The sequence below is a fragment of the Homo sapiens genome, chromosome 4, assembly GCF_000001405.40.
Source record: "Homo sapiens chromosome 4, GRCh38.p14 Primary Assembly".
NCBI classification, from domain to species: domain Eukaryota; kingdom Metazoa; phylum Chordata; class Mammalia; order Primates; family Hominidae; genus Homo; species Homo sapiens.
This window is the reverse complement of record NC_000004.12, coordinates 59,389,496-59,533,674: the sequence shown is the minus strand read 5'-3', so window position 1 is coordinate 59,533,674 and position 144,179 is coordinate 59,389,496. Positions and strand designations below refer to the sequence as shown.

At 34.4% G+C, this 144,179-nt stretch overlaps 1 annotated feature.

Moving 5' to 3' along the window:
* Nucleotides 14,875-15,096: a silencer, noted in NCBI's record as "fragment chr4:60384297-60384518 (GRCh37/hg19 assembly coordinates)". NCBI's record gives its function as "represses an EF-1alpha promoter that drives an FKBP-Casp9 reporter gene in an ReSE screen in K562 erythroleukemia cells {active_cell/tissue: K562}" and the evidence as "EXISTENCE:reporter gene assay evidence [ECO:0000049][PMID:32094911]".

Below are 144,179 nucleotides of genomic sequence, written 5' to 3'. Positions count from 1 at the left end.
CCTGAATTATCAAAGAAAAGACTTAAGAAGTATTCGTTCTGTTGCCTACTCATTTTATCAGTGATGAAATTCCAAAGAAGGTTGATACTTCCTGCTGACTCTACAAGTGATATGGGAATTGTACTGCTGATTTCCGCAATAAACTCTATGGCTTCATTTATGAGGCTCTCTCTCTAAACAATGCATGTGTTTTTGTCTTTGGTTCTGTTTCTATGCTGGATTACATTTATTGATTTGTGTATATTGAACCAGCCTTGCATCCCAGGGGTGAAGCCCGCTTGATCATGATGGATAAGCTTTTTGATGTGCTGCTGGACTCGGTTTGCCAGTATTTTATTGAGGATTTTTGCATCAATGTTCATCAAGGATATTGGTCTAAAATTCTCTTTTTTGGTTGTGTCTCTGCCCAGCTTTGATATAAGGATGATGCTGGCCTCATAAAATGAGTTAGGGAGAATTCCCTCTTTTTCTATTGATTGGAATAGTTTCAGAAGGAATGGTACCATTTCCTCCTTGTACCTCTGGTAGAATTCGGCTGTGAATCCATCTGGTCCTGGACTCTTTTTGGTTGGTAAGCTATTGATTATTACCACAATTACAGAGCCTGTTATTGGTCTACTCTGAAAGTCAACTTCTTCCTGGTTTAGTCTTGGGAGGGTGTATGTGTCGAGGAATTTATCCATTTCTTGTAGATTTTCTAGTTTATTTGCGTAGAGGTGTTTGTAGTATTCTCTGATGGTAGTTTGTATTTCTGTGGGATTGGTGGTGATATCCCCTTTATCATTTTTTATTGTGTCTATTTGATTCTTCTCTCTTTTCTTCTTTATTAGTCTTGCTAGCGGTCTATCAATTTTGTTGATCCTTTCAAAAAACCAGCACCTGGATTCATTAATTTTTTGAAGGGTTTTTTGTATCTCTATTTCCTTCAGTTCTGCTGTGATTTTAGTTATTTCTTGCCTTCTGCTAGCTTTTGAATGTGTTTGCTCTTGCTTTTCTAGTTCTTCTAATTGTGATGTTAGGGTGTCAATTTTGGATCTTTCCTGCTTTCTCTTGTGGGCATTTAGTGCTATAAATTTCCCTCTAAACACTGCTTTGAATGTGTCCCAGAGATTCTAGTATGTTTTGTCTTTGTTCTCATTGATTTCAAAGAACATGTTTATTTCTGCCTTCATTTTGTTATGTACCCCGTAGTCATTCAGGAGCAGGTTGTTCAGTTTCCATGTAGTTGAGTTGTTTTGAGTGAGTTTCTTAATCCTGAGTTCTAGTTTGATTGCACTGTGGTCTGAGAGACAGTTTGTTATAATTTCTGTTCTTTTATATTTGCTGAGGAGTGCTTTACTTCCAACTATGTGGTCAATTTTGGAATAGGTGTAGTGTGGTGCTGAAAAAAATGTATATTCTGTTGATTTGGGGTGGAGAGTTCTGTAGATGTCTATTAGGTCCGCTTGGTGCAGAGCTGAGTTCAATTCCTGGGTATACTTGTTAACTTTCTGTCTCGTTGATCTGTCTAATGTGGACAGTGGGGTGTTAAAGTCTCCCATTATTATTGTGTGGGAGTCTAAGTCTCTTTGTAGGTCACTCAGGACTTGCTTTATGAATCTGGGTGCTCCTGTATTGGGTGCATATATATTTAGGATAGTTAGCTCTTCTTGTTGAATTGATCCCTTTAGCATTATGTATTGGCCTTCTTTGTCTCTTTTGATCTTTGTTGGTTTAAAGTCTGTTTTATCAGAGACTAGGATGGCAACCCCTGCCTTTTTTTGTTTTCCGTTTGCTTGGTAGATTTTCCTCCATCCTTTTATTTTGAGCCTATGTGTGTCTCTGCATGTGAGATGGGTTTCCTGAATACAGCACCCTGATGGCTCTTGACTCTTTATCCAATTTGCCAGTCTGTGTCTTTTAATTGGAGCATTTAGTCCATTTACATTTAAAGTTAATATTGTTATGTGTGAATTTGATCCTGTCATGATGATGTTAGCTGGTTATTTTGCTCGTTAGTTGATGCAGTTTCTTCCTAGTCTCGATGGTCTTTACATTTTGGCATGATTTTGCAGTGGCTGGTACCAGTTGTTCCTTTCCACGTTTAGTGTTTTCTTCAGGAGCTGCTTTACGGCAGCCCTGCTGGTGACAAAATCTCTCAGCATTTGCTTGTTTGTAAAGTATTTTACTTCTCCTTCACTTATGAAGCTTAGTTTGGCTGGATATGAAATTCTGGGTGAAAATTCTTTTCTTTAAGAATGTTGAATATCGGCCCCCACTCTCTTCTGGCTTATAGAGTTTCTGCAGAGAGATCCGCTGTCAGTCCGATGGGCTTCCCTTTGTGGGTAACCCGACCTTTCTCTCTGGCTGCCCTTAACAAACCACATGATTATCTCAATAGATGCAGAAAAGGACTTTGACAAAATTCAACCACCCTTCATGCTAAAAACTCTCAATAAATTAGGTATTGGTGGGACATATCTCAAAATAATAAGAGCTATCTATGACAAACCCACAGCCAATATCATACTGAATGGGCAAACACTGGAAGCATTCCCTTTGAAAACTGGCACAAGACAGGGATGCCCTCTCTCACCACTCCTATTCAACATAGTGTTGGAAGTTCTGGCCAGGGCAATTAGACAGGAGAAGAAAATAAAGGCTATTCAATTAGGAAAAGAGGAAGTCAAATTGTCCCTGTTTGCAGATGACATGATTGTATATCTAGAATACCCCATTGTCTCAGCCCAAAATCTCCTTAAGCTGATAAGCAACTTCAGCAAAGTCTCAGGATACAAAATCCATGTACAAAAATCACAAGCATTCTTATACACCAATAACAGACAAACAGAGAGCCAAATCATAAGTGAACTCCCATTCACAATTGCTTCAAAGAGAATAAAATACTTAGGAATCCAACTTACAAGGGATGTGAAGGACCTCTTCAAGGAGAACTACAAACCACTGCTCAATGAAATAAAAGAGGATACAAACAAATGGAAGAACATTCCATGCTCATGGGTAGGAAGAATCAATATCATGAAAATGGCCATATTGCCCAAGGTAATTTATAGATTCAATGCCATCCCCATCAAGCTACCAATGACTTTCTTCACAGAATTGGAAAAAACTACTTTAAAGTTCATATGGAACCCAAAAAGAGTCTGCATCGCCAAGTCAATCCTAAGCTAAAAGAACAAAGCTGGAGGCATCACACTACCTGACTTCAAACTATACTACAAGGCTACAGTGACCAAAACAGCATGGTACTGGTACCAAAACAGAGATATAGATCAATGGAACAGAACAGAGCCCTCAGAAATAACGCCGCATATCTACAACTATCTGATCTTTGACAAACCTGAGAAAAACAAGCAATGGGAAAACGATTCCCTATTTAATAAATGGTGTTGGGAAAACTGGCTAGCCATATGTAGAAAGCAGAAACTGGATCCCTTCCTTACACCTTATACAAAAATTAATTCAAGATGGATTAAAGACTTATACATTAGACCTAAAACCATAAAAACCCTAGAAGAAAACCTAGGCATTACCATTCGGGACACAGGCATGGACAAGGACTTCATGGCTAAAACACCAAAAGCAAGGCAACCAAAGCCAAAATTGACAAATGGGATCTAATTAAACTAAAGAGCTTCTGCACAGCAAAAGAAACTACCATCACAGTGATCAGGCAACCTACAAAAAGGGGGAAAATTTTCACAACCTACTCATCTGACAAAGGGCTAATATCCAGAATCTACAATGAACTCAAACAAATTCACACAAAAAAAACCAAACAACCCCATCAAAAAGTGGGCAAAGGACATGAACAGACACTTCTCAAAAGAAGACATTTATGCAGCCAAAATCACATGAAAAAATACTCACCATCACTGGCCATCAGAGAAATGCAAATCAAAACCACAATGAGATACCATCTCACACCAGTTAGAATGGCAATCATTAAAAAGTCAGGAAACAACAGGTGTTGGAGAGGATGTGGAGAAATAGGAACACTTTTACACTGTTGGTGGGACTGTCAACTAGTTCAACCATTGTGGAAGTCATTGCAGCGATTCCTCAGGCATCTAGAACTAGAAATACCATTTGACCCAGCCATCCCATTACTGGGTATATACCCAAAGGACTATAAATCATGCTGCTATAAAGACACATGCACACATATGTTTATTGCGGCACTATTCACAATAGCAAAGACTTGGAACCAACCCAAATGTCCAACAATGATAGACTGGATTAAGAAAATGTGGCACATATACACCATGGAATACTATGCAGCCATAAAAAATGATGAGTTCATCTCGTTTGTAGGAACATGGATGAAATTGGAAATCATCATTCTCAGTAAACTATCGCAAGGAAAAAAAACCAAACACCGCATGTTCTCACTCATAGGTGGGAATTGAACAATGAGAACACATGGACACAGGAAGGGGAACATCACACTCTTGGGATGGTTGTGGGGTGGGGGTAGGGCGGAGGGATAGCATTAGGAGATATACCTAATGCTAAGTGATGAATTAATGGGTGCAGCACACCAGCATGGCATATGTATACATATGTAACTAACCTGCACATTGTGCACATGTACCCTAAAACTTACAGTATAATAATAATTTAAAAAAATGCATGTGTTTAGATATAGTTAGATTAACATAAAATTATGGAGAACTTCATGAAATTTCTCAAAATTAATAGAATTATGCCAACAGTTTACCTGCTCTTTGTACTAAATAATTCATAAGAGGCTTTAGTTAATAATCATTAAGAATTACCAATATTCATTACACTGATCTATAAGGATATTTATTTTAAGAATTTTATTTCTTTGTTAACACATATTTATATTACTTTTTATTTTGTTTTCATGTATGTTTCTACATTGATGATCAAAAGTAAAAAGATATTATTTGCTATAACACATTTTAGGCAATAAACGTTTCTGAAATCATCAAATTTTTGATGCTATAAGAAAAATTACTGCACCAATGTTGAGAAATCAGAAAATATAGCTCAAATTATTTTAAAAGAAAAATATTCTAGTTAACATTATATTAATTCTAAGTTCAAAAATTTTCTCCATTAGCAATAGGAACATATAGTTATCAGAAAAAAATTCACAGAAACTGCAAGCAAATAAAAAAAATCAATAAAAATCTTCCTTGTGATATTTTGCTCCATTCAAAAAAATGATGGGTTAAGATTATTTTCAGTAATTTGAAAAATCCAGGTGTTCAGCATCATATTTTATTATGTTTGATTACAGTATTTAGCTGTTTGTCACAAAAAGAAAAGCTATCAACTGCATAAGCCAGGTTGAAGGACACTTTCCAGGAAAATAGTTGGAAGTAGGAGCACAAAAATTAGCAGGTTGATAGACTGAAAAAAAAGCTTTCAATTTAAAATACCATTTGAATTCCAGCTAAAATGCATTTACGTTTTATGCTTTTAAGCAAGTTACCCTCTAAGAGCTCAGGATTTTAATATAAAATATGGAGGTAATATGTTTAATTATTGTTCTGAACATTGAATTTGATCTATTTAATAAAAATAGCTAATAATAATCTAATACTTATGAGTGACCCACACTATATAAAACACTGTTTATCACATGTTCACTTATTTAATCCCCACAATTACTTAGTAAGTAAAATACTAATATAAATATTATTTTACAGAGGAGTCAAGTGAGGCAAAAAGTGAGTAACTTGCCCAGTATTACACGGTTATTAGATGGAAGAGTTAAGATTAATGTTTAAGCAACCTGTCTCCAGATCCCTTGCTGTTAATCAACACAAAAAACTATCTCCCTAGAAAGCATCTGATATGGTGCTTGGAATATAGTACATGCTCAATAAATGATAGTTATTCTTTAAAACTGTTGGCTGTCACATCAAGTGTGTATTTGCTCTTAGACATTAGTAAACCTTATTAAGCTTCAGTTTCTTTGTTAATGTAATTAAAAGAATGAATCATACTATTTCCTTATAAATCACAAATTCTATGATGATGACAGTATATTATGCTTATTTAATTATGGGCTAAGAAATAATTTTAATCTTTTTTCAAAAACTTACCCTACGACAATTATCACTATCTTGTGTCAGAATATGTAATATATAAACATTGTTATGGTTGCAAATCATGAGTGAGACTCAAGTTAACTACACTAGGGTTATTATACAAAATAACTTATATATGCCTAGGGCACATTTTTAGCACTAGAATTTGTCTCCACCTGAGTAGCCCATATTTATTTAGACAATTAATTCAGGCAAAAGATTTCAGATGATGGCATATTTAAATATGAATAACTTGACCCTTACTTATTTTGTCTCTGAAAGCGTGCACCTTGATACATAAAACTAATAATTTCATCTGCTTGAGTATTTCTCCAAAATTCAGTCAAAACACTTTGGTATGACATTTTTGAACCAAAGTCTTCTTAATACAAATGTAATTAAATTTAACAAATGTTTATTAAAATATGTCAAGTACTACAGACACTGTATAGAAAAAATATAAGACCAAAACACATTATTCAGTCTCTGGATTCTTATGGATACAAACATATATGCACCTATATAGAAAACAGATTAAACTAAAATAACTGTGTATGTATGTGTGTGTGTGTTAGTGCATATGCATTTGGAAATGTTGGTTATAAAAAGAAAGCAAACCAGAGGTTATAAATTGGTGCCAAGTCAAATAAGTGAAGGCGGAATTGAGATGGATGTAGCACATTACATAGACTTTTTTCACTGACTGCAACCCCAGGGGAGTAGAATCATGCCCAGTAAACTGGAATAATAGCATTACTTTTGGAAAGTTTTAAAACATTTTTAAATGATTATTTTCTAAAGTTCTTTCAACCCTGTTAAAATGTAGGACCGTGCTTAAAAGATTAAACGGGGAGAAAATAAAACAGCAACAAAGAACTCTTCTTCAATCAAAGACTTCTGATTAAACTTTTAAAAAATAGTTTTGGGTCAAACCAAAGTCAAGTATCTGACACAACTCCAAGATCTAAATACAGATCAGTGAGGTAAAACTTGTGACTGGTTAGGATCCATTTGTTTGCAGAGTTTTGACTGTATAGACTGAGATGTTCATGTATTCATCTAAATTTTTTAAGTAAAAAATGTTAAACTTTAGAAAACTGACAAGGCTGTTTCCCTTGGAAAGGTGATCTTATCACACTAGAGAAGGCAGTAAAGTTTTCTTAACCTGCATTTTAAAGTTACAATAGTGTTTTAAGTTTCCTGTACTTAAGGTCTTCTTGTCTATGATAGTCATTTTTATTGAAAATATAAATGCATTTATTAGAAACTCTATTGGGTATAATCATGAAGATATAAATAGGCTGTTACAACCAAGCCCCAGTGTAAAGGTGGCTTAAATAAAATGCTAGTTTGTCTCTCTAATTTAGGGGTGTGAGAGTAATCCATCTAAGAATAATGGGCTAGCATCATGTTGTCATAGACACAGACTCTTGTATTTTGTTTCTCTGCCATTTCTATAGGCCTCATTCATGTAGTCCAAGATCATTCACTGCCATACATGCACTCATAAACAAATATAATTCCTGCTGACAGAAGTGCACAGCCCAGGGTATAAGATAAATCTCCAAGGCCTCAGCCTCTTTCTCTGTGGAGGAGATTGTGACTGCTAGCAAGCACAGCTACTGCTACTACAACTTACAAACAACCAGCATTTGAAAAAAAAAAAAAAACCCACTACACTAAGGCTATCTATAACCAAGGAACATATATAGAGACTTGGCTCCCCAAAAGCACAAAGACACAAAGCTAAAGGACCACACCCAACATACACATGTCACACTCTCAAGAGAGAAAAAATTCTCACACAAAAACAAAAGGAAATTCAAAAATTTTGAATCAATGTGATATTACAACTGATACTACAGAAATAAGAAAGACCATCACAGACTACTATGAGTATCTCTATGCACACAAACTAAAAACCTAGCATCAATAAATAAATTCCTGGAAATGTACAACCTCTCAAAATTGAACCAAAAAGAAATAGAAACCCTGAACAGATCAATAATGTGTAATAAAATTGAAGCAGTGATTAGAAAGTCTCCTGACAAGGCAGAGGTTGCAGTGAACCAAGATTGTGCCACTGCACTCCAGCCTGGGTGACCGAGGAAGACTCCATCTCAAAAAAAAAAAAAAAAAAAAAAGTCTCCTGACAAAGAAAAATCCAGGACCAGACAGATTCACAACTGAATTTGTCAGATGTACAGTAAAAAAGTGGTACCAATCTTACTAAAACTAGTCTAAAATATTGAGGTAGAGAGGTTTCTCCCTAACTCATTTTATGAAACCAGTATCACCCTGATAGCCAAATTAGGCAAAGACACAGCAAAAAAAGAAAACTACAAGTCAATATCCCTGATGAACATAGATGCGATAATATTAAACAAAATACCAACAAACTGCATCAAACAGCACATTAAAAAGATAATATATCAAGTCAAGTGGGTTTCATTTCAGGGATGAAAGAATGGTTCCACATACCCAAATCAACAAACTTGATGCACCACATGAGTAGAAATGGAAACAAAAATCATACAATCATGTCAATAGATGCCGAAAAAACATTTGATAAAATCCAACAACCCTTCAAAGCATTCCTCCCAAGAAACGGAACAAGACAATGATGTCCACTTTCATAATGCCTATTCGGCATAGTGCTGGATATCATAGAGCAATCAGAAAAAAGAAAGAAATAAAAGGCATTGAAATTGGAAAAGAATAAGTCAAATTATCTCTGTTTGCTAACAATAAGATTCTATACCTAGAAAACTCAAAAGATTCTCCCAAAAGACCACTAGACTTGATAAATGACTTCAGTAAAGTTTCAGGATACAAAACCAATATGCAAAAATCAGTAGCATTTCTATGTACCAATAATGTTCAAGCTTAGAACCAAATCAATAAATCAATCTCAGTTATAATAGCCACAAAGATAAAATACCTAGGAATACATATAACCAAGGAGCTGACAGATCTCTACAAGGTGAACTACAAAATACTGATGAAAGAAATCATAGATGACACAAATGGAATAACTTCCCATGCTCATAAATTGGAAGAATCAATATCATTAAAATGACAACAGTGCCCAAAGCAATCTACAGATTCAATGCAATTCATATCAAACAACCAATGTCATTTTTCACTGAATTAGAAAAAAAATCCAAAAACGTATATGGTACCAAAAAGAGCCCCAAAGCCAAAGTAATCCCAAGCAAAAAGAACAAAGGTGATCATCACATTATCTGACCTCATATTATACTACATAGCTATATTAACCAAAACAGTATGATCCTCGCACAAAAATAGACACATAGGTAAATGGAACAAAATATAGAACCCAGAAATAAAGCTACATATTGAACAACCAACTGATCTTTGACAACCTTGAGAAAAATATACAATGGGGAAAAGACACCTTATTCAATAAATGATGCTGGATTAATTGGATAGTCACAGAAACTGGTCACCTCTCTCTTACAATATACAAAAATTAACTCAGGATGCAATAAAGACTTAAATGTAAGACCTTCTAGGATTCCTAGAAATCCTAGAAGAAAATCTAGAAAAAATTCTTCTGGACATTGACCTAGGGAAAAAAAAATGTGTGACTGAGACCTCAAAACAAATGCAACAAAAATAAAAGTAGAAAAATGAAAGTTAAATTAAACACTTCCGCACAACAGAAGAAACAATTGAGTAAACATACAACAACAGAATTGGAGGAAATATTTGAATAATATGCATCTGGCAAGGGATTAATATCCAGAATCTATGGGAAACTCAAACAATCAATGAGGAAAAAAACAAATAACTCCATTGAAAAGTGGACAAAAGATATGAAGAGGCATTTTTCAAAAGAGTATATAAAAGTGGGCCAACAAACATATGAAACTACAATCAACATCACCAATAATCAGAGAAATGCAAGTTAAAGCCACAGTGAGATACAATGTCACACCAGTCAGAATGACCATTATTAGAAAATCAAAACACACACAGACACACACACACACAACAGATGTTAGTGAGGGCATGGGAAACTGATAACACTTCTACACTGTTGGTAGAAATGTAAATTAGTACAACCTCTATGGAAAACAGTATGGACATTTCTCAAAGAACTAAACTAGTACTAACATTTGACCCAGCAATCCTACTACTGGTTATCTACCCAAAGGGAAAGATTTGCTATATTCAAAAAATATCTGCACTTGTATGTTTATTGCAACACTATTTGCAATAGCAATGTTGTGGAACTAACCTAAGTGTCTGTCATTGGATGATTGGATAAAGATAATTTGGTATATATACATCATGGAACACTACCTAGAAAAAAATAGTATCTTGTAGCAGCATGGATAGAGCTGGAGGCCATTTCCTAAGTAAAATAATTCAGAAAAAATATAATCAAATTCCACAGTTTCTCATTTATAACTGGGAGCTAAACAATGAGCACACATAGACATACAAATAGAAATAAGAGACACTGATGACTCCAGAGGAGGGGAATGTAGGAGTGGGTTGAAAGTTGAAAAATTACCTATCCAGCACAATTATCACTATTTAGATGATGGGCACACTAGAATCCCAAACCTGATCATTATGCAATATATCCATGTATGAAACCTACACATGTACCCCCTGAATCTATTAAAACTAAAAAGCTGTAAGTGACAAAAAATAGCTGTTTTTAATAAAATCAGGGAATTAAAGGGAAGTGTAATAAATGTGATGGTCAAGGGCTTTTGACATCCTTGCACTGTGGATTTTCCCAGGGTCTCGCATAACCAAGACCCAAACGGGTAGGTATGTTCTCACCTGAGAAGTGATTTGTTATGTGACTATGCAAATACTGAGTTCATGAAGATATGATTAATGTTTCTCAGGTAATTCAATTTAAGATCTTAAACTAAAAATCCAATTCTGAAAATTAAAATAGAAATACAGTATACAACAACAACAAAAATGCATGAGGATGAGCATGCCTGGTTGGTTGTTCATATTTTGTGGTATCTGGCAAAATCCTACATAAAGTTAAATTGTGGTGTTGCTTCTTATAATAGAAGCCAGAGTAATCTTTTAAAAACCTTTTCCCTCTATCACTTTGCTAAACACCCTCCAGGAGATTTCCCCATTCTTCAGTAAGAGCCAATGCCTTCCCATTCATTGGCCACCAAGCACTGCACGATCTTGTTGTTCTCTGACTTCATCTCTCCTCCTGACTTTACTATAGCTAGCCACTTGCTCTTTCTGCTGTTTCTGGAATTCTGCCTCAGAGTTTTTGAAATTGTTGTTTCTGCCTGAAATATTCTCCTTCCGAATATCTTAGGACTTGCTCTCTTACTTCATTATGTCTCCGTTAAAAACATCACCAAGTCAAAGGAACATTCCCTAACTAGTCTATTTGAAATAATACATTATTTTCACGCTTTTTCCACTTAGTTATTTTTTTGTTTGTTTCTGATCACTCATTCATTTAATTCATTCTTTTGTTCTCCATAGTCTTTTGTTAAGCAGGCTGTAATTCCCATGAAAGCAGAGAGTTTCTTCTTTTTTAAATTTATTTTTATTTGATACATTGTAACTGTACACATGTATAAGGTATATTTGATGTTTTGATACATACATATGTTGTGTAATGATCAAATCAGTGTATTTAGCTCTATCATCACCTCATGCACTGATCATTTCTTTGTGGTAAAGATGTTAAACAGCCTATTTTCTAGCCGTTTTGTAATATACAATATCTAGCTGTTAACCACTCACCCTACTGTGCAATAGAACATAATAACTTATATTTTCTCTCTAATTGTAATTTTGTATCTATTGATCAAATTGTCTCTATTGTCCCCTCCCCATACTCTCCCCAATCTCTGGTTAACAGAGAGCAGGGACTTTCCATGTTCGTGTTCGCTGCTGAATATCCAAGGTTTAGGAGAGGACCTAATGGTTTATAGGCTCTCAATAAATATCTGTTGAATAGAAGGGTAAAATAATGTGACTGGTGCAATTTTTGATGGAAGAGAGCAAGCAGTTGTTGGACAAAACCACCCTTGATATGGAAGCCAACTAGTGGACTTGATGGATTTGTTAGATAAATCCATAACTTTTCTCAGTCAACTAAAATTTTCATTTTTAACTTGGCTCTGTATTATCCCACAGAAGGCTTCACCTATTATTGTCTCACCTACCCAAACAGCAACATGTCATCTATATGTACTTTTTTCAAATATGATTTGAACCTTAACTAAATATTTTCATGTTATACTGATAAAACTGAGAGCTTTGTATCTGAGACCGGTATCCTGATAGAAAAATAGGTCCATGTAATTGTCAGAATCATAAACAGTTAAGGAAATGCTGTAATAAATGGAGTCCCCAATAAGTGGCTAGAAGCACAACCACATGCAAAGACTTATCCTGTAACAATATTCCATTGGTTAACAAACAGACCCATTTTCCTGCCTCTTCACATTCCAGTCCATCCTCATTAATTTTGATCACTTACGTATAACCTTAAACCATGAGCTACAAGACAATGCTTCAGAGCTTTATAACTTTTTGACAATGCTGTATCTTCACTAACAGCAAAGGAAAATAGAGCTGTTTTTGTAGAAATGGAATTCATGGGAATATCAGTTGCAGTTTCCCTAGGGACATACTAGCAGAAAATTACAAGATATCATTTCAGTAACAGACAAAAGTAATTCCAAGAAGTTTGGAGAAGCCAGATTACCTCCTGATTCATTTATCAAAGTGCCTGCAGCTCCCATTTTAAGTCAGGTGAAACAACAATAAATATTTGCAAAGTAAATTAATCTGTACCCAGATATTTTAATAAATAAAATGTCAAAAGAACACAGTAGAGTGCATTTAGCTCTTGCCAAATTCAGTAAGTGAAATTTGACTGCAATGGTGGACAAAATTAGCATAAAGGAAATAAAAATGCAAAGAGCTTTTGAATAGAAGCTTTTTGTATTCACTTTATATGGATTCTCTGAATACAATTTTAATCATAAAAATGACCACATAATGTAAAATTGCTTCAGGTAATTAGTAACCAAAACATATACCTAAAGTTTCCATTTTGATTAGTAGTGGAAATAATAAAAAGAGATTTTAAAATGCTCAGAACTAGAGTAGTTGAGTGTTTTATTTTGCTAAATTGGAATGGTAAGGTAGAGGAATTTTTAGTTGGAAAAGGAATTCTTCTAGAAACAACCTAAGATAATTTCTTTGTTTCTGTGTGTCATCTGCCCCTGAGTTGAATAGGATCAAAACACATTTCCTAAAAGTTCACTGAAACATCTGACAAAAATATTTATTCTGAAGCACTGCTTGCATGTTTTTAGTTTATTTTCATTAAGAATCCAAAGAGTGTCCATAATATAAATTAGAGGTTGGCACCATTCCCCTTAACAAAAACTGAAAAAAATTCCAATGGAATATGCTCAACCTGAGATATTTCCTTTGTTGCAGAATATATTTTGTGCATATTTTGTAAGTTAAAAAACCCATGAAACAAAAATCTAGAACCTAATAAATGGCTAAACAGCTTCAGGGAGTATCTGTTATCCAAATTGGTACCAGACATCCTCATTCACGCTATTCAGGAATCTCAAGCCAAGCACATATTCAACTGAATTTGGCTCCTGTTGTATTCTTTATTTTATTTTTTTACATAATTGACTTATATCAATGTTAACTAAAAGCATAAAGGAATTCTCAATTCCTCTCTTTCTTTTACACCTGACTGAAACATTCACATACTTCTGTTCCTATTTCTAAAACTTTCTCTTCATCCCCTTTTAAAATCTATATCTAATACCATTGCACAAATGTTAAATTCTCATCCTTCTCATTTAGACTATTATAGGAGCACCTTAAATATTACTCTCCCTAGTGTGCTACGCACAAAACAATTGTCTTTCCTCAGGTCAATGTATTAAAAACAGAAAATCCTCCAATGTCAGAACTTGAAATCTTTCCATGGTTTTCTATTACAGAGTTGAAGTTTTCTAGGGCAACATTTACCTCATTCTGTTGATGGCAGCAACCGGCCATCCGGAGCGGCCGCTACCAACATGCCAGCTGTAGAGGGGAGGTGCAGGAGGGGCTGCAGGAGGGGCTGCAGGAGGGGCTGCAGGAGGGGCTGCAGGAGGGGCTGCAGGAGGGGAGGTGCAGGAGGGGCTGCAGGAGGGGCTGCAGGAGGGGCTGCAGGAGGGGCTGCAGGAGGGGAGGTGCAGGAGGGGCTGCAGGAGGGGCTGCAGGAGGGGAGGTGCAGGAGGGGCTGCAGGAGGGGCTGCAGGAGGGGAGGTGCAGGAGGGGCTGCAGGAGGGGCTGCAGGAGGGGCTGCAGGAGGGGCTGCAGGAGGGGAGGTGCAGGAGGGGCTGCAGGAGGGGCTGCAGGAGGGGAGGTGCAGGAGGGGCTGCAGGAGGGGCTGCAGGAGGGGAGGTGCAGGAGGGGCTGCAGGAGGGGCTGCAGGAGGGGCTGCAGGAGGGGCTGCAGGAGGGGAGGTGCAGGAGGGGCTGCAGGAGGGGAGGTGCAGGAGGGGCTGCAGGAGGGGCTGCAGGAGGGGAGGTGCAGGAGGGGCTGCAGGAGGGGAGGTGCAGGAGGGGCTGCAGGAGGGGCTGCAGGAGGGGAGGTGCAGGAGGGGCTGCAGGAGGGGAGGTGCAGGAGGGGCTGCAGGAGGGGCTGCAGGAGGGGCTGCAGGAGCAACAGCGGTAGTGGTAGGACCCCTGTGCCCTGCAACCTGGAGGCAGCCTACTGTGCTGCCCTCACCCTCTCACAGTCAAGCGGGACCCACTCCCAGGCCCAGAGCCTCCGCTGCTCGGGGATCGGGACCCGGGCCCTGCGGCCACTGCTGGGAGGGTGTGGAGAATAGGCGGACAATCACCAGAGCCTGCACCGAGGACTGCCGCGATGGGACCAGGCTGAGTCTGGCGGGGAAGCAGAGCATTCAGGAAGAGAGGGGAAGGCAGAGAGAGGCCCCAGGTGGAGCCGAGTTTGGGGTGGTGCGGTGCTTCACGGAGCTGGTGGGACCCGGGGACAAGCATGAGCCCCGCCCCTTTCAAGTTGGCGGGGAGGGAGTTCTCAGGCGCAACGGCAACCACCCAAGCCAGGGTGAGACCGGTGCACACCTGTGCTCTTGGGAGCCAGGAGCAAGCAGGAGCCCAGCCCTCCCAGGTACCCCTGCAGCCACCCTGCCACAGCTGTGGATCCAAGCATCTCTGCACTCTCAGGGGCCCAGGAAGGCCCCTGCCCCTGCAGGGCTGGAAGTGCCTGCCCTGCTGCCCAGCTTCTCCCCAGTGTTGATGCCTGCTCTGATCTGGTAGCCGGCTTGAGGCCAAACTCAAGCACTGTTGCAACCCAGCCCAGTGTGTGCACATTCAAAGCAGCCCTGATATGCCAGCACCCTGCCGCCTCTGTCCCCTCTAGACTTTGGTCACTGACAAGCATGGGAGAGAGGCTGAGGTTGGGGAGGGACTGAGGGCAACTTGGCATTGGCCTGCAGGCACCTCTCTGCACAAGCAGCCTGGACACCATGAACAGCAGTGGGAGGCAGACAAGCTTCTGGGTGGAAAAGGGCAGGTCCTTGGTGAAGCCCCACCTTTAAGCTGGGGAGGGCCTGAAGCCAGGGCTGCCTTTTCCAGTGGGCAGACAGGAGTGAGAACGTGTGGCCCTTTTTCCTGGGCCTACCCATGGCCACTCATGGACTAATCAGCAGGCACTTCCTCCCCTCTGAGGCCCTTAAAAACCCCCAGACTCAGCCAGACTGAGTGAGGGTGGTGGTTGGGGTGGTGAGGGGGCGGGTCTTGGACAGAGAGAAGATAAAGAGAGGAATGGGAGACAACATGAAGACAATGGGACTCCCAGCTACAAAGAGGAACTACCCTCTCTGCTGAGAGCTGGACACTCATCCAGACACCCTGGCTACAGAGAGGAGCTGACCACTGTGGGTCTCCTCTGAGCTGTTCTATTGCTCAATATAGCTCCTCTTCATCTTGCTTATCCTCTACTTGTCTGCTTACCTCATTCTTCCTGGTCACAGGACAAGAACTCAGGACCTGCTGCATGGCGAGGCTGAAAGACCTGTAGCACAATCAGGCCTGAAACATGCACCTTGCTCACCATGTCGCAGGCAAAGTGGAGAGAAGAGCTGCAGCCCTTCAGGCATCCCAGACCTAGGAGCTCCCCAAGCCAGGGGTGTGACTCCCTTTTAGGAGCCTTGTGGTTCTTGCCATCACCAAACTTCCAGGTGCCACCACATTCACTGGTGCCAGCTGGGGAAGCTGCTTGTGGTGTGTCTTGTCCAGCTGTAGCCTTGTAGAGAGCTGGAGCCCACGCCAGCACCTGGAGCTGCCCACCCATGGCAGCAGCAGGCATGCCTGACTGTGTGCAGTGGCTGGACCCCATGCTCCTCACACACCCCATGCTGCTCCATGCCTGACTTGCCCTTGGAGGTGTGGGATCCAGGCTTGTAGGCTGAACCAGGCCGAGTAGGCAGATTGAGCCCAGTGGGCCCAAGCAAAAGTCAAGCAAAGGTGCCACCAACAACAGAAGTTTCTGGCCAGAAAAGCAACACCCCAGGGGTCCTGTAACACTATGACTTTAGCCTTTACTACCTACCTGTAGCCCCGTTACCCACTCCACATCTTCCATGTACATTCACTGAATTTCTGTGGCTCTATAAACATAACATGTTGTTGTTTTTCCTCCTGGACTTCACTTACATATTTTAGTGGGTGCTATGAATTTACTGCATATCATGTCTTAAATAATAATAACCAAATTTTGTAGTTCTTACTCTATACCTAACCCTGTTCTAAGCAACATGCATGTGTAAATGCTTTAAATCTAACAGCAGGCCTATGAAAGATGGCCCATTATCCCCACTTTACACATAAGGGGACTGAGGCACATATTTTCTAATTAGCTTAAACAAACCCTGCTAGTGAACTGGGAACTGTAACATAAACCCAGGCAGTCTGGCTGGAGATTTCAGGCTGTTAAACATTTTTAATTGCTTAGTTTTACTCATTACTCTAAAACTAAACTTAGAATCCTCATCTTCCAGAATATCTTTCATTATCTGCAAGATAAAGTTAGGTGCATTTTCTCTCTATTATAGTCTTCACATATTGAATTTGATTTTCACTAAAATTAAGCTGTTAGACTTATAGGTTGTATTGGAGATGACATCAAATCTGTTTTATCCATATAACACAACTATCTACAAGGTTCCAAGTATATAAAATACTTGATAAATATTTGTTAAATAGAAAATCCTTACTGTTTATATAAAACACATTTGTGTAACAATTTTTAAATACTATATGTTACTCGTCAGAGTTTCTTGCTTAGTAGTTTTATTTCCTTGAGCCAAATTTCTCCTGTGTAAAAAATGAGAATAAAATGAGACCCACCTCACAATACTGTGTTGAGAAACAATAGGTAATAAAAGTGTTTATCACAAGAGAAGCATTAAACTAACATATTGGCTGTGCTTAGTTTATTCTTATTCTCAGCAATTTTTAGTCCTGGATATCAATTATAAGATTAAAGCTTTTAACTATAAAAATGTTCCCATATTGATTTCAGTGTACTCAGTGTATTTTTTGTACATTTAATTTTTCTTTTCTTTTTCATTTTGAAAAATGCAACTTAATAAAACAATATTTTAATCAGAAATACTGGTAACTTACACTTGTCATATTTAGGTGAGCCCAGGGAAATTGCTACAATATTTTGTTTTTTCCAGTCAGGGTAGATATCCCAAAATCCCTAGTAAAAAAAAAAAGTGCAAAGAATACCTGAAAATGAGTACATATCAAAAAAGAAACGGCATTACTTCGAAGGTGGAAATAACTGATACTTTCCTTTATAGGTCAGTTTCAAGTCTACTCCACTCTTACTGGCAGCTACTCAAAAAATTTCTCATTTAAATGTTTCAGTCCTTCTTGTATATCTCATAGAAACATTTGTTGGAAATATTTGTTAAAAAACCACTTGTATTTAACACATGTAAATAATCTAATCTTTACAAACACATATATTCATATGCACGCATACACCACACACACACACACACACACACAACTATAACAGTAGTTATAACTCTAAAATGTAGAGATGACTTGAACCAGAATTCCTGGACTGAGACTTGCTTTTGGCTTTCCCCATTTCCAGCTCTAATATGTCAGCTTTGGAGGAGGGGTCTTATCATTTGCCTAGTGCCTGTCAGCAGGTTCTGGGTGGAAAGATTCAATCCAAACTCTTTCCTTTGTATTGAAAGCAATTTCCTAATAAAGGCTGCAGGTAGCTGAGTCTTGCTACTTTCCAAAATCTCCAACTCTACATCCTTTTCTTTTTTCTTAGATTGAAAAGCCCATTATTACTAAGGCCATCACAGTGGGATGTGCATTTTGCTTGTCTGGTTTCCCAGGTGAAAAAAATTGCTCCCTGCTGTCCCAGTGTTTGTCCTGTTCTCCTTTATTCCTTTGACTTAAGATTTTTCTGGACCTCTAATAAGCAGATCTTGAAACTTTGATTATGACATTATATTAAATCATGGTGTAGTCTTTTCTCTCTCTCTCTTTCTCTCTCTGTTTCTGCCTCTTTGTCTCTGTCTCTCACTCTCTTTATGTACTTGCATGCACACACACACAATGACAGTGTAATATAACAAACATTTAATTTTTGTTTTAAACCCTAGTATTTTCAAAATAAGAAGGACTCACAGAATCACATGGAGTTATGTTTGGCTTTATTTATTTTTTAATAGCAAATATGATTTCTCTGGATATTTACTTATTTATTCAAAGTTTGTATCTCTTAGATCATGTGGCTGCTGACAAAACTTCTGATGTAGCAATCATTTTGCATTTTACGTTCTATCATTTAAATATTTCTAGGAAAAAGTTGATTATTGACTCAAAAGTTAACTCTCTTACATGATCAAACTATTGCTACTATTACATTGCTGTTATACAACAGCTATCACTATTGTTATTATGCATAGAAGCAATGTGACTTCTGCTGATCAGTTCTATTCATGTGACATAATTTATTACGGATTTATATGTTCGTGTATATGTGTACATTCTTATTTTTGGAACAGTTAATAATTGCTGTTTTAGCACTATACCAGACAGTGTAGGAAATACACACACACATACTTTCACATCAAATATTTCCTCATACCATCATGATGTGGAAGAAAGCAAGATCAAAAAGCACTGCAAATAGCAGAACATAAGATGGGACAAGATTTGTCTAAGTAAAATGAGCATGTTAAAAAATATATCAAACCACACAATGCATCTTTTCCTCATTAAATGTAGTATATATAACAAGGAAAGAGTTCGAAAATGAGTTCAGATAGACATGGATGGTTGGATTTTAGATAGACATGGATGAGTGGATTTTTACCAGCGATAGGCAAATCACTAGGAAAAACACAACACAGGATAAAATTGATATTAACTTGTCAATATTCTTGTTAAATAATCAAATTTTGTTAGATGTTAGCTATTCATTATTAAAATCCCTGTATCACTGTCATCTTTCTTATGAGCAGAAACATTTCTAGCTGTCCTACTCTTTAACTAGATGAAGAAAAAGGTCAAAAACAAAATGTGCATTGCTTCATAAAAGAGGTTCCTCTCAGATAATTTTTTGGGTAAACGCTTATCAAATTGCCTTAAAGAAAACACACAAGTAGAAATAAGAAGCTAGCCATTATGCATACTAGATGAAAGATCACTACAAATAACTTATTCTGGGTTAATTTATGTGATTTGTGAACCTCCTTTTCTCTTCTCACATGATCCAATTATGCTATTTATCCAATCTAAAAAGACATATGTACACAGCACAATCATTCTGCCACCTGCAAGGCAATGTTTTATAGACAGTAATTTTATTTTCTTCAGGTATCATTAGTACAAGAGGACAGTTTTGTAATGTTCTTTTGTATCTCTGACTTTCTCTCTCTGTTCATAGCATTTTTCCAAATTTTACATTAAAAGATAAACAATATTATACATTTACATATTTATATACTCATCTGTTCACATTGGCTAGAGTATTCTTCCTTTTTGGACTACTTAACAAAGTCAATTGATTGTTTATAGTTTAACAAATAGACATATATTCAGGGGAAAAATGCTATAAAAATTATGGCAATTAAATAGCATTCATTGAACTACACAACCACTTTCTGATGAACTAGAATTCTTGTTGCTTACTGAGTATGCAATAGAAAGGAAATTATTGGATGAGGATTAAAATTGTTAGCATCTGTGTTAGATAATACACTTTGGTTAGTAGTGGTAAAAGCTATTTGGGAAATCTTTGAAATCAGGAATGTTGAATAGCAAGAGCCTCAACTTTGTAAATAATCAACTCAACAGATATTTTGTTGATCACTAGAGGAACCATGAAAGAGAATGTAAATATATTAATTTAAAAATCTCACAGTTATTAAAAAATATATAAACTCCAAAAGTCTGACACTAGCTTTAGGCCACAAACTGAATATTCATTTACAGATGAGAGGACATGTATTATATAACTAAACTATTCTAAAATTCTAAACATTTGTGATTATCTTCAAAGCATTGCTAAAATTTCTCTCAATATGATTATATAATGATGCTTATTGCTAAATTTTAAGCTAAAATTATATAAGAATTTGATTCAAGTATATGTTTGCATAATTACCTACATGTTTATATCCACTCTTAATTTAGGAACAAGTAAAATAAGAAATTCATAGGAATGCAATTTCAATATCAACAATATTATACCAATTAAAATTTATATATGCATAACTTTACCTAAAATAAAATTTGGAAGACTGAGGCATATTACTGAAGCTTGATGTGTGCATGTAATTGTCATTATATGATGCTAATGCCTAGATTTTTAGCCATGACTGAAATGTGAAACATCCATACAATAAATACCCAATTGTTCCTCTACACATAATTATAATTAACCACTAAGTTGGTTTTTAATCAAAAAGTTAGTTTAATTTATTATATCTTGGGGCACTTATTTGACAGGGTGTAGACTAGTTTGTAGCTCTTCAAGATATTTCTGACGTAGGCACAATACTAACTTGATTATCAATTAAATAATTTCTTATGCCCCAGGAGAATAGATATCCAAGGCATAAACAATAATATTTTAATACTGGATTTTGGGAGTTTTATTTATTTGTAGTTTACTTATTTGTTTGTTGGATGGTTTATTTTACATTGAGATGGAAATGGAATCTTAAAAAACTGAATTCCGGTAAAAGAAAATTGTTGGATTATTAAAGATGAATGTTGAATGGATGATCTGAAATAAAATTTACAAAAATAGTCATTATATTAAAATAATTCAAGATGCATTGTTGTTTTGATGGTAATGATAGCAACAAAAGTTACCGCAGCTGATGATTTTATAATGCCTTCAAGGAAAGAAAAGGGCAATTTTTGCATTTTTATGAACTTACATCACAAAATCCACAATAAATTTCATAATCAGACTGGACATGGTGACTCAGGCCTATAATCCTAGCACTTTGGGAGGCCGAGGTGGGCGGATCATGAGGTCAGGAGATTGAGACCATTCTAGCCAACATAGTGAAACCCTATCTCTACTAAAAATACAAAAAAATCAGCTGGGCGTGGCGGTGCGCATCTGTAGACACAGCTTCTCCGGAGGCTGAAGCAGGAAAGTCACTTGAACTCGGGAGGCGGAGGTTGCAGTCAGCCGAGATTGCACCACTGCACTCCAGCCTGGCGACAGAGCGAGACTCCATCTTAAAAATAAATAAATAAATAATAAAAAAATTTCAAATGCAAAGCAGATAAACTATGTGAATCAGCATTATGGATAAACACTTAATGGTTGTAACATTTATTTATAAGAGGCTTTTTGCTTGTTTTGTTTTGCTTTGCTTTGCTTTGTTTTCAGTGCTGAAGCATTTGAGCCAGTTATATTGTTGCTGCGGTTCATCTTCCATTTTCTTAAGAAAATGTTTACATTAACTTAAAAAGAAGACATTAAAATTGCAAGAAAGAAAAAAAAGGGAAAATATGATTCGCTTGATGAAGTTGGTTGCTATTATACATTCCTGTTGTGATTTTGAATGTGATTTTAAATTTTCTGAAGGACAAAATTCTATATCATAGCCTACATTAAAAAGACATATATACTTAGCCTAAAGCTCCATAAAATACACATTAAATATTTTTAAAAATGTATTACAAGGATTAAATATAATTTTTTCTGATTCTTTAAGTAGACCTGCACTGCCTCAATCAGTGACCATGATGTGCATGGCTATGTATATTTAAACTTAAAAAATTCCATTAAAATTCACTTCCTCAGTCATACAAACCATATTTCAAGTGCTGCATTGCCACCTGTTGCTGGTGGCTACCCTATTAGACCAGGGATATAGAAAATTTTCATTTGAACAGATCTAGAGAGTAACTTGTAAACACAATGCACTTAATTAAAAATTACATTCTGTAAGAGCTCATATTTCTTATTTTTAAATATTTCTTTTCTTCCCCTACCACCCATGTTACTTGAATAGGTACACAATCAAGTAATACACATAACTTTTCTTTCTTTAATACTGTGAAATGCGTGAGTATGTTCCCTGATTTAACCCTCCTCACACATTGTTGGCACTGAGAGTTTTGCTTCCACCAAATCTCATTAAAATTACTGTAAAAAGATTTTTTTAAAAAAATAAAAGGAATTTAGGCCCACTGAAACTTGAAAGAAAATTCAGAGAGGTTGGATTGAAGGAGGAGCTTTACATTATTGAAGAGTCAATATATTGAAGTGCCAATGAATAAAAAAAAAAGAGACTTTAATTTACCCACTTAAAAATTTATCACTAAGAGGCCGGGCGCGGTGGCTCACGCCTGTAATCCCAGCACTCTGGGAGGCCAAGGTGGGCGGATCACGAGGTCAGGAGATCGAGACCATCCTGGCTAACATGATGAAACCCCGTCTCTACTAAAAATACAAAAACTTAGCTGGGTGTGGTGGTGGGCGCCTGTAGTCCCACCTACTAGGGAGGCTGAGGCAGGAGAATGGCGTGAACCTGGAAGGCGGAGTTTGCAGTGAGTCGAGATCGTGCCAGTGCTCTCCAGCCTGGGTGACAGAACGAGACTCCGTCTCAAAAAAAAAAAAAAATTATCACTAAGATTCATGTCCTTAAAATTTTTCCTGATAATATTTAAAAATTAAATATACCATATTTCATTCAAAATATGTTTTAAAAATAAATATTTTTATAAAAACATATTCATCTGCTGCATAATGACAGTTCAGTCAATGATGGACTGCATACGCAAAAGTTATATACAGTATTTTTACCATATATTTTCCATATTTAGATACACAAACACTTACCATTGTGTTATAATTGCCTACAGTATTTAGAACAGTAACATCCTGTACAGGTATGTAGTCCAGGAGCAATAGGCTATACTACCTAGGTTTAGGTAAGTACACTCTACGATGTTCCCACGAGGGTGAAATCACCTAACAAAGCATTTCTCAGAACATAACCCTGCAGTTAAGCAATGCATGGCTATAATTGTATGTGGTAGAACAATGGCCCCCAATTATGTCAGCCCTCAAACCCCTGGAACCAGTGACTATGTAACTTTATATATCAGAAAGGGCTTTGCAGATATGATGAAGTGTACAGCCATTGATAGGTAAGATCCTTCTAGATCAATCTTTAATACAGCTGAATAGGCAATATTAATTTTACAATTAAATTCATAGTTCTGAAAAGGCAGCCTAAGGAGGTTCACTCTGATATGGTACACTACAAAAAAAATAATAGTTTTGAGAGTGCCTATACTTTGGTAGTATCTAAATTTCATGAAACATTGAATAGAATCAATATAGAAACAATGAATTAATATGGGTTTTGATAAACGATTTCTTGAACTAGGGAACACTGATTGAAGGCAAAAATATAATAGCTAAGAAAATATTTAGGCTGAAACTTTTAGACAAAAAAAATTACAATTAAGAATGTTTTTTGTTTAGAAGACTTTGATCTGAGCTTACAAGGTGTATCATATCAGTACCTGTATTAGTCCATTTTTGCACTGCTGTAAAGAATTACCCAAGACTAGGTAATTTATAAACAAAAGAAGTTTAATTGACTCAGAGTTCCACATGGCTAGAGAGACCTCAAAAAACTGACAATTATGGTGAAAGGCAAAGGGGAAGCAAGACAGGTCTTACACAGCAGCAGGAGAGAGAGAGATAGAGAACGGGGAAAACTGCTAAACAATTTTAAACCATTAGATCTTTTGAGAACTCACTCACTATGAAGAGAACAGCATGAGGAAACCACCCCCATGATCCAATAACCTCCCACTGGGTCCCTCCCTCAACATTCAAGATGAGATTTGGGTAGGGACACAGAGCCAAACTATATCAATACCAGTATCAGTATTTACTGAGTATTTTCTGAGTAAATACTCAGTATTTACTGAGAAGAATCTATCAAAATAATCATTTTCAAGTATATAAGCCATAAACTGCAACTCATAAATATTACAGGTTACTAAATATTAAGATATTGATAACAAGTGTAAAATAAAGTGGTTAGATAAATACTATCAACAAATAAATATAAATGACTCAGAAATTAATTAAATCAAAAGAAATTTTGAATATACCCAGAAATACCTAAGATTAGGTAAAGAAAAGAAGTTTAACTGACTCAGTTTAGTGTGGCTGGAGAGGCCTCAGGCAACTTACAATCATGGTGGACGGCACCTCTTCACAGGGCGGCAGGAGAGAGAATGAGTGCAAGCAGGAGAAATGCCAGACGTTTATAAAACCATCAGATCTTGTGAGACTTACTCATTATCAGGAGAGCAGCATGGGGGCAATTGACACCATGATCTAATTACCTCTACCTGGTCCCACCCTTGACATATAGGGATTATTACAATTCAAGGAGATTTGCGTGGGGACACAAGGCAAAACATATCAAACATTAAGATGTTTTATTGCTTTAATGTACATAGTAACGTAGTATTTTTATTTTGTAGGAAATTATTTTGAAAATAAATATATAGAGAATAAAATAAAATGTATTAAATCACATTTCACAATTATTAAATTACAATAATTTTAGCATTACTTTCACTTTTGAATAGCTCTCAGATTGGACTGCACATTTTTTAGCTGTTCTATCTCTAATCCATGGAGCTCACCCAGTATGCCACAGAATACTGCTGGAAAGGTCTGTTCTAGACACACTCTGGTAGTTAGAAATGCTCTGAAGACAGCTTCTTGTGTGTAAGACCATTTTGCCTAAATATATTAAGGAGTGAATGGCTAACTTACACCTTAGAATGGTCCTTTGAAATAACATATTTCAGCTAAAGTTAGCTGATATTAAATAGCTGGACATTCAAGGCAGTTGTTGACAGGCCTAATGTTACTATTTGACAAAAGACTTACAATACACAGATCTCAATAGTCTTTGAAGTATCTGGAGTTGTGATTGAGATAAATGGTGTAGAAAGAGCCCTGAATTCTGTCTGAAACTTCTGTTATAAGTTTAACTTTTAATTTACTCGTTTAAAAATTATCACTAACTTTCATTGCCTTAAAATTGATTACTTTTGATCTGCTTCAGATACTACTGTCTCACACTAGACTGAGTTTTGAATAAAAATTAAATTTACAAATTACTTATAAGGTATGATTTATATTCTTTTCATAATTGGAGGCTAGGCTTCTCCACTGAATAAGGTGGGTAGCAAGAATCCTCAACACAGAATCAGGACTTTCCTAAGGGAAATAGTTCTGAATCTGCTCAACATAGCATCGCAGACCATGAAGGGAATGACTTAACCAGGAAAATGTTGCCATTACATGTACATATACATTTCCAAATTTCCTGAGCGTCCGATTGAGTATAATTTTTTAGCTCTTTCTGTGATGCAACTATGTAATTGGGTGTAAAGGGATTTCGATTAGTGTAGATTAGGGAACTGGTAGAAGTTACTGAAGACCTCTGGGGAGAAGAAGGAGAAGAAACAGTTCCTATCAAATTAGGTATTAGACATGGTCTAAGACAGAATGCATTCATCATGAATTCTATTTCCTCTATGGTACTTTCCTTCTACATTGAAAAGTCACCTTACTACTGATTTCTCAGGCACCGTTACTCTGGCACTTTTCCAAAAGCAGATATGTCTTCTGGGTTCAGAATTTCTACTTCTTATCACAAAGGAAAACTTGCTTTTTTGGGGCCCTATTTTCTTCAGGCCATCTCCTGATTGCTAAGTTCGTGGTCCATTAATTTGATAAATGAAGACGTCACAATGCTCACTCAAATTCATTTACACTTTTGGGCATCTAAACTAAGTTTATAACAAATCATGTGGGGATTATAAAGAGGAGGTGTGAATCTAATTTTCCAGTGGCTAAACTAACTAGACTGGTAGCCATTTTTTTCTTCTCTCTCACATTAGATAAAGAAAGAACCTGGAGGGAATGGCTCTCATTATTTTTTTAAGGGTCAAAATGTCCCACTGTTTCTTCTTTTAGAGTTAATATAAATAAAGCACTGTAATGTAGTAGTTTATGGCTCAGCCTTAGGAGTAAGATAAGACTAGGACCTTGCTCATAAGTATTCTTTTTTCAATGGAGCTGTTGCCAGACTGTATGTTTATAATTTAATGCTCATCTTTTTTTCTATTAATGATCATACACAGGCAAAGCTTTGCAGTTATGGAAAATTGATAGTTTAAATATTTGTGTTTTATTTAGAGTGAAAATGTCCATTTATAGAATTAAGTATTGATTGTATATGTGTGAGTGTCTAAATATTAACATGTGAAATTATTCTTATGCCTAGATTTCTAGTATTAATAAACGTGTCGTATGTCTATAACATTTCAGTGCATTATCTCTTACTAATAGTCACAAATGTGCCTAATGAAGAAAGATTTAATTAAAGTAAATGATTAGCTTTGCTACTGTAAATGTCTTCACGAGCTATGAATTAACCAACTAATTCATATTGCTTAACTTAGTCATTATCTAAAAGCGTCTTTATACGTATGTGTACAGCCTTTTGAAAGAGATCTTTTTTTTGTTATATTGCTCAGAATAAGCCATCACAGTTTTCTAGAACTGTTGCTTTAAACTTTTCTATGTGAAGATTTATCATTGCCATGATCAATTAATATGAAGACAAATAAATGCCTAAAGCAGAACTTTGCTTTAAGGCAGTAAGTAGTAAGCATACTTTCCTCTTTCTTTACTTTATCAATTTTGAAAACCAAAGAGTAGTGGTAAAAACATTTAGCCCTGTATCAAAAATCATAATTAGATGGCTAGTATAAAAAAACTAATGAGAATTGATATTTTGAACTAACATTTTTATTATCTCATTCACTGATACTCATTTATTAAACTTTAAGGTTCATGGGTACATGTGCAGGTTTGTTTTACAAGTAAGTTGCATGTCATGGGAGTTTGGTATACAGATTATTTCATCATCCAGGTAACAAGCATAGTAGCCAATAGGTATTTTTTGATCCTCACACTCCTCACACACTGCACTCTGAAGTAAGCCTCAGTGTGTATGTGTACTGATATGGTTAGGCTCTGTGTCCCCACCCAAATCTCACCTCAAATTGCAATCCCTATAATCCCTATGTGTCAAGGGAGAGACCACGTGGAGGCAATTGGGTCATAGGGGTGTTTTCCCCCATGCTGTTCTTGTGAAGGTGAGTGAATTATTACAAGATCTGTTGGTTTTATGTACTCAATGTTCAGTTCCCATTTATTAATAAAAATATGTGGAATTTGGTTTTCTGTTCCTGTCTTAGTTCACCTAGCATAATGGCCTTTGGCTCCATCCACTTTTCTGTAAAGGGTATGATCTGATTCATTTTTATGACTGTGTAGGATTCCACAGTGTATGTGTCACTTTTTTAAAAAATCCAGTCTACCATTGATGAGCATATAGGTCAATTCCATGTATTTGCTATTGTGAATAGTGTTGCGATGAACATACAGGTGTGTGTGTCTTTATGATAGAACAATTTATTTTCCTTTGGGTACATACCTAATAAGAGAATCGCTGGGTTGAATGATAGCTCTGTTTTAAATTATTTGAGAAATCACCAAACTGCTTTCCATAATGGTGGAACTAATTTTGATACGCTTTTTAATATCTTAAGTACATGGCAATTTTATATTAAAAGGAAGAAGAAAATAATTCAAAGCAGCTAACGAAACTGACAAGAAATAAACTTAAGATTTTTGTCATTAGAAGTGACTGATAATTTACTCAAATTGTTATATTATTAAATGTAGTCTGGATAATTTACTACTTTAGAAAGATTGCCATTGTTAATCAACAGATTAAGTGTCTTGATTTAAAACCTAAAAAAAAAAAATTGCTTTTGTATTTGTTTGATGTAGCAACCCTTGTCATTCCTGAATTCCCAAAGTTGCAGATAATTTAAGTATCTCTAATAAGTATACTTATATCTTCTCCAAAAAAGAACAATATATTCTTCCTGAAATATATCAGTGGGGTGAATCCTTGGAAAATTAATCTCAGAAAAGGTAAATTTTTCTGTATTATTAGACTAGGCTGATCAGTACCCATTTTCTTTATCATTTGTTCATTTCCAAATTATGACTCCTACTTCACTGGAGAGGGGAACTGGGGATTATTCAGTGAGTTTCCATGATGTCAAATAATGAACTGCTTTTAACAAATATATTATGCCTTCAGTTCTCAGATCTGCTTCTCACCAGTGTTTAAATTTTATAAATATCTTTAGTTTTTAAATCATTGCAAAATATACTCCAGAGGTACAGGAAAGCACTACCAATGGAATGCCATCACCACCAACTATTCTACTGCATCTAGTGTTACTATTCTACTGTACCTCTAGTGCTTTTCTAAATAATGTCACGGTGATTATGAAAATGAGATTGGCCTTTATATGGGATATCTGAATGATCCACCAGGCCAAGACACATTTGGTTTTGAAGTGTGGGATAAAAATTTTAACAGATAAAGAATAATTTTTTGGGAAAAAAAATTTGTATCATTTTAATTTTAGGTTGTTTTCTCATATTATTGAGACCATAATGGATTCTTAAGAATGTTTTAGTTAGATGATTAAGTTATCTAGTGAGAAAGACAAGATCTTAAAATTATTCAACTTAATGTTATTGCTTCCATAAAAGCTAATCTCCATAAAAGTTAACCTTTGGGAAAAGAAAAGTAAATACTATTACACTTTTAGGATAGTAGAAACACATTGCAACTATGGGTGAGAAGAAAATAAAAGATTGCCTATCTCTGGTTGAGTGAAAAAATTAATGCTATTCTTAGACCTACTGCAAATGTCTGGGCAAAATCATTGAGAAATGCTCAGCTTCAAAACCCAGTAACACAGTGCCTGCCTAAGAGGCTTAACCTGAACAACAGAGAGCTTCTTTTTAACCTCTGAAACAGGCTAAAAGTGTCAACTAAAAGCACAGCAATCAACTCTTGTAAGAAGGGTGTCTTTGCTGTAGTAACAGAATTTGACTTCTCTGGTGTTTATTATAGAAGACCTGAGCCCCTGAAGGGAAGAGTGCTGACTCAGCTGTAGTGCTGTGGGTGTGACTGTTCTGGTAGTTTGAGCTGCCATGTCTCTTCAGCTGAACCTCAAGGAGAAGGTGCATGGGCAAATGGGATGGGTGGATCAAGTGACTCAGTGATAGCTCGGCCCTAGAGTGTAGGGCATAGCTGCAGACCTCCTCAGAAATAGTATGTTACTGGGTGCAGTGGAAGCTGAGCCTCAGGGATGGAAGGATGCAATGGTTACTCACCCATGGGGCAGGACACATTCTAGCAGTGGCTTAAATTCCAAGATGGTGCAGAGCAATAGCAGCATGCACCACACTGGGGGCATGGGGTAGAGCATTGGCTCCTTCTCTGGAAGTGAACTACAGAAAGCTCCCTCAGCTGGGTTCAGTGCCTGTGAAAACACCAGGAGTCTTCTGTAGTGAAGATTTGAGGATTCTCTAGTGGTGATTTGGGCTATTGAGATAGTTTCGTTTAAATTTTTCCTTCACGGAGAAGTCTCTCTGGTTCTGATCTAATCCTAACTGGAGAGATGAGGTGGCGGGGGTAAGGTGTTTTCTTTCTTTCTCTATGTGGCCATCCCGGGTTTCTGTGCTTTATAGAATTTCTGCTGCTTCTTTGTTGTTCTTCAGTACCCTCCTTATGTTATTTTGGTTGAAAAGCAGTTATTTACTCATTGTTTTGTATTTTGTTTTGTTGGGGGCAGTGGTGGAAAGAGCTACAGTAGCTTCTAGTTAGTAATCCTGTGATGTCACTCAGAAAGATATTCTTAAAAGAATTAAAAAAAAAACAAGTAACAATAGGGAAAAATATTTGAAATTAGAAATCTAATAAAAGACTTGTTTTTAAATTACAAAAGGAATACTAAAAAATAAATAATAAAAAACAAATAACCTAATAAAAATTGGCAAAATCATCTGAGACACTTCACAAAAGAAGTGGTTATTAAACAAAATAAAAATTTGCTGAACATCATTAGCCAACAGAAAACTGCACATTTATATGATTAGTTATCACTACACACTTACTAAAGTGTCTAAGATGAAAAATAAAATAAAATGTTAAAAATACTAAGTCAGGGTTGGGTGCAGTGGCATACAACTGTAATCCCAGCACTTCGGGAGGCTGAGGTGGACGCATCACTTGAGATCAGGAGTTCGAGGTGAGCCTGGCCAACATGGTGAAACCTTGTCTTTAATTAAAAAAAAAAAAATTAGCCCGGCATGGTGGCAGGTACCTGTAATCTCAGCTACTTGGGAGGCTGAGGCAGGATAATCACTTGAACCCGGGAGTCAGAGGTTACTCCACTGCACTCCAGCCTGGGTGACAGAGCCAGACTCCATCCCAAAAAAAAAAAAAAAAAAAAAAAAAACTAAATCCTTTCAAGAAGGCATAGCAACTAAAACTAATAGATTGCTGACAGAAACGCAAAACATACAAGCACTTTGAAAAACAGTTTGATTGTGTCTTATAAAGTTAAACATATTATATGACCCAGCAATCTAATTCCTTGGTATTTACCCAACGGAAATGAAAATCTATGGTTTCTAAATGGAAATAAAAATCTGTGGTCTCATAAAAACATGTAAGTGATTATTTAAAGCAGCTTCATTTATAATTGCCTATATCTGGAAATAGCCCAAATGTCCTTCAACTGGGATATGTAAAAACACAATATAGTAAATCTATGCAACGGAATTTTACCCAAGAATGAAAAAGGAATAAACTACTGATATACCTGGCAGCCTGCATGCCTCTAAAATGCCTTATACAAAGTTTAAAGCGCACATTCAAAGGCTATAGACTATGTGATTTCATTGCTATTCCATTCATGGGAAGACAAAATTATTGAGACACAAAACAGCTCAATGATTCCTGGAGGACTGGAGTAAAGAGACAGTTGATTACACAAAGGTAACCAAGAAGACCATAACATTCTCCTCAGCCTGACTAAATCTTAGACAGGTTTCTTCCTGACTATAGGCCTCTTTTTTCTTAGAGCATTTACTTTTAAAACTTGCTGTTGTAAATTCTTTCTCTGTCCTTTTGAGATGTAAATCCTCTCCTAGCAGCCTGTTGCCATTTTTACAACCTAGAATATCTTTCTCAAGGACCTGGGAGCTATTTCTTTAAAATGTAATCAGCAAGAAATATAGAGCTCCAATATTTCAGTCCCTGTGGGAGGGCAGGAGACTAACTTTCATGAGTACCAATTAGCAAACACAGATGGCCCAATCACATTGATCAACCTCATTGACCAACTTTCCCCCTAATGTCCTTCAGTACTTTTCCACTAGCTCACTCCAGCTCTTAGACAATTTTCTGCTTTTTGTTTCAGTGAAATTGTGTTCAATCTTTCCTTCCTATGCAGTAGTCTTTACCCCTATTGCAACAATCTTGAATAAAGTCTCTTTTCACTCTGTACAGTGAAAATTTTCTTTAATAAAGGAAAGAACAAATATTTGAGGTGATGAAACTAGACTTTATCTTGATTATGGTGACAACTTGATGACTGTATACATTTGTGCAAATTTGCATAACTGTGCACTGCAAAAGGTGAAACTTTCTGTATGAAACTTGTACCTTAATTTTAAAATGTGGAGTAGAAAAAATATTTAGTGCAATATACTATTGTACAATATTTATCTGAACCAAAAGGCATTTCTATGTACATTTTGCATTGGCAAGTCATGATTGTAAGTTAATAAACATGAAAACAACAGAGAAAGAAGAGAACAGGGGGCCGAGTGTGGTGGCTCACGCCTGTAATCTCAGCACTTTGAAAGGCCGAGGCGTGAGGACCACCTGAGGTCAAGAGTTGTTGACCAGCCTGGCCAACGTGGTGAAACCCCATGTCTGCTAAAAATACAAAATTAGCTGGGTGTGGTGGTGGGCACCTGTTATCCCAGCTACTCGAGAGGCTGAAGCAGGAGAATCACTTGAACCCAGGAGGCGGAAGTTGCAGTGAGCAGAGATCGTACCATTGCATTCCAACCTGGGCAATAGGAATGAAACTCCACCTCAAAAAAAAAAAAAAAAAGAAAAAGAAAAAAGAAAAATACAATATACAATGTGACTGAACTGGATTTGAGGGTAGAAAGAGAATCCCATAAAACAAAAGTAATTGCTAGAGATGGCATACTCCTGAAAGCAGAGAAGGAACACATTTAAATTTGTAATATTCCTGAAATTCATTTTCACTCAAATATAGTGTTTTCTCTGTATTGTAAAAAACAAAGGATCCCTAACATTTACTAGAAGACAGAAAAAACCTGAGATCTTACCTATGTAACTGACAGCATATTTTGTTGATCTACCCTTTGATCAGGGAAGAAAGAGAAGAGACTAGTGTCTTTCTTCCTCTATATATTTTACCGTTTTAAATAAAAGAGAAATTTATTTCATAAAAGCTATTGTAATTAGCATGAAAAAGTGGGAGAGGACAAACATGTTAAATAAATACAGTTCCTACAAAGACTGGGGCAATTCCTTTTGTGTTTTCTATAATGCGTACGGATGCAAACAGAGGGAAAACTTAAATGAGAACAGAAGTTTCTATGTGTATGTATGTTGGTCAACTGTTTCAAATTAAAAACAATTTATCTATGTCCTGTAATGTTATTAAAGAGACAAAGCAACAAGCTTCACTAAAGATGCCCAGTGGCAGAAAAATGATTAAACTTTGATAACTACTATTACATAAAACAGACATGCTTTATTTGTTATTCTACTTTAACCACCACTTTATTCACATTTTGTGTTTCTAAAAGACAATGCATCTCATAGATATGTGTACATTTAATGTATAATAGTTCCTCTTAATCTGCAGTTTTGCTTTCTGCAGCTTTAGGTACCCAACGTCAACTGAGATTCAAAAATATTAAATGAAAAAATTAATAAATTAATAAATTCATAAGTTTTAACTTGCATGTCATGTGGTGAAATCTGTACTATGCCCAGGATGTGAATCATTCCTTCGTCCAGCATATCCATGGTGTACATACTACCCATTCATTACTGTATACAAAAAGAAAAATAACGTATGTAGGATTTGGTACTTTCCTGGGTTTCAGGCATCCACTAGGGGCCTTGAAACGTATCCTTTCTAAATAAGAGGGAAATACTCTATTAGTGTTCTATTTCTATTACGTGTAATTAACTGATGTTGAATATTATATTAGATTGAGTCTTATAATTGAGAAAAGATAGTATTTGCACCAAGTCCTTTGTTAAAATCTGGGCCTCAGTGATACACGGAAATTTTTTATCTCTGTCTTTGTTATGCTTACAGTCTTATGGAGGAATATATATAATATAACAGATGAAACAATAATAAGTTAAATATAATTATATTGAGCATCATTCATCAAAGATTTATTGGTGAAACATGCCAATGTATTCTATGTCTCTGGGACAAAATGATGAAAGACAGACTGTGTCCTGTCTCTATTGGACTTATATTGCACAGGAAAAAAAAAACAATATAAAAATGAAGTTTAAATAATTATAGCAAATCAAGGTAATAATAAAGGTATTAATAAATATTATGAAGAACATCAAATAGAATGTGGAGGTTAAAAGTAATTAAGATAATTAGAACTTTGAAAGGAAAATTTAGACAGTGTTCTGTAAAGGCTTCAATAGCACGGTAAATTTTGATTGAAAAGAATTTAACATTAAGAAACTAGTCACAGAAATGTGTAGATCTGAGAATGACAAACTATAACCTGTGGGCCAAATCCAACCTGCCACCTGTTTTGTAAACCCAGTTTTATTGAAACGCAGCTTTGCCCATTTATGTACATTGACTATCGCTACTTTAATGCTAAAACTGAAGAGTTGAATAATTGTGAGAGAGTTTGTACGGCTTGCAAACTGAAGAATGTTTACTATCTGCTCTTTATGAAAAAAATCTTTGCTGATTTCTGGTCTAGAGCAGAGCTGTTCAATTAAACTGTCTATGATAGAAATGTTTTTCACACTATTCTGTTGGATGTTATTTGTTAGTTATTAGCCACAAGTGGCAATTGGGCATTTACAACAAGGGCAATGTGACTAAGTATTTGAGCTTTTACATCTATTTATTTATTTTTTTAATAGACTTCAGTTTTTAGAGCTGTGTTAGGTTCACAGCAAAACTGAGCAGAAGGTACAGAGATAGCCCATGCCTCCCACATATGCATAGCCTTCCTGATTATTCACATCCCCCGCAGAGTGATACATTTGTTACAGCTGATGAACCTACATGCATCGTAGTCACTCATACGTCATTATTACCCAAAGTCCATAGTTTACTCTTGGTGCTGTACACTCATTGGATTTAGACAAGTGTATTGTAACGTGTATTCACCATTACAGTACCACACAGAGTGGTTTCACTGCTCTAAAAATCTTCTGTGCTCCGCCTATTCATCCCTCCCTGTCTCCGACCTCAGACCACTCCTGATTGCTTTACAGTCTCCACAGTCTTATCTTTTCTAAGATGTCATATAGTTGGAATCACACAGTCTACAGATTTTTCAGATTGGCTTCTTTCAGTTAGTACTATACATTTAAGTTTCCTCCTCACATTTTTTTTTTTTTTTTTTTTTTTTTTTTTTTTTTTTTAGATGGAGTCTCGCTCTGTTGCCCAGGCTGGAGTGCAGTGGCACGATCTCGGCTCACTGAAACGTCCAGCTCCCGGGTTCAAGTGATACTCCTGCCTCAGCCTCCTGAGTAGCTGGGACTACAGGCACCCGCCACCATGCTCGGCTAATTTTTTTGTATTTTTAGTAAAGACGGGGTTTCACCATGTTAGCCAGGATGACCTCAATCTCCTGACCTCGTGATCCGCCCGCTTCGGCCTTCTGGGATTACAGGCGTGAGCCACCGCACCCGGCCTCCTTCTCACATTTTTATGGCTTGACGCTCATTTCTTTTTAGTGCTTAATAATAGTCCATTGTCTAGATGTGCCGTAGTTTACTTACTCAACTACTGAAGGACATGCTATTTTCTTACAAGTCTAGCAGTTGTGAATAATACTGCTACAAATATCCAGGCGCAGGTTTTTGTGTGAATATGAGATCTCAGCTCCTTTGGGTAAATCCCAGGGATTATGATTGCTGGTCACGTAAGAATAGTTTTACTTTTGTAAGAAACCACTAGTCTGTATTCCAAAGTGGCTATACTGTTTCATACTCCCATAAACAATGAGTAGCAGCTCCTGCTGCTCTACATACTCATCAGCATTCGGTGTTGTCTATGTTCTAGATTTTGCCTGTTCTAATATGCGTGTAGTGATATCTTAATGCTGTTTTAATTTGCATTTCCCTAACAACATATGATGTGGAACATCTTTTCAATGCTTGTTTGCCAACTGTGTATCTTTCCTGGTGAGACAGACATCTCATCATGTCCTAAGGTCTCTGGCACATATTTTTATAATTAGACTATTTATTATTACTGAGTTTTGAAAGAGTTCTTTGTATATGTTAGCTAACAGTCCTTTATAAGATCTATCGTTTGCAAATATTCTCTCCCAATTATCTACTTGTTTTCTTGACAGTGTCTTTTGGAAAGTAAAAATTAATTTTAATGAGATTCAGTTTATCATTTTTTTCTTTCATGGATCATGTCTTTCCTGTTGTATCTAAAATGTCATCACCAAATCAAAGGTTGTCTTGATTTTCTCCTATGTTATATTCTGGAAATTTTATAGTTTTGTATTTACATTTAGATCTACCATTCGTTTTGAGTTAGTTTTTGTGAAGGGTGTAAGGTCTGTGCCTATATATATATGTGTGTGTGTGTGTGTGTGTGTGTGTGTGTGTGTGTGTGTGTATCTTGCAATATGAATACCTAATTATTTAATTTTAATTAATTTAATTTCGAAGTTGAATAGTGGCTTAGTGGCTACCTCATTGCATATAAAAGGACTAGATCAAGAACATTTTGGCACAGAGAAGAGCAGCACATATTGACTGGAAAGGGCCAATCATATTACTAGAACAGAAAGAATATCTGGGAGGCTAGCATGAAGGAAGCATGGGCAAAGTGGTAGATAAATGAGGTGTGAAAGGCAGGGACAGAGTATAAATTATACAATTTTGGAGACAATATAAGCCATTTAGGGTTTATTCTACATATGATGTATAGTCTCTGTAAGCTTTTAGAAGTGGTGGGAAATAATCTTAATTTTTAAAACATCACTAGTGTTCTGGATATTATAAAGGAAACTTAAACTTTGCTTTAAAATATGAAATATGAGACTTAATGTCTCCCTGTATTCATAGTTTTGTTTGTTTGTTTGTTTGTTTGAGACGGAATTTCGCTCTTGTTGCCCAGGCTGGAGTGCAATGGCACAATCTCGTCTCATTGCAACCTCCGCCTCCCGGGTTCAAGCAATTCTCCTGCCTTGGCCTCCCAAGCAGCTGAGATTACAGGCATGCACCACCACGCCCAGCTGATTTTGTATTTTTAATAGAGACAGGGTTTCTTCTTGTTGGTCAGGCTGGTCTCAAACTCCCGATTTCAGGTGATCTGCCCGCCTCTGCCTCCCAAAATGCTGGGATTACAGGTATAAGCCACCACGCCCGGACTCTCATAGTTTTATTAAACTAAAAATTTTCTGAATTGAAAATTGAGAGGTGAGTAGGAAGCAAGGAAAAAATGTGGATATGAATTGTTTCAGGAAAAGTAAGCACCATGTGCCCTGTGTATCTATAAGGTGGGGAGAAGTATGGTGCGTTCCAAAACCTGTAAAAGGATCAGTGGCCAAAACAGAAAAAAAAGACTGAGAGTAACTAGGGAAATGTAAGAGAGACAGAGCATGAATAACCTTGATCATCATATTACCAAAACAGGATTTATTTCAAGAGCAATGAAAAATCATTTTTTGTCTTTTACTTTCTTTAGTATTTCTGAACATTGGCACAAATATACTACCATTTAAAAAATCTAAATCATCACTTTTTCATATGGTACTCACTAAGCACCTGTGGCTCGTGAGCACTTAAAAGATGGCTATACTGATTTGAGATTGGCTATAAGTATAGAATACACAATCAACTTCAAAAATTTAGTGCAATCAAGAGAATGTATGATATTTCATTGGTTAGTTTCATTCTGATCACATGTTGAAATGATAATATTTCAGATAGATTAAATATGATATATAATTAACTTTTGTTTTTAATTTTTAAACGTTGCCACAAGAAAATTTAAAATTACATATATGGCTTATATTTGAGGTATGCATTTTATTTCTGTGGGACAGTGCAGATCTAAATTGATTTTAACCATTCCTTATAGTGGTAGCAATAGAGTTGAGCAATTAAAAGACTTGCAAATTTGGCACACACCTGCTTGAAAAGGGCACACATATTATAATACTTCAGGTTCTTTTTTTTTTTTTTTTTTTTTTTTGAGACAGAGTCTTACTCTGTCACCCAGGCTGGAGTTCAGTGGCACGATCTCAGCTCACTGCAACCTCTGTCTTCTGGATTCCAAGCGATTCTCCTGCCTCAGCCTCCTGAGTACCTGGGATTACAGGCGTGCACCACCACACCTGGCTAATTTTTGTATTTTCAGTAGAGACAAGGTTTCACCATGTTGGCCAGGCTGGTCTCAAACTCCTGACCTCAGGCGTTCCTCCCATCTCGGCCTCCCAAAGTGCTGGGATTACAGGCATGAGCCACCATGCCAGGCCTACTTCAGATTCTTAATAGTGTGTCAGGAACATTTCTTCTGCCATTCTCTAAGGCTAGGAAGTAGTTGCTATTTTCAAACGGGGTTCGGCTTAGCTAAAGCATTGGCAAGAGTCAGTGTTGCTCAATGGGAAATAATAGTTGAAATGTAATTCAGTATATTTCACTCTAGATGAAGTAGCTTCTAAAATATTAGTTTTCTTTGTATTAATAAATTACTCTGTGTGTGTGTGTGTGCACGCGCGTGTGCGCGTGCTTCAGCACTCTGTTTTCCAAAATTATCTGTTCGTTGGAGGTAGTGTTATCTTAATCTGGCTGACATGTACCCCCCTTTATAGCTATTAGAGTTGTGACTAGGTGATTTCATTCCAAAGATTATCTCTATCTCTATCTCTGCCTCTGTCTCTACCTCTATCTATGTCTCTATCTATCTATCATCTATCTATCTATCTATCTATATATCTATCATCTATCTAATCTATCCATGCTATTTCTGCAGATAGGATAGTGCGATTTCACAGCCTGATTGTCTCTCTGCTCTTTTGCCATCTTAAGAAATGGTTAGGTACTAAAGACTCCTCCAAAACTCCTAGACCTGATAGAAGAATTCAGCAAAATTTCCAGAAACAAAATTAATCTACACAAATCAGTAGCTCTCCTATACACCGTCAGCAACCAAGTTGGCAATCAGACCAAGAATTCAACCCCTTTTACAATTGCTGCAAAAAAATACTTAGGGATATACCTTACCAAGGACCTCTACAAGAAAAACTACAAAACACTGCTGAAAGAAATCATAGACAATACAAACAAATGAAAACATATCCCATGTTCATGGATAGGTACAATCAACATTGTGAAAATGACTGTACTGCCAAAAACAATCTACAAATTCAATGCAATTCCCATCAAAATACCACCATCATTCTTCACAGAACTAGAAAAAAAAATCCTAACATTTATATGGAACCAAAAAAGAGCCCACATAGCCAAATCAAGACTAAGCAAAAATAAAAAAATCTGGAGAAATCACATTACCTGATTTCAAACTATACTGCAGCCCCAGATAGTTTTATTACCTTTATTTTTTTTTTTTCAAATACTGTCTTTATGGATTCAGAGAGGGGAGAGTGTTAATTCTCGATTTTATGAGCATTTTCTACCTTTATTTCTCCGTCAAGAATGGAATGGAAGTGGTTTGGTTCTTTTTTCCTGGATACCATTGCATGTTTGAGGTTTTGGAGTCTAGCAAGTCTGCTGGTTCAGCCATCACTACTTTTTAATTTCCTATTCTTTTCTGTCCATAAAAAGGTTTTTTTAAAAAAATTAATAGTGCTCATATATTTGATATGCTTGATACTCATCATCAAATTCTTAACAACTTCCTTTCTTTCATATGTAACATAAAATTGTACAAAGCAACATTGCCATTCCTCTTTTAAACAACTTTAAGTACCAGGATTTTTCAGACTCTCCAATGAGATAAAATATATTTACCTGGAAAAGTGTTCTATGCTTCAACTATAGATTTTCTGACAATTTTCTCCTCACTAATTTTTAGTAAATGCCAAACCTCTTGGGAACTTTCCAGAGGGGAATCCAATATTAGAAATAACAAGAAACAATGCAATTCTAATAAACCCTGTTCATTTAAAAGACTACTAGATAGTTATTTTTGCTCTTCACACTCTTGTTCTTTCTGTACTCCTGAAAAATTTTCAGATAGAAATATTAAGGTATCTTAGCTAATGCTTTTTATTTTCTTCTTTATTCTTTCTATGTTAAATAGACTGTATTGTATTCTTAATATAGATATTAAATATTTTCATATTGATTAGAACTTATACCTTTTGACAATAACTAGCAATGACAAATGCAATATTATGGTAAATTATAGATCAATTGAATTAGAGCAAAGACAAAATATCTTTTAGCATCTATATTAGAATTTCGTCTTTAATCCAAGACTGACTCCCCACTGCCTATGAAGTAAATTCAGAATTTGAAGCATATCTACGTTGTCTAGAGGATCAAAGAACAGAAGAAATATTTGTGCTAAGCCTTGAAATTTAGGTAAAATGTCAGGAAGAAAGCAAAGATGAAGAGAATTCCAAATAGAGTTGTCAGATAACACACAGGGCCCTCAGTTAAATTTGAATTTCTTTCAAAAAGGAATTAGGAATTCAGTATAATTCTGTCTCATGAAATACTTGAGACATAATTATACTAAAAATATAGTGGCTTTTTTGTTAACATGGGAACCCTAAAATTAGAGGAAATGTACAAATAAATTTATGAAAGTATATCCTATAGATTACCTCCTAATTAGCTAGAGTAACTAAAGGAATGATAATCCGCATCCCAACAATTAGAATTGTGCATTAAAACATTTGTGTTTTTTAAAAAACAAAATAAAGTAAAACAAAACTAGATATAGAAACATAAATAGGTATATCAATTAGGTAGAACAATTCACAGAAGAAAGAGGGAAGAGACAGAAACAGATTCTTTATAGTTCCCATCCTTCCACCTGGTTCTATAAGCACAGTGATGACATTCTTTGTTCAACAGATGTATCCAGGGACAGTTGTGTATTTTTTTCTTTCTTTTATTTTTTTAAATTGTCATAAAATATACATAGCATAAACTTTACCATTTTAACTATTTTATGTACCAATTCATTGGCATTAATTATATGCACATTCTTGCATAACTATCACCACCATCCATCTCCAGAATGTTTTCCTCCTCTAAAACTGAAAGTCTGTGTCCATTAAACAAGACCTGTCTTATCCTCCTGACCCCCAGTCCCTGGAAACTGCCAGTCTACTTTCTGTCTCTATGATTTGACTAGCCTGGGTACTTCAGATAAGTGAAATCATACAATATTTGTTCTTGCGTGTACTCCTTATTTCAGCTAGCATAATGTTTTCAATGTTAATCCATGTTGCAGCATGTATCAGAATTTCATTCCCTTTTAAGTCTAAATCATACTCTATTGTGTGTATATATCACATTTGATTTATTCATTCATCCTTGTGTAGATGTTTAGGTTGTTTCTACCCTTTGGCAATTGTGAATGATGCTGCCATCACTCCAGCTGCAGCAGGGAGGCCTGTGTGGGACTGCAGTCTCCGTGGAACTAGTGGGAACACCTTTTGAACCTATCCTTTCCTGAGTACTCTCTTTTGTCTTAGAGTATCATATAAAATTTTATTGTATACTCAAATTATCCTTTTATTATACTTTATAATTTCTATTTTAAGCTTTCCCTGTTTAACCTACCATGTGAATTATGTCTTCTGATTGGACCAAAAAATAAAGCCACAATTGTAATTCCTAGCTATATAGGACTATATTTTAGGAGTCATGCCTAGTGATCCAGTACATGGTCCCTCAGTATAACAAGTTTGTTGATACATGTACCACCCAAAATATTACCATATTATATTCCTACAACCTGTATTTTAATTTTATGTGCAATTATTTCTGTTACATTTGAAAATGCTGTCTTATGGCTCACAATTCAAGGATATGGTATCAAAGGTTAAGAGATAAGACTCCATAATAATGAAACCATTTCATAACAATCCATGCTTTTCCATGTCTCTTTGATACCAATCGAGAAAATGTGGATAAACTTCTTATTCCTAAGCATCCAACTTGCCAGTGCATGCTAAGGTATATGCAATTACTTCAGTATTACTACAAACCAATGAATGAGGAAGTGAGGTTCATATATTTTTATTCTCCATATATTATGCTAGGTAGTAAAGAGTGCAGGAAAAGGTATTTTGGAATTCAGAAAGGCAGTCTTCCCTAAAGGTAACTGGCTCTTTCACTTAAAAGAACAATATTTTAATGAGTGAAGTGTAACAGCAGAGAATTCACTGAGTGTTTCCTTCGGGGGATGTTTTCAATTTAATTAGAGCATATAGGATTGTAGACTGAGAGACAGGAGACTTAGTCCATCACCTGTTCTCAATGGTGATAGGGATTTGCTCTGTCATTCACATATACTTTTGAGCTTTTTGAGCTATAATTTGAGATAATGAACATTACTGGTTTAGGATATTCATGGGCTAGTTCCCTTAAGTTTCTAAAATATAAGGAAATTGTATCAATTCGACAGAATAGTTTGCATCCATTCTACCCAAGATGTAGCTATAAACCACGGTGGTGTGGAGCATGCTTTTGTTACCAGGTTGGAAGCTGCCTTCAATTCTCATTCTACTACATACGAACTTTCTTTGACATCAATGGCAGATATCTTAAACTATTTGAACATGCAGTTTGAGCCACTAGGGTTATAAAAATGAAATGAGATGAAATATTTTGTAAACTCCTAATGCCATGTCAATGATGCTATTACCAGAGTCACATAAGAACTCCATGTGTATTGTAGACATTTAACTCTGATATTCTTAAAATTATAAAAGAAATCCACAGGAAAGAAACCAAAGAAAAGTGACTTTTTAAAAATCTGGAGAAACTCAAAATACCATAAGCTACTGACTAGAAAGCTCAGCAAGCCAGTTTTAGAATAACACATAAACAGGAAGGGGCTTTTCTAGGATACAACAGGAATACAGTAGGGAATATTTGGTGGCTCTAAAAAGTATTAAAATGAATCAATTGAAACTCTCTTTTTCAAGAAAGCACTGAAGTGAGGACAAAACACTGGGAATAAAGTTCAAATCCAGCAGCAGAGGAACAATAAGGACAAAGGAAAAGAGGGGTTAGGTAAAGTCGGGGAGGGGAAGAGGCTCACATTTTTAACCATTAGAAAAGGCAACAGTAAAAACAGGACCTCTGGATGATGAAAGTAAGGAGACTATTTTGGGCTACCCCTGCTTCTTAGTATTAAAAAATATATGGAGAGAATATATAGAACTCAAACATACTGTGAGGAAAGTACACTCTCAAATAAAAATATCCAAATGTTTGGTAGTAGAGGGGATTTATTTAATATACTTTATTATATTCACACAATCGAGTACTATGCAAATGGATATATGTACTCATACATATGTATACATAGTTACTTATAGAATGCAAAAGAAAAATGGAACGATAAACCATAACATTGAGGGGGAAATATTTCTATATAAAGGGAAAGCATAATAAGGGGAGGGACAGGCATAGAAACTAAACTTTTCTCAATATATACTTATTGTTTTGACTTTGGAATAGTGGACATATTTGACATTAAAATGGTTATCTTCTACAATAAAAAGTAAACTAAGACAAATCAACTTTATTCTATTTTATTTTAATTATTGTGGTAAGAATACAACATGAGATTTGCCCAGTAACAAATTTTTAAGTGTACCTCACGTTATTGTGGACAGTAGGCATAATGTTGTACAGCAGATCTCTAGAGTGTATTCTTTATTCATCTTGCTTGGCAGACTTTACACTTGTTGGTACCCCACAGAGAAAAACTCTTCTAAGTTACTTTGAAACACAGTAGTCTAACTGCATATCTTAATGCGAAATGAATTAAGAACAAAAAGAATTTCCAAGCAACTTTAAAAAAAATTCATGCAATTATAGATACTTCTATAAATTTCATTCTCAGCCAGTATATGTGCAGTTTTGGAAAAATAAAATGAGTCATTATGGTAGTATTATTGAGAGCTAGGATTTTTATTGAAGGGAAAAGGAAATAATATTTATAAGATCAGTGAGACTAGGTAAAAACCTGATAGTCCTAGATTTGCACTGAAATTAGAAGAATCTACTTATCTAGTATGTTGTCATTAAATTATGTCACATACATGTGATTGTGTGTGGGTGTATTTTTGTGCACACCTGTGTGTGTGTGTGTGTGTGTATTGACCAAGACAGCCTTAATGTTTTCCTTAGCTTGATTGAACTTAGCTAGGTTTCTTCCTGACTAGAGACTCATCCCTTTGCTTAGAATATTTACTTCAGAAAACTGTCAGTTGTAAATTCTCTCTCTGTACCTTTGAGATGTAAATCTCCCAGCCTTTTGCAAGTTTTATAACCTAGGAATCTTCCTCAAAGACCTGGTAACCATCCATTTGAAATGTAACCATCAAGAGAGAGTGCACCCCTATCTCCCAGAGTCTGTAGGAGCATGGGCATAACTTTGATAAGTACTAATCTGAATTTGCTAAAAATTCAGATTTCCTAGTGACATTGACCAACTTTGCCTTTAATGTCCTCTGGTACTTTTCCACTAGCTCACCTCAGCCCTTAAAAACTCTTCCTCTTTGTTTAGGAGAGTTGTATTCAATCTCTTTCCCTGCTGGAGAGCCCCTGATAGGCTTCATCGACCCAGTTTTTTTCCCACTTTTCTTCTTGCCTGTAGCTCTTAGAATAAATGTAGAATGTGCTTAAATGTTAGACCTAAAACCATAAAAACCCTAGAAGAAAACCTAGGCATTACCATTCAGGACATAGGCATGGGCAGGGACTTCATGTCTAAAACACCAAAAGCAATGGCAACAAAAGCCAAAATTGACAAAAGGGATTTAATTAAACTAAAGAGTTTTTGCACAGCAAAAGAAACTACCATCAGAGTGAACAGGCAACCTACAGAATGGGAGAAAATTTTTGCAACCTACTCATCTGACAAAGGGCTAATATCCAGAATCTACAATGAACTCAAACAAATTTACAAGAAAAAAACAAACAACCCCATCAAAAAGTGGGCAAAGGATATGAACAGACACTTCTCAAAAGAAGACATTTATGCAGCCAACAGACACATGAAAAAATTCTCATCATCACTGGCCATCAGAGAAATGCAAATCAAAACCACAATGAGATACCATCTCACACCAGTTAGAATGGTGAACATTAAAAAGTCAGGAAACAACAGGTGCTGGAGAGGATGTGGAGAAATAGGAACACTTTTACACTGTTGGTGCAACTGTAAACTAGTTCAATCATTGTGGAAGTCAGTGTGGCGATTCCTCAGGCATATAGAACTAGAAATACCATTTGACCCAGCCATCCCATTACTGGGTATATACCCAAAGGACTATAAATCATGCTGCTATAAAGACACATGCGCACGTATGTTTATTGCAGCACTATTCACAATACCAAAGACTTGGAACCTACCTAAATGTCCAACAATGATAGACTGGATTAAGAAAATGTGGCACATATACACCATGGAATACTATGCAGCCATAAAAAATGATGAGTTCATGTGCTTTGTAGGGACATGGATGAAATTGGAAATCATCATTCTCAGTAAACTATTGCAAGGACAAAAAACCAAACACCGCATGTTCTCACTCATAGACGGGAATTGAACAATGAGAACACATGGACACAGGAAGGGGAACATCACACTCTGGGGCCTGTTGTGGGGTCGGGGGAGGGGGGAGGGATAGCATTAGGAGATATACCTAATGCTAAATGAGGACTTAATGGGTGCAGCACACCAGCATGGCACATGTATATATGTAACCAACCTGCACATTGTGCACATGTACCCTAAAACTTAAAGTATAATAATAATAAAAAAACAAAAGTAAAAAAAAAAAAGAATGTGCTTGGAATGCAATATTCTGAGATAGGGAGGAACTGCCTGAAACAGCCTGGACTATGTTTCTGTCCCTTCTAAAGAGTGTAGCAACTTGAGTTAGAGGGGAACTGCCCAGACAGCCTGGGCTTCCTTCCTCTCTCCCCTGGAAGCAGTGGGTTCTTCAAAATTTGCTCAGTGATTCTTCTTGCCCCCAAGGTATAAAACCTGGCATAGGTTGCCTTTTGGGATCCCATCTGCCTCAGACAGCTTTCTTGAGCCTTGAGGGACTAGCTCACAATAGATCCTGCGTTTTTTTGTTTTTGTTTTTGTTTTTTCCCTTGCTGCTTATATGTGAGTAATAAATCTGCTTCATATAACTCGGTGCATGTGAGTGTGTTTGATTTTACCAAATTTAGGCAACTGGTAAAATTGCAGTTCAGGATGCAGTGAGTACAAGTGTGGAAGTGAGAGTACTTTAATTCCTAGTGGTTGGCGTAGTGATGATTTTTGCTATCCTCCATGTGGTGGGAGTCTTCCTCTGGTGTTGGTTATTAGTGAACTGGCTTCATACTTCCCTATTTCAGTAGGCTTGAATATAGCCTCATTTTTTGTTTAACTTGTGCATTTTTTTTTCTTAACAAAACATACATACACATCTCATTTCAAATATTTTTTATTTTCAATCTCTTAAGTCCTATAAATAATGCCTAGTCTGGTGGCATTGATTAATATATATATTGTAGTCTCTGAAGACCATATTCATTTAAAAAGCAAAACACAGCAAACAAAACAAAAACAGAGACCCTTGGAGAAATGGTAGATATCAAAGCACGTGACAAAAAGAAAGAAAGTTATTAAAGACCCTAAGATCATATCGAAATGGTTTAGGAGCCAGGTTGATGGGGTCCCACTAGCCAATGACAAAATAATTTAAATACGTAGGATAATTATTTAAAACACAGCAAATAGATTTAATTCAAAAATCCCTAATATACTCAAAAGCAAAAGCAAACATAAAAACCGACAAAAACCTGCGCTAGTCACATTTGGTGAATACTAGGAAAACACACATTGTTTTTAAGACTGGCCAACAATAAGAAAGTATCAGGATTTCTTTATCATTCACAAAACGTACCTCAGATTACTTAACTTGTTGATTAAGGGAAGTTTCTTAGTCTGTTTTGTGCTGTTATAACAGAATACCTGACATTGGGTTCTTTATAGAGAAAAGAAATTTATTTCCTCACAGCTCTGCAGTCTGGGAAGGCCAAGATCAAGGAGCTGGTATTTGTGCAGGGACTTCTTGGTGTGTCCTCACATGGTGTAAAGAAGAAGGGCAAAGAGAGGATGAGAGAGAGAGAAAAGGGGACCAAACTCTTTCTTTTATAAGAACCCCCTCCCAAGATAAGAAACACACTCGCATGATAAGAGCAGTAATTCATTCATGAAACCAGAGCTCTCATGGCCCAATTTTCACTTGGCCTCACCTTCCAACACTGTAACATTGGGGGTTGCGGGACACATTCAACTTACAGCAGTGTCTACTTATAGATATATTCAAGCTTATAAATGGGAAAGAAATTGAATAAATAGAATAGTATCTTGCAATCTCTAGTAAATTAATAGATCTACGTGGTGAATATCAATGACTTCAAAAATCACAGAAACAGACAGTCTTATGTGACACTTGATGAAAATACCCAACACAGCTTATGAAGCATTTTTGCCAAAACTCTTGAGCCTAAACTTGATAGAGTTTCTAGATTTAACCTTTAGCTTATGAGAAATACAGGGAATATAAACATACATTTAATGGCAATACGAGGTTGCTGTCTACAAAGTCCCGATTGTGAAAAATAATCTACATAAATGTATGACAATCTTTCATAAAATAAATTGAAAGAGACAACACAGTATTGGAAGGCAGGCCTATACAATAAAAGTCCTAAGAGAGCTCTTAATCAATTGATATATAAAGATATTATATGAATCTTGATATGAGATTGTAAAAAAATTATGAGACAATTAGAAAATATTAACTATTAATTCCATAAAAATGCAGGGTTAAATAATGGTGGTTTGTAAAGCCTTTATTTTGTATGTTATGTATTGAAATAGTCATAAATGATATGATATGTGTCTGGCATTTGCTTAAAAAAAACCAGGAGTGAAGGGAAATTCATAGGGTTATACTTAAAGCAAAACTAGCCATAGTTAAAAAAAAATTGAAGCTGTGTAATGAGTGCATTTTTATATACTTCTCTTCACTTTTATGTATGTTTTAAATTTCTGAAATAAAAATTTAAACATGTAGACATCAAAGTTGACTCCAGAACGGCCAAGTGAGGGTCTTGGTAATGACTTTCCACAAAAAACAATACCAGCAAAACAGCTAAAATCAACCATTTCAGAAGTCTAGAAGTTAACTAGATAACCAGATTGAACTGAAACACTCCTATCGAAGACACACTGTCAAATCTCAATGAGATAGCAGGGTCTGTGGCATTTCAACTTGTGGCTGTTCCCAGTACCTTCTGTTTACAGCTCTTTATCACAGTAGCCATGAAAATCAGCAGTCTTGTGGCCAAATGACAGGATTAATCTCTTTTGGAGCTCCATTAAAAGCTCCATCCCCAGAGCACAGTAAATATTTTGTCCAATTAGCAACAACCTGGAAAATCTCTGTTCCCAAGGTGTTGTGGCTATTTGATTTGACTTAGCAATCACCTCTGTGAAAAAGGCTCTATTTCTAAGGCATTGCCAAAAGCAATAGCAAACTGCTGACAAGATCACAGCATCCACAGTAACTAAAATCCACATGAGGAAATAAAGGGCAGAGCACAAGTAAGGGAAAATTATGTGGTTAAATATAACAGATAGTATAAACATATTTCTTGTTTGTAAATCTGTTCTTTTATCTGCTTTAAAATATAACTTCATACAGCAATATTTATGAAAATATGTTGATGGACCTAAAATATATAAAGATGTAATTTGTATAACAATAATAGCACAAAGAAGAGGAGAGGAAACAAAGATATATTAAAGTTTCTGTGTTTTTTTTTTTTTTTTTTTGGTCTTAGAACAACAGAAATTTATTGTTCCACTGTTTTAGAGGCTAGAAGTCCAAAATTAAGGCATCAGCAAAGTCATACTCCCTTTGAAACCAATAGGGGAGAATCTTTATTTGCCTCTTCTAGCTTCTGGTATGTGCCTTAGCATTTCTTGGTTTATAGATACAACGCTCCAATCTCTGCCTTTATCAAATGGCCATCTTCTTCTTGCATTTCTTTGTCTCTGTATCTCTTCTTCTCTTTTTATTTATTTTTATTTTTTAATTTTTTAAATTTTTTTCTTCTTCTCTTTTTATAAGGCTACCAGTCAAATTGAATTAAGGGTTCAACCTACTCAATGTGACTTCATCTCATTACATGTACAATGGTTCTATTTCCTAACAAAGTAACATTCATAGGTATTGGAAGTTAGCATTTCATATCTTTTTAAAAATTGTGTTTAAGAACATGTAACATGAGATGCACCCTCTTAACCAGTTTTTAAGTATCCACTACAGTAATGTTACCTTTAAGCACAATATTGTACAGCAGATCTCTAGACCTTTTTCATCTTGCTTAACTGAAAAATTGTATACCCATTGAAAAGCAATTCTCCATTTATCCCTGCCCTTAGATCCTGGTAACCACCTTTAGACTTTATGCTCCTGTAAATTTGACTAGCTTAGATTCCTCATATAAGTGTAATCATATACTACTTGTCCTTGCGTGACTGGCTTATTTCACTTAGTGTAATGTCCTCCAGGTTTATCCACATTATTACATATAATAATATTTGCTTCCTTTTGAAAGATGAATAATACCCGTTTTTATGTGTATATCACTTTGTATCCACTTTTTCATTGGTGGACAGTTAGGTTGTTACCACGTGTTGGCTATTGTGAGCAATGCTGCAATGAATATGGGAGTATAAATATCTCTTTGAGATACTGAATTTAATACTTTTCAATAAATATCCAGAAATGAATCATATGGTAGTCGTATTTTTAATTTTTAGGGGAACCACCATACTGTTTTCCATAGCAACTACACCATTTCACATTCTTACCACCAGTTTAAAAGGATCTCAAATCCTCCACAACCTCACCAGCACTTGTTATTCTTTGTTTTCTGGATAATGACCATCATAATAGGTTTGAAGTGTGATCTCATTGTAGTCTTTGTTTGAATTTTCCTGATGATTAGTCACGACGAACACCTTTTCATGTATCTGTTGCCCATTTGTGTCTCTTTGAAGAAACACCATCCACACCCTCTGTCCATTGCTTAGGTTATTGATTTTTTGCTTTTTGCTTATGTCTGTTTGTGTGTGTGTGTGTGTGTGTGTGTGTGTGTGTTTCTGTTGAGTTGTAAGAGAGTCTTACATTTTTTAGACATTAACCTCTTACCAGACATATGGCTTGTAAATGATTTCTTCCATTTCATAGATTGCCTTCCACTTTGTTCATAGTTTCCTTTCTGGGTAGAAGCTGTTTAGTTTGATGAAGTACCACTTGTCTAATTTTGCATTTGTTGCCTATGATTTTGTTGTCAAGAAATGACTTTCCAGACCAATGTCAGAAAGCTTTTCCTCAGTTTTCTTCCAGGAGTTTTACAATTTCATGTCTTAATTTTTAAGTATTTAATCCATTTTGAGTTAATTTTTGTGCATGGCATATAAAAGGCTCTAATTTCATTCCTTTGCATGTAGATATCCAAGTTTCCCAGCACTTTTTGTTGAAGAAATTATAATTTCCCCATTTCGTATTCTTGGCATCTTTGCAGATCAGCTGGCCAAAAATGTATGGATTTATTTCAGGGTTCTCTATTCTATTTCATTGGCCTATATGACTGTTTTTATTCCAGTACCATGCTGTTTTAATTACTGTAGCTTTGTCATATATTTTGAAATCAGGACATGTCATGCCTCCAGCTATTGTCTTTCTCAATATTGTTTAGGCTTTTCACAATATTTTTGACTCTACATACATTTTAGGTTTGTTTTCTCTATTTCTATTACTGGAATTTTGATAGAGATTGCATTGAATCTGCAGTTTGCTTTGAATAGCATAGACATTTTTAGTAATAGTAAGTGTTCCACAGGATGAACATAGGGTGTCTTTCCATTTATTTTTGTCTTAATTTCTTTTTTTTTAAAGCTTAATTACTTTGACTACCTTCTCCCTATTTCCTCTTTCCCCTAATGTCTTCTTTAATTCTTTTCACCAGTGTTTTTCACTATGCAAGTATTTATTCTTTTCGATGCTACTGTAAATGAGATTTATTTCTTAATTTTCTTTTCAGATAATTTATTGTCAGTGTAACAACTGATTTATTGTTAGTGTAACAGCTGATTTATTGCTACATTTATTGTTAGTTACATTAACAATAAATTATCTGAAAAAAATATAACTGATTTTTGGGTGTTGATTTTGTATTCTGCAACTTTAGTGAACTTGTTTGTTAACTCTAATTGTTTGTTTTTCTTTGAGTCTTTAGTGTTTTCTACCTAAAAGTTCATGTCGTCTGTGAAGAGATAATATTTCTTCTTCCTTTCTGATTTGGATGCCTTTTATATTTTATTTTTGGATAGCATTCTAGTACTTTGTTCAATAGAAGTACCTAAAGTAGACAAACATATCCTATTCCTGATCTTAAAGAAAACTTTTTCAGTTTTTCCCCTTTGAGTGTTAGCTGTGGCTTTCAATATACTGCCTTTTATGTTGAGGTGATATCCTTCTATTCCTAGTTTTTTGAGAATTTTTATCAGAAAGAAATATTGAATTTTTGTCAAATGCTTTGTTGGCATCTTTTAAGATGGTTATATGATTTTATCCTTTAGTCTGTTAATGTGATGTATCACATTCATTGATTTTTATATGCAGAGACATCATAGAATTCCAGGGGTAAATATCACTTCGTCAGTGTGTATAATGCTTTTAATGATGTACTGAATTCAGTTTGGTAGTATTTTAGGATTTATGTTTCTACACTTATAGGAAATACTTTCCTGTTGTTTGTTTTAGTGTCTTTGACCTTGATTTCAGGGTAATGCTGGCCTCATACAATGAGTTGGGAAGTGTTCCCTTCTCTTCAGATTTCTGAAAGATTTTGAGAAAATTGATGTTAGTTCTCCTTTAAATGTTTGCAACATTCACCAGTGCCATTTGGTCCTGGGTTTTTCTTTGTTGTGAAGTTTTTGATGACTTACTCAATATCCTTACTAGTTATAGGTCTATACAGATTTTCTATTTCTTCAGTTTTTCTATTTATTCTATTTATTCAGATTTTCTATTTCTATTGTATGTTTCTAGAGATTTATCCATTCCTTCTAGATTATCCATTTTTGTGATATAATTGTTCATAAGATATTTTACAATCATTTTTATTTATGTGAAATCAGAAGTAGTGTCTTCTGTCTCATTTATAATTTTATGTATTTGATTTTTCCCTTTTCCTTAGTCTAACAAAGGGTTTGTTAATTTTGTTGATCTTTCCAAAAAAACTAATTCAGGTTCAATTACTTTTTCTAATATTTATATTCTCTCTTACATTTATTTCTGCCCTAATCTTAGTTATTTTCTTTCTTCCACAAACTCGTGTTTAGTTTATCGTTTTCTAATTTCTTCAGGTCTAATGGTAGACCATTTATTTCAGATCTTTTTTCTTTTTGAATGTAGATGTTTATCATTATAAACTTCCTTCTTAGTACTGCTTTTACTGCATTTCATACATTTTGATATATTGTTTCCTAATTTTCATTTGTTTCAACATATTTTCTAATTTTGATTTTTTATTTGGCCTATTGATTATTCAAGAGAGTGTTTAATTTTTAGATATTTGAAGATTTTTAGTTTTTTTCTGCTATTGGTTTCTAGTTTTATTATATGATTGTAAGATTCTTAAATTTGTTAAGACTTTTTTTGTGTGTTCTAACATGTGATTTACACCAGAGACTATTCTCTGTTTGCTTCAGAAGAATTTGTATTCTGCTGTTGCTGTTTAGATATCCTGTCTATGTCTGTTAGGACTGCTTTATCTATGATTTTTTCAAGTCATCTGTTATTAATTTTCTCCCTGGGTGTTCTATCCGTTCTTGAAACTTGGTGTTGAAATCTCCTAGTATTATTGTATTTCTCTCAATTTTTCACTTCAGTACTATCAATGTTTACTTTATATATTTAGGTGGTTGGATCTTGGGTGCGTATATATTTATGTTTGTTATATTTTCCTGCTGAATTGATGCTTTAATATTTATATAATACACTTCCTTATTTTGTGAAAATTTCTCATTTAAAGTCTACTTTTTTTCTGATATACATGTAGCCACCCTTGCTTTGTTTTTGTTATCAGTTAAACGGGATATTTTCTCTATCACTTCAGCTTAATTATGTGTTCTTAAATCTAAAGTGAGTTTTTTGTAGACAGCATTTAGGCCTTTTTTTTCTTAGTTTTATTTTATTTATTTTTTATTAATTGAGCTATTCTGTGTCTTCTGATTGGGGAATTTAGTTTATTTCGATTTAAAGTAATTATTGATAGGGTTAGACTTACTAGTGTCATTTTCTGCCTTTTTTGTAGGTCTTTTTTTCCTTTGTTCCTCTTTTTCTGCTTCTTTTAATCTTTTTAGTAGTGCCATACTGATTCATTTCTCTCTTTCTCTGTGTGTGTGTGTCCTTTATAGGTATTTTCTTTATGGTTATCATGAATTTACACAAAATATCTTATAACACTCTAAGCTGATAGCAAATTAAATTTGATCACATAAAAAAGTCTAATGTTTTACATATCTCCCCACTCTTTATGTTATTCATATTAAATTTCATATCTTTTTAAAATTATTCATGTATTTTACAGTTTTAGTTATTTTATACTTTTGTGTTTAACTTCTACACTAGAATTAAAGGTCATTTATGCACTATGTTTACAGTATTACAGTATTCTGCATTTGTCAGTATATTTACCTTAACCAATGTGTTTTGTTTTTCTATGTATTTGTGTTCCTCTTTAGCATTTCAACTTGAAGATTTTCTTTTCACATATTTTTCTAAGGCATGTCTAGTGGTGATTAACTCCCTTAGGATGTTTGCCTGAAAAAGTCTTTATTAATCATTCATTTTTAAAGGACAGTTTTACCGCTCGTAGTATTCATGGTTGGTGGTAATTTTTCTGTCAGTAGTCTGAATATATCATCTGACTCCCTTCTATCCTGCAAGGTTTCTTCTGAGAAATCTGCTAATAGTCTTATAGAATTTCTGTTGTATGTGACACGTCACTTCTCTGTCATTAGTTTCAAAATTTCTTGTCTTGATGTTAGGAAATTTGACAATAATGTGTCTTGGTATGAATTTCTTTATGTTTATTTTAATTTCAGTCCATTGGGTTTCCTAGATCTGGATGTTCTTTTTCTTTCCCAGACATGAGAACTTTTTAGCAATTACTTCTTTCTATAAACTTTCTTGGTCCTTTCTCTTTATCTTCTCCTTATGGACTGTATACAAAAAGAATACTTTCATAATGTGTATATTGGTCCACTTGATGGTATCATAAAAGTCCCTTAAGTTCACACTTTCATTGTGTTTTTTTTATTTAAATTTTTGTTTCATGACTGCATAATCGCAAATGACCTGTCTTGAGGTTTGTGTATTCTTTCTTCTGCTTGTGCAAATCCACTGTCAAACTCATCTAGTAAATTTTTCAATTATTTATTTAATTCTTCAGCTCCAAGATTTACAGTTGGTTGTTTTTCACATTTTGAATATCTTTTTTGAAGTTCTCACTTTGTGCATGCATTATTTTTCTGAGCTCATTGAGCATATTTATGACACCATATCAGCTAAGGAAGAGGTTATGGGGGCCTCCCAAACTTCTCTATGTATCATTTTTAGAATTGTGTGTGTTAATTCCAAGTGAGAGGAATTTAATTGTTTCTTTTTCAGGTCTTGATCTCTCTGGTGTCTGCTAGTATGGATCAACTGGTAGAGCAGCATGCCATGAGATATTTTTTGGTTCTCAGTAGCTCCCAGACATCTTGGGTATGCCAGGTCCTGTCAGTGCTCTGACAAGTGAGACAGAAGCCAGTCTCTTGTGTAGCAAGCCACACAGTTAGAATGTTAGACAGGCAGTCCAAGTCTTTTTCTCCCTAGGGATAAGTTGATACCTGGGTAATTATGTCCACTTTCTGTGTGCTGAGGTGTGAGAGAGTGCCTATGGCAACTGCAGGCATGGGAGATCAAACTGCCATCTTATTCTCAATGACTCCCAACCTTGAGCCTTTTGCTGTCAGTGTTCAGAGTCAGATAAAACAGAAAGTAGTTTATTGACATCCTCCAGAGAAATCAGAATGATAAATGTATAGTCAATGATAAATGTAGAGTCCTGACTTTCTCTTATCTATTTTTGGAAAACCCAGGAGCTGGGTGTCTTCTCTCAATTATGAGGTATTGAGCTAGGGGAAAAGTATGGCAAGAGGATGACTCAAATATTCCATCTGACTTAAATGCAGCTTATCAATGGTGCAGTTCTCAAGCTTACCCATCATACAGGAACCTCTTAAATTGTTTCTGGATTTTTCACAAAAAAATTCAGCATCTGTGTATTGATGTGGAATCTGTGTGTCCATAGTGGGAAGGATACTCCAGAGTTTTATATTTTGCCTTCCTGCTGACATCACTCCTCTGTACATTATTGAAATTAGGTTAGTATTAGAAAGTAATAGATTTATTTGAGTTTAAATTTGAATTGTAATCTGCAAGGTAACCAGTAATAAAATAACCCTGAAAATATATAATAGCAAAAAATAAATTAAAAGAATATTAATTTTTTATATTTTTGTATATATAATTTTTAATATATTTTATATTTAATATTTATATATATATTATATATATATAAATTATATATATAATTTTCATACAGATAAATTTTATATTTATATATATATATAATATATATAAATTTGTAGTATTTATAATAAATACTACAAAATATTTACTTAAGGCAAAGTCATTAAGTGAAGAATACAAGAACAAAAATGACATAAGACATAATGATAACACGGCAAGGCCTACCATATTGGTAATTATATAAAATATAAATGTGTTAAAAATTTTAATTAAAAAGTAGTGATTAGTAAGATCACTCTAGCATAGTGAGGATAAAAAACATGGTTCACATATATGTTGTGTATGACAAAAACACTTTCTATTCAAAGATAGAATATAAAATAATGAAAAAGATATACAATATGTGTTAGTTTCCTTTACCTGCTGTAAAAAAAAACTGCCAACAACTTAGTGGCTAAAAACAACCAAATGGAAGCCAGAAGTGTAAAAATCACTATTATTGGTTAAAATCAAGGTGTCTGCAGGGCTGGCTGCACTTACTCCAGAGACTCTGAATGTAAATATGTTCAAGTTTCTGGTAACTACTGGTATTCCTTGACTTACGGCTACGTCACTGCAGTCATCAAAATAAGTCTTCAAAAGACTTTCTGCTTCATCTTAACATTGCCTTCTCTTCTGTGTGTGTGAGAAATTTCCCTCTGCCTTTTTAAAATGAGGATGCTTATGAAAGCATTTACAGCTTGTCCAGATAATCTATGATAAACTCTCCCTCTCAAGTTTCTTAATCACATCTGCAAATAGTTTGGTTTTTTTTTTTTTTCTTTTCTTATAAGGTAACATTTACAAGTTCCAGGGATTTGGACCTGATATCTTGTATCAGGGCATTATTTCACCTACCATACCATGCAAGCAATAACCAAGAAATAATTTAAGTGACTTTGATAATACAAGATGAAATAGAATTATTATACAAATCATTTACAGGCCGGGTGTGGTGGCTTACGCCTGTAATCCCAGCACTTCGGGAGGCCGAGGTGGGCGGATCACGAGGTCAGGAGATCGAGACCATCCTGGCTAACACGGTGAAACCCCGTCTCTACTAAAAATACAAAAAATTGGCCGGGTGTGGTGGCGGGCGCCTGTAGTCCCCGCTACTCGGGAGGCTGAGGCAGGAGAATGGCATGAACCTCGGAGGTGGAGCTTGCAGTGAGCCGAGATCGCGCCACAGCACTCCAGCCTGGGCGACAGAGCGAGACTCCGTCTCAAACAAACAAACAAACAAATCATTTACAGAAAATAGTTTATTGAGGCAGAGAAGGTAATTTTATACTGATAAAATATTCAATATATAAGGAAGATATAACTACTATATAATATATTTGACATATAAGCACATAAGAGAGCCCCCAAATACAGGAAGCAAAAAGGTCAAAATTTGTGTGAGAAATAGACAGTTTAATAGTATTTAGAGATACAATATTCCATTTTCAAAACTGATAGAATATTTAAGATCAACATGAAAATAAAAGGATATAACTATAAGCCAACTATATATATTAAGTTCCCTGCTAGCCTGAAGAAATAATATACAAGCAAGTCAATTACATACTCCCAGGGACTCAGGGGTCACCCCGTTTCTCATGCTATTATAAAGCATGCCTTCCACAGCTACCACCGAAGTAGCTATATTATTTTATATTTTAGTGAAATACACTGGTTTACAATGCCAAATAGTTTATTCAACTTTTATAAACACATCAACCTAACATCTTGGATCTAATTACAATCTGCAATGTAAGAAATTATTTTCTAATTTTGATTTCTTTTATTTTAATAACTGATAACTTCCTACTTTTAGTAAACTTAATTTGAGTAAATAATAATCATAATATTAAACATTTATATACTTTATTGTGTGCCAAGTTCATCACACATAAAGTAGATAATAGATGCTCAAAAGCTGTATATTTGTTGAAATAAATGCTGTATACTTAAAAAAACATAATGTAACACAATAAATGAAGTCATCTGCAACATATAATTAATTTATACTTATCTGTATTTTCTCTGGATTGATAAATATCTTTCTAACCATTTAATGTATTTTTCTTGGTTATGTCACTATATTAGGTACTCCACCCAAATGTTGAATATTTTTCAAATCCTACCCACACTATTGGCCTTAGCAAATATTATTCAAGCACCATGTAACATTAGTAGTGTGTGTTATGCAGACACTACCAGAGTTTGAACAGTACATACGCCATTTCTTGGCTGTGTGAATTTAAGCAACTTAACTTTATTTTAATATAGTAATTTTGTGTTTCAGAAAGGCAAATGATAGCCTACCTCATTAATTTGTATGAACACAAAATGAGTTAATATATGGAAAACACTTGATAATGTTACTTGTTAAATAAGAATTACCTATTATTACGTCTGCTTATAGTTAGATTTTGGGTTCCCATTTGCTACTCTCTGTCCCTCTCAGTCTACCTAGCAAATAACTCAGTGCATTATTTATTACAGATGCCTCCATAGCATAGTACTAATCCCTAAATGCCCTTTACCTTCTCTCCCTTTATCTTTCACCAAGTATATATTAAACAAATACAACAGTAATAATATCAAATAATTATCTGACATACTTTGATTTTTCTGTTCTCTAATCCTCCTCCCAGGTTTTTCTGTATCTAATTATCTCTGACAGCCTTTGAATTCACATGTTCTGTAACTAAAATTTTTGAAGAACTACAAATTATACTAAAGCAATCTGTCTTTGGACACATTGGACTTCACTTTAGGGAGACTACATTGGAGAGCCTCTACATTATACTTCAAAGCTTGTAACTATTTTTGGCTAACTTACTAGCTATGTAACATATTTCTAGAATAAATGATGCTATTTTAAAACTTACATTTTCCATATATTTTATGTACATTTGTTGTATTCATTAGTTTAAATTGTTACTGAGACTTTATCATTTCTTTTATTTTCTAAAGGATGATAATATTTGAACAAGTGTGACTTTGAGCTTGTCAAAATGGAATTCACTAATTAGAGGGGAGGATTTGCATTCAATGGTAATTATACATATTTCATATTGAGTTTACACTATAGATTAGATTGTTAATTCAGACATACAGAATTCAGAGCTCTCAAGTGGTGTCAAAATTTATTAATAATTTCAAGGGTATAGGAAATTAGGTGGAACAGACAATACAAGGAGAGGTCTCGACACTAATGGTGGCTCTGCATGTTTCTCTTTGCTGCTTCACACATGAATTTTTGCCCAGATTAAAAGAGATCTCTAAGTATATATGTTATTGCCCGAGATATTAGGGAGCATTTGTCTTGTAAAATCTGTCTATTTATAGCCCAACTTACATAACATTTTCCAAAACCATGCCCATACATCCTTAGAGTCTGGGTTTATTTTCTATAAGCAACTTTTAACAGGGTTACCTTGTTAAGAATATTCAAGTGATAAGTAACCTCTTTCTAGCAATAGTCTATTTAGTCACAAGTCAATTTACTGTACTGACAAGGAGATTAAACTAACTGATTCTTTCTTCTTGCCAGGGGCACCCCTCTGATGCAGGGAGTGAATGGATCAGGCTGTCTGTTTTAACTCTGTTTTCCCCTTTTATATTTCCAAATGATATGAGAAAAAAGGAATGTATAAAAAGTATTTCACAAGACTACTTATCTGAGAAAGAGAGCATGGGTATAGGTGCTACAGTAGTTTTGCTCTAAAAACATGTCCATTCATTCTTGTTAAACCATGTTGCACATCATTTAGTCATTTTTCAATATGTCCTTTGTCTCTCTTGACTCAGCCTATGACCATGTAGAAAACAGAATATCATTTTGATCAAATGCATTCTAAGTAGTATTTGCTAAGAAGAAAACTTAACAAAGGAATAAATAGTCAAAAATTTTGCTGACCTGAAGTATTGGTAAATTAAGCATCAAGAGCATAATACTTTATATGCTTTTATATTTTTGCTGTGTATGGTTTTATTGCTGAATATTTTATTGTAATGGCACTCATTTCTCAGAGCACACTTACTTTTATGACTTCCATGTGATTGGAATACATTAAATAAGTTAAACTTGGTTTATTATTTGAAATAGATGTGTGTGTATTCTAAATGTCACTTTACTAGCAGTCTATATTTTATATAATTCATAGGAATGGATCCCTGAAGACAAATCTCATGAACTTTCATTCGTACAAATCTTTCTCAACTGAAAATATAATAGGACATCATGTCTCTACAGACTGCACAATTCTAAAATGTGGGATAGAGTAAAGATGAACAAAACAGAAAGCCAAATCACTTATACAAGTAAAGTTATTAAGTGGAATATAAATGTGAAAATAGCTAGATCGTAGATTCTTAAAGCTACTAAATGAATGATTGTGGTTTCTTTTATACTTTATTCATTTTAAGTAGATGATACATTGTTGATGATAGATAGATTAGATAGATGATAAATAGATAGACAGATAGATACATAGATAGATAGATAGAATATCATTCTGTTTTACAATTTTTATTTTGTTTAGTAACATTTTACTTCAGGAAATGAGGCCTGAAAAATTATGCAATGTTATACCCTTTAAGAGACTTAAAAAATTCAAATAAGCAAATGCATGTTTAAAAATAGGTCCTTTCTTTTTTCACCCATTTAATTAAAAAAACATAATTTGCATATCATAAAACTCACCATTTTAAAGTGTACAAATTAGTGGGGCTTTTTTTATTATTCACAATATTGTATAGATATCACCAACAACTTTTTGCAGAAAATTTTCATCAACCTTAAACAAAATCTATAGCTATTAGCAGTTACTTCTCTTTTACCTCTACCCCCATCTCCTGGCAACTGCTAATCAACTCTTTGTCTCTATGAAGTTGCCTATTCTGTACTCTCCATATAAAATGAAATTACACTTTGTGTCTGGCCTCTCTTTTTTTAAGATGGGGGCTCAGTCTGCATTCAGGCTGGAGAGCAGTGGTGAGATCATAGCTCACTGCAGCCTCAACCTTCAGGGCTCAAGCGATGTCTCTCACCTCAGTTTCCCAAGTGTCTGGGACTATAGGTGTGTGCCACCATCCCCAGCTATTTTTCCTTTTTTTAATTTGTGGAGATGAGGTCTTGCTATTTTGCCCAGGCTGGTCTTGAACTTCCTGGCTCAAATGATCCTCCTGCCTTGGCCTCTCACAGTGCTGGGATTACAGGTGTGAGCCACCATGCTCAGGCTGGCCTTTTACTAAGCACCATATTTTCAAAATGTGCACCATTTTTAGTGTATAGAAGTATTTATTTTCTTTTATTGGCTGAAAAATATTTTCTTACATGGATATATCATATTTTGTTTATTCTTTCATCAATTAATGAACATTTGTGTTATTTCCATTATTTGACTATTCTGAATAAATCTGTAGGTGCTTTCTTGAATGATTTAATAAACTTTTCTCATATTTTATTACTATCATAAAAATAGATGGTTTATTTATATTTGTTTTTATATATATAGTTTATTTGATGGCTAAAGCTTTTTATTCAATGTTAAATAATTCAGTTCCAGAGAAGAAAATATATTGTAGTTTTATACAGTCATCATATTTACATTTTCTAAAAACTACATTTTTTGAAAAAATACTACAATTATGACTACAATATTCATACAGTAATATAAATATGAGAATGTTATGATATGATCTTGATGTCTTATCCTAAAATAGAAATATATTAAATTATCCTTTTTCATTTTTATAATTCCATTCTCAAAATAGAAAAGCCTTATTACTTCATAGAAACAGAAGTCTTTGACTTGCACATAAGTTATTTTATTACATCAATTATGAAAGAAAAAAAATAAATTATTTGATTTATATAAGTCTACCTGAGAAAATGGCAATAAGGAAATAATGAGTATAACAGTAAAACTAATGAAACAGAAAATAGAAAAATAATATTAATAAATAAATTCTGAAACTGCTTTCTTAATTTTCATAACAAATATATATTCTATAAATAAGATCTATACATATAGATGTACAGATATATAAATATAGTGTCTATGTATACATCATCATCCCTCAGTATCTGTGGATGATTGGTTCCAGTACCCCTCACTGACACCAAATTCCATGGATGCTCAAGTCCCTTATGTGAAATGATGTAATTGCATATTACTTACACATATCTTTCTGTACGCTTTAAATCATCTCTATGTGTAATGCCTCCTACAATGTAAATGCTATGTGAATAGTTGTTATACTAAATTTTTCATTTTGTATTATTTTTTATTATTGTATTGTTATTTTTGTTGTTTTATTTTACTTTTTTCAAATATTTTCCATCTGTGGTTGCTTGAATCTGCAGATGTGGAACTCGTGATAATGAAAGGCTGACATATATACATTAAATATATGATGTCCTTCTCTTTCCTCTACCACTAACTACTCTAGACACTCTCAACTTTTTCGCCCACATCAGCATCTATACATGCTAAAGTAATTCCAGTTTGAGCCCCCACTTTAAGCCTGCCCTCCACACCCAAAGCACCTTTTACTTCTACCCATTATGCTCTTAAAGTTTCCAAACCTCTCACTTTTTTAGCATCACCAACCTATAGCTCACAGGAAAAATATGGCCTGCCTCCTGTTTTCATACAGACCATAAGCTAATTATCATTTTTACAATTTTAAAGAATTTGAAACAAAAATGGAAGAAGAGATAATGTAGACCATATGTGGCACTCATACAAAGTCTAAAATATGTATTATCTGGTCTCTTACAGAAAAAAAGTGTCAATGCCCAATTTAGACAAAAGCAAAACTGGTGGTTGATACTATTTCCCCATAAATCTTAGCACCTTAGGGTGGTTCTTACCTCAGGAAACTGGTGGAAGAAAACAATCAATTCAATAGCACATGGTTGCAGTAAGGAAACTCAACTGTTTTGCTTTCAACACATGTGCTTTAAATATCTTGGACATCAGGCCACAAAGGATAGCGATCAGTGATCAGTGATCATGTAGACATGATGTAAATTAAGTGGGCTCAACAATCGCCCTTTTTTAATTCCTGGAGAGGATTTTGGATCCCAGAACAGGAAAGGGAAACTCAGGCAGAAAGAGGAATTTTCATTCAGTGGAAGAGAGGGAGCTAGGGCTCTGAAGATAGGACAACAGATGGGAGAAGTGAGAGCTGCACAGAGAGAGAACAAGGGAGATCCACAGGGGTTCCCCTCAAGTTTTCAGCAGGGGGTACCTGTGAGGAATCCACCAGTGGCCAGAAAATATCACACAATACAAGCAAAGTAACAATCTTAGAAATTTATATAGGGCCCGGAACAGTTCTTAATTAATGAGGCACTTGTTAAAACACCGAAAATATTTTGCCTGAGTAGTGGGGAAAAAAATTATGCCTGGACAAAACACAGCTGAGGTCCTGTGTATCAGATTTTAACAGTAAAAACTGAAAGCATCAAAAAAAAAAAAAAATTCCAAGTAGCTTAACTGCATTCCAGAGCAAAGTTCAAGAATATTTATAGGAATAAAAACTAAAATGTCCAGTTTGTAATAAGGTAAAATTTACAATGTCTGGACTCTAATAGAATTCACCAGGCATGCAAAGATGCAGGAAAATATAGTCTGTGATGAAGAAAAAAAAATCAATCAATTAAAACTGATATATAAATAACATAAATGGTAGAATTATTAGAAAAGGATATTAAAGCAATTATCATAACTATATTCTATATGTTCAATATTCTGAAGGAGAAATTTAGCATGCTAGAGAGAAGTATGCTATATTAAATAATTAGCCAGATCAAAAATCTAGAGATGTCTAAATGTGTAAACACTATGTCTAAAATGAAAAATCTACTGAATATGATCAGCAGAAAGTTAAATACTTCAGAAGTAAACGTTAGTGAGCTTGATGCCATAGCAATAGAACCTAGCCAAAATACAACACTCACTAAAATATGAATGAAAACTAATATATTAAAGTGAAGACTTTTTCAGACAGACAAAAGCTGAAAAAATTGATCACTAAAAAACCTTTACTTCAAGTAATTTTAAAAGACACTAACAGGCAGAAGGGAAATGAAACTGCATAGAAATTTAATTCTACAAAAAAAAATAAAGAGCACAAGGAAAAATAATTTTTTCTTATTACTTAAAATTGTTTAAATTATAACAGGCTAAGACAAATACAAAAATGAATTGTGGAGTTAAACACATACGAAAGTAAAATGTACCCAGCCCAAACAGAAAGGCTAATAGAGAGATGAGAAACATACAGTTTGGCAGATAATGTTATACTCATTAAGTTTCTTTTGGAATTTTATTGCCCAAGAATCAATGAGAAATGATCATCCAAAAATTTTACGATTAAATCATTTTGCTAAATATAGTTCTACATTGCTGACTTAAGGGTTCAAAGCTGTAATATACATAAATATATCAAACTCTGAGAAGTTCTTATATAAAATAATTTAACATGCTTTAATCCATCATTCCCAGATCATTTGACCACTAAACCATTTTATCATCATGTTAGGAGCTATTAATAGCCTAAAGAATGCACTGAGGAAAACTTTAATCTATGATGTTTCACCACTTATGTAGCTATTGGAATTTTATTGATACCTCCTTCCATTAAATATGTGTCTGAAACATCACGGGCTTTAATGTCAAGTAGTTGTGGTTTGGAAATCTGCATACACTAGTTGCTGGCTGTGCAAGTTTGGACAAGGTAATTAATATCTCTGAAACTAATTCTCCTCTTCTGTAATCAGATAGAAAAATATATCTTCCAAGACTTACTATAAAGATTAAGTGTACCTTTCTGTGTAATGGTGTAATGAAAAAAAAATCCTACTAAAGTGTATTATTTATTAATAAATTTTACATACAGTAATAAAAATATGATAACTAAACTTATCAGCAAAATAATCTGACATTATTTAATTTTACATTTGTGTTTGTTTAAAATGAGTGGAATTTACTTACCAAAAGTTTAATTTGAAAAATGAATGTTACATGAGTTGTAAAGAAAGCCAATGTAAAATAACCCAGTTATCTTTTTAGCTGAGGGAGAATATATTTTTATTGGAGGATATATTTAGCTGAACTCAGGTAAAATGGAGCACTGTATCTATTTCTAAGTGAAATGGTAAGGTAATAACGAAGAAGGTATGCAGGTTTATAAATGTAAAGCCAAAATTTTTCAAAGTACGTACATTTGGCCCCAAATAAGCAAGATTGGTCCATGCATAATAAAACTTCATAGAAATCTGTAGTGCTGACATATAAAAAAATTAAAGTTATTATTAATCATTAAAATTATATCAGATTAAAAGAAATACATGAAATTTTTCCCAGTCTTTTTCTTTCATTTTTTTTCCACAGTAAGTTTTCTGAAAGTGTGGTGCTTTAAATTTGGTAGATAACTCTCAATCATAATCATCTATCTGGGTAAATATCAGGCAAAATTATGCGGTTAATTTGAAATGTGGTCATAGACTATTAAAATAATATTATTATTCTACCTAACATTTATTTCTCTCTTCTTCCTTAGTTTAGATGTAGAGAGTGAAAGTCTGCATTTTTCCTATATTTCTCCAAAGCTTGAAACCGCATCCCAAGCTCAGCAGGTTATGTTTAGGTAGTGAATTCTAATTATAGCAATCCTGTTTCCCTAGCTTATGACTCGTTGAGAAGGAGCTGACCCAAATCGGACTCGTTAAATATGTGAGTATTCTGCTTAGTGTTGGCAGGTGCAAGGAACACATGGTTTTCTTACTGCATTTTTTTTTTCCTCTAGATACAGTTGTATCCAGACAAGTTCTCTGTCAGCCATCGTGGAAGGCTTGAGAAGAGTAAGGCTCATGGCAAAAATGAGTAACTTAGGACAATAGACAGGGGAAATGCAAGGAACTTTGTGTTTAAAACCATCAAACCACTAAATCAAGCATTCCCGATACCTAACCTGGCTTTGGAGGTTCTATTATGTGAGAAATATAAAACTGGAAGTATGTGTGTGAGAGAGTATTTCTGTCTATATGAATTAAAATTATCTTCGTTCTCTCTCTCTCTCTTTCTTTTGACAGGGTCTCACTCTATTGCCCAGGCAGGGGTGCTGTGGTGCAATCACGGCTCACTGCAGCCTCTACCTCCCAGCCTAAAGCAATCCACCCACCTCAGCCTCCTGAGGAGCTGGGATCACAGGGATATGCCACCACATTGCTGATTTTTAAACTTTTTGTAGAGTCAGGGTCTCACCATGTTGCCCAGGCTGGTCTCGAATTCCTATGCTCAGGCTCTCAAAGTGCTAGAATTACAAGCGTGAACTACTGCACCTCACCTGTTTTTGCTCTTATAATGTCAAACTCTGTATTTTCCCTTTTCTTAAAAGATGTTTCCTTTGAAGTTCTACAAAAATCATAGAAAAATAAAGGTTGGGAAGCTGCACAGGGATAATTGAGTCTTATGTTTTTCTCTCTACATTTTATTTTTTAAAATGCTATGAAATATTCATTATAAGAAGAGGGTTATTCAGAAAACATTCAACTGGCAGATTTATATAAATTTTGATTAGTGCTGCTAGGACTTATTGTTGAGAGTAAAATTTTTGGTGAAAGAACATGAAAGAAATCTCTCTACAGAGTCTTATAAACAAAGTAACAAATTCATAGCATTCTCTCGGTGTGAAGGACCTTATGGTATCTTAATCCTGATTTGTATGTATGATCTCAGATAATGCAGTTCAAATAAAAATGATAACAGATAAAATAATAACAGGAATAATAATTCAAGAGTTGATATGTAGAAATACACTGCTTAAAAGATTTACATAGAGGATTCTTTACCGAAGAACAAAGAAAACAATATTCATGCATAATTACATGACTTAATATTTGAATTGCAATAACATTTATAAAATATTTTCAGATAATACATTTGATTTTGTAATTATAAGCCACATTCAAAGGACGTTATGAGATCATTTAAAAATCTGTCCCATATGAGAAAAGGAAATTTTGCTATCGGCAGGAATACTTCTGATTGTTGTAATATTCTTCTCTTAATATACAGTGTCTATTTTCGAAGTCAAAACCTTTGCTTGGGCAAAATTAAAAAAAAATAAATTTTAAGTTAGAAGTTATGGCTCACAGAATTATTTTATTTTAGCTCTGGACAGTCATTTCAAAAGAGAAAAGGAGTGACTTTTAATAAATTATGTACATTTTATATTATACAGCAAAATATATTTATTTTTCATATCAAAGAAGTTGAAAGAATAGCTATTAAAGCTCTGTCATAGTCAAATGCATATTAATTTTATTTAAATCAAAGATATGAGAACAAAATAATTATTTTGAAGGTACCCACTAAAAGGAAGGCTATCTGATAGTATGGAGTGATTGATTTGCCTTGGAGAATTTGCCATTAAAACAATGTCTGTAGACATAGAAGAATTAGTGTTTTTTTTTGCCATGTAACTTTTTATGTTCCTCCTGTTGATAAAGAAATATTATAAGTATGTTCAATAACTGGAGTTTTCACCAATGTGAGAGTCTTTCATCTCTGTAAGCTGCTTTTTGATTTAACTTGCTTTTGGAGATCTGATCTTATAAAAAACGAGGAACTCAGATATGTTAGCTTCATGTTTCAAGGAAAGCAAATATGCTGCTCCATGTATAAATATTTAGGAATGGTTGCTATGGTGGCATAATACCCACAATGATGCTAATAATAAAGTGAAAAGGAGATGAAATAATAATTGTTCCTGAATTTATTTTTTTGATTCTTCAACTACAGCTGAATTTATCCATGGTATATCTTCAAAATATACATATTAAACATTACCAACTAGTCAGAACAGGAAGGCACACATTTTTATACCTAATATAGTGTCTAAAAGCAACACTATCTTGTTTTTGTAACACGTTATCAGGAAGACCATTGTATTGTACATATCTTTTTCTTCCAAAAAAGGATTCAAATTCCGGTCACATCTAAGGACTGACGACAAAAAGCACTAATGGGGAAATTCATGGAGGCAACTTTTCTCCTCCATAGATGGGCATTTAAAAAACAATAATGCTTCTTTAAAAATCAAATACACTATTTAGTAAGAATAAATAATCGATTTTTATTAAATTAAAACTTTTTTAAAACTAGCAGCAAAGACTTTAAAACTGTTCAAAATTAAGATTATGAAATTCCTAGAAAATTATTTATTTATTTATTTATTTATTTATTTATTTTTTATTTTTTTTTTTAGAGACGGAGTCTCCCTCTTTCTCCCAGGATGGACTGCAGTGGCGCTATCTCGGCTCACTGCAAGCTCCGCCTCCCGGGTTCACGCCATTCTCCTGCCTCAGCCTCCCGAGTAGCTGGGACTACAGGCGCCCGCCACTGCGCCCGGCTAATTTTTTGTATTTTTAGTAGAGACGGGGTTTCACCGCTTTAGCCAAGATGGTCTTGATCTCCTGACCTCGTGATCCTCCCGCCTAGGCCTCCCAAAGTACTGGGATTACAGGAGTGAGCCACCGCGCCCGGCCGAAAATTATTTTAATTAATTTATTCCTCTTCTAGGATACAACTTTATGTGTTACTATCACTACTTAAACTACTCTTGGGTTTTCCCCAAGGTCTAAACAGCTAAAAGTTTTAAATCCCTCTTGTTTTTTTTTTTTTTTAGAATTGGAAGAATTTTGTGGCACATGGTAAAGTTGCAGCTATGGCTTCTGATCTATGAAGCTTTAAGTAATTTCGTAATGAAAATCTCTTATAGATAGATATGTTTTCTTCGGGTGTTTGGAAGAAGCCATTCACTTTATGTTTTTTGTTTACCTGAGAGAAAGCATTGTTGCTTTTAAAAAAATTCATCAAATTCCTCCTATGAAGCAGGTCTTAGGTGACGAAGGAATTGCACCTACAAGTCTCTCAGGTTCACATGCTTGCCTATGTTTTCTTTATCTTGCTGTGTCTCTTAACAATATTGAAGACTTACGTGGTTATCTCCTGTGAAGTCTAGAGAATTATTCCCAATGTTTAACCCAGTGTAAGTACTGCAATACTAATTTTAATGCAATACTGCTTAAGCCTAAACTCAAAGAAATAGTCGTGTTTCCTTCATCTGGAAAAAAAGTCTCAGGTGAATACATGTTATTTTTAACCCATATCTGATTCTCATTTTGGTGTGCTATAATATTTATTGATTATATTAATGCAAAGCATAGTCAATCACTAAGGTTACCTAGATAGAATGGTTTTAAGATCTATTAGTTCTATAAACTTTCTCTTGAGAGTGAAGTAGTAAATATTTTTGTTTTTTCAGGCCATATGTTAATAGTTACAGTATATTATAACTATTAAACTCTGCTGTTATAGTGAAAACAGCCAGAGACAATATATAAATAAATGGACAATACTACCTTCCAGTAAACTTTCTTTAAACAAACAGGCTGGATTTCATCAATGAGCAGCACTGTGCCCATCCTTGCCATAGAGTCAAATAATATTCAGAAGTAAAGTTTTAATCATTGGCTTCATAAACATTCTATTTATGTATATTCATGTTATTGAGAAAGTGAGCTCTGTTTTTTAAAAAACGTATTACATGCAATTTTAGTGTTGGCAAGATTTTCCAGTATCAAGTGTTTTAACTATGAAAATAAGGTAAATGGGTATAGAAGCGGCAAGTTCCAACTTGGACTTTAAAATTGACTCTATTCCCTGAAATATGAATGTTTTCATCTTCTGTACTCTTCTGTACTCTAATCTATAATCATATTTAATGTCAGTTTTTTCAAGATCTTCTTTAAAATTTGTCACAATAATGTAATATGTATACTTACATAGATTATATGTATCCATTTTCTTTAAATGTCTGATAGCTGCCAAAATGAAAATGCCATAAGGATTTGGAAGTTTTCTCTTTTCACATAAAATAAATCATAATATTTTCAACAATTACTCTAGCAGTAGTTATGGCAATCTTGGAAAAATGACACTGAATTTATTTTACTATCCAGATTGTATATACTACCTTCATGTAATGAAGACATTTCTAGTCTTTTCTCTTTTTTTAACCAAGCAAAGAAGACAAGAAAACTAGAGAAATGCATGTAGGAAATATTAGAACATATTATCTGTCTGAATTCATAGATGATGGGATTGTATGAAATAAAATTCAAAAAGTACATTAGCATGTGTTTCTATGCCTCTCATTTTTATACTACACACATTTTTGTGGAGAAATTTTTACACACATGAAAGTCTAGGAATCGATTAATATGTTGAAAATTATATGAAGTACTACTGGTAAGCAAGAAAGGGAGACTACCAAAATTATTCATACATTCATTAAAATAGCATAAAGTGCCAAGAGAAGATGTATCAATTGTAGGTATTGAGGACAAAGATTCAACTTTAATCCTAAATAGAAATCTAGTTGTAGACCATCTTAACCAACTGCATATGCACAAAGAATTTTGCTAGGTGTACCTCTATACGTTATCCATTTTACATTCTACAATAATGTAATTTTTATATCAATGTGAGTACATAAATACTAAAAATATAGGAATAAAATGAAATTGATTTTAAAATACAAGCACAATTAAACCAATTAGTAAATTGTAAAGTCATTCATCCTGCAGTTTAATCTCTCTTTATATTTGATAAATATTTCACATAAAGAGCTCCTTCCTCTATTTTTCAATTTTGTATTTCTTTTGAAGTAATTTATTTTGCTTCCAATTAAATGATCTCATTTACTTTGTCTCTGCCTCTTATATTGAGGAAAATTAATTTTTCACTTCTTCCCTAGGGGATCATTCTCTTCAGCCTACATCACACCTGATTCTTCCTTTTAACTGCTACACACAATTTATTTACATGAATTCAATGGTGTTGAATGACTGATGGCCTAACTTGAATGCAGTACTTATCCAGATCCTTGGGGTATCACTGACTGCAATACACTTTTATTGTTGGTTTGCTTTATGAGTGAAAAATGAAAATATCACTGCAGCAATTCACTGCAAACTGCCTTTGGCAGTAAAACTGCTCCATGTAGTTTTGCTTTGTTTTCCAACCTGGTGTGATAGTAAGCACAGATTTATTAACAAAAACCAGAATAAAATCTCAGTCCATTGAAATGCAATCAATTTGTTTGTTTTGTAGAACCTCCTTTATTTGAAAACCATGTTAGGAAAAATTTCTAAGATAATTGTGTAATATTGTTATAGATATCAAGAAAATGCCAATTCATTCTTGTAATACAATCTCACTCTTCCTACAATTACTCAGATTGGAAGTTGCATCCCAAAGTTCTTTATAAACTGAAAGACCTTCTAAAAATATATAATGAATTATGTTTATTATTACTATTATGATTATTTACTATTATTTTCCATAACACTAACTTTCCTGAATATGCATTTTTTTTCACCTAACAAGAAAACTTACTTCCATATATCTTTTGAATGTAGGACAAAAATTATTTAGAGTCTAGAACATACCAGGAAGCATATTTGTGGACTTGCTTATCTCTTGACACAGTCTGACACTTATTCTTTCAAATATTTTTAGTCATTTGTATTTTATAATATTTTCTGAAGAGAAAAAATAACACAATTTAAGCTGAAAATGTTGGCATTTATACTAAGCAGTGGCCATGCTATGCTAATAGGAGAATATCATATCTCTATGTGTGGAAATAGAGAAAAGTTCTAACAAGAAATTTTATTGTGTACACTTCTATAGTACCCCACAATACCTTCAGAGCTTAAAGAAGAAACTTTTTCTTAAAGACAAAAGAAAGGATAAATGCAAACAAAGCAACATGCAAGACATTTAACTAAAAGGAAAAGGCCTTAAAAGTAAACTCAGGATCCTACAATCATTCTTCCAGAAACATATTTATTTCAGAAATTCGTACCAAACATATTTCTAGAAGTTTGTAACATTTATTTGGATTTTTGGTGTTACAAACATTTCTAGATTTGGGAAAGACAAAAAATAATTTTTGAAATTATCAATGTAAGCATTTAAAAATGTCAAAAATATCTAGAGCAGTTTACTGATAACTGCTCACTTAGTTGCCTTAATTGGCCAAAGTAAGTTAAAAAAAGAAACCCTGGTTGCTTACAGTTGCATACATCTGTAATCCCAGCACTTTGGGAGGCCAAAGTGGGCAGATGGCTTGAGTCCAGGCGTTGGAGACCAGCTTGGGTGACATAATTAAACCCCATCTCTACAAATAAATACAAAAATTAAACTAGTATGGTGGTGCACACATGTAGTTCCAGTCACTCAGGAGGCTGAGGTGGGAGGATTGCTTGAACCCAGGAGGTTGAGGCTGCCGTAAGATAAAATCAGGCCACTGCACTCCAGCCTGGGCAATAGAGTGAGACTCTGTCTCAAAAAATAAAAAATAAAAATAATGAGAAAGGAAGAGAGAGACAAAAACCCTTATAGTAACATTTGGTTTTCATATAAGGCTCATAGAAAAACATATTTCCAAGATATAGTACCATGTAACAGGTCATTTCCATGGGCTGGAAATTATCTGGTAAGAAATTTAAAGATATGGAATAAAAATCAGAACGACAACAGCATGCACAATACAATACTAAGCAGAGTGAAGTAGTTAGCATATTCCATGTTAGCTTTTTACCAGAAAACTCATAACATGATTCAAAGGACATTAACTTTTTCAATTCAGGTGAAAAATATAGATGTTCAAAAGATTGATGGATTTGATAAACAATTAGCTAAGTGACTGGCTAGAACTTCATAACTTTGAGAATGCTTTTTTCTAACGAAATTTAAAGAGAAAACATAAAATTACCCCTAAAAACATCAAGCTACAAATAGCTGGTATTAGTTCCTCATGAGAGTCACAAAGTTTCTGGTTAAAAAACAATATGGATTGATTATTAACCATTCTGCTATTTAAATATATATATATATATATATATATATATATATATATATATAAATTATTTCAGTTGAACAGAGGTAGCCTTGCTCAATTACCATTTATGTTAATATTATAATGTTAAGTATAAGTCAACCCAGATTAGATACTTACTTCTAATAATGGTAAATTTTTAATTATTTATCATGCAAAAGGATTCAGAATGCATATACAAATTAAATTCCTCCACTTAGGAAGGAGGTTTAAGCCTTGCTTCTATAAAATCTTCCCCACAAGATGGTACAAATAAACTTGTAAAAAACAAAATTACACTGTTGTATTTATTTTTTACTTACATTTTAAATATTCTGACAGCAAGGAAAGAATCACAAAACTAGGAAGGGAGTGAATTAAGCACCTACATATTGCTCATAATATTTCTTGTTTAATTAATATTTACATAAGGTGAGCTTTCTTATTTCTGATTCTTGATGGGGAGAATAAAATTCAGACATTAGCTTTGAAAGATGGCAGTTAACAACTAGCACTTTGCATAGCGTAGTTTTCAGACTGGGCCTGTTTTCACACAAATAATATTTACTAATGTTTTACGTAATTCATATTATGGGCAGATTGGTAATCTAAATAACAGAGATTTAGCCATCAATGAATGCTCTGTTTTGTTGACTAAATGTGATCTAAGTATTGGTAATACGTTAAAAGAAAACCTAAAAATGGAGGTTATAAATTTTGAATTTTTTTCTCCATCACTCCATTAGATAATTGACATCCCTTCAGCAATTAGTTTAAATTCTGTTGTGTTCTTTTTTTAAATTATATGTGTTGTGTAATATTATTTTTTTAAATGATAAGTTTAAAATATTATAAAATCTAGAGTAGCCATACGTACATTTCAAACAAAGAATTATACTTAGTAAGTCAAGGGAGAAGATATGGTAGAATAGTAAGACATAATCAATTTATGAAAAAAAAAGGAAACAGAAGAGATAACAGACTAGAGCAGATAAATATAAATAGAACAGACAAAAACAAAATCATTTGTTTAAGGATTTAAAATCATTGTTTAAGGAACTTTAAAGATTTTGAAGAAAATCAGACACCAATAAAGATGTTTAATTTTAAATAACAGAGTCTTTCACGGAGGTGATACAGACGGGAAGCAGTCAAGGGCTCAGCGAAACCTTGCCTTCAAGCCTAAAACAGCCTAAAGGCTGAAAATCCAGACTGCTGGTCCTTGATGAAGCCCCCCATTTTCCCAACTGATTCTTTCTGAATAATGCCCACCTGTGCACTGGGAGTACCGGGAACTGAGTGGAGCTTTGGGAAGTTCGCGCCATTTGTAGCAGGGAGGAGCCTGGCCTCTCCAGTTCTCGTGTGGTGACGTAGGATTCAACCTGTGAGATGGGGCATGTTAACAGGAACCCTTCTCAGTGTGCTGAGATTTTTCCCTTTCGTCCAGTAAATTCTGTTTCCCTCACTTACCCTTCAAAGTGTCTGCGCGCCTAATCTCTCCTGGTTGTGTGACAAGAACTCGGTTTTCTTCTACAACAGAGGCAGTGGAATATACTGGAAAGAAGACTAATCTGTTTGGCTGTTGAAGGTGCTAATTCCAAATGAGTCCTCATTGGCATATTGGCTACTTTCATTGCGTTAAGGGAAAAGGAAGAGTTTGACATGGACTAAAGATGAGTAAAACACACATAACCTTAGCCAAAGTGCATGTTTTTGCAATGCTTTTTTTTTTTTTTTTTTTTTTTTTTTTTTTTTTTTTTGAGACGGAGTCTGGCTCTGTCGCCCAGGCTGGACTGCACTGGTGCCATCTCGGCTCACTGCAAGCTCCGCCTCCCGGGTTCACACCATTCTCCTGCCTCAGCCTCCCGAGTAGCTGGGACTACAGGCGCCCGCCACCACGCCCGGCTAATTTTTTGTATTTTTAGTAGAGACAGGGTTTTACTGTGTTAGCCAGGATGGTCTCGATATCCTGACCTTGTGATCCAGCCGCCTCAGCCTCCCAGAGTGCTGGGATTACAGGCGTGAGACACCGCGGCCGGCCGCTTTTTTTTTTTTTTGAGATGGAGTTTTACTCTATTGCCCAGGCTAGAGTGCAGTGGCGCAGTCTCAGCTCACTGCAACCTCCGCCTCCTGAGATCCAGCGATTCTTCTGCCTCAGCCTCCCAAGTAACTGGGATTACAGGCATGAGCCACCGTGCCCAGCTGCAATGCAATATTAGGAAAGACAAAATCAAGCCAAAGTATTGTCATCAAGGTGTTTGATTTGTTTAGCTCTTCTTGAGAAATACAGAACTAAGATTACAGTGTGAAAATGTAGGGTGGAGAAGTGGTGTTAAACTGAGTTAATCTGTGATTTGTTAGGCTCTATTGTGCTTTGACTTGGAGCTATCATGGGTGAGAGGTGAAAATTATACTTCCTTATGTTTTGTTTTCCTTTTTGTTTTAGAGACAGGGTCTAGGGTCTCTCTTTGACATCCAGGCTGGAGGGCAGTGGCACAATCACAGCTTACTGCAGCCTCAACTTCCTGGACTCAAGTGATCCTCCCACCTCAGCCTCCTGAGTAGCTGGGACTACAGGTGTGTGCCACTATGTCTGGCTAATTTTTAAAATTTTTTGTAGAGACAGGACCTGAATATTTTTTCTAGGCTGGTCCTGAACTCCTGGCTACAAGCCATCCTCCTGCGTAGGCCTCCCAAACTGCTAGGACTACAAGTCTTCTTGAAGTGGTACTTTAGCAATGCTAAATTAAAAAGACTAGAAAAAATTACCAAATTTATTTCCTCAAAGGACTATCCAAGTTGTTTGAATCAGTCTACTTTTATACCTCCGCCAGGAATTTGGAGCTAATATTTTTATATACTAGTTCTAGGGGATCATCTGGCTGAAAGATTGAAAGAAAGCTGAACTGCCCAGTGTCAGAATAGCTTATTCGAAGAGTGAGCCAAAGATGCAAGCGTTAAGCCTTTAAGCATTTACTGTGATGGGATAATCATAGATTTTCCTTGTTCTGTTTTCTTCCATGAAACAGGACGATTTCAGGCTCAGGGAATCCTCTCACTTGAGGGAACCCTAAACAAAAGGCTCCAGCAGTTTTATGTACTTTGGGATGGGAGAGGGTCAGCGGGAAGGACTAGGAGTGGAAAAGTACTGGGTACTGAGTTAAAGTGGGGAAAGTGTCTTGAAAATCCACCCTCCCACCACCATAAGGAGGTAATGGCAGAGATAATCTGAAGAGGACAGTGGCCAAAGGCCTCAGAGACCTAGGAGTAACAGTGCCTGGCAAGGAATAAAAATATGCTAAAAGCATAACTGGCCAGTCCTAGCCTCACAGTCCTTGACTGCAACTTTCTTTAGATACAGCAGTGCATTGGCTATGCACAAGTCTGTTGTATGGGGAGCAGCTTTTCCCTTGAGACCTGCTAGGTAAAGCCTTTGCAATTTCTCATAGCCTGGCCTGAAAAATCATATGAAGTTGTTATCTAAGAGCCAGACTCCCTAACCCGTTTTATAATTTACAAAATTAGTGGAGTGATTACAATTGCTTAGCCCTATCTCACAAGACTATTGAAAGATTTCTGTGAGATATATATTTGATTGTAAGATCAAATAATGTCTAGTAACTATTATTGTTTTTGGAAAGACATAGTCATAATAAAAGTGTTCACAATAAAATAAAACGTTAGAACACTTTTTGTTTCACCTACTAATGGTTTATTTTAGTTTAAGAACTAAAGACCACAAGAAAGTCAAATATAAATTCATCAGCCATTATCGGACCAACCTCAGAAGTATTGAGCACTATAGAAATGAAAATGATTATCAGTGAAATAGAGAGCAATAGATTAGATCAATTTACCTTTTCAATTAGCACCCCAAAACCAGAGAAATATTTAAATTGTCTGACAAGTTTTTGCAGTGTCTATGACTGTAAGATGAATTTATTTTTTGAATATGTAGCAATTGAAAAAAGTGTGTATCACTGAAAATAGTATGTCAAGCTTTCAACAAAACAGAACAAATCATAACTGCCTATTGCCTACTTTTTCTCTACTCTTAGAAAGCTTCAAAAACAAATAAGAACACTTTTACACTGTTGGTGGGACTGTAAACTAGTTCAACCATTGTGGAAGTCACTGTGGCGATTCCTCAGGGATCTAGAACTAGAAATACCATTTGACCCAGCCATCCCATTACTGGGTATATACCCAAAGGATTATAAATCATGCTGCTATAAAGACACATGCACACGTATGTTTATTGTGGCACTATTCACAATAGCAAATACTTGGAACCAACCCAAATGTCCATCAATAATTAACTGGATTAAGAAAATGTGGCACATATGCATCATGGAATACTATGCAGCCATAAAAAATGATGAGTTCATGTCCTTTGTAGGGACATGGGTGAAGCTGGAAACCATCATTCTCAATAAACTATCGCAAGGACAAAAAACCAAACACTGCATATTCTCACTCATAGGTGGGAATTGAACAATGAGAACACATGGACACAGGAAGGGGAACATCACACAGTGGGGCCTGTTGAGGGGTGGGGAGAGGGGGGAGGGATAGCATTAGGAGATATACCTAATGTTAACGAGTTAATGGGTGCAGCACACCAACATGGCACATATATGCATACATAACAAACCTGCACATTGTGCATATGTACCCTAAAACTTAAAGTATAATAATAAAAAAAAATTAGAAAGAAAGCATATGGGAAAATAAATATGATTTATGTTTTTAAGTATATATATATATCCTAATATATAAGGGGGAGAATCATTTCTTTGCACATCTGGATTTCCCAGATATAACCTCTCTTATATTTACCTGCAGCCACAGAAAAAGACCTTTGATCTGTAGAAATGTGCCTTACTGAACAGCTTAAGCTTGAAATCAGAAAAAGAAAGTACCAGGGGAACATTCCCCATAGTATGACTAATGGACTATGTGTTCCTCTGGAAACAGACTCAGGCCAAAACCATTTTACAGAGAAAATAATTTACCTGAAATTTCTGAGAGTAAAAGTTAAATGAATGCAGTTCAACCAAAAACAAAGCCTTTTCTTCCTACCATAGCTTCATCTATGCTTCCTTGATGCTCTTTAAGTGATACTAAATTTTGAATATTACATACTACGATGTTAGTTTTTAGATTTTAATGAACTGAATAACATAACACTAGAAAAAGAAAATAGTATCAACAGAAATATTTTGGAACAAATATAGAGAAAATAAGAAAAAGAGGCAGAAGGAAAATAGTATTAAAGATCTGAGGTGATTATTGCTTAATCTAGGGTGGAAGAGAAATATTTTATGCTATTGCGATAAATGAGATGAGGATAGTTGGCAGTGCTTTGTATTTTGGTGAAAAAATGATCAAGTTCTGGAAGCAAAGATTTATACTAAATGTCATAGATAGAAACCAGATTTAATTTGTGTTAAATGAATAAAGTCAAAGTTTACTGTATATGATGAAACTATTGCTTGTTAGAAATGGAGATTTAGATAACATGATTCATTCAACTTTCATTTGTTAATTTAAATAATTAAAAAGATATGACTTATTTAGATGTATATGCTAAGACAATAAGATATGGTAAAAAAAATATGTTTTAAGGAAAACTACACTTTATTTATTGCTTCTAAGATGTTGCACTCAACTTTCTTTAAAAGACCTACCATACGTTAAAGTCTTTTGGTTATTGCAAATCAATTATTTGGTACATAAGCTATTTTTTTTTAAAATGTAGCCCAACTTTTCTATTCTTTTTGTCAGGAAGAAAAATAACTGGGCCTGTTATCTTTCACATCTAGATAAGTGATATAGTCAGGGATATAACTAAGCTGAAGGAGAAAATTTCCAGAGGTCAATGCAATAGTGGCAGAGTATAACTGGAAGACTTCCCATTATTAAAAATCTCCTATTTTTCACCAAATAAGAATTTCCCTAACAAGCATCATATTGTGTTATCTGCAGTATGGTCATGAAACTGACAATTCAATTCTACTTTGGGTGTTGAGTATTAAAAGTAATCAAATAGATTTTCATTTACCCCAGGCTATCTCTCTGTCTCTGTCCTCTCTCTCTCTCTCTACACACACACACACAGACAGACACATAGTCATCCCAGTCAGGCAAAGGGTAAATAAAAATATTTTTTATTTATAAAATATTTTGAAATTGATCCAAAGGCTAAATAAAAATATTCATATAAACCATATAAGGAAAGACCCCACAAGAGGGTCTTCTTAAAACTCCATGTACTCTTCAATAATATTTATTGTTAATTTGCCTAGTATACCAGACACCGAGATGACAGCATGCCCAAGATATACCTCCTACTATCTAAGAATATTAGTATTGTCTTTGAATTTATTTCTTGTATACCTCAGGCTCTTTCTTCTTAGTTCTCAAAACAACTTTTATTCTCTACCGAATGACTAAGTATTTGCCCAATATTTGTATTCTATCTTTTCTATAGTAAAATTTTCTTTCTATAACTACATTCTGTGCATTCTCATTCTCTTGCCTTCCGTTGTGATTAATAATGCTGATTGAGGAATCTCAGATATTAATCTCAAGGTTAGACCTCCTGTCTGCATTACCCAATCAAATCTTAAACACAAATGAATAAAACTAACATCTCCAGTCCAAGATACCACTGCAGATGTAATTTTCTTTAACAATTAGATGTGTATTTTGCTCAATATTTTCTGTGCATGAGTTTATATGTAAAGACAAAGAACATATTTAGAATATATAGAATATATCTTGAATAGTAATTTAGCACATGCTAATTCACTTAACGTTATACCTTACAGGTTGAAAATCCAAACTAAAATATTTTAAGAAAATTTGAAAGGTAAAGTAATTAATGTTACATAATTTTTGAAGTATTTATTGGTTAAAAAATTTGTCTTACTATATTGTTGGATGTATATAATAAATTTATTCAAAATGTATTTTCAAATATGTAGATATTTTATTAGAAATATAATGCATTATTACATAACTTAGAAGCAATACAATTAGTGTTCACATTAGTTTTGTGAACAAGAAAAAATACATAACCCAAGTAATTGTTCTTGATATATGGTAATGAAAATTCAACATTTTTTACCATATATTTCTGCATGCTATGTCACTGATATTTCTATTAAATGATTTTTGTAAAAACATTTTAAATATAGTATTATTTCAATTATTTTTGTAATATTGCCTATTCTCTTTGAAACAATCATGATTGTACCTTTTCTTCAAATATATATTTTATTAGAATAGAAATTGAGAAAAAATTGAAGTAGCTAAATTTTAAATTATTTTCATGTTTTTAATTCAATTAAGCTATGATAAATGGCCTTGGGCCAGTTTACAGTATCATTAGCAGAGTAAGACAATACCCTTTTTAGCACTGAAAATATCAGAGTGAATTTTTCCAATGTGGTGATGATAATAGCATCTCATGTTTGTTTTAATGTGAATTTTTCATCTCTTATTAGTGAAGTTGAATTTTTGCATTATCTGTGCAGTGACACATCTTCTCAATCTTGCTTTCTTATATTGCTTTATTGTTTTTTGAAAATAAAATTTCCTTTGTGAATAAACTAAAAAGAGATTTCTTAGATCTTTCACATATTTTTATTCACACAGGCAGTGAACATGTATAATCCAATTTAATATCTCTTTATCTCATTCCTTCTCTTTCAATATCAATAGAAATGTTCAGATTTGAGTTTCCAGGTTTCATTGACATTTTTTCTTCCTACTTTATATTCTCATGTTCTTTGTTCCTAACACAATCTGTCCTTTCTAGGGGTTGGTATTTTTTTGCTTGACCACTTGGGAATTTTCTATGGATTGTCTAAACTCATTTTCTGCTAGGCTGGGTCAAAGTGATCATTGGTCTATACTAGTAATATGAAAAAAGCCAGAGCAGACACCAGACCAGAAGACCTAGATCTGATACGTTGATTTTCAGGGAATGCAAGGAGGGTGTATTAGGGTTCTCTTAGAGGGACAGAACTAATAGGATATATATATATATATATATATGAAGGGGAGTTTATTAAGTATTAATTTATGATCACAAGGTCTCACAGTAGGCTGTCTGCAAGCTGAGGAGCAAGGAGACCCAGTTGGAGTCCCAAAACTGAAGAACTTGGAGTCCAGTGTTCCAGGGCAGGAAGCATCCATGTGGCAGAAAGATGTAGGCTGGGAGACTAGGCCTGTCTCTCCTTTTCATGTTTTTCTGCTTGCTTTATAGTCCCTGGAAACTGATTAGATTGTGCCCACCAGATTAAGGGTAGATCTGCCTTCCCCAGCCCACTGACTCAAATGTTAATCTCTTTTGGCAACACTCACACAGACACACCCAGGATTATTACTTTGTATCCCTCAATCCAATCAAGTTGACACTCAGTATTAACCAACACAGAGGGCTAAGATGAAACACTGGATAAATAAGAAAAAGCTTAGTAAGTGATTGACGGTTGCTAACTACTGGTAGGCCTTTGGTTGGGATGGATGGCTAGCTAGCTAGCTAGCTAGCTAGATAGATAGATAGATAGATAGATAGATATGAGAGAAAGAGAGAGAAAGAATGAGAGAGAGAGAGAGAGAGAGAGAGAGAGAGAGAGAGATGAGAGATTCAGATAGGACATGAAGAAAATACCAGAGGGAAAACAATCCTGAAGATTTGGGAAGTTATTCAATTAGTGGCCACTGGTAAGTGGAAGTTTGTAGAGAGTGAGATGGTTTAGAACTCTTCCTCATATTTATAAATAATAATACTAATCATCCACAGAGGAAATGGATTGTTTCTCAGTTGAAGTTATAAGTTTGTTGGCAATCTATACGAAGTATCTATGACCAAGGACTACATCTAAAACCATAGATTTACAAATAAAGAGAAAGTTATTAAAAGTTATATGATAAAAATGAATACTATAAAAATCAAATAAAACTCAATACAAGTTAAAACTACAAGATAACCCAGTAAGGAAGAGAGACTTAAAAATTCTAAGTATAAAAAAAGTTAAAATTAAACAAATATAAATAAAATTAGAATTTAAAATATGAGATGCAAAGTCTGATGACAGGAATCTCCAGCACCCCCTTGATGCTATTTCCCCAGACCTCATTCTAGTTCTGCCACTGACACCCAAATATTTGCCTATATAAAGAAGATTTGCCTCAGGAAGCAGGAAACAGTTGGGGCCAGCTGATATTCCTCAGTCATTATAGCTAAAGGCAGCTAAATATTTGAAGTCAATAAAAATACCATGCTTTGTACAACTTATAAAAGAAATCTATCAGTAGGTAACTTGAGGAAATCTTTGCAAATTTGTGTTAAGCCATTTAATCAAATCCTGATTTTCTAAGTAGTTCATAATAAAATGTTCACATTTAACTAAACTTAATAGTTAAGGGTATTATGGTTTCTAGCTTCATCCATGTCACAAGAACAGAAAACCAAACATGGCATGTTCTCACTCATAAGAGGGAGTTGAACAATGAGAACACATGGACACAGGGAGGGGAACACCACACACCAGAGCCTGCTGAGGGTATGGGGGCTAGAGAAGGGATAGCATTAGGAGAAATACCTAAGGTAGGTGATGGGTTGATGGGTGCAGCAAACCACCATGACACATGTGTACCTATGTAACAAGACTGCACGTTCTGCACAAGTACTCCAGAAATTAAAATAAAATAAAATAAAAAATTAAAAAATAGTTAAAGATAATTAACTATTCATTTTCTTTTACAGCTTTCCTAATGTTTTCTGGCACATGCTAGCTAGATATATTTTATTTTCTTGGGTGTATATAACAAGTCTACTTTCCAGAGTCCTTGATGTTACATGGACCATTTAGTTGAGTTTTCACCAGTAGAAAGAGGGCAAAAGTGATGATGCATACTGCTTCCAAATTTGCCCCATGTTTTTCCATGCTAATTTTTCCCTTTCCAAAGCAACCTTAGAATTCACTGGTTGAACATATCTGAGTTTTAGGAAGCAAGGAGACTGGAATTCCGAGAGTCATCACTTGCAGGAGGGTTGTTCTACCAGGGGAATCCACACTGAACTTGACTATCAACAACTATTTTGTTAAATCCCTGATATTTGTAATTCCTCTTTACAGCAGTTAGCCTTTGTTAACTTGCTTTGATTAATTGTGACCCAAATTCTGCCACCACCTCAGTCTTGCTACTTTCTCTGACACTGATGGTTTTAATTCCATTCTTGTCATATTAATATTATGTTTAAAAACTTTTTCTGGAAGACAAAAATTTACTTTTACCCAACTACATATGGAACTCCTGCTACTTTTTCCCTAAAAGTTAACACACGAAGAAATTAATTTTTCACTAGAGATACATCATCTATTCTTACAATCATAATTTGCTTTCCATTTTGTTCACTCTATTTTGTCTTGAAAATCATCTTTTCCCAGGTAAACATCGATGCTGATTTATATGCAATAGGAATTTACATAGCGATCTGCCAGTTGTCAGTAATGAGTTTCAAATAAAGATATTTTACTTTATAAGAAATCTCTCTCATAAAAAGGACAAGTATAACTTAAAACGGAACATGGTATAAAGATATCAAAATGTTTAATTAGTGTCATTTGTGAATTAAACACACTTTTATTGACTACATTCTTCGTTATATGCCCTATATTAAATATTGGAAATGTAACACTAAGAATAATGTAGTTAATGATTATAGTAGAGAATAAAATACCACTATATAGGAAAAATACAGCATGACCAGAGGGCATATAACAGGGGTCTTAATGAAGTCAGAAAATTTGAGGAGGCCTCCTCTGATATGAGGTTTAAGTTGAGTGCTAAGGTATGAATTATCTACATAGTCATAAGACAAGATAGTGGAAAAGTTCTAGAGGAGAGAGAAATCCTTTATGAAGTTTCTAAGACAGACAACAGTTTATTAACCATAAGAACAGATCATAATTAAAGGAAGAATAATGAGAAATAAGGCAAGTTCTACATTGTCAGGGACTTACCAGCCAAAATAAGAATTTTGGAATTTATCACAAAAGCAAAGGTAACCCATTGAGTGATTTTTTAACATGAGAATGGCATCATTAAATTTGCATTAAAAGTAGTGCATGCATTGATTTTAAAAAGTGACAGTAGAAATCAGAGAATCATTTAGGAGGTGGTTTCTACAGTCCAGGAAAAATACAACAATACCTTATGATCATTTTAGTTTCTTTTGTCTTTTAACATTGTATTTTTAAAAACCTTGACATTATCTTGTTTCATTCTTCTAATCTATCTACCTTCAGGAATTTCATCTTTTAGGTATTTACCTTGAGTAGACTTAAAATAAAAAGCTAACCATCAATTATTTCTTAATTTGTTTTAAGCCTCGTGTTGCCATCAATTTGAATTTAAGGGAAAAAACCTTTTAATTTCAACTCTGGTCTAGGAAAGTGAATGACTTAAAAGAATACATTAAAATAAAATGAAGACGTTAATTCATGTATAAGCTACTAGTGAACTTCTGCCAGCAGTACGAATTGAAAGAGAATGATTAATTCGTTTAACAGTCAATCCACTAACATCTATCTGAATTCAGCACCTGAAATGGAAAATAAGTATATGGGGAGTTAAGATGTTTTAGGGATAAAATAGAAATACCAGGGACATTATGTTTATTTTTGCATTTTTTCTCATATGTAATCTTTAAATTTCTATTTTCAAATTCCTATTTTATCTCTTCTGAATTCTGTCTTCCTCTTTTTCTTGACTCTCAAGCATAGTTATTATTTCATGCTATGTTTCACAAATTAATGGTAAGGAAATGAATAAATGTGTCAGAAATGCTCGTAAAACTGCCTAATGGATTATACACAAAAGCCAGTCTGAAAATATGTTTGTTATTATCAGTTTTTCAATAATTGCTCTACCAGAATGTAGAAATTTGTTTAAATCTTTTTGTAAATCAGGAAGACCCTTCAAGTTAAAACAAAATCTATTAGATCTAAACGTTTTCATTAACTTTTGGAATTTAAGTTTATTAATGCATGTTTATTAGGACAGTAGTAAATGGATTTCCGTTTTGCATTAGACAGGGATGTCTACTTTCTTACAGTTCTTTGCCTATAGATAATATCATATCTGGAAACAAATAGAGCAGCAATATAATACTTCAGATTCTTTGGCTTTAAAATTAATTTTGAAGTAATATCACTAACTCTACACTTTTTAAATAGTAAGATATAATACTCAAATTATTTTAAAAGAAGTATAGAAATTTAATATGTTTTTCTTCCAATATTATTTTTCTCATAATTTCAAGACCTTCACTCACTCTTCCCACTCCCAGACTCTGTTGGGGGACCTTTCCTATATGAATGATCACATTTTGTGTGTGTTTTTTTGGGGGGAGGGGTTTCTAGAGTAGAAAATGAATTTTTACCTGGAATATAATTTATGTATGTATTCATACTCAAAATAATTTGATTGACTTACACACTGTGTTTCTAATAGCACTACAGAAATAATTATAAAAGTTTTTTCCAGCTTTCAATCACATGTAGAAGACAAACAAACTACATAGTGTATACCTAAATCCCAAATAATTTAAATTGAATATTAGGTCTATTACATAGAATAATAAAGCAAATGCGGCTATAATAGTTTCAAGGAAGAGGTTGAAAGACGTTCTTTAAAAAAGCAAAGTGGATTCCTTTACATGGAGATGGAGGAGAATGACTTGGCTCTACGTAAAGAGACCAGGTTGAGCAGAGGTGTAAAGGCATGTTTGAATATGATGAATGTAGAGCTTTTGTAGCCTAACGTCACTGAAAGAGACCTCATTCCTTACTGGATAATGAACAATGCCTCAGTGCATCTTTAACTATCCAGAGAAACCGAACCACAAGGGTTTGACTGTAAGTAATTTGGGAGTTGGTGAAACAGTCTCCATGAGGCTGTTGTTTCTGAGTCCAGTTCTAGAACCTGTAGTCCTCAGGGGAGGCTGTGGGATGGGAAGACAAAAAGGAATCCGGGAGAGCAAGGATATGCCTTAGAAGGCTAAGTTAGAACACATGATGATGACCTGCAACCTGAAGGGGTCTTTCAATACCTCTAAATAGTGATGGGTGGCTTTGTGGGGGCAATTGGCATCCTTCGTTAAGGAGTTAAACATTGGCCTAGTTGTTGAGGAAGCTTAAGAGGGAACCTGGGGAACCGGAAAATGTGTGGTCCCTACTGTTGCCCACACCAACCAGAAAGGCAGCCGATAAGTAACAATATTCATGAACTGCAGCTTGACTGCAGTCTTGCAAATCATCCACAAAAGGTCTGTGACCCCAGCTAACCTGGAATTACCAAATGAAGAGAATTCTGGAGACATGTGTTTAGCTTATGTAAGTGACCAGTGTACACATTCATAAACAATTCATACTACAAAAGAATTGAAAAGCTAAGTGGAGGAATTTATCCTTAATACTATGGGCAATATTTAGCCCTTGTAAAATCCTGAATCTTGAGACAAAAATAGTAAATGACATACATATACATATAATTTCTTACTAGATATATATGTGTATATACATATTCTTTGCATATGTTTGTATATCATGTTATGTATTACATATATAGCATATTAGAGTATACAAAATGATAAAATGATAAAAATTTACAGGAGTGAAAATCTTACATTATTTAACAGTTTACATGAAGGTGAATATTATACTATTTCTGAATATATTCCAAAATATTAGCATACGGAGGTATATAATTTGATATCTTGAAATATGTATTTGCTCATGAAGCCATCACCACAATCAAGACAGAGAGCATGTTCAACATAGAGAATATACCCTAACGTTTTCTCATGCCTTTTTGTAATTTTTTAATCTTTCCTTTTCATCCTTCCTACCCAGGCAACCACTGACCTATTTTCCATCACAATACAATTGTTGCAATTCCTAGAATTTTACATAAATTTAATAATATAGTACATATACGTTTTTGTCTGACTTATTTCTCTCAATATAATTTTTTTGAAATTTATTCATCTTGTTGTATCTATCATGAATTCACTCAATTCTCTTAACAGTATTTCATCATATAAATGGGTCAAAATGCGTTTATTTATCCCCATGTCATTGGACCTCTGTGTTTCTAGTTTTTTGCTACTAAAAATGAAACATCTGTGAACATCATGTGTATTCCTTTGTATGAAAATGTGCCTTCATTCTTCTTTGGAAAATAAGTCAGAGTAAAATCGTTGGATCACATAATAGGTAAATGTTTAATGATTGAAAAAGCTTCTAACTTTTTTTTCAAAGTTATCATTTTGCATTTCTACTAGTTTATCAAAGTTCAATTTACCTTTCACTTTCACCAACACTTGCTTAGGTCAATCTTTTAAAATTTCAGCCACTCTAGTAAGAGTGTAGTGGTATCATGTTGTGATTTTATTTTGCATTTTTCTAATGATATGATGGTGTTAGGCGTCTTTACTGATGTTTATTTGCCATTCTTTGTTGAAATGTCTTCTAACATATTTTGGAAAAAGGATGTTTGCTTATTCTTTTATTTTGAGTGTTGTTATTTAAACTATAAGTACTGTTTCAGATAGCTGGTTTGAATATGTTCTCTTAGTTTGATTTTTGCATTTTATTAAAAATATCTTTTGAAAGTTCAACTTATCAATTATTCTTTTTTGGATTGTGCTTTTCTAAGAACTCTTACCTTAACCAAATATTACAACAAGTTATCTCTCTTTTAGTTTGACATTTTATATTTCAGTTCTATGATCCATTTTGAATTAATGTTTGCATATATTGCAAGTTATGAGTTCCCCTTCATTTTGATATTGCCTGGAAACTCATTCTAGGCAGTTTTTCAGCATTTTAGGTCATACCTTACTGTAACCCATCTTTCAGGGATCACTGTCTTTTGTTAGCTGATAAACAATATGTTGAAATTGTTTTTCCATATATTTTTATGTTTAATTTTTTCCAGTTTTTTTAGATGGAGTAAATCTTGCTACAGTTACTCCATTTTGGGCAGAAGAAATTTCCTGTAGCTCCATTTGAATACCACAGCATCATAGAATATTGAGAGTTGAAAAGAACCTTATAGAAGTCAAGAGGTACATATCCCAGTGAGTATATCAGAGACACTGGGGGAATTTTTTCAAAGTGTATGTATATCCTAATCCCACCCAGTCCAAATTAATTAACATAACCTCTATGACTTTTTGAGAAAGAAGGGAGGTGGGGTGGGCATGTTGAAAAATTTTATTAGTGATTTGGTTCTTATTCCTAGTTAAGTATAATCAACTTACTCCAAATCCCAATTTTCAGAAATACAAAATTTAAGATGCCCAAAGGTGAAATGTCATGATGTGTACAACGAGCAACATATTAATTCATGATTAAGCAAAGGCTAAAGACCTGACTGAAGTTCTTTCACTATAATCAAATTTTTGTATATGCTGATAGCATTTTATTAAATGTCCAGCTGATTTTTGATTTTGTTGTTGTTTCAGCTCTAGCAAAGCCTGGAACTGAGAGGAGTTAGAGACATGGGAAAATATAAACAGAGAAGCTACAGTTTGTCCAAGATTTTCAGGGATATAACTCAACCCCATACACTCCAATCTCCATATCCTTTCCACTAGACTGCCTCTTCTCACATTAAGGTCATTTATGAAAAAAGAAATAAATCAGCAACGAATGCTAAGCACTTTATCCAGAAATTTTGACTATTCAAACACTACATGAGCTAAATTGCAGTCACATTCAGAGCTGCCATTATGTCCAGCTGAGTTCCTTTCACTTATTAAAATTTCAATTTTCGTAGAACGATAGATTAATTTTTTAATTGAAAAACTTGCTTTCTTTGCCTTTTCTTGCATTGTTTTCTCCGTTTTTCAAACTGCCAGTGTGTGTGTGTGTGTGTGTGTGTGTGTGTGTGTGTGTGTGTGTGTGTGTTCTTCTCCATAACATGCTAAAGCCAAAGCATTATCGGTTTTTGGATATATTTCTTTTGAAAAATTTCCCCAGGTGTCTCTGATATACTCACCGGGATACAAACCTGTTGCTTTTTTCATCAAATTTACTTATAGTGTTCAAGTAGTGCGTCAAGAGTTTTTCTATCTTTGATTTTTTTTTCCACTAGACAAATAGCCAACATGATTTGAATTATGATTTCCACTGTGAACATGGTTTGTATTTTCTGGGAGAAACATGCAATTTTGTTGTGTGTGTGTGTGTATATGTGTGTGTGTGTGTGTGTGTGTGTGTGCGTGTGTTTAAAATGGTGAATCTACATTTTGCCAGATGATTTTTTACTAAAAAAAATCTGTCATAATTTTAGACTGCAAAGCAATTGGCATATAAAGATGAGTTATTAGCAATCAAAAGCTATATCCTCACACCCAAATAAGAACTGTTTTCACAAGAAACATTCAAACATTTGAATCACATTTTCAAGCATTCTTGGTAAAATATTTAAAAATATTTTTTCCTGTATTATAACTCAGTTTTGTTAAATAAGTAGGTAGAAAAATGTGTATGAAGGATAAATATTATATTGTAAGTCAAGGAAACCCATAATAATATTAACCTATCAAATGAAATAAGTTATTTTTAAGAGAATTACATTTGAAGTGAATTTCAAACTTTCTTATGAGCTCCACAATTTTTACTCTCTTCTTGAAGATCTTTAATTTCCAGAGATTAATAGGAGTGATTAATTTTATTTTCCTAGGAAGAGCCTTTTATGAAATTTGCACTTAAACTAAAACAAGATAATAGAATCATTACACTAGCAAAGCTTACATTTATTCTTTTGTGTTATTCAACCAGAAAAAAGAAACTCAAAAGTATTTATGAAAGGAAATAATGATAGTTTTCCCCAAGACAAAATATAAATAAAAGAAACATACATATGCTGAATAACCTAACAGACTTATTTAAACCTGAATTAACATCTAGGTCTTAGAATTTATTAATGTGAGTAAATAATTATTCATGTAGGTATTTTAAATTAATTGCTCTATGCAATTGAATATAAAACATGTAATTTCTATAATATCTTATCCAGTTGTACTTTTGGATTTCACACATGACATCTAAGTGTGAGGTCATGAACAGGATGTTTAAATCTATCCTGTATCCTGAAACAAGTATGAACTTTACAGTCAAAAGAGCGAGGCTGTAATTCTGCCTGTGGCATACAGCAGCTCAATTGTTAAGACCAGGAACAATGGAGTTAAATAACACCTGAGTTTATATTAACATTAATTGAGAAGTTGAGACAGTGAGAGTTAAAACACTTAGCATAATTCCAAAATTATATTAATTGTTCAAGTTATTATTAGTTTTTCATTAGTTACAGTAGAGTAACATTAGCTATATGACCATGGGAATCAAGTTGCTATGGATGCAGAAGTGCATGTGTTTGTATTTTACTCTATGAGTAAAGGGATACAGTGTCTATATTAGAGAATTTTGTGTTGCTAATGAGACAATATTACATACATGTAAAATGTCTGAGACATGTTTTGTGTTTTTATATGAGATATAGTGGCTATCTTAGTCCATTTTTGTTGATTATAATAGAAAACCTAGAACTGGATAATTTATAAAGAAAAGAGTGTATTTCATACAGTTATGAAGGCTGAGAAGTCCACGGTCACAGGGCCACATCTGGTGATAGTCTTCTTGCTTGCAGAGACTCTTACGGAGTCCCAAGGCAGCACAGGGCATCCCATGGCAAGGGGGCTGGGTGTGCTCATATATTGGTTAAGCACTCTCATTCTCTTCTTATAATGCTACCAGTTCATCTCCGTGATGACCCATTATTCTATGAACCAATTTTTCCATTAACCAATTGATGGATTAATTAGTTCATGAGGTCAGAACTGTATCAGGGATGCCAAGTTCATATGCTTGCTGTGTAGCAACAGATTAATACACTGATAGTGGAGTTTGCTGTAGAGAAAGAGTTTAATGATCACAAGGTGCCAAACAAGGAAATGGGAACAATTCTCAAGCCTCAAATCCATTTTGCTAACAGGTTCTGGACAAGAATTTTTTTAATTTAAAATTTCAACAGATTTTGGCATACAGGTGGTTTTTGGTTACATAGATGTTATTTAGTCATGATTCCTGAGATTTTGGTGCACCTGTCACCTGAGCAGTGTACACTGTACATAGTATATAGTCTTTTATTACTCACTTTCTTCCCACCATACCCCCTATCTCCAAAGTCCATTATATCATTCTTATGCTTTCTGAGCAAGAGTGTTTAAGGGGACCATTCAGGGCAAGGGGCTGGAAAATTGGGGTTGTCGATTGGTCATGGTAGAGGGGATGAAATCATCAGGATGTGGATGCTACATTCTTCCATGAGTCACTTTTCTTCTGGGCTCTTCAGATCAGCTGGCATGGGTAAATTTATAGGTATACAAAACCTAAAGAGAAACTCAATGGAAAACTATTCATCTCACAACATCTTAGATTTTATGTATGGAACAGAAAAAGAAGAAGGAATCTTGTGACAAGGGCTGTTTTCCTAGGGTAGTAAGCAACTACCAGCTACAAGAAACTGGTTCAAAGGGAGAGCTGGCTTAATGGTTACTGCTAATTATGCTGCAAGCCTGGTTAATCTTGTTTTTTTCCCCTTTATCAATTTTTTAAGGTTTTTTGGGGGGACAGTTTCAGAACCCTGTGTTTCAGTCACCTCTTAAAAGCCCCACCTCTCAATACTGTCACATTGGGGATTCAGTTTCAACATGAGTTTTGGAGGAATATTCAAACCATAGCAGTAGCTCATATTTAATTAATTGTATCAATTATTACTTATTTTGCCAGTCTTCAAAGTACATAATTTTGAAAGTTACTAGATATAAATGGAATTATCAAGGTATCTGAAAGTAGTTGAGATACAGTGCTTTAATAGTGAAAGCCAAGCGCTGTATCTATTTATTTGTATCTATATCTAAATCTTCATGCCAATTGTATTAGTCCATTCTCATGCTGCTAATAAAGACATACCAAAGATTGGGTCATTTATAAAGGAAAAAAGTTTAATGGACTCACAGTTCTATATAGCCGAGGAGGCCTTAAAATCATGGCAAAGGTGAAAGAGGAGCAAAGGCATATTTTACGTGACGGGAGGCAAGAACTCTTGTCCAGGGAAAACTCCCATTTATAAAACCAAAAGATCTCATAAGACTTAATCACTACCATGAGAACAGTATGGAGAAAACCACCCCCATGATTCAGTTATCTCCACCTTTCCCCACCCTTGACACATGGGGATTGTTACAATTCAAGGTGTGATTTAGGTGGGGACTAATTACTATATTGTAGAAAAGTCTAGGACTCCTGAGTAATGTAAGAAGATCATATCAAATTGTAAAGAAATTAAATCTGAATAACAGTTCTTACTATATCTAATGAATAAAAAGTAAATTTAAGATAATAAAATACATTAGGACTGCAATAAAATTTGTGTTTGGCTCAGTTCATTAATCTAAATTATTGACATGTAACAGGAAAACACTACAAAACCTACTACAGACTTTCTATAATGATATCATTGAAAATGTTCCTTAAAAATTCTTTCTAAATCCAGACATTCAATTTGATTTTCTATTCATTCAATCTTTTTATGAATGAGGATGTAGCTCATATTTATTTATAGATTCATTCATTGAACAAACAATTATGGGTCAGATGTCATACTAGGTAATGGGAGTGCAGCCATAGTGAAAAGAAAGAAAGCACTCTGACTTCATGGACCTTATATTCATTTTATTTGATTATTTTGTATGTGTCAGAAATTATTTTAGTCAATCAATTTATAATATATTCAAGTAGCTCTTATAATTTCATAAATTTTTAATTTACATATATTTATCCAATATTATCATGAAAATGAAAACTGATTATTTAAGCATTCTATTTTTGGCATATGAATTTTTTTCTGTATTAATGTGTAAGCATAACATTTTTTCCTATTTAAGTAAGAAAGATGTAATAACTGAGTGTTGGTCAAGTTGTTGGATTATATAGAAATTAATTCATGGCATATGTAAACCATACCAACTAGGGCCAAGTACATAATTATCATTAAATTGTATGATAACAAAAGGCCATTTCTATGCTGTATATGTTTCCAGCATTTCAAATTTGTAAACTCCAGTTCTTTATAATGTTACATAACAGCAAGACTAAAGACACAAAATAAACAACTACAATTACCATAGAAGTAAATTATGTCAGCATCATTCACTTATGTTTTTGTATTAATGAATAGTTTAAAATCACAATGCTCACCCAAAAAGCTCACTAATCATTCAAATAATTGATGTCACCAAAATTGAATTAACTAATCTAATAGTTATTGGGATAAAAAAGGGTTCACACTTTAAGAGTATATATTTTAAAATAACTTAATTGCAAAGGAATTGATAAAAAGCAAATACAACTAGAAATTTAACTGAATATTTTTAGCTGCATGTTTTCAAATAGTTTTCTGGAAACATAAATAAAATAATGTTTTAGGAAAAGTATTTGATAAAAATTCCAAAGACATAATTTTCTGGTTTAAAAAAGAGGAGCAAAAGAAATTAAGACTACACACACACACACACACACACACATTCATAGGTAACAGAAGTTTTGTAAATTTATATACTACAGAAAAATTTTACTAACCTTTATTGATTCTGTAAACTTTTGCATTCATACACATAAAATATTTTATTGTATAAAAATTAAGAGAGAAAACTTATAATCATGGTAGAAACTATAAAAATTGTTTAGAAAAATTCAACAGCCATTACTAATTTTAAACATGTAAAGATAAATGAAAACAAAAATATTTCTTAAATGTGATAAAAAGTATTTATGAAAAAGCAACAGAAAATCTTACTCTAATATAGGAAAAACAAATATTTTTATTTTAAATCAGGAACACACAGGGATGTCTGCTATTAACATATGTTTCAACCATGTCCTTAAGAAAAAATCATGCTTTTTTTCTGATAATTTGATTTATAGAAAATTCAAAAAGTTCTAGATTAAAATGACAACAAAAAATTTGATAAGGTAGTTGAACGTAAGATAAATATACAAAACTAATGGATTTTTCCAATCATAATAATGAGCATCTCAAGAAGAAATAGTTAAAAAATCACAACAGTGATTACAAAATATTCAAAAATACATGTTATAAAAACTTATGGCACTTATGAATCAGAAAATAAAATCTTAGTAACAGAAATACACATAAACCTGAAACAACATCAACAACAGTGCATTACATACACAAGTAGTGATACAAAGCAAGTTGCAAACATGTGGCTTACAGTATGCTTACAATTAGATAAAAGTAGAAAAGTAAGCTGGTGTGTATCTATACAGACACTTGTACAAATACGCACAAATAAGTGGAAAGATATAGGAGTATATGGCAGGATACACAGTTTGCCAAACTGACTACCTCATATTGTGTGAGGCAAGTGGTAATCTTTAGGAAAATAATAGCTTTGCAAACTTTTAAGTGTACAATACATTATTGTTAACTATGGGGACAATGTATTACAGTAAATCTCTAGAATTTATGCATCTTAGATAAATGATACTTCATAGCCATCGATTAGCAATTTCTTATTTTCTTCTCTCCCAGACTCTGGTAACCACCATTCTACTCTCTGACTCTAAGTTTGACTATTTTATATACCTTATATAAGTGGACAAGCATGTTTTTCTGTTTTCGTTAAGCCGTTCTTGAATTCCTATAAAGAAATAAATACTTGAGATTAGGTCATTTATAAGTAAAGAGCTCTAATTGCCTTAAAGTTCTCTAGGCTGTACAGGAAGCATAGAGTTGGCATCTGCTTCTGGGGAGCAATCAGGAAGCTTTTACTCGGGATGGAAGATGAAGCAGGAGCAGAGATGGGAGCCAGGTAGACAGAGGTGCTACACACTTTAAAATAGGCAGATCTTGTGAGAACTCACTATGGCAAGGACAGCACCAAGGAGATGTTGCTAAACCATTTATGAGAAATCCACCTCTATGATCCAGTCACCTCTCATGAGGACTCATCTCGAATACTAGAGATTTACAATTCAACATGAGATTTGGGTGGGGAGAAATACACAAACTATATCATTGTTGTAATTTGAAAAGAAAACTGACAAGATTTACTTATTTAAGGTAAAATAATACTTAAAGAATCTTGCTGAGACTATAAACTGATATTTCACAAATCATATCTAAAGTAATCTTATGATAATTTTGTTAAGTATGTGTCTTATCGTTAAGAAAAAGACATTGATAACTAAAGAAGGCCTGTGATTTCCTTTACGCTTTTTTCTATTTGGTGCCCCGTGTTGTGAGAGAAAAGCAAATTTTGAGAGAACAGATTTTCTGTTATCTCAAACTAATGAATGCATACATCGCTGGATAAAAGTAAATACCTGCCAAGGATGAGAAAGCAAGAGAGGGAGAATTCTTTTGCCAGTTTTGATTGCTTAAGGATTACTTGATGCTCTAAATTCTCCAAGTTAAAGTAAAAAGATAACTACACAGATATTTTGAGATTAGGCCCTACCACTAAATTTAATTCTGACTGTAATCTTAACAACACACGCTAATACTAATACAAGGTACAATGCATTGTGGATCTATTTCTATACAGAATACTCATTTAATTTTAAAAACAGTCTTGCAAACTTGGTGCAATTGTTTGCAGTGACCAGTATATACAATAAATAACACTGACAGTTATTGGGATCAAATAAAGCACATATGTGGAAAATTACAAAGCTGGAATTTGAAGTTTTGTCCATCAGTCTCAATATTTGGTAATGTTTTGAAGTCCATGAAAGATTTGCTGAGACTATATAATTGCCAATACAGAACTAAGTTCTGTGTTTAGAATACAGAGCACTAGTGATTTTTCTGCTGATAACGTTTATTCAAATTAACACAAAGCTATCCTCATTACAAGGTCAAAGTTGGTATTTCTGAATGTCACAAACAAGCTTAACAGAGGGTATTCACAATTGTTCCGAAAGATGTTATTATAACCAGATGAGGTTCCCAAAAATGTAGACGTAAAACAATCACTGGATACCATAGAAAAAAGACACAATCTTTAGAATAAATACAAATTTAAAAATCAGATTAAAATGTTTAAAAGTATGTAGTTTAATTTTTAAATATGTAATATTAAATATGTAATATATACAATAACTATGAATTAACATAGAATAAAGAGAAATCACATTTTAGAATTTACACATATATATGTGTGTATGTGTGTGTGTATATATATACACATTATATATATATTATATATTACATATATTTTATATATATATATATATATATATACACATTACCATCATTAGGTTAGATGATTATTTCACTACTTGGACTTGTTTTCTCCAGAATTATAGATCCTACTTATTGCATTATTTTTAAAAATATTTGTGTTTAGTTTTATTTTTTAGCAATAAGAACTTTAATTTCCTGCTTTGTTTAAAATGTGAGTAATTGATTTGGAATGAAAAAGTAATCTAAACATATTTATCATACACATGTAAAAATATATTCACAAATACTGGCACTTTGAGATATGTGTAAAATATATATATTTTTTCCAAAATAAAATATGAGAATATAAAGGAATATAAAGAATATCTAGAATGCATTTATCATATTAAAATAATTCTATTTATCATCTCTCTCTCTCTTTCTATGTACATACACACATACACTACATTCATGAATACTACTTAAAATCATACTATTAACTGAGGCAAAAGGATTTGGAACACCCAGAAGATTTACATAGGTCAGGTACATTTATGCTTTTAAAAATTAAGTAACTAAATCATTACAGAAAAAATTATCATACTTCAGATGTAATTTTTGCAGTAATGAGTAATCAGTGTACAAGGTCTGAGGTAGCATTTGAGAATAAAATTTAATTATGAGCTGAATGAGAATCATATAAATTTTTAAAAAATGACTAACTAAAAATAGCATCAGTTTGATGATTTTTAAGGATTCTGCATTGGTTTTGTCATAAGCTGTCAAATGTATCTGAATGAGTAAAAAATAATTCAGTGAAAACCTGACAAAATACAATTGCTTCAGAAAAAAAATTCCACTTTGTGAACATTTTTCATAAAATAAACAATCTCAATTTTGTGTGTGCGGGTATACTTTAAGTCTGTCAAATCGATTAAGTAATTTAACCAGATAATTACAATCTTAATGAAGATAAATATGAACCAAATCACTCCAAACTTACTTTTTTAAGCTTAGAATCTTCCAAAATCCTTCTCCCCATACCAACTATAAATCTATCTATGAATCTATCTATCTATCTACCTATCTATTATCTATCTATCTACTATCTATCCATCCAGTTGTATTTCCAGTTGGATTGAAAAATTATTTGACATCTCAAAAATCAAGCTTAGAATGCACATCTTTTCTTTGCGTATATGGTAAACCTTTGAATTTCCTTCATGTTCTTCAGATAATAATTACATGTTGTCATATTCACCTTTTCTTAATTATATAACATAAACTGGATTTATTTAATACTAAATTCATGGTCTATATTTAGAAGACTAGTTAACAAAAGTGAAGAAAATCTGAATTTTCTTCCTAAACCCTAGACAATATATTATGAAAAAAATTTGCATGGTTTTTGATTTTTTCTCACTTCATCTTTATATTTGTCCTTAGTATTCTCTTGCTTATCTTACTTGGCACTCCATCTGAAAGAATTAAGTCACAACTGTCATCCCTAAACTTTTCAAAAACTGCAATGCATAATTTAGTTTATCTTTGTCTTTTTTGCTTAAAAACGCATATTGACATTAAACTACAGTTCTGAGATTTTCTAGACTTAAGAATGATAAATGTCTAAGAAAACTTTTTCATTCATGAGCTGCAAAGAGGATTGATCCTGTGTTTTAAAGGGTCTTCCTGAGTTGGATATATAAAATGATTGGTCATATACTTGTAGAATTCCTGAATTCTAACATGAATATAATACTGTCATATGTGTCAAGATTTAAAAAAATCTATTAAAAAAGGAAAATCAGGCCTTCACCTGAGTTCTCAAAGCAGCACTACCATCTGGAAAGTGAGACAAGAACAATAATAGCTTATTTTAAAAAGAGAGAAAAACATAAAAATAAACCCACTAAAGATTCACCAATAAAATGAAAGAAAAGGACGAAGAGATTCCAATATTAATGGCACATAAATTGAAATTTCATTTCAAAATTGTGAAGAAATATAAAAAGTAACATCATTAAATAACAAAAGGCTCACTTCTGTGAGACAACAAATATCATAGCAACAAAACATGCAAAATAAAACTAATAGAAATACCATGATAACCTGTTAAACGTGTAGTTATGGAAAGAGTTAAATATCACTCCTTTGAAAGTGAATGAATTCCACGGAAAAAACTTAAGAGTATCGAGAAATTGCATAACTATATACCTACTTACCTATGTGTCTACTGATCTGTCATCTATTTATGCCACATTTATTTGGATGTCTGTGGGGAAAAATCTACAGATAGTGTATCGGCACACACACAAAAAAACACTAAAATGTCCAAAACACAGTTATTTTGCAGACTGTTTTCCCTGATTCACATATAAATAGAAAGTGAAGAAAGCGTCAGCACAATTTGTAAATAAATACATTTCAGATAAAGTTTGTATACTGATAGGAAACAGATGTGATACTATAATATGTAGAAAACAATAATATGGATAAATATCATACAAACACCTATGAGATACAGTAGAAGCAGTTCTAAGAAGGAAGTTCGCAGCAATTAATGCCTACATCAAAAGACAAAAGATCTCAAATAAACAACCTAACATTACATATCTAGGAACAAGAAAAACAAAACAATCTGAATTTGAAATAACTATAAGGAACAAAAAAGAAACCCAGGAAGATCCGAGCAGAAATAAACAAAACAGAGAAAAAATATACAACAGTTGAACAAAACAAAAACTGTTTTTTTGAAAAGATAACACTGACAAACTTCTAGTTTAAAAAAACCCAGAAAATTGAAATAATGTCAGAGACACAAAAACAGACATTACAATTGATACCACAAAAATAAAAAGGATAATAAGACACCACTAGGAACAACCATACTCTAACAAATTGGAAAACCTGGAAGAAATGGATTAAATCCCAGGCACATGCAATTTACGAAGATTGAATCACAAAGAAGTGGAACGCCTGAACAGACCAGTAATAAGCAACTAGATCAAAGCAGTAATAAAGAGTCTGATATCAAAGAAAAGCCTAGAACCTCATGGCTTCACTGCTGAACTATACTAAACATTTAAAAACAACTAATATCAATTATATTCAAGCTATTATAAGAATATGAAGAGGAGGAAACACTTCCAGACTCTTTCTATGAAGCTAGCGTTACTCTGATACTAAAACCGGACAAAGATACAACAAAGAGAACCATAGGGCGATATCTCTGATTAACATAAAAGCAAAAATCCTCAATAAAATACTAGTAAATCAAATTCAACACACTTAAAAGATCATTCACCATGATTACGTGGAATTCCATCTCAGGGAAACAGAGTTCAGCATATGTAAATCAATAACTGATACATCACATTATCAGAATCAAGGACAAAATCCATGTGATTATTTCAATATATGCTGAAAAAGAATTCAATAAAATTCAGCATTCCTTCATGATAAAAACTCTCAACAAACTGGGTACAGAAGGAACAAACCTCAACACAGTAAAGGCTACATATGATCAGCCCACAGCTAAAAGTTGAAAGCTTTTCTTCTAAGATCTGGAACAAGTCAAGAATGTCCACTTTTATCACTTTCATTCAACATAATACTGGAAATTCTACCTACAGTGATTAAGCAAGAGAAAGAAATAAAGGACATCAAAACTGGAAAGAAAAAAGTCAGATTATCCCTATTTTCAGATGGCATGAATATATATACATATAAAATAAATATATATGTAAATATATACGTATATACATCCCTAAAGACTCCACAAAAAGCTGTTAGAATAAATGAATTTAGTCAAGTTGCAGGTTAAAAAATTAACATACAAACATTAGTAATATTTCTATATGCCAATAACAAACTATCTGAAAGACAAATTAAGAAAGTAATTTCATTTAGCATAGCTTCAAAAAATAAAGAAAAAATAAAGGACATCTAAACTGAAAAGAAGGAAGTCAAATTCTCCCTATTTTCACTGACATATATATATATATATATATATATATATAAAATATATATAAATATTTAAAATATATATATATATCCCTAAAGACTCCACCAAAAAAGCAGGTAGAATAAATGAATTTAGTATAGTTGCAGGTTAAAAAAATTAACATATAAACATCAGTAATATTTCTTTTTTTATTATACTTTAAGTTCTAGGGTACATGTGCACAATGTGCAGGTTTGTTACATATGTATACATGTGCCATGTTGGTGTGCTGCACCCATTAACTCGTCATTTACGTTAGGTATATCTCCTAATGTTATCCCTACCCTTCCCCACACCCCACAACAGGACCCAGTGTGTGATGTTCCCCACCCTGTGTCCATGTGTTCCCATTGTTCAATTCCCACCTATGAGTGAGAACATACAGTGTTTGCTTTTCTGACCTTGCGATAGTTTGCTGAGAATGATGCTTTCCAGCTTCATCCATGTCCCTACAAAGGATATTAACTCATTATTTTTTATGGCTGCATAGTGTTCCATGGTGTATATGTGCCACATTTTCTTAATCCAGTCAATCATTGGTGGACATTTGGGTTGGTTCCAAGTCTGCTATTGTGAACCGTGCTGCAATAAACATACGTGAGCATGTGTCTTTATAGCAGCATAATTTATAATCCTTTGGGTATATACCCAGTAATGGGATGGCTGGGTCCAATGATATTTCTGATTCTATATCCTTGAGGAATCACCACACTGTCTTCCACAATGGTTGAACTAGTTTACAGTCCCACCAACAGTGTAAAAGTGTTCCTATTTCTCCACATCCTCTCCAGCACCTGTTGTTTCCTGACTTTTTAATGATTGCCATTCTAATGGGTGTGAGATGGTATCTCATTGTGATTTTGATTTGCATTTCTCTGATGGCCAGTGATGATGAGCATTTTTTCATGTGTCTGTTGGCTCATGAATGTCTTCTTTTGAGAAGTGTCTGTTCATATCTTTTGCCCACTTTTTAATGAGGTTGTTTGATTTTTTCCTCTAAATGTGTTTTAAGTTCTTTGTAGATTCTGGATATTAGCCCTTTGTCAGATGGGTAGATTGTAAAAATTCTCTCCCATTCTGTAGGTTGTCTGTTCACTCTGATGGTAGTTTCTTTTGCTGTGCAGGAGCTCTTTAGTTTAATTAGATCCCATTTGTCAATTTTGGCTTTTGTTACCATTGCTTTTGGTGTTTTAGTCATGAAGTCCTTGCCCATGCCTATGGCTTGAATGGTATTGCCTAGGTTTTCTTTTGGGTTTTTATGGTTTTAGGTCTAAGATTTAAGTCTTTAATCCATCTTGAATTGACTTTTGTATAAGGTGTAAGGAAGGGATCCAGTTTCAGCTTTCAACATATGGCTAGCCAGTTTTCCCAGCACCATTTATTAAATAGGGAATCTTTCCCCATTTCGTGTTTTTATCAGTTTTGTCAAAGATCAGACGGTGGTAGATGTGTGGTATTATTTCTGAGGGCTCTGTTCTGTTCCATTGATCTATATATCTCTGTTTTGGTACCAGTACAATGCTGTTTTGGTTACTGTAGCCTTGTAGTAAAGTTTGAAGTCAGGTAGCGTGATGCCTCCAGCTTTGTTCTTTTGGCTTAGGATTGTCTTGGCAATGCGGGCTCTTTTTTGGTTCCATATGAACTTTAAAGTAGCTTTTCCAATTCTGTGAAGAAAGTCATTGGTAGCTTGATGGGGATGGCATTGAATCTATAAATTACCTTGGTCACTATGGCCATTTTCACGATATTGATTTTTCCCATCCATGAGCATGGAATGTTCTTCCATTTGTTTGTGTCCTCTTTTATTTCACTGAGCAGTGGGTTGTAGTTCTACTTGAAGAGATCCTTCACATGCCTTGTAAGTTGGATTCCTAAGTATTTTATTCTCTTTAAAGCAATTGTGAATTGGAGTTCACTCATGACTTGGCTCTCTGTTTGTCTGTTACTAGTGTGTAGGAATGCTTGTGATTTTTGCACATTAATTTTGTATCCTGAGACTTTGCTGAAGTTGCTTATCAGCTTAAGGAGATTTTGGGCTGAGACGATGGGGTGTTCTAAATATACAATCGTGTCATCTACAAATAGGAACAATTTGACTTCCTCTTTTCCTAATTGAATAGTCTTTATTTCTTTCTCCTGCCTGACTTCCCTGGCCAGAACTTCCAACACTATGTTGAATAGGAGTGGTGAGAGAGGCCATCCCTGTCTTGTGCCAGTTTTCCAAGGGAATGCATCCAGTTTTTGCCCATTCAGTATGATATTGGCTGTGGGTTTGTCATAAATAGCTCTTATTATTTGGAGATACATCCCATCAATACCCAGTTTATTGAGAGTTTTTAGCATGAAGGGCTTTTGAATTTTGTCGAAAGCCTTTTCTGCGTCTATTGAGATAATCATGTGGTTTTTGTCTATGCTTCTTTTTATATCATGGATTACATTTATTGATTTCTGTATGTTGATCCAGCTTTGCATCCCATGGATGAAGCCAACTTGATCATTATGGATAAGCTTTTTGATGTGCTGCTGGGTTCTGTTTGCCAGTATTTTATTGTGGATTTTTGCATTGATGTTCATCAGGGATATTGGTCTAAAATTATCTTTTTTGTTGTATCTCTGCCAGGCTTTGGTATCAGGATGATGCTGGTCTCACAAAATGAGTTAGGGAGGATTCCCTCTTTTTCTATTGATTGTAATAGTTTCAGAAGGAATGGTACCAGCTCCTCTTTGTGCCTCTGGTAGAATTTGGCTGGGAGTCCATCTGGTCCCGGACTTTTTTGGTTGTTAGACTACTAATTATTGCCTCAATTTCAGAGCCTGCTATTGGTCTATTCAGCTATCCCACTTCTTCCTGGTTTAGTCTTGGCAGGGTGTATGTGTCCAGGAATTTATCCATTTCTTCTAGATTTTCTAGTTTATTTGCTTAGAGATGTTTATAGTATTCTTTGATTGCAGTTTGTATTAATGTGGGATTGGTGGTGACAGTCTCTTTATCATTTTTTATTGTGTCTATTTGATTCTTCTCTCTTTTCTTCTGTATCAGTCTTGCTAGCGATCTAGGCCTGGTGGTGACAAAATCTCTCACCATTTGTTTCTATAAAGTATTTTATTTCTCCATCACTTATGAATCTTAGTATGGCTGGATATGAAATTCTGGGTTGAAAATTCTTTTCTTTAAGAATGTTGAATATTGGCCCCCACTCTCTTCTCGCTTGTAGAGTTTCTGCTGAGAAATCTGCTGTTAGTCTGATGGGCTTCTCTTTGTGAGTAACCTGACCTTTCTCTCTGGCTGCCCTTAACATTTTTTCCTTCATTTCAGCATTGGTGAATCTGACAATTATGTGTCTTGGAGTTGCTCTTTTCGAGGAGTATGTTTGTGGCATTCTCTGTATTTCCTGAATTTGAATGTTGGCCTGCCTTGCTAGGTTGGGGAAGTTCTCCTGGATGATATCCTGAAGAGTGTTTTCCAACTTGGATCCATTATCCCCATCACTTTCAGGTACACTAATCAGATGTAGATTTGGTCTTTTCACATAGCCCCATATATCTTGGAGGCTTTGTTTGTTTCTTTTTACTCTTTTTTCTCTAAACTTCTCTTCTTGCTTCATTTCATTCATTTGATCTTCATTCACTGATACCCTTTCTTCCACTTGATCAAATCAGCTACTGAAGCTTGTGCATGCATCATGTAGTTCTCATGCCATGGTTTTCAGCTTCATTAGGTCATTTAAGGTCTTCTCTATGCTGTTTATTCTAGTTGGCTATTCGTCTAATCTTTTTTCAAGGTTTTTAGCTCCTTTGAGATGGGTTCAAACATCCTCCTTTAGCTCGGAGAAGTTTGTTGTTACTGATCGTCTGAAGCCTTTTTCTCTCAACTTGTGAAAGTCATTCTCCACCCAGCTTCGTTCCGCTGCTGGTGAGGAGCTGTGTTCCTTTGGAGGAAAAGAGGCACTCTGATCTTCAGAATTTTTAGATTTTCTGCTCTGGTTTCTCCCCATTTTGTGGTTTTATCAACCTTTAGTCTTTGATGATGGTGATGTACAGATGGGGTTTTGGTGTGGATGTCCTTTCTGTTTGTTAGTTTTCCTTCTAACAGTCAGGACCCTCAGCTGCAGGTCTATTGGAGTTTGCTGGAAGTCCACTCCAGACCCTGTTCACTTGGTGATCATCAGCAGAGGTTGCAGAACAGCAAATATTGCAGAACGGAAAATGTTGCTGCCTGATCCTTCCTCTGAAAGCTTCATCTCTGAGGGGCACCCAGCCTTATGAGGTGTCAATCGGCCCCTACTGGGAGATGCCTCCAAGTTTGGCTCCTCAGGGGTCAGGAACCCACACTGAGGAGGCAGTCTGTCCGTTCTCAGATCTCAAACTCCATGGTAGGAGGACCACTACTCTCTTCAAAGCTGTAAGACAGGCATGTTTAAGTCTGCAGAAGTTTCTGCTGCCTTTTGTTCAGCTATTCCCTGACCCCAGAGGTGGAGTCTACAGATGCAGGCAGGCCTCCTTGAGCTGTGGTGGGCTCCACCCAGTTCGAGTTTCCTGGCAGCTTTGTTTACCTACTCAAGCCTCAACAATGGCAGATGCCCCACCCCCAGCCTCACTGCCATCTTGCAGTTTGATCTCAGACTGCTGTGCTAGCAGTGAGCAAGGCTCTGTGGGCATGGGACCCTCTGAGCCAGGCAAGGGATATAATCTCCTGGTGTGCCATTTCCTAAGACTGTTGGAAAAGCGCAGTATTAGGGTGGGAATCCGGGTTTTCCAGGTACCATCTGTCATGGCTTCCCTTGGCTAGGAAAGGGAATTCCCTGACCCCTTGCGCTTCCTGGGTGAAGGGATGCCCCACCCTACTTTGGCTCCCACTCCATGGGCTGCACCCACTGTCTGACAAGCCCCAGTGAGATGAACCTGATACCTCAGGTGGAAATGCAGAAATCACCCATCTTCTGAGTCACTCATGCTGGGAGCTTTAGACTGGAGCTATTCATATTTGGCCATCTTGGAACATCCTTCCTCCAAACATTAGTAATATTTCTATATGCCAATAACAAACTATTTGAAAGACAGATTAGGAAAGTAATTCCATTTTGCATAATTGCACAACATAAATAAATAAAATGCCTTGGAAAATGTAATCAAGGAGACAAATCTCTACAATTGAAAACTGTAAAACAATGATTGAAGAAATTGAAGAGGACACAAATAAATGAAAACATATCATATTCATAACTTGAAACAATCAGTATTGTCAAAAAGTCTGTACTACCCAAAGTGATACACAGATTCAATATAATCTCTATCAGAATACTCATGAAATCCTTTACAGAAATAGAAAAAGCATCCTTAAAATGTATAGGAAATGCAAAATATCCCAGATAGCCAAAGTAATCTTGAGCAATAAGAACAAAGCTGAAGGTATCACATTTCTTGACTTCAAAATATACTACAAAGCTCTAGTAAGCAAAATAGGATAATGCTGGCATAAAAACAGACATATAGACAAATGGAACAAAATACAGAAGCCAGAAATAAATCCATGTTTTTACACCCAATTGATTTTTGACAAAAGCGTCAAAAACACACTGAGGAAAAACAAAATGTCTTCAACAAATGGTGCTGGGATTACTGGATAGCCACATGCAGAAGAAGAAAAAACTATACCCTTATCTCTCACGATATATAAAATCAACTCTAAATAAATTAAAGATTTAAGTTTAAGACCTGAAACTATGAAACTACTATAATAAAATACAGGAGAAACACTCCATAAAATTGGACTGGGCAAAGATTTTTTTTTGAATAAGATTTCAAAAGCATAGGCAGAAAAAAGCAAAACCTTTTTAGGTTGATGAGATTGCATCAACCTGAAAAACTTCTGCACAGCAAAGGAAACAATCATTGAAGAGAAGAGACAACCTACAGAATGGGAGAAAGTATTTGCAAACTACACTACATATCTGACCAGAGTTTCATATCCAGAATATATAAGGAACTCAAACAATTCAATAGCCAAAATTAACTAATCCAATTAAAAATGGGCAAAAGATCTGATTTGACATTTTTTAAAAGACATACAAATAACCAATAGATATATGAAAAATCCTCAACATAACTAATTATCAGGGAATTGTAAATCAAAGCCACAATGAGAAATCACCTCATTGCAGTTAGAATAACTATTATCAGAAAAACAAAAATTAACAAATGCTGGTGAAGATGTAGAAAAAAAGGAACTTTTATAAACTGTTAATGTGTATGTAAATTAGTTCAGCCATTATGGAAAACAGTATGGATGTTCCTCCAAAAATTAAAAATAGAACTACCATATGATTCCACAATCCTGTTACTGGGTGTATATCCAAAAGAAAAGAAATCAGTATGTTGAAGAGACATCTGCACCCTCATTTTTATTTCAGCACTATTTACCATAGCCAAGATATGGAATCAACCTAAGTGCCGATCTACAGGTGAATGGATAAAAAATGTGGTATACATATACAATGGAATACTCTTTAGCCATAAAACAGAATGAAATCCCGTTATTAGCGGTGACATGAATTAACATGTGGAATATTATGCTATGTTAAATAAACCAGACACAGAAAAACAAACACTGTGTGATCTCACTCGTATGAGGAATCTAAAACTGTTGATTTTATAGAAAAAAAGAGTAGAATAGAGACTGAGGGGCTGTGGGAAGGAAATAAGGATACCAGGAGAGATTGATCAATGGGTACAAAGATGCAGTTAGACATAAAGAATAAGTTCTGGTATTCTGTTATACAGTAGTGTGACTGTAGCAATTAACAATATAGCATTTATTTTAAGATAGAAGATTTTGAATGTTTTCCCTGTAAAGAGATGATAAAATGCTTAAAGAGATAGATGACTTGTCAGTTATACACAAAAAAGAAATGATTCATTGAAAAATATAAATTAATGAGAAATTGAATTAAAGAAGAAATATTTATCTTTATATGACCTTACTATTTGACTTTAGGAAATTAGAAAAAAAAAAAAACAAGATAATAATAAATAGAAAAAAATGTGAAAAACTACTGCTATAGAAAGAAAACCCAAATTTGCAATTTTGAAAAGATATGTAAAATCAATAATTATGTATGTATTTTGAATAAGAAAAAAAGAGACAGAAAAAATTTACAAAAGTACGAAGAAAAAATTAGGAACACAACTAAACATAATGAAGCAATTATTATGTATAATATCATGAAAGATTATTGAAAGTCTGGAGATAACAGATGCTTTCCTCAGCAAAATCCAAAATATGAGTTTGGCCAAAGAATTAGTAGAAAATGCAAACAGTCCAATTCCTAGAAGAGATTAGAGGGTTATTTAACACCTGTCATTGTAAAGAGTACCCAAACTAGAATGTTACATCTGAGTTTCAGCACACTATAAAAAATATAATTTTATTTTTATTTATATTGGCTACACCAAATCCATATAATAAAATTCTTCAATCCAAATTAGCAAGCCAAAACAATGTTCATACTAAATGTCTAGAATGATGGAAATGACATTCTTATCTGAAAAAATATTCCACATAAAATACTAAGTAGATCAAGCAAAATCACAGGAGCCACAATAGTGGATGAAGAACACTTTATTTAAATTATGGAAAGGCAATTAACTTTAAAAAAATTATCAATACAACTCATTAAATCAATAATGTGAAGAAAATAATTGATGTTAACAAGACATTTCTTTATTTTTTTTATTTTTTTATTATTTTACTTTAAGTTCTAGGGTACATGTGCACAACATGCACTTTTGTTACATATGTATACAGGTGCCATGTTGGTGTGCTGCACCCAATAACTTGCCATTTACATTAGGTATATCTCTTAATGCTATCCCTGCCCCCTCCAAACCAACCCGGCAGGCCCCAGTGTGTGATGTTCCCCACCCTGTGTCCATGTGTTCCCATTGTTCAGTTCCCACCTATGAGTGAGAACATGCAGTGTTTGGTTTTCTGTCCTTGAGATAGTTTGCTCAGAATGACAGTTTCCAGCTTCATCCACGTCCCTACAAAGGACATGAACTCATCCTTTTTAATGGCTGCATAGTATTCCATGGTGTATATGTGCCACATTTTCTTAATCCAGTCTATCATTGATGGACTTTTGGGTTGGGTTCAAGTCTTTGCTGTTGTGAATAGTGCCATAATAAATACATGTGCATGTGTCTTTATAGCAGTATAATTTATAATCCTTTGGGTATATACCCAGTAATGGGATGGCTGGGTCAAATGACATTTCTAGTTCTAGATCCTTGAGGAATCCCCACACTGTCTTCCACAATGGTTGAACTAGTTTACAGTCCCACCAACAGTGTAAAAGTGCTCCTATTTCTCCACATCCACTCCAGCACCTGTTGTTTCCTGACTTTTTAATGATTGCCATTTTAACGGGTGTGAGATGGTATCTCATTGTGGTTTTGATTTGCATTTATCTGATGGCCAGTGATGATGAGCATTTTTTCAAGTGTCTTTTGGCTGCATAAATGTCTTCTTTTGAGAAGTGTCTGTTCATATCCTTCACGCAATTTTAATGTGGTTGTTTCAGTTTTTCTTGTAGATTTGTTTAAGTTCTTTGTAGGTTCTGGATATTAGCCCTTTGTCAGATGGGTAGATTGTAAAAATTTTCTCCCATTCTGTAGGTTGCCTGTTCACTCTGATGGTAGTTTCTTTTGCTGTGCAGAAGTTCTTTAGTTTAATTAGATCCCATTTGTCAATTTTGGCTTTTGTTGCCATTGCTTTTGGTGTTTTAGTCATGAAGTCCTTGCCCATGCCTATGGCTTGAATGGTATTGCCTAGGTTTTCTTCTAGGGTTTTTATGGTTTTAGGCCTAACATTTAGGTCTTTAATCCATCTTGAATTGACTTTTGTATAAGGTGTAAGGAAGGGATCCAGTTTCAGCTTTCAACATATGGCTAGCCAGTTTTCCCAGCACCATTTATTAAATAGGGAATCTTTCCCCATTTCGTGTTTTTGTCAGTTTTGTCAAAGATCAGATGGTAGTAGATGTGTGGTATTATTTCTGAGGGCTCTGTTCTGTTCCAATGGTCTACATGTCTCTTTTGGTACCAGTACAATGCTCTTCTGGTTACTGTAGACTTGTAGTATAGTTTGAAGTCAGGTAGCGTGATACCTCCAGCTTTGTTCTTTTGGCTTAGGATTGTCTTGGCAATGTGGGCTCTTTTTTGGTTCCATATGAACTTTAAAGTAGTTTTTCCCATTCTGTGAAGAAAGTCATTGGTAGCTTGATGGGGATGGCATTAAATCTATAAATTACCTTGGGCAGTATGGCCATTTTCACGATATTGATTCTTCTTATCCATGAGCATGGAATGTTCTTCCATTTGTTTGTATCCTCTTTTATTTCATTGAGCAGTGGTTTGTAGTTCTCCTTGAAGAGGTCCTTCACGTCCCTTGTAAGTTGGATTCCTAGGTATTTTATTCTCTTTAAAGCAATTGTGAATGGGAGTTCACTCATGATTTGGCTCTGTTTGTCTGTTATTGATGTGTAAGAATGCTTGTGATTTTTGCACATTGATTTTGTAACCTGAGACTTTGCTGAAGCTGCTTATCAGCTTAAGGAGATTTTGGGCTGAGATGATGGGGTTTTCTAAATATACAATCATGTCATCTGCAAACAGGGACAATTGGACTTCCTCTTTTCCTAATTGAATAGCCTTTATTTCTTTCTCCTGCCTGATTGCCTTGGCCAGAACTTCCAACACTATGTTGAATAGGAGTGGTGAGAGAGGCCATCCCTATCTTGTGCCAGTTTTCCAAGGGAATGCATCCAGCTTTTGCCCATTCAGTATGATATTGGCTGTGGGTTTGTCATAAATAGCTCTTATTATTTGGAGATACATCCCATCAATACCTAATTTATTGAGAGTTTTTAGCATGAAGCGTTGTTGAATTTTGTCAAAGGCCTTTTCTGCATCTATTGAGATAACCATGTGTTTTTTGTCTTTGGTTCTGTTTATATGGTGAATTACTTTTATTGATTTGCATATTTTGAACCAGCCTTACATCCCAGGGATGAAGCCCACTTGATCATGGTGGATAAGCTTTTTGATGTGCTGCTGGATTCGGTTTGCCAGTATTTTATTGAGGATTTTTGCATCAATGTTCATCAGGGATATTGGTCTAAAATTCTCTTTTTTTGTTTTGTCTCTGCCAGGCTTTGGTATCAGGATGATGCTGGCCTTATAAAATGAGTTAGGAAGGATTCCCTCTTTTTCTATTGATTGTAATAGTTTCAGAAGGAATGGTACAAGCTCCTCCTTGTACCTCTGGTAGAATTCAGCTGTTAATCCATCTGGTTCTGGACTTTTTTCATTGGTAAGCTGTTAATTATTGTCTCAATTTCAGAGCCTGTTATTGGTCTATTCAGGGATTCCACTTCTTCCTGGTTTAGTCTTGGGAGGGTGTATGTGTCCAGGAATTTATCCATTTCTTCTAGATTTTCTAGTTTATTTGCATAGAGGTGTTTATAGTATTATCTGACGGTAGTTTGTATTTCTGTGGGATCAGTGGTGATGGCTCCTTTATCATTTTTTATTGTGTCTATTTTATTCTTCTCTCTTTTCTTCTTTATTAGTCTTGCTAGTGGTCTATCAATTTTGTTGATCCTTTCAAAAAACCAGCTCCTCAATTCATTGATTTTTGAAGGGTTTTTTGTGTCTCTGTCTCCTTCAGTTCTGCTCTGATCTCAGTTATTTCTTGCCTTCTGCTAGCTTTTGAATGTGTTTGCTCTTGTTTCTCTAGTTCTTTTAATTGTGATGTTAGGGTGTCAATTTTAGATCTTTCCTGCTTTCTCTTGTGGGCATTTAATGCTATAAATTTACCTCTACACACTGCTTTAAATGTGTCCCAGAGATTCTGGTATGTTGTGTCTTTGTTCTCATTGGTTTCAAAGAACGTCTTTATTTCTGCCTTCATTTTGTTATGTACCCAGTAGTCATTCAGGAACAAGTTGTTCAGTTTCCATGTAGTTGAGCGGTTTTGAATGAGTTTCTTAATCCTGTGTTCTAGTTTGATTGCACTGTGGTCTGAGAGACAGTTTGTTATAATTTCTGTCCTTTTACATTTGCTGAGGAGTGCTTTACTTCCATCTATGTGGTCAGTTTTGGAATAAGTGTGATGTAGTGCTGAGATGAATGTATATTCTGTTGTTTTGGGTCAAGAGGTCTGTAGATGTCTATTAGGTCCACTTGGTGCAGAGTTGATTTCAATTCCTGGATATTCTTGTTAACTTTCTGTCTCATTGATCTGTCTAATGTTGACAGTAGGGTGTTAAAGTCTCCCATTATTATTGTGTGGGAGTCTAAGTCTCTTTGTAAGTCTCTAAGGACTTGCTTTACAAATCTGGGTGCTCCTATATTGGGTGCATATATATTTAGGATAGTTAGCTCTTCTTGTTAAATTGATCCCTTTACCATTATGTAATGACCTTCTTTGTCTCTTTTGATCTTTGTTGGTTTAAAGTCTGTTTTATCAGAGACTAGGATTGCAACCCCTGCTTTTTTTTTATTTTCCATTTGCTTGGTAGATCTTCCTGCATCCCTTTATTTTGAGCCTGTGTGTGTCTCTGCACATGAGATGGGTCTCCTGAATACAGCACACTGATGGTTCTTGACTCTGTAACCAATTTGCCAGTCTGTGTCTTTGTATTGGAGCATTTTGCCCATTTACCTTTAAGGTTAATATTGTTATGTGTGAATTCGTTCCTGTCATTATGATGGTAGCTGGTTATTTTGCTGTTTAGTTGATGCAGTTTCTTCCTAGTGTTGATGGTCTTTACAATTTGTCATGGTTTTGCAGTGACTGGTACTGGTTGTTCCTTTCCATGTTTAGTGCTTCCTTCAGGAGCTCTTTTAGTGCAGGCCTGGTGGTGACAAAGTCTCTCACCATTTGTTTCTGTAAAGTATTTTATTTCTCCATCACTTATGAATCTTAGTTTGTCTGGATATGAAATTCTGGGTTGAAAATTCTTTTCTTTAAGAATGTTGAATATTGGCCCCCACTCTCTTCTCACTTGTAGGATTTCTGCTGAGAGATCTGCTGTTAGTCTGATGGGCTTTCCTTTGTGGGTAACCTGACCTTTCTCTCTGGCTGCCCTTAACATTTTTTCCTTCATTTCAGCATTGGTGAATCTGACAATTATGTGTCTTGGAGTTGCTCTTTTCGAGGAGTATGTTTGTGGCATTCTCTGTATTTCCTGAATTTGAATGTTGGCCTGCCTTGCTAGGTTGGGGAAGCTCTCCTGGATGATATCCTGAAGAGTGTTTTCCAACTTGGATCCATTCTCCCCATCACTTTCAGGTACACCAGTCAGACGTAGATTTGATCTTTTCACATAGTCCCATATTTCTTGGAGGCTTTATTTGTTTCTTTTTACTCTTTTTTCTCTAAACTTCTCTTCTCACTTCATTTCATTCATTTGATCTTCAATCACTGATACCCTTTCTTCCACTTGATCAAATCAGCTACTGAAGCTTGTGCATGCGTCACATAGTTCTTCTGCCATGGTTTTCAGCCTCAACAGGTCATTTAAGGACTTCTTTAAACTGTTTATTCTAGTTAGCCATTCGTCTACTCTTTTTCAAGGTTTTTACCTTCTTTGCGATGGGTTCAAACATCCTCCTTTAGCTTAGAGAAGTTTGTTATTACTGATTGTCTGAAGCTTTCTTCTCTCAACTCGTCAAAGTCGTTCTCCATCCAGGTTTGTTCCATTGCTGGCGAGGAGCTGTGTTTCTTTGAAGGAGAAGAGGCACTCTGATTTTTAGAATTTTCAGCTGTTCTGCTCTGGTTTCTCCCCATCTTTGTGGTTTTATTTACCTTTGGTCTTTGATGATGGTGATATACAGATGGGGTTTTGGTGTGGATGTCCTTTCTGTTTGTTAGTTTTCCTTCTAACAGTCAGGACCCTCAGCTGCAGGTCTGTTGGAGTTTGCTGGAAGTCCACTCCAGACCCTGTTTGTCTTGGTATCACCAGTGGACACTGCAGAACAGAAATTTTTGCTGCCTGATCCTTCCTCTGGAAGCTTCGTCTCAGAGAGGCACCCAGCCTTATGAGGTATCAGTCACTCCCTTACTGGGAGGTGCCTCCCAGTTAGGCTACTGGGGTGTCAGGGACCCACTTGATGAGGCAATCTGTCCATTCTCAGATCTCAAACTCCTTGCTGGGAGAACAACTATCTCTTCAAAGCTGTCAGACAGGGACATTTAACTCTGCAGAAGTTTCTGCTGCCTTTTGTTCAGCTATGCCCTGCCCCTAGAGGTGGAGTCTACAGATGCAGGTAGGCCTCCTTGAGCTGTGGTGGACTCCACCAAGTTTGAGCTTCCTGGCAGCTTTTCTTACCTACTCAAGCCTCAGCCATAGTGGATGCCCCTCCCCCAGCCTCGCTGAAGCCTTGCAGTTTGATCTCAGACTGCTGTGTTAGCAGTGAGCAATGCTCCGTGGGCGTGGGACCCTCTGAGCCAGGGGCGGGATATAATCTCCTGGTGTGCCGTTTGCTAAGGCTGTTGCTAAAGCGCAGTATTAGATTGGGAGTCTCCCGATTTTCCAGGTGCTGTCTGTCATGGCTTCCCTTTGCTAGGAAAGGGAATTCCCCAACCCCTTGCACTTCCTGGGTGAGGAAATGCCCCACCCTCCTCCATGGGCTGCACCCACTTGTCTGGCAAGCCCCAGTTCGATGAACCTGGTACTTCAGTTGGAAATGCGGAAATCACCCATCTTCTGCATCATTCACACTGGGAGCTGCAGACTGAAGCTGTTCCTGTTTGGCCATCTGGGCACCACCCCCACAAGACATATCTTTAGATAGAAGGTATACACTGTTTATAAATAAATGTAAGGGGGAAAAAAAGGTTTTGTGTTTTTTTCCTAATCTAGCAATAAATGCCAGGAAGTGAGTTTAGATAAAATGGTACCTCTACCATAGGGATCATTGTAAAATAATTAAGAATAAATTATATAAGAAAGACTCTAAATGGATAAAGAAAACTGTAAAATCTTATTAAATAAAATGAGGCAATATCAAATAGAAAGATACGCCGCCTTATAACTGGAATATACAATACCATTAAAAAATTATCTTAAATTTGATACAATATTAATTTGAATTTAGAATCTCTATGAAAACTTTTTATTTTAATCAAATAAATTACCTCAGGCTAAAAAGGAAAAAAGAATTTTGTTCTTCACTTCTAGATTACTTCAGGTAGTAGCCTGTTATCTGCTACTACCTGAAGAATTACCAAAGCCACTGTAAACTCTACAAAGAAAAGTGGGCCGGGTGCAGTGGCTCATGCATGTAATCCCAGCACTTTGAGAGGCCGAAGTGGATGGATCACGAGGTCAGGAGTTCAAGGCCAGCCTGGCCAAGATGGTGAAACCCTGTCTCTACTAAAAATACAAAAAAAAAAAAAACTAGCCAGACGTGGTGGCGGGAGCTTGTAATTACAGCTACTCGGGAGGGTGAGGCAGAGAGTTGCTTGAACTTGGGAGGAACTTGGGAGGAACTTGCAGTGAGCTGATATCATGCCACTGCACTCCAGCCTGGCAACAGAGTCAGACTCCATTTCCCACCCATCCAAAAAAAAAAAAAAAAAAAAAAGAAGAGTGTAAAAAGGCATGTCACAAAAAAATATGGATGTATTACAAAGCTAGCATTCTAGAATTAGTATAGTGTTGTTATAGAAATTGGTATGTAGATCAATGACAAATAATTAAAGAATAGATCTCAGCATAAGTATAATATTAATATTTTAAATGGGAAAAGTAAAAATGAAAAAATATCGTTTAATAAATTGTGCTTGCACAAATAGCTATACACGCGGAAGAAAGCAAAATACAACTTCTATTTTGCATCATGTGGAAAAATATTTTCCTGATAGTCTAAATACACATATGTGAGCAAATAAGAGTTAATCTATTGCGAAAACATCTAGAAGAAGCTGTGTGTAATTTAGAAGCAGGGGAGAAATTCTTGATCAAGTCTAGTAACTTAGTAACTTAGATGATCTCTATGTATCTATATATATCTGTTTATCTTTACCTACCTATATTTCTGTATCTATCATCTATCTATTATGTATCTAAAGAGAGGGATCATTTAGAAAGACAGAGGGAACCTATGTGTACACACACACGCACACACACACACACACGAAAAGCTATCATAATTAAACTTATTCCAAAGCAAAAGGCCCCATAAATAACATCAATATGCAGTAAACAGATTTTGAAAAAAAAATAGCAATACACAAGATTAATAAACTATTTACAATATGTAGTGAGCTTTTACAAAATAATAAGAAAAAATCTAATACATATATGTAAATATTTTAGTAGGGGATTTTAAAAAAGATCAAATCCAAGTAACAAATTATGTTTAAAAACTGCCCATACTGACATTAGTCAACGAAATGTACCTCAGTTTAAAATAATTCCTTATCTTAAACTGTAAGGCAAAAAACACAAACAAAAAGCAGCAACAACAAAAAATCCACAACAACAACCAAACAAAAAAAAAAACACAAAATAAAAAATCTTTAGCATCTACTACTATATTAAAATGTGAGCAAAAACTAGTCCTACATCGCTGGTGAAAAGCAAATGAATACAGCAAATCTTTACAGACTGAAAAATCCCTATACATTTAAACCTAGTAATTCCACTCCTTGAAAATCTATCCCCTATGCATTAAAATTAAAAAAAAAATAGTAAGAGGCATTTATGGTAACATTAGTGCAGTGTTGTTTGAAAATGGTGGATCATATCATGGTCCTCCATACCATAAAATAGTGGCAGACATAAAAATACACTATCCTTGTACTTGTGGTTTTGCATGATTTTCAGAGATACTGTTGAGGGAAAATAAAAGAAGATACAGAAAGCAAAAAAAAAAAAAAATACATAGGTTTATTTGTATAGATATGTCTCCAAATTAATTTGAATGTGTAAGCATAATAAAAATATTAAAATATTTATAAAATATGCTGCCATTATAACTGGAATATACAATATCATAAAAAATTATTTCAAACTTGATGCAATATTAATTTGAATTTAGAATTTCTATGAAAACTCTTTATTCTAATTAAATAAATTTACTCAAAGCTAATAAGGATAAAAGAATATTTAAAAATTAGCATGGACAGCTTGTGTTGGAGCCAGGGCCTGATAAGGCTGGAAGGGAAAGAGAAGTAGAGAGAAAACCCAAACAAAATGACCAAAAATGAAAATAATTGTCTTACTATAAAGTATATATAAATATATACTTTATATATGTATACTTTATATATATACTTTATATATGTGTGTAAGTGTAGACAAATGAATAAAGTATCTAAATAGATGATATACTCACATATATATCCATTATATACATATTATGGCTTTGTTTTGTAAAATTATGGAAGTATGCCTATATATCATGAAATTATCAAATAAACATTAAGATAAAAAGAAAAATTTTTCGAGAAGTAAAAAGCCTTTTTCTGGATTTTCAAATTTAATTAAAGCCATTAAGAGAATACTCTTCCACCTTCGAAAATAAAACCATTATTTTGGCTTTATTATTTTTTCTTTTATTATAAAAATGCATTTAATTAGCTAATAGAAAATCAAACCCTCAACCTCTTCTAGTTTGGACAAGGTGATTTCAACTTTTCAGCCTTCACACAGTTCTGCCTCCATAATTCCTAAAGAGCTTTAACTGCGTTATTTATAGGTTGATACATAACACTGCACATATTGATGATTTGGCCAGAAAATCATTGCCTAGACTATGAAATAATTAGTTAATGCAGATCTGAAGGTTGTCCAAAAGACATGCATGAATACAACACATTCACTGGAATTAAAAAGCTTACTAAACACATGTATAAATTTATTTACAGTAAATAATGACTGCTTTAATGTGCTAGTAAAAATTGTCAAATTTTTAAAAAGTGTCTGGATTCAATCCAGAACCAATAGTTATATTTTTTCACTTCTAAAGATGAATATTTGACTTGTATTATTAATTAGGTTATTGTGTCTCCTTTCTTTTTACCATCATGATTGATATATTGGCTCCTTTATTAATTAATTCTTTCACTGAAATTCAATTAAATGTTCTGAGATGTACCTTTAAGGTTTTTTATTTAATGAGTGTAATAACTTTGGTAACCTTGAACTATTTCATTTTTGTATAAGACAAATTCAAATTTCACATAGATTATGCAGTTGCAAACTGAAGGACCTTTGAGATGCTTTACAAATAGTAATACTAATGTATGGCATGAGATGAAATAAAGATTATACTTACATTTCATGGTATCATTTTTATGAAAATATCTTTGAATCTTGGATGCTGTGATCTTTTTAGTGAATGGTTTTATAAATATAAGCAACAACTTTAAAATTATGTAAAAATTGTATTGTTCCATTTAAGTTAATTAACATACTTTTGTAATTGAAAAGAGGTTCAGGTATTTTTATAAATATGGAGATTAGTCTCCTAAGATTCTTATCATTCAACACATTCAGTTTAGTTGATCCCGCCATGAATTTAAGATAGTTTTCTGGTTTTTTTTTTCCCAAAATAGGATTATATCTAGCCATATTTTTCAGCTGAAATTTATTGCTGGAATTGCTTCATGTTCTTGGATATTTAATTTTAGCTTGTGACTCTACATATTTTTAAAATACATATAACTTTATACATGGTATGTAATCTAATATTAAAGAATATTTATGCAAATTAAACAGATAATATTGACTGAAGTGAGAGAAGAATAGCTGGTCAGCAAAATGGAAATAACTATTTTACTACCTTGTTGTAAAATTTTAATGAATGAAGGAGATGGCAAAAATAAATCAAATCTTTGAATTGGATTTACTTTAATTCAATGTGGACAGCAAGCTCTGGGATTGACTATAGTCCTTTCTGTATTGATTTCTAATTTATATTGTTTGAACATATCTCAAATAGGCCAACAATAGGTGTATGTATTAGACAGACAGGTAGAATTTTAATGCTTAATAACTCTGATGAGACAAGTCTCTCTTGATAAGTCATACTAATGAGATCTCTGGTTCTAAAAATAAAATCTGACAAAGAGTGTATGGAGAAGCTAGCTTTTCCCATCAGTTTTCAGGAAAGAAGAATAGTCTGTATATCTCAAAAATGCCAGTATGTTCTCTCTGAGCCCAGAAGGTGAGAGAGATAAAGCATTGTGAACTAATGGATTTGGGGCTTTCCCTATATGAGAAGTTTAGAGATGTTAGAAGGTAGAGGAAGGAAATTTTAAAAAGCTTATTTAGACAGCTTTATTTTCAAAAGGGTCAGATAATATTATTTGCCTACATTAAATATTGAAGTCCAGTGGAGGGTTGAAATACCTGCCTCCCTAACTCCCTCAAGTTACTCACTTGGTACTGCCATTAAGACAAGGCTATGGTTTTCAGATTTTCAGATTGAATTGTCACCTCTTTTAGTCTTTAAGAATGTATTCATTGTATTAGTCTATTCTCATGCTGCTAAAGAAGACATATCGAAGACTGGGTAATTTATAAAGAAAAAGAAGTTTAATGGACTCACAGTCCCACATGGCTGGGGAGGTCTCACAATCATGGTGGAAGGCGAAGGAGGAGCAAAGGCACATCTTACGTGGTGACAGGCAAGAGAGTGTGTGCAGGGGAATTGTCCTTTATAAACCATCAGATCTCTTGAGACTTATTCACTATCACAAGAACACCATGGTAAAACACTCCCAATGATTCAGTGACTTCCCACCAGGTCCCTCCCACACACGTGGGGATTATGGGAACTACAATTCAAGATGAGATTTGGGTGGAGACACAGCCAAATCATAACATTCATGTGATTCAGAATTACAATATTCTGATTTAAAAATGAAAATGTAAATTAGCACATTTATAACAAGGTCTATACATTTCGAATACTTTAAATATTAGCTTAAATGTATTAGCACACTCCCTTCTCAGTATTCAGATACTTGGAAAATAAGTTGCTATTAAAAGGCTGCTTAGTGAATGAGAAATCAAGAAAAAGAAATTGGGTTGTTTTGCAAACTCTTTCTGTGTGCCGAGTTTTATATAATGACTTCTTTTTATTCAAAAAAATAATACATTAAATACCTTATTATGTTTTCAACAAATTAGAAAATTATTTCATTTATTTAAGGTTAGTTTACTGTGAGATGTTGTTTTGTTTACCTTTGTTGCTATGCCTCAGTTTTTGTTTGTCAATTAATTACCATTGCTAGTTACTAAATACTCTAGGTACAAAATTTAGATGTAACTTTGTTGAGATGATATACTAGACTACTAAATTTATGCTTACACATACACATACACACACTTGGAAACACACATATGTAATGCTTTTAATTTGGTCAACATTAGATTACCTCAAAGTTACATTGCTTATCAAAAGTTTAATCGAACATATCAAAAAGTTAAGTTTAAAATAGTAACAGAGTCCATTGGGAAGGGATTTGAGTGAGTGAAGAAAAACTACAAGAAAGAATGTGCCCAATTGCAAGACTGCCTCAAGTCTGAATACAAATAGACTTATTCATGATCCATTCCGTGTGGACTTTCTAATTGACAATCAGAATGTCTACTGCAGAAGTAAAGTGGAAACCTAATTTCATATACTAATAATATTAATAACAGGCCAGGCACGGTGGCTCACGCCTGTAATCCCAGCACTTTGGGAGGCAGAGGAGGGTGAATCACCTGAGGTCAGGAGTTCCAGCCCAGCCTAACCAACATGGTGAAACCCTGTCTCTACTAAAAATGAAAAAATCTGTTGGGTGTGGTGGTGGGTGCCTGTAATCCCAGCTATGTGGGAGGCTGAGGAAGGAGACTCGCTTGAGCATGGGAGGTGGAGGTTGCAGTGAGCAGAGATTGCACAATTGCACTCCAATCTGGCCAACAGAGCAAGACTCCATCTCAAAATAATAATAATAAAAATAATAATATGAATAACAACAGTTGCTATTATTTAGTATCTACTATCTCTTCTTACTAGCTTTTTATAGTATTATAAATAATTTTAGTATCAGACTTACAAAGCAAATAATAATATTGCCATTTAAAGGTCTGCGTGGTTATATGGTTCTCAAGTTTGTTTTTCAGGTAAATATTGGGAGCAGTTTTTACGTTTAAACCTGTCTGACTCCAAAGTCTGTAGAATTCCGTTTTAAACATAGTATATTTGAGAAGATTCCTAACTAAGAACATTATAAATACAAGCAAGTTTATGAAGAAAACCTTAAAACTTCATTAAATAGATGACATGTATAAAGTTTATGCAGGCAAGATACAACTATAACTCAGGGGCAGTATTAATGTTGATAATGAAAGCGTTTTCAGCATGGCATAGGGAGGCATTTAGTAGTGTCCAAGGAGGAGCTGAATGGAGATATCCACAAACTCCTAGCTGCTATCTGAGGAGACAGGATGTGGATTGTGCTGCCAGCTTACGAGGGACTTTCACTATTGTTTTGACTTACTGCTGAGGTCAAAGTGACTCGGGTGCTGAAGGCTATAGGACAGAAACCACACCATGGGTTTCCAGTGACGTTATTGGTGATGCCTTCAGGAATTGGCAGTTTTGCTGAGGGGCGAGACAGATCTGAGTAAATAGAAAAAACAATTGATTTCTAACACTCAAAAAGAAAATGCTTAACAGTTTACAAGCCAAAATCTCTGTGAGCTGAAAAGTGATACTGTGGAAAGTGACACCATGAGAGAACGGAGAAGTCAACAATAGCCATAGAGGAGCAAGAGTTTCTGAGGCAGATCTGCAAGCTCCCTGGCTGCCATCATTAATCATACTCATGTAAGTCTCCTACTCTCAGCTACAACTCTGGGCAGGGCAGTTGGCAAGTGGGGATGGAAAGATTTTAGAAAGATGGAAATTAACTAAAAAGCACATTTAGGTATATACCCAGTAATGGGATGGTTGGGTCAAATGGTATTTCTAGTTCTAGATCCCTGAGGAATCGCCACACTGACTTCCACAATGGTTGAACTAGTTTACAGTCCCACCAACAGTGTAAAAGTGTTCCTATTTCTCCACATCCTCTCCAGCACCTGTTGTTTCCTGACTTTTTAATGATTGCCATTCTAACTGTTATGAGATGATATCTCATTGTGGTTTCAATTTGCATTTCTCTGATGGCCAGTGATGGTGAGCATTTTTTCATGTGTTTTTTGGCAGCATAAATGTCTTCTTTTGAGAAGTGTCTGTTCATGTCCTTTGCCCACTTTTTGATGGGGTTGTTTAAGACACATGCACACGTATGTTTTTTGCGGCACTATTCACAATAGCAAAGACTTGGAACCAACCCAAATATCCAACAATGATAGACTGGATTAAGAAAATGTGGCACATATACACCATGGAATACTACACAGCCATAAAAAATGATGAGTTCATGTCCTTTGTAGGGACATGGATGAAATTGGAAATCATCATTCTCAGTAAACTATCGCAAGAACAAAAAACCAAACACCGCATATTCTCACTCATAGGTGGGAATTGAACAATGGGAACACATGGACACAGGAGGGGGAACATCACACTCTGGGGACTGTTGTGGGGTGTGGGGAGGGGGGAGGGATAGCATTGGGAGATATACCTAATGCTAGATGACGAGTAAGTGGGTGCAGCGCACCAGCATGTCACATGTATACATATGTAACTAACCTGCATATTGTGCACATGTACCCTAAAACTTAAAGTACAATAATAAAAAACAAAAATAAAAAAATAAAAAGCACATTTAAAATGCAACAGAAGAATCTCAACCATGAAGAGATTGGTATATGGTTTATTGGCAAATTGAATTTCCCTATTATAAAACAGATAAATAATTTATTATCTGTTATAGAAAAATTAAAGAGCTACATTTTCTTGGTTGATTAAAGTGTATAACTGCAGTGTAACTCTATACATACTATTCAAATCAGAAAAAATGTTTAAAATATTACTCCTATTTGAGTCTACACTGATATGGAAAAGTATAAGATGTGTGCTTCCTAATGAAAAGAATAAGTGAGGGGAAGAAAAGTTTCTTTTTTCTTTTGCTATAGACTTTCCACTGGGTGCTTTGTATGTGCTTTTCATGTGTTATAGGACTACACTGTCCCTTAAACATTTTTTCTTTCGTATTTTGTGCTCTCAAAAATCTTGTTAGGTTTTTGGAGGCCAAGACACTAAAGTTCAAATAAATTAAGAAATTTTATTACATTTTTATGTTATTATCTGTAAGTAACCCTCACATACGCACATACGAAATATCTTTCATAAACATTGCTGAGTTCTCATTGTTTTAGTAACCTTATTTTTAACTATTACATGTATTTGGATCAGTAGAAAGATTCTTGATTTTTTTTATAGTCCCACTTTAACATTCTATATAATTTGAAGATAATGTCAGAATATAATACCAGAATGATGATCATCACAATATTATTTATACTGCATTGTAGTCTAGTTGTCTTTAATCGGTTTCCAAAAATCAGGTGAATGAGTTAAAAGCTATGAACACATTTTCACCTTATAGTGCTACCTCTTTTAAAAGTAACAGTTTCAAAAGATCTTCACTAACATTGGTTATTTAGATTTTTCAAATGTGAGTAATTTAGTAGGCAATGAAATAGTATAAGTCAGGTGTTTATTTTTTCTTATGAATTTATATTTTTCTTATCTCCCTATTATAGGATTATTGAATTTTTAAGAAAATATGCTTGGACAGTTTATATGAACAATAAATTAAATATTCTTTATGTTGTATTATATTTATTATGTATAATATTTATATTTATGTTTATGTTTTTTCAAATATTTTCTCTATGACTTGTAATTTTAATATTCCAAGATAAAAATTTTACATAATTCAGATTATGAGTATTTTCTACATAATTATGATAATTTTTATCTGAGACTATTAACTCTGTCTACACAATTAAGCATACATATTTTTATATGTAATATTTTGCAGCTTATTCATATGTTGTGGTCTATTCTTTAGATAAAGTTATAGTAATAGAAACACATATACATACACATACATGTGCAGTATATGGCAAGGTGTTTATCTAATCACTTATTTCCAAAGTTGCTACACCTATTCAAACACTCCATTGTGAGTTGTTACTGTAAACATACATTTTATGTTTTCTTAAGTTAAATTCCTAAATTAACAGTGCAAATTTTGTGTGTGTTGTTCTGTTTATTCACGTCTTAATACTGCATTTTTATCTCAGTTAAACTTAATATTTAATATATCATACAAATTTTCCAAAAATCATTCTTATTGTTCAAATTAAATAGCTGTTCTACCTTCTTTTCTACATGAACTATGGAAAGATTTTGGAGAATTTTAGGAATAAAATCCTCTGTGGTTTAGATTAGAGTATATTGAACCCCAGTTAGCCATCTTCATATTATGTGGCCTCCTCATTCAAGGATATGATATATCTCTCCATTAATTCAAATCTTCTTTTATATCACTTATAAACTTTTACAGCATGTTTATAGAGGTCATATTTCTTGGTCATGTTCCTTGTTAAATTTATCCTGAGACACTTTATATTTCCTGTAGCCAACTGTTTTTTTATCACTTAGTGTTGGGATTATCTCTGCTAGATGGCATTAACTCAGAACTGGCATTCCCTATCATTGGTCTTGTGGCCTGCCACACCACTGGATGAATTCTAACATTAAGTAACTTCACTAGACTTGAGATCTTCATTTCTAAATATCTATAATTCTAGGAATTGTATTAGTTCATTGTCACACTGCTATAAAGATACTACCTGAGACTGGGTAATTTAAACAAAAGTTTAATTAACTCACAGTTCTGCATGGCTAGAGGGGCCTCAGGAAACTACAATCATGGCAGAAGGTGAAAGAGAAAGGGCACCTTCTTCACAACGTGGCAGAAGAGAGGAACAAAATAAATCAAAACAAAACAAATCTAATGATCAATAGACTATAAAAGAAACATGAAATAAAATACAGCCAAACTTATTTAAAAAGAAAAATCATTTTAATATTATTGTAGTTTGGAGAATCACATTCTCAGCTAGATACTTCTGTTTGTGGAAAACAATCTAATGTGGCGTGATTTTCAATTCCATCTCAATTTATGAAAACCCTGCACTTCAAGACACACCTTAAATATCTTCTCCGTTAAGTCTTCTCTACTTAGCCTTCTCAAGATCTTTCACAAAACATCTTTAACTTTGCTTTGGTGAAATTAATACATAGAGAATCTATATACAGTATCTTTTATTTTAGGTATTTCTGATATGGTTTGGCTCTGTGTCCCCACCCAAATCTCATCTTAAATTGTAATCCCCATGTGTTAAGGGAGAAACCTGGTGGAAGGTGATTGGATCATGGGGACTGTTTCCCCCATGCTGTTCTCATATAGAGAGTGAGTTCTTTCAAGATCTGGTTGTTTGATAAGTGTCTGCTACTTCCTCCTTCTCTCTCTCTCTCTCTCTCCTGCCACCTTGTGAAGAAGGCACCTTCTTCCCTTTCACCTTCCATCATGATTATGAGTTTCCTGAGGCCTTCCCAGTCATGCAGAGCTGTGAGTTAATTAAACCTCTTTTGTTTAAATTATGCAGTCCTAGGAAGTATCTTTATAGCAATGTGAAAATGAACTAATACAATTTTTATATAAAAATCTTCTTTTTTAGATGGCAAGATAATGGATCACTCAATAAATGAACAAACAGTTGAATGACTTTATTGATAATGAAAATATTACTTTCATATAATATCTCTGACCATATTGCAACTATCTTCTTGGTAGAGAATGCTACAAAGAGAGACACTTTACTATGGTAGAGGTTGTAGGTAAGTTCTATAAAACATCTTTTGAAGAAAATATTCACTATATAAATTTTCCTTTAAGGGAATATTCAAGTTGGGCTGGTCATGGTGGCTCACACCTTTAATCCCAGCCCTTTGGGCATCCGAGGTGGGCAGATTACCTGAGATCAGGAGTTCAAGACGAGCCTGACCAACACAGTGAAACACTGTCTCTACTAAAAATACAGAAAAAAAAAAAAAAGATAGCTAGGTATGGTGATGGGCACCTGTAATCCCAACTACTCGGGAGGCTCAGGCCGGAGAATCACTTGAACTCGGCAAGTGAAGGTTAACAGTGAGCTGAGCCGAGGTCACGCCATTGCACTCTAGCCTGGGTGACAAGAGTGAGACTCTGTTTGAAAAAAAAGAAAATATTCAAGTTTTACAAGTTTAATAATAACTACTACTGTTTGTACTACATATTTTTCTAAATATTTTACGTATTTATTTACTTAACTCTCATAACAAAAAAAAACTAGATTTTTTTTATTGCTCTAATTTTACAGATTTAGGGACTGAAAGAACTTTTCCATAATTTGTATAGGTACGCAGCTTCTAAAAATCAAAACATGAATTAGAACACAGATAGTCTAGTTCCACAATAGTCTAGTTCCACAGTTTGTGTTTTTAAACACCAACTTTTAATATATTGCTTCAAAGTATCTTAATGCAAGCACAAGATGGTGTGTATTTCCCCATCTGTATAGTCTCATTTGTTATAAACTGACCTTCAAAATGTCAATTATATTGTTAACACTTCTTCAAAAGTCTTCACCTGTTTTTTGCAAATAAATCTTTGACTTCTGAATCTGTGATATTAGTAGTATTTGTGTTTCTCTTCATCTCTGACTAGATTTTTAAACGTTTTTGGGAGACATTATTTCAAACATAAAGAAAAATCTATAAATACACTACTACATAGTATACTACAAGAAACTGCTCTGAACCCTTTTCCCAGATCCAAACACTGTTTGCTTTTTATTCCAAATGGTTTGCTCTGTCAAACATTCTGCTTTTAAGAAATTTGATAGCAAAATTATAAATTTTTGTTTATTTGTACCTAAATATTTCAGTTAGCATTTCTTAAGAACAAAAACCTCCTTTTTTAAAACGACCAAAATAAAATTATCAAAATCAGGAAATTTATCATTGATTATAATACTTTTTCTGATTTCCTATCTCTATTCAAATTTAATTATTTTCATTAACCAACCTTTGTAAGAAATAAATTTACAGCAACACTGATCTATAAGTATGTTTTTGATCAATACTAGTCTAAGTTACATAAAAAAATATGAAACTGAAATAAGACATTGTATATTAACTCATAGCTTCTAGCAATAGCTCTTAAACTATTGCCTAATTAGATGTATGTTACATCGCTTTTCATATTTTTTCAAATTGTATTCTAATTTTTGTACAATTTATTCTACTAGGAACGTTGACAAAAGTAACAAGGTATTAAAAATCAATCTGCTTATGAGCTATATTTTATTTTTGATAATAATTTTAGCCAGTAATATTTAGGTGCTACTTACTAGGAAAAATAACATTATTTAAAAGAATTTTGAAACTATTTGTAAGTGATGTTTTATTTTTAATTTAAAGTTAATAATTCTAGCCAAATTTCTTATTTTTCTTAGTCATAAGAAACCAATCTGATAAGCATGTATATAAAAATAAATCTGAAAAATATGTTTGGTTACAGAAGCAAATATATTATTTGTAATCAAAATTTGAAAAACATAATTAAAATAATTTTATTATGTAATTTTAATATAAATGTTACATTATATAAATTATATATTAGATATGCTATTTATAATATAATTTTATAAATAAATATATATTATGGTCTATTATATTACTTTATCTTGGAGGCTTTGATGAATCTGTTTACTATAAAATAGTGTTTTCTATTTTTCTCATAATAGCTTTCATATTCTACGTCTTTGTATAGGCCCAAACGTTGTTTGCTGAATGCAAATTTAACTAGGATGACAAAGATCCTAGAGTTATTTCATGTACATAACTATTTGTCAGGCTAAGACCTGGGAAAAAAGGATTAAGGACTTAAAGTAGTTCAATTAGGTACATTTGTATTTATAAATATTCATTAATATCAAATAAAGTCAAGTATACTTTTAATCCAAAAGAAAATATAAATAAGTTAATGAGCATCAAAATCATTATATGAAATAATTTATAGTTTTATAATATTTCAGTTACATTAAAAAATTACTAAGTAAAATTGATGATAATTTTGTAATTTTATGGTCTTCATTCTTAAATTCATGTTTGGACAAATTAAAGTACAAAATACTAATACTCTGAAAGTATAACACAATGCTTTTCCAAAAATGTTACATGAAAGATTTGTAAAAGATTCTTGAAAAATATTTATTCTTGCATACAAATGACTCATAATTGGGCAGATAGACTGATATATATATTTGCATAATTTTTTTTGGCTTTTGAAACTTGATTATTTCTAATATCTCTAAAAAATTCAAAATGTTTAAAATGGTTTCATTACAGTGACACAGGGATTCTTTAATTTAGAATGTCTTTAGTTAGTGAAACCTTTAACTTCTCATGTTTGGTAATCTTTGAAAAAAAGTTTTTATTTTACAACACAAAGATTTCAATTCAATAAAATCTTAGCATGAATTCCAACAGTGTTTGAAATGATCGAGTTCTGGATATGTTTTACAAAAGGACAACCTCAAAAATTTTTACTCACATGCCTTAAAAATTACAATATATTTATTATAGTTCACTGTAATGCAATATCAAACACTTCTAATTTCGTGTGATGTTGTGAAAATTATTTATTAAAAAAAGGGGCCGGGCGCGGTGGCTCACGCCTGTAATCTCAGCTCTTTGGGAAGCCAAGGGGGGCAGATCACGAGGTCAGGAGATCAAGACAATCCTGGCTAATACGGTGAAACCCCGTCTCTACTAAAAAATCAGCAGGGCGAGGTGGTGGGCGCCTGTAGTCCCAGTTACTGGGGACCCTGATGTAGGGGAATGGCGTAAATCCGGGAGGCGGAGCTTGCAGTGAGCCTAGATGGTGCCACTGCACTCCAGCCTGGGCGACAGAGTGAGACTCCGTCTCAAAAAAAAAAAAATAGAGAGAGGGTGTTCCACATACTCTACATACCTTGCCAGAGGTGTGCAGAGGTGTGTGGTTTTGTAACCTCTTTTCTGGAAGTGTGTTTAGCAATATAAATACAGGGATAATAACTCAATGACATTAAGTGATTTTCAACTTACACTTTCAAAAAGCTGCCCAAGTTACATACAATAAGCGTACATAAATTGTAATGAGAATCATTAGAAATTAATTTATTAAGTAAGAATAAATCTTCTCTTTTCTTCCATTTCAATGATTCAGGAAATTCTGATATTGTATAAAGAAGATCACAAAAATAAGAAAGTAGAGAAGCAAAACTTTTCATGATTGTCTATACAAAACAACTGACAGATAACTAATGCCAATCCGTTTCCTAGAACCCAAGGCCCTCAATAATGTATTTATTGTGTCAACTGTATGCTTAAATTTAATAATATATTGCTTAAAAATACTTAAAACCATACAAATCTACACAGAAGTATTAGCTTGGAAGCGTACTATTTTTCTGATATTTGAAAAGTTATTTGTTTTTCTATACCTCAATTTTCTGCTCTGTGAATAGAGAAATAATTGATACCTTCAATTGTTGTTCTTAAGGTTAAATAAGAAACTTTTAGACAGATGATAGAAATAATAATAAAAATAGATTTTTAAAAGTGTTAGATAATGCCTTGGATATAGAAGGTGTTCAATAAATTTTAGATAAAATAATGAAGTTAGGCCAGGCAGATGGCTCACACCTGCTGTAATCTCAGCACTTTGGGAGGCTGAGGCCGACAAATCACTTGAGGCCAGGAGTGGCAGATCAGCCTGGCCAACATGGTGAAACCCTGACTCTGCTAAACATTAGCCTCGTGTGATAGTGCACGCCTGTAACCCCAGCTACTCCCGTGGCTGAGGCGGAAGAATCTCTTGAACCCCGGAGGCGGAGGTTGCAGTGAGCCGAGATTCCACCACTGCCCTACAGCGTGGGCGACAGAGCAAGAGTCTGTCAAAAAAAAAATATATGAAGATGCCTCATATTCTTTTTGATTAATAATTTAGAAGTCTTCTTTTAAGACTTCTTATACCCGTAATCCCAGCACTTTGGGAGGCCGAGGCGTGAGGATCACCTGAAGTCAGGAGTTCAAGACCATTCTGGCCAACATGGTGAAACCCCGTCTTTACTAAAAATATAAAAATTAGCCGGGCGTGGTAGCAGGTGCCTGTAGTCCCAGCTACTCAGGAGGCTGAGGCAGGAGAATCGCTTGAACCCAGGAGGCAGAGGTTGCAGTGAGCCAAGATCACACCATTGCACTCCAGCCTGAAGACAGTGAGACTCCGTCTTGAAAAAAAAAAAAAAAAAAAAAGACTTCTTACATGCTCCCATAGATAAGACAATACTATTCTGAAACATTGTAAAATATAAACCCATTATTTTCCTGAGGAATCAAAAGTCTATAGATTTTCTGCTTAATCAAAGATGCATTCGGGTGTCTAAAGCTAATGATATGTTTATGATAAAGTCAAGTTGTATGTTCTTTTACTAATACTAATTTCACTGTTTTACATAATAAAAATGATTCTAATTAATACTAATAAATTATGTGGAATTTTGAATAAATGGTTTTGTCAATTATTTTAATTCTCTTTCAACCTATTTGTATCCCAAACTGATTTGCCAAAACGTTAATAGTATAAAAGAAGAAAAAAAAATAGTAATTTCTCAAATAACCCAGCATTTATAAGAGAGAAAAGAAAGAAGATTATTAAGATTTATTTTGCTAAAGGAATAAAACCAAACCAAACACAACAAAATTCTGCATTTCAACTTAGCCCTCATGTACCCACATTTTTATGATTATGTTTTAGAATAAAAAAAAATTTATCTAAAAGTTTAATTTGTCAAATTTACTTGTCAATATTCCCTCACATGTCTCAGAAATTCTTCCTCTTAATTTTAGTGACATTATTTCCTTGTAAGTGGATTCTCATGGAAAAGCAACTTTGGTTTTTACCTGTTATTTCATAGGTTTCCAGTTCGAAGCAAGATTTTCAAATTTGAGTAAGAAGAGTACAAATCCAAGCAGACAGCATATTTGTGTGTTGCAAAATATAGTAGTTACTTTTATAATATTTTATTGCAAATATTATCTCTAGGATCTGTTAGCAATATATGGATTTTGAAGCATGTGTAGGAAGAGGGCTTGGTCTTGTAATTTCGTTTGTGCTTAGATGCAGTGGTTTCTTTCTTTCTTTTTTAACTTTTATTTTAAATTCAGGGGTACATGTGCAGGCTTATTACATAGACAATTTGTGTCATGGGGTTGGTTGTACAGATTATTTTATCATCCTATTAAGCCCAGTACCCATTAATTATTTTTCCTGATCCTCTCCTTTCCCCCACCCTCCACCCTCTGGTAGCCTCAGTGTGTGTTGTTCCCTTCTAGGCATCCATGTGTTCTCATTGTTTATCTCTAACTTGTAAGTGAGAACATGCAGTATTTATTTTTCGTCCCTGCTTTAGTTTGCTGAGAATAATGGCTTCTAGCCCCATCCATGTCTCTGCAAAGGATATTATCTGTTTTTTTTAAAGGTGGCATAGTATTCCATGGTGCATATGTACCACATTATTTTTTCATCTTGTCTACCATTGATGGGCATTTAGGTTGATTCCATGTACTTGCTATTGGGAATAGTGATGCAATGAACATATTCATGTGTGTGTTTTTAAAAATAGAATTATTTGTATTTCTTTGACTAGAGACCCAGTAATGAGATTGCTGGGACGAATGGTATTTCTGTCTTTAGGTCTTTGAGAAATTGCCACACTGTCTTCTACAATGGTTGAACTACTTTACACTCCCAGTAATAGTGTGTAAATGTCTTTTTTTTCCACAACCTCAGCAGAATCTGATATTTTTTGATTTTTTAAAACAGCCATTCTGACTGGTGTGAGATGGTATCTCATTGTGGTCTTGATTTGGATTTCTCTAATGATTAGTGATGTTGAGCTTTTTTATATGATTATTATGATTATTGGCTGCATGTATGTCTTTTGAGAAATATCTGTTCATGTCTTTTGCTTGTTTTTTGACAGGGTTATTTGTTTTTTCTTATAAATTTGTTTAAGTTCTTTGTAGACTCTGGATATTAAACCTTTATCAGATGCATAGTTTGCAAAAATTTTCTCCCATTCTGTAGATTATCTGCTTACTCTTGCTGATAGTTTATTTTGTTCTTTAATTAGATTTCATTGGTCAATTTTTGCTTTTGTTGATTGCCTTGGCTGTTTGGGCTGTATGAATTTTAAAACTGTTTTTTCTAGTTCTGTGAAGAATCTTAATGGTAATTTAATGGGAATAGCATTGAGTCTATAAATTGCTTTGGGCAGTCTGGCCGTTTTCACAGTATTGATTCTTCCTATCCATGATCATAAAATGTTTTTCCATTTTTTTGTGTGTGTGTAATCTCTGATTTCTTTCAGCAGTGATTTGTAATTCTCATAGTAGAAATATTTCACCTCCCTGGTTAGCTGTATTCTTAGGTATTTTATTCTTTTTGTGAAAATTGTGAATGGGATTGCCTTCCTGATTTGGTCCTTGGTTTGGCTATTGTTGGTGTATAGGAATTGTAGTAATTTTTGCACATTGATTTTATATCCTGCAAGTTTGCTGAAGTTTATCAGCTGGAGGGACTCTTGCACCAAGAGTATGGGGTTTTCTATAGAATTATGTCATCTACAAATAGAGATAATTTGACTTCCTCTCTTTCTCTTTGGACTGTCCTGGCAAGGACTTCTAATACTATTTTGAATAAGAGTGGTGAGAGAGGGCATCCTGGTCTTGTGCTGGTTTTCAAAGGGAATGTTTCTAGCTTTTTTCCATTCAGTATGATGTTGGCTGTGGGTTTGTCATACATGACTCATTATTTTCAGGTATGTTTCTTCACTACCTTGTTTATTGAGAGTTTTTAACATGAATTGATGTTGAACGTTAACAAAAGCCTTTTCAGATGCAGTGATTTCAAGCAATGATGGCATCATTCTCCTGAAGGTCATATAGAAAAAAAATGGAAACCTATTTTAGATGTTTTAATTACACAGGTATGCTAATAAAATGTCAGGGTAAGTGTTTGGAAAAATAGTCCTTTTACAACAAAAGGGATATTTCTATATAAAGAATTGTCTCACTTAAAATGCCAAACCCTCTCCTATTGAGAAACACCAATACACAATAGACGTTTTTAAGTTCATCAGTATTGAATCAAGCAAATGACTTTGGCTAGAAGAAAACATAACACCTCCACAGAGCTATAATACATGAAAACCTGTCATACTATTATAAATAACGGGAAAAAATTGTAAGTTCTATGTGAACGTAGATACAATATGTTGTGGAACTGCTTGGAAAGTAAAACAAAAGAAAACTGAAGGCCCATGACTTGTTTTATAATGCAATTTTTCCCCTGTAGAATAGGGATATGAAGTGACTCTGTAGACTGTAAAACTTTACAAACAATGATTCCTTAATAATGTGCATTAGAGAAAAGAATGATTATATTTAGAACAGAAAAACTTTATTATTTGAAAGGTAATCTGAAGTAATGTAGTTTACATTTAGAAGTATTACATGAAAATATGGGTTTTTGACACTGTTTTGGATGATGACCTAAGCAGTCTATTTAAGGCCTTGCTGCTTCCCTCCGACTCATAGAATTTTACTATTGAAATTTCCCAGAAAGAAAACAACGTCTTAGTTCTCTTACACCTAAAGCAAGAAGAAATTTATTAGCTTTAGCAGCTATCGTAGAGAATACAAGTAGAGTGGGAACACAGATGTAATTAATCAAGGGCTTTTAGGTTGGTTATCTCGGAGTTTCCTACATTTTCCTTATCTGTCACTACTGCATAGTCACTTATGGGTTCAGATTTGTGCGGTCTTCCAGAGAACAAACTGATAAGAATCTTAAACCAAATCTCTGCTTGTTAGAAAACATGATGATCTATTTACTAACTTAGTGAAGCTTTTTTTTTTTCTTTAATCAGGACCTTTTTAAAGTTTTGCAAAACTTGAAACTGACATTCAAGTAAACCAGTCTCAGCCACCAAAATAGTTTAACACTGTAATGGGTTTGCTTTTCTAATCACTGAATAACATATCACGGCTGACTAGGTTTGCTAATAACTTACACCTTAGAAAATATCAGAAAAGGACAACATTCCTTATAACCCTGGAGATTAAGAAGAAATAGAAGTTGGGCTTGTTTGCATCAAAATCAAGCCAGGGAATGTTCAACTAGTTAGGAAGGTTCAGAGATAAAAGACGATAGGTAACATTTATCTTCCATTTATTTTACAAGACAAAATCCAATTATCTATGAAGCTTCGTCTCTGAAGAAGGTATGTTAACTAGTGATAATGTTTAAGAAGGGTAACATATAAAGCTCTCCTTTAAGGACAAATTGAGAAATAAAGAACATTTTGATTACTCCTACTTCAATATTAAGAGAGAAATGTATTTTTATAAACCAATATGGTTGATTTTATGGGCAAAATTTATTTCTAAAAAAGGAACATTAGCTTTTAATTTATAGCGCTGACTTAAATTTTGCACTTAAAACAATTTATTTGATTTTTCAATCTTAACTCATAAGGACAGCATATACTTTTTATAATATGATACATCATTCATTTTAATGACTGAATAAAGAAATTTAATGACCTTTCTAATGGAGAAGTCACTCTGATTTTCTGATGCCATAATGGTTGCAAGTGGGATTTAGTGTGTTAAAGACAAGCACATGATTCCAATAATTAATACTTCCACCGTTTTTCCCTAATTATGGATTAAAATATCATATATTGGAACAGAATTTCAAACAGTTATTCTAACACTGCTTACCTTTGCACAGCACAAAACACACAACTGAATGCTGTGTAGGCTCATGGAATTTAACTGCCTTTGCAGGTTAAAATCACATACTAAAGATATGGATGAGGGAAAGAAGGCATCAAAAAATTAAAAATAAAAACAAAAATTTTTTTCTCTTCTATTGCTTCCTAGAAATCTTGTATATACAATTCCTTCATATTTTGAGGTGAATTTTACTAAGTAATAACATGTTTTTTTCCTTATTGATAATCTTTGTCTCAACCATAATTGTTTATTGAAAGGACATATATCTACAGTAAGTTCTGGTTAAGTCAGAGGGTCTTACAAAGAATGTTGTTTGTACCCCACAGATTACATCTACAGTAATAAAAATTCACTCTCAATATAAATCTCAAAAAACTACTGAGGTACAAATACAACAAAAGTCAAATTTACAAGAGCACTAAAAATCAAAGCTGTATACTTGGTGGTGTACGACATGCTATTTTGCTCAGGAAATGCCAGTCCATATCTGTTTCCAGTATTTGTCAATGGATTTTAAACTTCAAGTGTCAACATTAAGCGCTGATCTTCCACTTGAAAATTCTAGACTTATTGAGAGACAAAAGTATAGAACAAGTATTGATAAAAGTAATAGCTTTAGAATTGATAAAGGAGGACTGGAGGATTTGGCTTACATATAATTATGATCACAATATATTATTTAATAACCCTCTCAAAATTAAAATTATTCCTTCTATATTTAGGCTTGCCCCTTGCAAGAAGTAGAGTCTGCCACTCTTAACTTTCACTGTGGTGGAAGAGCACACATCATGCCTGATTTCTACAGCAACACAAAGAGGAAGGGAAAAGTGCCCACCATAAACAACTAAGTAGAAAGACATTTGTTATGGTTATGAAGGAGACCCTAATTGTAAAAAATTGACAATGCCATATTGGGTCATAGAGTAAAATACACTAATTCGTATAAAATATTTATTGGATTTCAATTATAGATCAGCCTCTGTTTTATGTGCTAGAGAAACAGCAATAAACTAGATAAACAAATTCCTACACTCATCCAGTTTTCTAATGATGCAATGATTACCAAATAAGGTAAATAGAAAATCTGAGCATAGCAACTGGCAAACAGAAACACTTGAGATTTCATATGGATACATGATATCATCAAGTAGAGGCTGAAATTTTTGCTGGCTGACCATAAAAGCTTTTTTTGAGAAAATAATCTTTGAGTTAAAGTATTTAAGAAAGAGATTAAGCACTGTTGATATTTGAGAGTATCAAGTACAAAGGCTCTGAAGACGGAGCAAGTATGGTTGCAGAAATTAGGAGGAGGCAACTCTCCATGGAATAATGTGAAAGAATAGAGTAGCAGAAGATGAGGTCAGATAAACAATGGAAACTAAAGTATGCAGGAGCTAGAGGATAACAATAACTTTAATTTGCTTTTCTCAGTAAGAAAGAGAGCAACTAAAGAGTTGTGAGCATGACAGCAATATGATCTAGCTTACATTTTAATAAAATCAGTATAACTGCTTTCATGACAATAGACTAAGGAAGATTAAGGGTGGAATCAGGAAGACAATGAGAAGCCAATAGAAAAATTATGACCAATATATTGATGACTTTGAACAGAATGGTAGCAATAGAAATAGTGAAAAGTTAATGTATTCTGCTTTCAAGTCCAACAGAACTAATTGAAATATATTTGTTACTGAAAGAAAAAAGAAAGTTTTATATGTATATTAGAATATATACTAGAATATGTAATAGAATATATACATATATATTTAAAATGAATGAGGAAATTGCCATAGAGCAGGATGCAGGAAGAGCAGACATAGTTGGAGCTTACTGGAGGATAAAATAACTTTATCAGACACTGTTGTATGTTTTACCTACACTGTTGTGTGTTTTTAAGTATAGTAGAAAATTAAATTTTAGAAGCATACTAGACACTCATTGAAAAATATCAAGTAGTCAGTTGAATATGTAAGTCTAGATTCCAAGACAGATGCCTGACTTAGAAATATAAATTTAGGGATTATCAGTACATACATGCTTATAAGTTATTAACTGACATAATTTAAGGAATAACTTAAGGAATTTATGCAATTTCTACAGATTTAAAGGTTGAGAGATCAAGAGCAGAATTCTCGGACACGCTAGTGTTAATAGAATTTACAGATGAAAACCACCCTCCAAAGGAGACTGAGAAAAAGCAACCAGGAAAAAAATAAAACAAAGATGCAAATGTAAAGTCTTGGAAACCAAGCATAGAACGCATCTTGTAAGAGAGTATTATGTTATGTTTGGTGCAGCTGATATTTTAAGCAGGATTTGAACTTCACTACTAGATTTTGCAAATGAAAGTATTTGTTATGTGCAGTTTGGGAGAGTGTTGATGGTTACAAAAGCCTGATTTAGGTAAGTTAAAAGTAAACAGGAACAAGGTAAATATCTAAGTCTGGTGCATACTCAAAACAACAGATACTTCCCCTTACAATTTCCACCGCCACACTAACTAATAAAGTGTTAGTAAAAATTAAAGAAATAATAAAGGAAAGATACTACTGAGATAGAAGCGGCAATCAAATGTACAGAGACTTTACTGGAAGCAGATATACTTAGTGAATTTGAACACACGTCAATAGAAAATATACAGATTAAATATTATACTTCTCCAAAGAGAAAAAAAGTATGAAATAGTAGTATGTAATATAAAAGAAAAGTGAGCTTGTGGTAATTTGTTATTCACCAGAATAATATAAGTGAAGTATACAAGATTATTAATTTAAGTGTGTTCTTTTGTAAGTTCTCATGAAAATAAAATATTAATATCAGATATGCTGTGAAAGATGAAGTTTTATGAAAAATCTCAGTTCATCAATTTGGCTTATTACTCACATTTGAAAGTTTATTTTATTTTATTTTATTTTTTTCTTTTGCAACTTAACTTCACCATACCATAGTGGTGTAAAAAAACACCTGTTTATGGACATATTACCATATGCAGTATTTATAATGGACATCTTACCATATGCAGCTATTTATAATAGTCAACAACTTATATGAGATGGACATGCATAAAATCTTTTTGTAATAGACAAAATTAATTCAGTGAGTTGTAGTCTTACAAAATAAGCTTTGGTGAGTTTGAGTAACAATTAAATGAAATAAATGGGCAGTTGCAGAGAACACAAAATGATAAAAATATCAAATAGAAACAACACTAGAATCCACGAGAAAGCAGAAGACTTGTATTAGAAAAGGGCCGAGAGAGTAAGTAAAGAACAGGATAGGAAGATAAAATATGGATAAAGTGCTAAATAATGAAAGCATTAGGTCATGAGTAGATGAATCTACTACAGATACTATTGAGGCATCAGATCTGCTTTTTGTATAACTAGAGCCTCTATAATACCTTGAACATTGTTCAAAATTCAAGGTTTCAAAAATTATAAAGTTTCTTAAACATTTCTCATGCAGTCATTCAATAAATCCTTGGTATGTATAGGGAATTTGCTACTTGTAATCTGATATAATCCAACTATAATAAACAAAAAATAGGACTGCAGGGAAAAAGGGCAAAGTATATGGTCAAACGATACAAGAAGAAACACAATCAATATTAATACATAAAAATTTAATCTTCCTTGTTATAAATACAAATTTAACCAAGCATGCAAGCATTTAAAAATTTTCAAATTAACAAAGATGTAAAACAATATAAAATTATATTTGAGTAGGTATATGATTAGGTGGGCATTTTCATAGTATTTTGGATAATAAATTAACAGGTTAATAATTCCACATTTTACAAAAATTAGCCAGGCATGGTGGTGCACACCTGTAGTCCCAGCTACTCGGGAGGCAGAGGCAGGAGAATTGCTTGAACCTGGGAGGAAGAGGTTGGCAGTGAGCCGAGATCGTGCCCCATTGCACTCCAGCCTGGGCAACAGAGCAAGACTCCATCTCAAAAAGAAAAATAAATTCCACATTTTGACCTAGAAATTGTGCATTCATAAATAGACACAATGTTTATACAGTTAAAATCTTCACAAGCAGGTCAGGTATTAATATGGGTAAGTAAAGTGATCATTGCATTTATATAACCTGTCTAAATTATTTAAGCTCAATTATAATAATATTTTGGAAATACTATCAGTAAATATAGCAAAGTAAAGGACTGACAAATTCTTGTTATCTGTAAAGGCAACAAAAACACTGGAAACACTTGTTAGAATCAATAAACTTTTTCAGATATCTGGGAATTAACCAAAGGCTTACAGCAATTCAAGGATTATTTATTCAAGGAAAATTACTGAATCTTACTTTTCATAGAAGATCACAAATTATATAAAAAAAAATGTCTAATACACAGAAAGAAGGAGTAAATAGAAACTGTCTCTGAAGAAGCCCGGATGTTGAACTTAATAGACAAGGATTTAAATCAGTCACCTTGATTATGTCCAAAGAAGAGAAGGGAACTTTGTCTAAAAATCTAAGGGAACCTATGAGAATGATGCTTTACCAATTAGAAAATACCATGAGATACAGACATTATAAAAAAGAACCAGAATGAAATTCTGTGGTTGAAATCTACAATAGGGGCAAGATGGCTGAATAGCAACAGCTCCTGTCTGCAGCTCCCAGCAAGACCAACGCACAAGCTGGGTGATTTCTGCATTTTCAACTGTGGTACACGGTTCATCTCGTTGGGACTGGTTAGACAGTGGATACAGCCCACAGAGGGCCAGCAGAAGCAGGTTGGGCGTCGCCTCACCAGGGAAGTGCAAGGGGTCAGGGAACTCTCTTCCCTAGCCAAGGGAAGCCCTGAGGGACCATGCCATGGGAGATTGTGCTATTCGGCCCAGATACTATACCTCAGCAATGATCTGTGCAACCCGCCGACCAGGAGATTCCCTCAGGTGCCTACACCACCAGGGCCCTGGGTTTCAAGCACAAAATGGGGCAGCTGTTTGGGCAGATACTGCGCTAGCTTGAAGAGTTTTTTTTCGTACCTCAGTGGCATCTGGAATGCCAGTGAGACAGAACCATACATTCCCCTGGAAAGGGGGCTGAATCCAGGGAGTTTAGTGATCTTGCTCAGCGGATCCCAACCCCACGGAGACAGCAAGCTAAAATCCACTGGCTTGAAATTGTCGCTGCCAGCACAGCAGTCTGAAGTTGATCTGGGATGCTCAAGCTTGGTAGGGGGAGGGGCATCCGCCATTACTGGGACTTGTAGGTGGTTTCCCCCTCACAGTGTGAAAAAAGCCTCTGGGAAGTTCGGACTGGGCAGAGCCCATGGCAGCTCAGCAAGCCCCTCTAGATTTCTCCTCTCTGGGCAGGGAATCTCTGAAAGAAAGGCAGCTGCCCCACTCAGGGGCTTTTAGATAAAACTCCCATCTCCCAGGGACAGAGCTCCTAGGGAATGGGGTGGCTGTGGGTGCAGCTTCAGCAGACTTAAACGTTCCTGCCTGCTGGCTCTAAAAAGAGCAGCGGATCTCCCAGCAGCGGATCTCCCAGCTCGAGCTGTGCTAAGGGACAGACTACCTCCTCAAGTGGGTCCCTGACCCCCGTGCCTCCTGACAGGGAGACACCTCTAAGCAGGGGTTGAAAGACACCTCCTATAGGAGAGCTCCAGCTGGCATCTGGCAAGTGCCCCTCTGGGAGGAAGAATCCAAAGGAAGGAGCAGGCAGCAATCTTCACTGTTCTGCAGGCTCCACTGGTGATAACCAGGCAAACAGGTTCTGTAGTTGATCTCCAGCAAACCCCAGCAGACCTGTAGAAGATGGGCCTTACTGTTAGAAAGAAAACTAACAAACAGAAAGCTATAGCACCAACATAAACAAAAAGGACAACCACCCGAAAACTCCATCCGAAGATCCCCAACATCAAAAACCAAAGGTAGAAAAATCCGTGAAGATGAAGAAAAACCAGCGCAAAAAGGCTGAACATTCCAAAACCCGGAATGCCTCTTCTCCTCCAAAGCATTACAACTCTATCCCCAGCAAGGGAACAAAACTGGATGGAGAATGAGTTTGACAAACTGACAGAAGCAGGCTTCAGAAAGTGGGTAATAACAAACTTCTCCCAGCTAAAGGAGCATGTCCTAACACAATGCAAGAAAGCTAAGAGCATTGAAATAAGTTTACAGGAACTGCTAACTAGAATAACAAGTTTAAAGAAGAACATAAATGACCTGATGGAGCTGAAAAACACAGTACGAGAACTACCTGAAGCATACACAGGTATCAATAGCTGAATCAATCAAGTAGAAGAAAGAATACTAGAAATTAAAGATCACCTTAATGTAATAAAGTATAAAGACAAGATTAGAGAAAAAAAAAATGAAAAGGAATGAACAAAGCCTCCAGGAAATATGGGACTATGTGAAAAGACCAAACATACGTTTGATTGGTGTACCTGAAAGTGATGGGGAGAATGGAACCAAGTTGGAAAACACACTTCAGTATATTATCCAGGAGAACTTCCGCAACCTAGCAAGAGAGGCCAACATACAAATTCAGGAAATAGGGAGAACATCACAAAGATATTCCTCAAAAAATCACTAAAAATGTCCAAAATCTGGTGAAAAATATTATTCTGCATATATAAAAAGCTCAACGTACTAGTGGTTGGATAAACCCAAAGAGATTCACACCTAGACACATTATAATCAATCTCTCCAATGATAGGACATAGGGAGAATATTGAAAGCATGAAAAAAGACATGACACAGTACACTTACAGAATTCTCCATAAAATTAACAGTTGATTTCTCACCACAAATTAGAGAAGCTAGAGAAATTTGGGTGATATATTAAAAATGTGGAAATAAAGAAGAAATTCTGTAAGCCAAGAATTCTATATCCAGTAAAATGATTCTTTAAAAATTGGCGAGAAGTTTATATATTCAGATAAACAATAACTGAGGAAATTAGCAATTGTTAAACCTACTACAAAAGGATTCTACACGATATTTCCCAATAACTTGAATAAATACACTTATAAATGTAACTATAGATACAAAGGATAACTAAATAACTGTTATCTGTAATTTTTTCTACTTCTGATTTAAAAGACAGTTGTGTGAATAATCATTAGAAATGTGTTTATGAGAAGACAGTGCATAAATATGTAATATATATTAAAATAAAACCACAAAGGAGACGAGCAGTAATTGAGTTTTATTGGAATAAAGTTGTTTTTGTACTGTTGAAATTTAGTTGCTATTAATTCGGAAAAGATTTTAATAATATAAATAATCTCTGAGAAGAAAATGCAGAAACATACTGTATAAGAAATGACAGTGGTAAAACAATATGTTAGAAAATATTTATTTAACAAAACAAAAGACAGTAATGGATGATAGAGAAAAAACATAAAAGATATTAAAAGTAAATGAAATTGCAGACTTAAAAATATATAAGACATTAAAAGTAAATGAAATTGCAGACTTAAGTTTTACCTTAGTCTGGTAAATATTAATACATAAAACAATGCAATTAAAAAGCAGAAATTGGAGGCCAAGGTGAGTGAACCACTTGAGGCCAGGAGTTCAAAACCAGCCAGGCCAACCTAGCAAAACCCTGTCTCTACTAAAAATTAAAAAACAAAAAAATAGCAGTTTGTGGTGGCCTGTAGTCCTAGCTACTCCGGGGATTGACGCACGAGAATCACTTGAACATGGGAAGTGGAGGTTGCAGTGACCCTGAGACTGCACCACTGCACTCCAGCCTGGGTGACAGAGCAAGACTGTATCAAAAAAGGAAAAAAAGGTAGGGATTGGCATATCACCCAACAACAGAATAGATACTTCTCATAAACCCCTATGGAACACTTTGGGATGCACTGTTAGACTGTAAAACAAATCTCAATACAATTTAAAGTATTTAAGTTATGCAAATTGTGTTCTCTGAACACATTGGTATGAAAATGTGAATTAATGACCAAAGAAATTTTGGGAAATTCAACACAGTGTGAACATTAAGCAACAGATTCATAAATGACCAATGAGACAAGGAAAGAAAGCTATCCGGAAATTTCAGATAAGAAGAAAAATTTAAATATACTTGAAAATGAATGAAAACAAAAGCAAAATTTATCAAAATTTATAAGATTCAGTTAAACCAGAGCCTACAGAATAATTTATAGTTGTAAATTTTCACATTAAGAAAACGAATTATCTGAAATGGATAACCTATCTTTCACATTAAGGAACTAAACAATTAAAAGAGCAAATTAAATTGAGTAAGCAAAAGGAAAATGTTAGAGCAAAACTTTACATTAATTAGAGAACAGAAATAACAATGAAGAATAGCAACTAAAACAAATGTTATTTCTGAGAATAAACCAACATATTGATATAACTGACAAGCCAGCAAAAAAAGAGAAAAGGCATAATTTCTTAAATTCAACAATAAACGACATTACAGAAATAAAATATTACTGACCATACAGAAATTAAAAATAATTCTTAGTCAATACTTTTGTCATTAGTTTTCACTTTTTTATTATTAAGATCAGGGAACAAACTTTGTACGGACAATTCTACATAAACCAATTAGATAACTTAGATGAAGTGACAAATTATTACAAAAACACAAACTATCAAAAGCGAAGAAAAAAACAGAATAAGTAGAAAATATGAGAAGAATCACAGAAAGTACAAAGATTGAGCTAGTAATTAAAATATTTCCCTAAAAATCCCAAGACCAGATAGCTTCTCTGGTGAAGTCCACCCAATATTTAATAATATATAATACCAATGCTTATCAAACTCTTTCAAAAATAATGAGAAGTAACTCATCCCAATCGCAATACTATCCTGTTACTAAAATCTGATAAAAATTATACAAAAATGGCCGGGCGCAGTGGCTCACGCCTGTAATCCCAGCACTTTGGGAGGCCGAGGCGGGTGGATCACGAGGTCAGGAGATCAAGACCATCCTGGCTAACATGCTGAAACCCATCTCTACTAAAAATACAAAAAATTAGCTGGGCGTGGTGGTGGGTGCCTGTAGTCACAGCTACTCGGGAGGCTGAGGCAGGAGAATGGCGTGAACCTGGGAGGCAGAGCTTGCAGTGAGCCGAGATCATGCCACTGCACTCCAGCTTGGGCAACAGAGCGAGATTCCTTCTCAAAAAAAAAAAAATTATACAAAAAAATATATAGCCCATTATTACTGTAAATAGAAACCCTCAAATCCTCAAACTTGAAAAAGAATTACAACAACCCATTAAAGAGTTATTTAACATGACTGAGAAGACCCATTTCTGGATTTCCAGATTGGCTCAACATACTTTAAAAAATCAGTGTAGTATATCATATTAATAGATTAAATGACAGAAACCATAATATCATTTCCATAGGTAAGGAAAAAGCATTTGACAAAATCTACCAATTTATGATAAAAAAAACATGCATCACATTTAGTGTATAAGAGAGTATCCTTAACCTGTTACAGGTCATCTGCAAAACACAATCCTTACCTAACATCCTAATTAATGATAACTTGACTGTCCCTATGGAAAAGAAAGTGAGAGAGAGGTCAGGGATCAAAATTTATGCATTACATTTTTTATACCACTACTTTCAATAGTGAAAATTAGGAGCAAACTGAATATCACTGAAGTTATAAAATGTTAAGTTAGTGCATATCCACGTGAAGGAACAGTAAAACAGATTTTAATCATATTTTGGTGAAAATATTTTTATTTTTATAATGTTTACAATATGATACTAAATTGAAAACAATTTATATATGATTCAACAATATTGTGTTATATTCACATTTTCATAAAGAACAAGGTGAATATCTTCTTTTTAATCTAACAGCCAAATGTTAACTGGCATAATCCCCTCTGCTCTTCTTATCTCCCTATAAAAAACCTCAGAGAATCAATTCCCTTTTTACTAATTCAACCCATCCTATACCTGAGTTTTCACTCCCCCATAAGATAGATTTACATATAGCCTCATCAATTTCCCGTCTCTTCTTCCCTTAAGTTCCTAAAATAGAATATTAGCAATCACTATGAAGAATTAAGAAGAAATATAAAGGTA